General features: G+C 40.0%; 1 protein-coding gene and 1 non-coding gene across 4 annotated transcripts; one reads left to right on the top strand and one right to left on the bottom strand.

Annotated features, from left to right (window-relative positions):
• Window positions 1-54,157: 54,157 nt before the first annotated feature.
• Window positions 54,158-132,222, bottom strand: GK (glycerol kinase). Of its 3 annotated transcripts, none has more exons than XM_049766749.1 (20): window positions 132,032-132,222; window positions 122,331-122,404; window positions 118,916-119,022; window positions 109,432-109,509; window positions 95,430-95,513; window positions 91,394-91,470; window positions 88,824-88,961; window positions 85,101-85,210; window positions 83,935-84,001; window positions 79,741-79,776; window positions 79,327-79,394; window positions 71,564-71,606; window positions 71,006-71,086; window positions 62,525-62,603; window positions 61,560-61,656; window positions 60,544-60,628; window positions 59,964-60,084; window positions 59,720-59,863; window positions 58,153-58,233; window positions 54,158-54,630 (listed from the first exon to the last, which is right to left on the bottom strand). In XM_049766749.1, exons 1-20 carry the CDS (start codon window positions 132,107-132,109, stop codon window positions 54,506-54,508), a joined length of 1,773 nt encoding a protein of 590 aa, XP_049622706.1. In that variant the 5' UTR covers window positions 132,110-132,222; the 3' UTR covers window positions 54,158-54,505. The 3 variants fall into 3 exon arrangements, with proteins under 3 accessions (XP_049622706.1, XP_049622704.1, XP_049622705.1); XM_049766747.1 differs by lacking the exon at window positions 95,430-95,513 and adding an exon at window positions 82,317-82,334 and having other exon boundaries at window positions 54,159-54,630; XM_049766748.1 differs by lacking the exon at window positions 95,430-95,513 and having other exon boundaries at window positions 54,159-54,630.
• Window positions 65,562-65,666, top strand: LOC126000289 (U6 spliceosomal RNA). The gene has a single exon (XR_007492641.1). It is a non-coding gene; the product is annotated as a U6 spliceosomal RNA (small nuclear RNA).
• Window positions 132,223-144,179: the final 11,957 nt, after the last annotated feature.

Below are 144,179 nucleotides of genomic sequence, written 5' to 3'. Positions count from 1 at the left end.
TCAGTTGGTTTTCTCTTGCTAACTATCCTGATGCTACTTTGATGACTCTTCCAACCAGAGAAGCATACAGCAGGGTGGGTAGTTTTCCTTTGCTTAATACTTTAAGATGCCTGAACACTAAAATTTAGTCCTCCTTACTTGCCACCTACTTTGCTAAAAGACCTGCCTCCCACCCCACCCCCAGTGTGCATGAGACAACAGTCTTGATGACTGAATTGCCTATTCTGTGAAAGTCACAATCTTTCTGAGATTTTTTAAGTGGATTCTGATTGGAGGTGAGTCAGAGCTTTGGTTGAGTCAGATATTCAAAATATCTATATGGCCTGGAGTACCCTTTCATCACCTCTTTTTCAATGCTGTTCAGTTTTGTTCTATTCTTGGCTTGAGAAATGGTCAAATGAGTATTTCTAATGCACACACACACACACACACACACACAAGTTCTAGTTTTAGAACTCTGACTTGCTTTCCAATCACCACTCATTGTAAATGTTAAAAAAAAAAAAACATGTTCCCTGGGGCCAAAGCGATGATGCAAGCGGTAGGACATTTGCCTTACATGTGCTAACCTAGGACAGACCACAGTTTGATTCCCCAGCGTCTCATATGGTCCCCCAAACCAGGAGCGATTTCTGAGCACACAGGTAGGAGTAACCCCTGTCACCAGGTGTGGCCAAAACAAAACAAAACAAAACAAAACAACAACAACAACAACAACAACCATGTTTCCTATGGGGTAGTGAACAGGATTTTCTACACAGACATTCTAGGTTCTCTCTTCAAGAAAACGCGACTGAGTATTTTGGCTTTGTTGGATGCTGAAGCTATAATTTATCTGTAGATAGATTTAAATATCTATCATACTTGATGTCACCAACTGATACACTTTTGAAGAGCAACTTCGGACAAAAGATAAAAACCCAAGTGCTCCTGCTATTTTATATAGCTGCACTACTCTGTGTGAACATTGCTTGGCACATTAATAGACTTACTAAAGACTTGGTTGAAAAAATGGAATATTTGGGTTAATGAGTGGGGAAGGGAGGAAAGGTTGATGTAAATCGTATTTTATGAACAGCAGAACCACAGAGATAGGGTTTGTCACAGAGGAATAAAGCTTGGTGCTACAAATCAGTCTTCTGAGGGTTAACTCTACGAATAAAGACAGGCTGGTATACAATGGGTTGTGTGTTTGACTCCAAACCTGCCAGAAGTGAACCATGAGCACAGAGCCTAGAGTAGCCTCTGAGCACTTCCAGATATGGTCCAAAAAGAAAAATAAAAGAAGACTGGGACTGGTGAGACAGTACAGCAAATAGGATGCTTGCCTGATATAAGACTAGCCAGGGTTCAATCTCCAGCATTCCATATGGTTCCCCAAGAATTTGTGGGAGAAATTTCTAAGCACAGAGCCAGGAATAACTTTCAAGTATCTCGTGATATGGCTCAGAAACAACTACAATAATTAGGTTGTGTGGTAGTTAATTGAGAAGCTGTGGCCTATGTCCTAAGGAAATGTGCTATGCCCTGAGATCAAATTTTGTAACTGAAATAACCCTAACTTAGTGAGGTCTTTAGACCTACTGCCACTGACTAGAATAATTATTTTACTGTGGAAAAATATAGGGAAGTTGGTTCCTGGCCTTGGTTTTGAGCAAAGATGGTTTGGGGAGATTCTGACATTATCAGGAATTAACATGATTGTCAAGAACTTGAAGTTAATAAATAGTAAATAGCTATAGTAACAGTAAATAGTTCAGCTCCAATGGCATAAGAAAAGAGATTCAAGCAGTAGAACTCCGGTTTCCCTACCAAAATACATTCCTCCAGCAGATCGGAATATGGGTAAAGGGCCTTGGAGATTCCCAAAAACACTTTGCCCCATCATTGTCCCACAGTTTATTTTCTATATTGTTCCCTTATTTCTGAACTCCTAGAGTTGTTATTTATGATATATAAGCATGCATGGCTATTGTTTGTGGTCTGTTTGAGTGATCATTATTTAATGGAGTTTTGTTTTTTTTTAATCTCTACATTACTCCAACCTATTCCAGAATGCAGGCTTCCTATTATATTCCCATACCACATTCCCCGAATTCTAAACTCCCGTGGGCTTTCTAGAAATATCCTCATTAACACAAAGGCACTCTTAGCACTCTGACCACTGAGGGAATTATGCATAGGCCACACTCAGCAATATTCACTTACAGGGCCACCAGAAGCAAATTTGGAGGTCCTGGGATGGGGGGGGCTGGGAGACTAGAGAGCATGAAGCAGCAGGACTCAAATTCATGGTCTCATGTATACCAAGCATGTAGTTCAGTTATTTGAGTTACATCCTCAACCTCCAGAGACTGCTGAAGCTCTATGCCCAGAAAGGACAAAGACCAAATGTGTATTTCCAATGACAAATCACAGTGTCACAGAGACTCAAGGGAATTATTTCAATGTGAAGAGATAATAAGGGTCTGATGTCACATTAATCACATAAGAACATAAATCTTAATCCTACAGCCTGAAAAATAGGCTGCATGCATAGATGCTCAAATAAGTGGTAATCACCTCAAAAGCTGGAATATTTCCAGCACCTAGAAGTTTCTTTTGTGACCCTGTTTTCCCTAAATTATATATTTATAATTAGATATCAATTTTATCTGCTTTGTTTATTTTGGGGTTTTGAACCACACCCAGTGATGCTCAGTGGTGTTACTCTTGGCTCTGTACTCAGGAATTACTATTGGTTGTGCTCAGGAGATCATATGGGGTGCTAAAGATGAAACCAAGCCAGCTACATGCAAGTCAAGCACTCTACCCATTTTTTTTTATCTCCAGGCCCCTAGTTTTTGCCCATCTTAGACTTTGTAAAGAAAAATCATAATTTGTGGGCCTTGGATGCTTCATGTCTGCATGTGTGTAGAGATGCATTTTTAAACAAAGCTTGCTAGAATCCAGAGGATTTTTTCATGTTGATTTCAGGATTTTAAAAAAAATGACTAGACTATGTCTCTTTCATGTTCTACTAAAACAGTCAGCTTGAAAACACTTCACACAAAGGAAAATACTCTTCATTTGAAGTGGGATGTAGTGATTGGGCTAGAATGTTTAATATCTCAGTGTGAAATGGATCTTCAGAGGTAAATGGCATCAATAAAAGGCAAAGCAAGACGACAGCTGTGATTCTTGAGTTGGGGCTGAGACCCCTTTATAACCCAAATATCTACTTAGCACCATGAGTTTAACGGCTTACAAATGCACCCAGGATATCGTTGGCAGTCATAAAAATCTGTCAAAGGAATGCTTTGACAGATTTTTAATTGTTAAGATTGAAGGAAGATTTCTAAGAGACTCCTATTCTATTCCCCACTTACAGAAATTGGAAACAAGTCAAAGGACAATGGCACTTGTTTTTGTGAACCTTCAGCTTTTATTTTTAGAATTAGCCTACTTCCAATTCTCTCTCAAGCAATTAGCCACAAAACAATATAAACACAATTCCCCAGACAGTTTTGAAATACATAATAGCCCATGCGCTTATTGGTTCAACTTTTTCTCTGGATACTAGTACGAATTTTCCTGGAAAAATGTTGACCCATTATTAATTAAAGGCTAGATCTGGAGATTATTTGAACAAGCAAATACTTTAGACTAAGAAATTGGATAGTTCTACAAACTTTTTGTTCTTTAACATGCACTGGATGGATCCTTACATTAAAAAATTAAGTCATAACAAAATACCTTGTGATATTCCAGATTGGATTCTGAAACCAAAAAAAGACATTAGTTAAAAGCTTGTGAAATTCAATTAAAAGTCTTGCGTTTAGTACATAGCTGCCCAGTGAGTGTGTTTAGTAAATTGTAATGTGCCAATATTCATTGCTCAGTTTTGACAAATATTTCACAGTTATGTAATATAACATTAGCTAAAAGTAGGTGAAGGGAAACTCCTTGGCATGATCTTTACAACTTTTTATAGCCTAAAATCATCCTCAAACAGAATGCTTATAGAAAAATAAAGCAGGAAGACCCTTTAGCCTTTGACTATGAGATTATGAATGTTCATCATTTACATGGCCTTATTAGGCAAAATTAGACATATCAGCAATTCAGTAACTAATATGAAGGAAAGGAAAAGGAAAGAATCACCCCCATGCTTCTTTCTTTTTGGGGGCGGGCACACCCGGTGACACTCAAGGATTACTCCTGGCTCTGCGCTCAGAACTCGCTCCTGGCTTAAGGGACCATATGGGACACTGGGGGATCGAACCATGGTCTGTCCTAGGCCTAGGTCAGCCATTGCAAGGCAAAAGTCCTACCGCCTCTCCCCAATGCTTTTTAAAGTTTGAAGAAAATATTTTAATTTTATTAATTATATACACATCAATATATTTTGGATAGGAGCCTCTAAAATAGTGCTTAGGGGCTTCAGCCAACCTAGTGGGGGTGATGCTGGGTCCAAGAATGCAGAGCTGTTTGGATTGGCTTGCTGGGGGATGGGTTTGGGAACCTCAGGGTCACACCTGGTAGTACTTGCATGACACTGCTATGCCAGGGATCTAATCAAGATCACAAGTATATGAAGTTCCCCTAACTATGTCACCTTCAAGCCCCACATATACACATTTTCAGTAGTTGATCTTATAGCTACTGAGGAGGGAAGGAGGTGGGAGTGATTAGAAAAGTCAACGTGAAGCATCCTTGTGATCCTGGAAAGGTTCTGTATCTGGTTGTATTTATAGATGTAATTATCAAAGAATACAAAACACTAATTTCATTACAGCATTATATACAATGGCCAAGAACTAGAAATAATCTAAATGCTCATCCACAGATTACTGAATAAAGATGTTGTGTATCTATTAACAAGAGACAGAATCTGGAAACAAACTAAGTGCACAAGAACAGGTGAGTGGCTACACAAAGACTGTAGTACATCTACACAATGAAATACTATGCAGTTGTTTGGGAAAATGGAGTCATGAAATTTACTTATACATGAGTGTATATGGAGAATATTATGCTGAGCAAAATGAATGACAGGGAGAAGAATAGACCAAGAATGATACCACTTATTTGTGTGACATAAAATAGAGTACAATAATATTCAGGGACAATAGATACAAGGGCCACAGGAGGACCAGTCCATGATATGAAACTTGCCACAAATAGCAAGGGAGTGCAGTTAGTGCAGAAAAGGGACCACTATGAAAATTGTAGTTGGAAATGATCACTCTGGTCAAGAACTGGGTGCTGAAATACCACTCCTAAGGATATACCCTAGAAACCCAAAAACACCACGCAGAAAAGCCCTCTGCCAAAAAAAATCAAACAGAATTTTTGACACTAAAATGTGTAAGTACTAAGTGCTGAGCTGAAAGGATATCAATTGATGTGCATGACACCCCTTCAGTAACAATATTGTAAACCACAATGTCCAAAAGGAAAAAAGGAAGAGAGAGAAGAATGTCTGCCACAGAGGCAGGCAGAGGAAATGGCAGGGGGAGAGGAGGGTGGAGGGAAACTGGGGACATTGATGTAAGAAAGTGTGCCCTGGTGTAGGGATGGTGTTGTACATTATATGACTAAAACTCAATCGTGAACAACTTTGTAACTGTAAACAAGATTTATTAACAACTTTATTATGAACAATTGTGTACCCATAGTGGTTGTAGTTCTAAACTTTGTAAAGTGGATAGACCTAGAGGTGTAATGCTGAAGGAATTAAGATGGTGAAACAAACACTCATTTTTTCTCATATTTATTATGATGAGAAACAAAAAGATTTGTATTAAAGAAAAGCTTTAAACTGTAAAACCAAATTGGTGGTTAGCAGAAAGGGAAAAAGGTATAAATAAATTGTGCTTCAGTGGTGAACCTAATGTGGTATCTACAAATGACATAATAATGTACATCTGAAGAAATGAATAATGCAATGTTATTTCAAGGTAAAAAAAATTTATTGTAATAAAATTATGATACTGTACAATGGTACTTTCAAGATGGGCAAAACATGTAAGATGTATTATTTCTTACAACTAAAGATGGGTACAAATCACAAATACAGTGAAATGGACTGACACTGGGATGGAGAGAAGTACAGAGGAATGACCCCTCCCACACACATACACAGTCACTATTGACATGAAAATAAAAATATTTATAAGGCAGTTGTATGAGCTCTATGCTAACAAATTATTTAGATAAAATGTAAAACTGTTTAATAAACTACATAAAATAAAATTATAAAAAGTTTGGTTTTTTGTTTCTGTCTTGTTTTGTTACCTTTTTCTTCTTTTTTTCCCTTCTTCTAAATTGATATTTATAACACCTAGACAAACTCTTTTTTTTGTTTGTTTGTTTTTCTCTTTTCCCTTTTCTTATATCTCCAACAGAACCACATTACTGAAATCATCTTGTTCAACCTCACAATTTGAGGGGGAGAAATGGATGATACCAGGACCAGACAGTAGTAAGAACATTTAGTGTAAATAAAAAAATGATCAGATATGAACACCAAACCCAAAGTCAACGACAACAGAATCAATACCCAATCTACAATAAGATGTACAAATGGGGACTAGTTACACTAGCATGGGGGGAAAGGGGTAGATATGGGATGCATGCTGGGAATAGGGGTGGAGGGAGGACAACACTGGTGGTGGGAATGCCCCTCATTCATTGTCACTATGTGTCTTAAATATTAATGTGGGCTCGGGGGACCATATGGGATGCCAGGATTCGAACCACCGTCCTTCTGCATCTAAGGCAAACGCCTTACCGCTGTGCTATCTCTGCCAGGAGCAATTTCTGAGTGCATAGCCAGGAGTAACTCCTGAGCTTCACCGGGTGTGGCCCCAAAACGAAACAAAACAAACAAAAATATTGCAAACCAGTATTTCTTTGAATGCAAAAAATTCTCAACAAAATTCTAGCAAATTGAATCCAATCTTACATAAAAATGGTTATGTGCTTTGACCAAGTAGAATTTGTTTAAGAATGAAATAAATTTAATATCTAAAAATCAATGTAACGTGTATATTTGCATATAAATATATATATATGCACCATGCCTGGCAGTGCTCAGAGATCAAGATCACTCCTAAATGTGCTTAGGGGGGTCATATGTGATGCCAGAGTTTGGTCTTGGGTCCACCACATTGCAATACTTGTACTATACCTAGTTCTGAAAGATAAAAATCAATGTGGGGATTAGCGGGATAGTGCAGTGTATAGGGTATCTGCCTTGTATGTGGCCAACCAGGAATCTATCCCCAGCACCCTACAAGGTCCCCTGAACCTTACAAGAGTAATCTGAGTGCAGAGTCCCAAGTACTATCTAACGTGGTTCAAAAATAAATTAACCTGAGGCTGAAGCAATAGCTCCAGTGATAGCAACAGTGAGTAGGGTGTTTGCCTTGCATGTGCGCACCCAGGTTCAATCCCTGGTATCCCATATGATCCCCCAAGTCTGCCAGGAGTGATTTCTGAGTACAGAGTCAGGAATAATGCTTGAGTGTCAGCTGGTTGTAGCCCAAAACCCCCAAAATTAAATACATAGATTTGCTATATATTTTTGTTTTTTGTTTTTTGTTTTTTGTTTTGTTTTGTTTTGTTTTGTTTTGGGCCACACCCGGTGATGCTCAGGGGTGACTCCTGGCTATGCGCTCAGAAATCGCCTCTGGCTTGGGGGGACCATATGGGACACCGGGGGATCGAACTGTGGTCCGTCCTACGCTAGCGCTTGCAAGGCAGGCACCTTACCTCTACCGCCACTTTCCCGGCCCGATTTGCTATATATTAATAGAACCAAAGAAAGACTGTATATGAATCACGATTTCTTTTTAAGTTTTGATAAAACCCAATACTCTCACAGTAAAAAAAAAACACACAACAGAATAGGAGTATAAGGGAACTTTCACATATGATAAGAGGCATTTATTAAACTCACAGGTTTGGGGCCAGAGAGATAGCATGGAGGTAAGGCATGGAGGTAAGGCGTTTGCCTTGCATGCAGAAGGACTGTGGTTCGAATCTCGGCATCCCATATGGTCACCCGAGCCTGCCAGGAGGGATTTCTAAGTCAAGAGTAACTCCTGAGCACTGCCGGGTGTGACCCCAAAACAAAAACAAAAACAAACAAACAAACAAAAACCTCACACGTTTTACACTTAATGGTAAAAAATACATCATTTGATCAGGAAAAAATGCCCCCACTTACCACTTCTATTCAATATTGTACTAGATCGTACAGAAAACTAGATGAAATGCACATTAAACTGAGTAGAATGCATTCAGCAATGTTGTAAGATAAAAGATAAAACACAAAATCAGTTGCCTTTCTGTGCAGTAGCAATTACAATAAAGAAGCAAGCAACTTGGAACACAGGTCAGTGATAGAATGCATGCTTCAGATGATTCAGGACCTGAGTTTCATCCCCAACACCCTTGTCAAAAATACATAAGAACATCAAAAAGAATAAAATATCTATGAATAAATTTAACCAAGTGGTGAAAAATCTGTACAATAAAATCATTGATGAAAAATAAAAAACAAATAAATAGAGATTTTGTGTTCATTCACTGGAAGACTTAGTTATATTATTGAAATGTCCATACTCTTCAAGGTAATATACAGACTCAATGCAATTACTATCAAAATTGCAATGACATTCTTCACAGAAATAAAACAAATTAACTTTTAAGTTCTTATGGAATGACAAAAGAGACCCAGAACAAACAGTTCAATACTTAAGTTTCGGGTTTGGGGGGAGAAGGTCAAACTACTCAATGCTTACTCCTGGATCTATACTCTATAATCCCTCCTGTCAGGTTTGGGAGACCTTTTGAGGTATTGGGGATCAAAATCTAGTCAGCTGTGTGCAAAGTAAACATGCTGGGGCCGGGCGGTGGTGCTAAAGGTAAGGTGCCTGCCTTGCCTGTGCTAGCCTTGGACGGACCGCAGTTCGATCCCCCGGTGTCCCATATGGTTCCCCAAGCCAGGAGCAACTTCTGAGTGCATAGCCAGGAGTAACCCCTGAGCGTTACTGGGTGTGGCCCAAAAACCAAAATAAAATAAAAATAAAATAAACAAAGTAAGCATGCTACACTGCTACACATCAATCACCTTGGTCTAAGTCTCAATATGTTTATACTCTGATTTTGCCATATGTCTTACTAAATCCCATATTATCTAATTTTGATTAAAATTCCTTCCAGCTCTATAATTTATTTAATGTTTGCCAACATAATCTTTCTTCCATTAGCAATATTAAATGCATCTTACCTAAATATTTTCTGTAGGCATTTTATTATTACATGATGGCAGTTTTGACTTCATAATGGAAAGTAAAACATGTAACAAGGACCACAGAAATAGTACAGGGAGTCAGGCATGCCTTGCATTGGGGCCCTTTTGGATATGACCCTGTTTCAACCCCCAGCACTGACACTTAAACACAAGGCAGTAGTCCTCCTTAAGCACCACTCATCCTCAATGAATAGAAGTCGATATGCAATGAGAAAGTACTCAGAAAGCAGGGCAAATAAATCAGCTTTGGTCAGCATATATGTTCTAACATTCTAAATGCTTCTGATGTGATCTAAAAGTATTTGTTTTTGAGGTTGTCACAGCAACTTCCTTTTTTCCAGCCAAACTAGAGAAGTGTTCTGTTTAGCCTAATTAAAACAGAACTGTTTGGCTATCATTAAGTAGTATATAACAATGACTCACTGTTTTCTAACCTTAAGTTTAAAAAAAACAATTATAACTATTATAATTTTGTATTGGCTTTCATGTAGAAAACAAGTAACCCAAAGCCTGAGCCTTTAGTTGACTATATATTCTTTTTGAGCTGACTCATTCAAAATACCAAGCAAGGACTATAACTGAAAAAATGTCTTCTGAAAAAGAGCTGGGTGCAATAGTACAGCAGGTAAACAATTGCCTTCCATGTAGCAAACCTGGGTTTGATCCCAGCACTGCATATGAGCTCCTGAGCCCCACCAGGAGTAATCCCTGTGCACCATTGGGTGTAGCCCCCCACCAAAAAAAAAAAAGGTCGGAAGCCAATTACTACAAGTAGAGTAAATTCCATGAGCACCATCTGGAGTAGCCTTGCCTCCACCCCTCCCAAGCTCCATGGAGAGTAACTCCCACAACAGCAGTAATACCAAAGAGAATAAATACATAGAGTAAGTCTCAGTCAATTTAGATAAATTAAGAACTAAATGAGTGAAGTAGAATGTAGAATATCAAATAAGATCTTGGAGCTAGATATTGAACAGTGAGTAAGCCACTTGCTTTGCACTGGGCTGACCCAAATTCAATCCTTGGCACCCCATATGGTACCCCAAACCCATCAGAAATGATCCCTGAGCACAGAGCCAGGAGTAAGCCTTGAGTACCACCAGCTGTGGCCACAAATCCTAAAAAAGAAAATGAACAAAAACTGGATGATAGCACAGCAGATAGGATATTTGCCTTATATGTGACCAATGCAGGTTCGATCCCCTGCATTACATATAATCCTCCAAGCACCACTAGAAGTGATTCCTGAGTACAGAGTGGTGGTTCCCCAAAAATAAATTTTAAAATATTTCATACTAGTAAATGTACATTAGAAAGGTCACTAGTTTAGAAACAATAAGTTTTTATTTTAATTTTTAATGAAAAAAATGCCATACCCGGAAGTTCTTATTCCTGGCTCTGTGCTCAGGAATTACTCCTGGGCTGTGCTTGGAAGATTATGTGCTGTAGCTGGAATTAAATCTAAAGTGTAGGTCCTGTACCTAGGCTGCTGGATTATCCCTCTATCTGGGGTTCAGTTGTTATAACTGCATATTGACTCTATGCACAGAAATTTCAAAGTAGCCCCAAAGCTGATCATATTAGAAATGAATTCACTGGGCCCGGAAAGATAGCACAGCGCATTTGCTTGCAAGCAGCCGATACAGGACCAAAGGTGGTTGGTTCGAATCCCGGTGTCCCATATGATTCCCCGTGCCTGCCAGGAGCTATTTCTGAGCAGCCAGGAGTAACCCCTGAGCAATGCCGGGTGTGGCCCAAAAACCAAAAAAAAAAAAAAAGAAAGAAATGAATTCACTGTAAAATAACTTCACAGAACAACGGGAGTCTATGGTTATGGAGAGTCTCATGGCGGTGATTTGGCCACAACTCAGGAGTCATGCCTTTGAGTGACATGGTGTCCAATGTGACAAGTAATAGAAGTCTCTTTATGTGCCCTGCTCTTTCAGCATCAGAGGGAGGAGGCTTTCTAGAAGCTTCCTACAACCCTACTTTTTACTCATTAATAACAAATGGGTCCTAAGGTTAATTCTGACTGCAAAAGACATATGTGAAATTGGCCTTTACACTCTTAAAGGGAATTAGGCAGGATGACAGTTCATGATAATTAGCTGAGCAGTCAACAGAATCTGCTACAATCCCACTCCTTGACATTTTAAAGTGTTTTTTTTTATTGAAGCCATTGTGAATTGCAAGTTCATCATAGTTGGATTTCAGGCATACAGTGACAGCGAATTAGGGCCATTCCCACCACCAGTGTTGTTCTCCTTTCACCAAAGTTTCCAGCATGCATCCTATACCTCCACCCTTAGCTCCCAGGACTACTAGTGTAACAGGACCATTTTAAGTTTAGATTGTTATAGTTTGGGTCTCTTGGTTCTATTGTTGTTGACTTTAGCTTGGGTGTTTAGTTCTGTCCTTTTTTTTATACACTAATACACCTGAGACCACTTGGCCCCTGGCCCCCATGCTCTTTTTTTCTCAATTTCGTAGAAAAATGCAGGAATATGAGGTAAAACAGAGTAATTCATGTTACAAGGTTCTATGCAAAAAGGCAGGAGCCTCTATCTAGAAGACAAGAGTAAAATGTTAAAATGGGGGGCAAGTGTTTGTTTTGTTTTGTTTTGCATAGGCACAGCAAACATTGGGGAAATTAGAAAGAACATACCCTTGGCCTAAAAAGCAGGGTGTTCCTACCCATGAAGCATCCTGACACATGACCAACTACAGGGTCTGGGCATACTAATAATCCAACATCAAGATCTGTCTTCATGTTCCCAGGAGAAGTTCCCCTCAATCGCGGTTGTCGCTGTCAGGCTCCAGTCCTTGACTTTTTTAAAACTGATTTTTAATATGGGCCCCTACCTAGTGTGCCCATGAATTTACTCTCTGCTCTGCATTGGAGGAATAATTGGAGTGACTTGAGTCCTGAATGCAGAGTCAAGAGTAAGCGGCAAATTGTGGCCCAAACCCCACTCCAATAAAATAAACACCTTCCTCTCTCAATACCCGTGTAATCTGTATTATTATAGAGCCTAAAATATTGCAAAATCCTTTTTTTTTGTTTTGGGGCAACATCTGACAATGCCTTGGGGTTACTCCTGCTCTGCACTCAGAAATCACTCCTGAAGGCTTGAGGGACCATATGGGACACTAAGGATAAAACCCAGGTTGGTCATCTGAGGAAAATGCTCTACGCACTGTGCTCCAGCCGCCATTGTAAAATATTTTCACTTAAATCAATAAAATGCCTATTAGAAGCAAATGTTTAGAATGTAAACCAGAAGATAGCATTACAACTTACACAATCATTTAGGCTGAGGTACTCAAGCTGAATACTATAGGCTAAATCCAGTCTCCTAGTTGCACATGAAGATTTACTGGAACACTGCAACACAATGATGGCCATTTTTAGTCTAAAGGTTTGTTTTATTTTGTTATTTATTTTTTCTATTTTTTACACATTAGTGAAATCATATAGTGTTTTTATTTCTCCTTTGGATACATTTCCCTAAGCATAAAATTCTATCCATATTGTTGAAATGGCAGCTTTTTAACAGCTGAATAGTACTCCACTGTGTTCTCAAACCACATCACTCGAAAATACACACCACCAATACTGTGTATAAGCACTTTGGTTGATAACAAATAAATCTGCAATAAACATAGGGGCATATACAGAAATAGCCATTTGTTTACATATCTCCTAGACTGTGCTCCTACCTCAATCGCAAAGTTGAAAATATAATAGCCATAGTAGAAAATGTAGAGTCTGCCAAGTCTAAAATATTTACTATCTGGCCTTTTACAGAAAAACGTATCAACCCCTTATATAGTGTTTATATGAATTACAGATGACTATTTCATCATATCCTCCAACATTTTCTTGCATTGGACTCTTTTTGCTTCCCACAAATTCAGCAGTCAGTAAATCAACATCAGTAATAGAAGACTTTGATGACTTGTGCCACTGCTGCTTTGAACGCAATAAAAGTTTTCCTTACATAATGAGTTATTTGAGGTTGGAAGAATTAACCCATGTTGTTCAAGAAGAGAAAAAATTTCATTTGGCTAGCAAAGGAATGACATGTTTAGCTAACTGTCCTAAAACCCAAATCAATATGCGTGGTTTTACTTAGAATTTTAAATTGCAATTCGTTTTTTTTTTTTTGAGTGGGTGATATGTGTCAATGCTCAGGGGTTACTCTTGACACCTCCCTAATCATGAAGGTGCTCAGGGGACCTCATGGGGTGCCAGGGATCAAACCTAGGTCAGCTGTGTTCAAGGCAAATGCCCTACATGCTATACAATTGCTCCAGCCCCAGTTGTATTTAATTTTAAAGGTACATATCAGCATCTGAAGCAAGTACACTGCAGTTCACCAGGCTTCTTTCTAGAACTTGGGGAGTCCCTTCCTGCCAGTGGCTGCACATCCATACCTGAATACTACTACTGCTTCAGACATGTGAGGTCAAGGGCCATTCAATTCTTCCCACCACATTCCCACATGTGCAACATTATGTTCCTCCACAGACGTAGGTTCAAGTTCTAACTTCACCGACTCCAGAATTGGGCATTTTTTTTTGTTTCTTTCCTGCCTTTTCAGACATAGAATAGCTCAGTTACTCAGGGAATACTCTCAGCTTGCCCTTGAGGGGTGGGGGCAGGAGTTGTACTCTATGGTTCTCAGGAGACAGGGCACTGCTGTGGCCCAAGGTCAGGCGCCAGGCATGCAAAGCATGCATTCAGCTCATGGAGCTCCAGACCAGACACAATTATCACATTAGCTCATGCTTCCTTTTTTTTTTCCCTAAGATGGGTGAAAACTTAGTAACTTTATTTAGGAATGATGTGAAAATTAAGACAATTAGCACAGCAGCTATTCAAAAGGACTTCCAGTTCCCTATGATTTGGGGGGAGGGTTGTAGCCAGAGATTAAGCTTCACATATGCTTTACATATGCCAGGCAAACCACTTTCCCGGCCCAGCTATAGCTTTTCCAAAATAGTAGCCATGCAGATATCTTCCTCAAATGTCACTCACAGCAGCAGCTTAGTCACTAAATGCTCAGGTACCAGCAGGCTTTATATCCGGTACCTTATTCCCAGCTTCTGCTCATTCATCAGCTGCTTCCCTAAGTACTGTAACCATCCCCCTACCCCTTTCTTTTACTAATGACCGGTTTTATGAGCTTTCTGATTGAGAGGGAGCATAGATTGCAGGTCTCAGGGGCCATGAGGTGCCAGGGACTGAATCCAGAGCATCACACATTCAAAGCATATTCGCTCCCACTTAGGCCAAATCCCTGCTCACCTTCTCCCTGTATTTGCCTAGAAATTGACATCTATGAAACTAAATTCCATCATTCAGTTGCTTGATTTGTTGATTAAGGCTATTCAGTCATGCAGTGCAAGATCACATTCTACTACTCCCTTGCTTTTTTTTTTTTCTTGTCTTGTTTTTGCCTTCAGGCCCCACCCAGCAGTGCTCAGGGATGACTCCTGGCTCTGCACTGGCAGGGCACAAAAAAACCATGTGTGATGCCAGGGAATAAACCCAAGCCAGCTGTTTACAAGGCAACTGTCCTACCCACTATATTATCTTTGTCTTATTCCTCTGCCCCACAGCCCCCAGAGACCTTTGGAACTTGCTGGTTCTGCTGAACCTGAGGTCTTTTTATGAGTAATTTTGATTCTATATGATTTTTCACATAGGATGACTTTAAAAATCCAGTGAGTGTGTCATCCCACTATGCTAGATACACATTATTCTGTCTCTTCATTTTCTTATGCCAAAATTCTATTCATCCTTAAAGTCCAACTGTACATCCATCCTCTCATTAATCAATAATTCCTTTATTTTGGTTTTTGGACCACACCTGGTGACTCTCAGGGGTTACTCCTGACTATGAGCTCAGAAATCGCTCCTGGCTTGAGGGACCATATGGGATGCGGGAAGACAGAACCACAGTCCATCGTAGGTTAGCGCATGCAAGGCAGACTCCAGACTGATTGTGCCACTGCTCCAGCCTCTCCTTATTAATTCGTCTGAGCCCCAAGCAGAGATAAATTTTCTTCCAATGAACTCTGACCAACAAGAATTATTTTTGTTTCGGGAGGCTATACCAGCAATGCTCAGGGCTTACTTCTGGCTCTAAGCTCATGAATTATGCCTGGCACTGCTTGAGGGACCATATATGGTGCCGGGGCTCAAACCTGGGTCAGCTGCTTGAAAAAAAAAATAGCCTACCCTCTGTACTATTGCTCAGCCCCCAGAAAGCATTCTTTCCTTTCTAAGAGACCACTCTGATCTCTCAGCAGAGAGAATAACATGCTACTTTCTTGTTGCCAAACAAATTTCATTGACTATAATGGAGAGATAAAGAACTAGTTCATCTCCCTTTATATAAATAATTGCTCCAAGTAAGGGGCTTGTTTTAATGTTTTCAATTTTATTTTGGGGATTTATTCATTTTCTGGGGGATCACATCAGAGGGGTTTGATACTAACTCTGTGCTTAGGGTTATTTTGTTGTTTTTTTTAGGCCTCACCCAGCAGTACTCAGGGCTTACTCCTGGCTCTGTACTCAGGGATCACTTACAGAAAACTCAAAGTAAGCAAGGACAGGGAACATATGGGATGCTGAGTATTGAGTGGACCAAGATCAGCCACATACCAGGGAAGTGCCTTGTTTGCTGGGCCCTTAAGAGTCACTTTTGGTGTTTGGGGGACCATATATGGTGCCAGGGATTTAAGTGGGATTAGTCACGTGAAAATCAAGCAACTTATTTCCTGGAAACACCAGCCTAGGTACTTTCCATTTTGATGTATTTTTCTCCTGATTTTGACAATAACTTTGTCATAGAAATATATAGGAAAGCACGAAAAGGAAGAAACCTAAACTCAGACCACACCTATTGATGATCAGGATACCTACTAGATCCACCCTCAGGAATTACTTCTGAAGGTACTCAAGTGACCATATGAGATGCTGGGAATCGAACACAGGTTGGTTGCACAGAAGACAGATGCCTTATCCTATCTCTCTGGCCTTCAGATACTTTTTTCTTTCTGTGGATTTCAATCTTATGAGTAACCTGCATCAAACTATCTTTTTGAAAGAACAAATGGGTTCCTACTTAGAAAATTTAGTTTAAAAAACATTTGTATGTTGAATTAAAACTGACTCCCTGGGGCCGGAGAGATAGCATGAAGGTAAGACATTTGCCCTGCATGCAGAAGAACATTGGTTCGAATCCCAGCATCCCATATGGTCCCCGGAGCCTGCTAAGAGCAATTTCTGAGTGTAGAGCCAGGAATAACCCCTCAGCGCTTCCAGGTGTGACCAAATAAAATGACTTCCTGAAGACCCACTTAATTTTTGTTGATAGAGTACCAGGAACAGTGACTGCAAGATTTCTGGGAGACACAATAACATTTCACTTGCTGGATTGGCAGCAACCAAGAAGTTACAGCCATAAAATCTACAATTACTGACAGGTTATAAATTTTTAAAAAACCTATTTTATTCTTTTAAAAATCATTTGATCAATACATTTCCCCTACTTGACTCACTACAAGGACCTTTTGCCAGCAGCACCTACTCTATGCATGACTTAACAGTTTTAGCATTCTACTCTTCTTTTCTTTTTTTTCTCTTTTTAGGTTTTTGGGTCATACCCGGCAGTGCTCAGGGGTTACTTCTGACTCTATGCTCAGAAATCACTCCTGGCAGGCTCTGGAGACCATATAGGATGCCAGGATTCAAACCTTCGTCCTCCTGCATGCAAGGCAAAACGCCTTACCTCCATGCTATCTCTCCGACCCCTCTACTCTTATTTTCTTCATTGACCTCCCTATCCCTTTCCATAAAGGCTGACTTAGATAAAATTCCCACCAACAATGGAGAAGAAGATTGACTCAAGAATTAGGAATAGAACAACCATAAGATCCAGCAATACAATATACTTCTTGGCCTCTACTACCCAAATGCAAAAAAAATTAATTTGAAAGGATGTGTCATCACTGCATTCAGTACAATAGTCAAGACATTTAAACGAGCCAAATGCCTAACTAAAGCTGAACACATCAAGAAGCCATGGTATATATTCACAATGGAATACTATATATCTGTAAAAAAAAGAGTAAAACCAGGCAATTTGCAGCAACATGGATGGAACTGGAGCGTATCATGCTGAGTGGAGTCAGCCAGAAAGAAGGGACAAATACAGAGTGATCGCTCTAATATGTGGGACTTAAAAATAGATACACAGCAAGGTACCAGCCAATGTCCAAAAGAAGACAATAGGAGAACTGATCCACAGAAATGAATTTAGGGTAGGTTTCAGAAAGGAGGACTTTTGGGGGTTTTGGAGAGGGAGGGTTATACTGGTGATGAATGCCATGTTGGAATTGTGTGCATGAGAAACCAATAATAACACTGTACACCACTCAATCTCAATGTTAAAATTAAACAAAAAGACAGTGAAAATTAGCTAAGTATTTTAAAAGAGTGTTTCAATAGATTTAATGTACACATTGCCTGGTTTCTGCCTTGGCCCAGATGGCCCTTCATTACCATCAGAAGCAACCCCTGAGCAGCCAAAACAAAAACTGATATAAAAATATGTGTGTGGGGGGCTGGAGAGATAGCATGGAGGTAAGGCATTTGCTTTGCATGCAGAAGGATGGTGGTTCAAATCCCATTATCTCATATGGTCCCCCAAGCCTGCCAGGAGTGATTTCTGACCGTAGAACCAGGAGTAACCCTTGAGCGCTGCTGGGTGTGACCCAAAAACTTTATATATATCTGGATGCATATGTAGCAGAACTTATTTATAATGATTCTTCCAGAAATTTCAGCTTTTCCACTACTCCTTATTCAACGTTTTGCTTTTCTGATAAATTTCTTACTGACTTTCTAGTGGAACTTATTGCAAACATATTATTGTTGGCTTTGTGGTTCTTTTTTTACTTTTGTGCACCCTACTTGTCTTGGGGTACCAAACCAAGCCTGGTCCAATGCAAAGCAGGTGTCTTAATCCCTGCACTATCTCTCCAGCCTTGCATCCTTTATAAGTCAGAATTATTATAAATTTGAATGAGCCTCAGAAAAGCAGTCTCCATGGTCTCTATTTAGCAGATGTCTACTTCATTTCTAAGTCTTTAAACATGATTAAATAATATAAACGTAGAAAGGATCACAGATCAGAAGTGATGTTTAGAAAGACTGGTAAAATCTTTTTTTAACCAACTATACTGAGTGGGGTGAGGTTAGGTCTATAGTTTAAAAGATATCAGCAGGATCAGGAATGATAGCGCAGCAGATAGGGAACTTGTCTTGCACGCTGTCAACACAGGTTTAATTCCCAGCATCCCATAGGGACCCCTGAGCAGTGCCAGGAGTGATCACTGAGTGCAGAGCCAGGAATAATCTCTGACCACAACTGTATCTGGCAAAAAATTCTCAGAGTAGTGGCCAAAACTCTACTTTATGTTACTCAATTTCCCCTATGGAGCAATCTGTATAAGTGAGAACTATTGTGTAATCTGAAAAACAAACTTAAAGTAAACTTCCATAGAAATGATAATTTCGTCCTGGGTTTTTCTGTCATTTTATTATCTCCAAAATATGCCTGCTTGGATTCACTTTCTGAAGCATTTGACAGGTAGCTGATTCTTTTCTTTTCTTTTTTTTCTTTTCTTGTCTTTTCTTTTTCTTTTCTTTCTTTCTTTTTTTTTTTTTTTTTTTTTTTTTTTTTTTGGTTTTTGGGCCACACCCAGTGACGCTCAGGGGTTACTCTTGGCTATGTGTTCAGAAAGCGCTCCTGGCTTGGGGGACCATATGGGACACTGGGGGATCAACTGGGGTCCATCCTAGGTCAGCCACATGCAAGGAAAACATCCTACCGCTGTGCCACTGCTCCAGCCCTTTGTATTTTATTAATTACTTTATTTTTTTTCTTTTGGTTTTTGAATCACACCGGCAGCGCTCAGGGGTTACTCCTGGCTCTATGCTCAGAAATCACTCCTGGCAGGCTCAGGGGACCATATGGGATGCCGGGATTCGAACCACTGACCTTCTGCATGCAAGGCAAATGCACTACCTCCATGCTATCTCTCTGGCCCCTATTAATTACTTTATTTAAATATCATGCATCATATAGTATATCATAATACATTTGTTTCCAGGTAAGTAGGGAGCAAACTTATTAAAAAGAAAAAATTAAAAGAAAGAAAAAAGAGTGCAGCAACAAGAACATTTGGGAAAATATTTGTCTCTCACAATGAGGTCATTAAGTCACTGTCAGAAGGTTTAGTAACTTCTTATTACTAGTTGATCATTCTTTTATTTCTTTTGTTTCTAAATATTCAGTGGCTTTAGATATACACTTGTGCAGGGGTGGCGAACAAGTTCGACACAGAGAGTCAAAATTTTAAACTGTGAGAGTCAAAGAGCCACACCACGCAGTGACCTGCCAAAAACAAACACTCACACAAAAGCATCTAATTTAACAATAATATATTAAACCCATATTGCATTTTGCCATTTTGAGTGAGGGTAAAAATCCTGTTCGCCACCTCTCCATTAGTGTCTAAATTGGTATGTTCCTACTAAGTGACAGTATTAAAAAATTGGAAGTTTATCTTAATTACAGTATTATTTACAATAGCCAGAATCTTTAAACAACCCAAGTGTCTGACAACAGATTAATGGCTAAAGAACATCTGCACAATGAAATACTATGCAGCTGTTAGGGAAAATGAAGTCATAAAATTTGCCTATACGTGGAAGGCCATGGAGACTATTATGCTGAGTAAAATGAGTCAGAGGGAGAAAGACACAGAATAGTCTCACTCATCTGTAGGATTTAAGAAAAAATGAAGGACAGTACTGTAATAATCCCAGAGACAAAATAGATGACGGCTGGTAAGCCACTACCCAGCTCCCAAAGCACAAAGACACCCTCTCAGTCCCACATCTTGTGCCCTGGCAAGAAACTACAACTAACAAACATGCTGACTCATGCTATGTGGCTCTTCTTCTCAACCCCCGCCCCCGAAATGTGGACTGTTGCATGCTACCAGAACCAGCTCCCTTCTTCTCAACCCCCCCCCCTAAATGTGGACTGTTGCATGCTACCAGAACCAGCTCCAGAAAGACCCCAGCTCAAGGGCACTACCTACCAGGTGTCGGCAACCTGCGGCTCCGGAGCCGCATGCGGCTCTTTTGAAGGCTTGCCGCGGCTCCGGAGCCGATGTCAGAAAAAAAAAATACTGCTTTAATCTCAGCTCCGCTTCTCTCCGCTATATCTATAGCAGTGAGGCGGAGCTGAGGAGCGGAGCCAATGGAGGCAGCCGTACCTGGTGACGTATATAGCATTAAGGTAAGAAACAATATATGCAGTGTTATATTTGTTTTAAATGTTGCAATGGTTTTGCGGCTCCCAGTTTCCTTCGGAAACGGGTCCAAGTGGCTCTTTATGTCTGAAAGGTTGCAGACCCCTGACCTAGACCCTTACTGCTGCAAAGCATTTCTCAATATCAACAAGACCACGATGTGGAGTGAAAATGTGCCCTGGATTTCACCCGCACAAGAATATCTCAAAGGACTTAATAATACCTCTTAGTGTGTTTATTCCCAAATGTAAAGGTAGTCTCCTCCATCACGTTTTTTCTTTAATTACTTTTTTAAAATTATTTTTATTTATTTCTTTTTTTCTTTAACTTCACCTGTTTTGGTTCTACTTGATATGAAAACCTAGAAGAAAAAGTCTTTCCTGGGATAAAAGCTCAGGTCAAAATCAGGGCACAGAGATTGTGTAGCCTGTCATTCTTACAAATGCATTCTTACAAATGCACCAGCAATATAATATGTCACCATTCCCTTTTGCCAAGCCATACTAAAAAAGGGAAAATTTTATGTACAGAAACAAGTTCCTATCTTCTAGAGATAAGAACCTATATATATTTTATAATACAAGAGCACCTCCCACCCTGAACATGTGTCATGTGGACCCAACTTAGATTCCATGTGATCAGACAGCAACCACCCAACCCCAAACCCTGCAATAGCACCAGGAACCAAACTCCTCCTGGGAAATTTCTAATACTGCTCTGGCACCAACTTGTGCCAATTTTGATATGAAATCCAGACAACGAGGAAACAGCAACAACTTGTTCTAAGAGCAGGTTGTCTTATCTCATCACCCAATGGTAAGATGAAATCAGAAGACACATTATCCTTTGATCTGTGCAAAAACCAAGATTGCTAACTACAAAAGACTGACTTTGACAACCATGACTGCGGGCAGAACTTATCCTGGGACCGTTAAGAAAGAACCTACCCTAGGCTTCAGCCTAGGATTTGTACAAAACCCAAGATCTCCAATTCCAGAGATCTGACTTTGACAACTGCTACTGAGCAGAACTTCTGAAACCATGATGGAAGACTCTATCCTAGGCTTAGTCCTAGGATCTGTGCAAAAACCAGGACCACTAATTTCAGAAATCTGATTACAACAACAGTGATGGAACAGAGCTTCTAGAACTGTAAAGAAAGACTCTATCCTAGACTTTGTCCTACGACCTGTGTACATACTAAGATCTCTAGCTACAGAGGCCTGATTTTTATCATCCACATCTGAGTGGAAAGTTTTCTGGCACCATAAAAAGACCTTAGGGTGTGAAAATGAGCATGTATGGAACTGTAGTTGTTCCCATGACAGTGTGCTTCAAGGGTGGAGGAACTCTGCATCTCTTAGGCCAAGGGAATTCCCTTTCTAATTTCCCCAATACTTACTGTGCCTATGCAAAATAAAAAGTAGAAAACCTTGCCACACCAGCCCTCCTTTTTTCGTTATCTTTTTTCTCTGTTTTTTTTTTTTTTTTTTTGGTTTTTGGGCCACACCCGGCGGTGCTCAGGGGTTACTCCTGGCTGTCTGCTCAGAAATAGCTCCTGGCAGGCACGGGGGACCATATGGGACACCGGGATTTGAACCAACCACCTTTGGTCCTGTATCGGCTGCTTGCAAGGCAAACGCCGCTGTGCTATCTCTCTGGGCCCTTTTTTTCTCTGTTTTTATTTTTCTTCTCTTTTTCTCATTCTCTTGGCTGTTATTTGGCTGTTGTTTTTTGTTGTTGTTTTCATTACTATTGTGCTTTTTTGTAGTTGATGGTTTTGTTTTTTGTTTGTCTTTTTGAGGTTTTCTGTTGTTATATTTATATTTTTCTTTCCCTTTCTTCTTTTAGATTGATATTTATAACTTCTAGACTGACTCCTTTAGTTTTTTCTCTTTTCTTTTTTTCCCCAACAGAACCACATAACTTTAATCATCTTGTTTTGCCTCATAAATTGAGGGGGGAAATGGATGGTACCAGGACCAAACAGTTTTATGAACATTGAATGGAAATAAAAAAATGAACAGACTTAAGCACCAAAACCAAAGTCAATGACAACAGAATCAGTACCCAATCTACAAGCTTTACACAGGAGGGTCCAGTCACACTAGCAGTTAGCAGTCCAGGGGCAAATGAAATATGGAATGCATGTAGGGAACTGGGGTGGAGGAAGGTCAACACTGGTGGTGGGAATGCCCCTGATTCATTGTCACTATGTACCTTAAATATAACTGTGAATGATTCATAATTTACTTAGGTCACAATAAAAATTATTAAAAAAGAGAAAGAGATGAGAGCCAGAAGGACCATACAAGATATGAAATTTACCACAATGGGTGGTGAGTACAGTTAGAGAAAAAAGCTCATTAACAACTACCATGACAATGATAGTGAGAGAGATAAATAGAATGCCTAGACCAAAGATAGGTAAAGGTGGGTGAGGAGGGAAATGGGAAACATTGGTGGTGGAAAAGCTACACTGGTGAAGGGTGGTGTACTTTCAATGACTGAAACCCAAGTACGAGCATTTTTGAAACTATAGTGCTTAAATAAATTATTTTTTAAATAAAATAATAAAAAATTAGAATTGTCCAAAAAATTCCAAGCACAATTTCTGTTACTGTGGCTTTTGTGGGTGTAGTTTTATCTGCCAGGGCTTCCAGAAGTATGAAGAGGCAAGGTGATGATGTCCACACTCACACCATAAAGTCCTGGTGATATTTGTCCAAACACCAGCATAGTTGAAGTTTTGGTCAGAAAGATGTATCTTCAGAGAACTGTGTAGGAGTAGTGAAGCAAGACTATTGGCAAAGCAGCAATCGTAGGTGCAGTAGGCATGGCTTTGGCAGAGGGGGACTTGTTCTACCCTCTCCTCTCAAGATTGCCAGCTTTCAGCTACATGGCCAGTATACCTATAAGTTTTCACAGATTGATTTATGTCTTAAGAACATAATGAATCTTTGGAGTTGGCCAAATGCACACATCTGAGAGGTGTTTTTTTTGTATTTTATACTGTGCAGTCACTTTATATAATTCTAGTGTGCCTTCAAAAGCAACTATGTATGCTCAGAGACCATGACCTGTATGATATTATTGAAAATGTGTTTTCAATTTTCTTAAATCAACCCATTTTTCATAACTGTGTTTTAATATCTATTCTAGTCCTATGGTCCAGCCCCAGCCAGCCATAAATGGGGTCCTCTCCTTTTAATAAGATATTACCCCTTTAAATAAGACCCTAATCATGATTGGCTGCTGAGTCTATTAAAGAAGGAAAGAAGCAAAGACGCCAAAGCTTAATATACTTAAGTTAGTATAATATATGTAGGTGATCATGAAAGTGCCAGTTGAAGTCAAACTGTCTATTTTTTAAAGGGAAAAATCTATTGAGTGAAATCAGGATCACTAATATTAAACTATATTCGAAAGCAACAGATAGATTTGTTGCTAGTATTGAGAGTAATGATACAATTTTGAATATAATTCAATACTGCTTAATGCAAAATACTTATTCAGCATATTATTAAAATTGGTAGCATAGCATGCTTTTAATAATCATTTCTATCTAGCATATGATATTTCATCCCAAGAAAACAGACATTGAAAAATTTATGAAAAAATATATTTTATTTTCTTGTTATCTCTGGTCATAATGATAAGCTCATGATGCATGAACAAACATTTGCAAGCCCTGATTTGATATACTAGTGATTCATGCTTATAATCACATTATTCCTGCCTTTTATTTTTGGCTCCCTATATCAAAAAGAGAAACGAGATAAAGAGAAGCAAGTTAATAGATTAGAATCACACTGGAATATTGCCCTGAGTTTATCAATCATATGCATGATCTGAAAGTTCTTCTGAAAACCTAGTCACTTTCTTTTGCTACAGGAATTATTTTAGGTAAACTATTACTACTGAAAGATTTATCTATAATATTTATAGTTTATTTCAGGGAACAACTGCAATATTCAAATCTTGACTGAGGTGAAGCAAACTAACAGTGATTTTCTTTTTCATCAAACAACTTTTAGTGTTTTATATTTATATGCAAGCATATGTCCAACTATACAAAATGAATGGAAAAGGATTGAGAGTGTATAGAGGTTAAGGCACTAGCCTTGCATGTGGCTGGTACAGTACTCAATCGCGGAGCACTATCTGGAATGACACCTGAGCACCACTAGGTATGGCCCATACATACCCCTTTCCCCAAAAAGAGTGGAAAGAGAAATTAAGAAAAGAATCACATTTACATTTGGAATAAAAAAGAAAATAGTAACCTAAGGAGGTGAACTGCTCCATATACTTAAAACTCTAGGACATAACTCAAAGAAAATGGAAAGATCCTATGTTTATATACTGAAGAACATCAAAGTAATGATCTTGGTCCAGAGCACTAGTACAGTGAGTCCAGTGTTTGCCCCAGCAACCCATATGGTTGGTGCCCGGAGCACTGCCAGGAGTGAGACCAGAGCCAGGAGTAAGCCCTGAGCACCACTGAGTGTATCACCAAAACAAAACAAAAAACACTCACCCAGCCCCCAAAACAAAGCACCATAATAACGATTTTGCCTAAACTATAGATTCCATGTAATGTTTTGCTTGTTAATTTTTGGGCCACACCCAGTAACGCTCAGGGGTTACTCCTGGCTATGCACTCAGAAATTGCTCCTGGCTTGGGGGACCATATGGGACGCTGGGGGATCGAGCCGTGGTCCATCCTAGGTCAGCTGTGTGCAAGGCAAACGTCCTACTGCTTGCACCACCGCTCCGGGCCCCAATTCCAAGTAATTTTTATCCAAAGACTAGTGGCGTTTGTTCACATTAATAAATTGTCATTGCTGGGGCTGGGCGGTGGCGCTAGAGGTAAGGTGCCTCCTTGCCTGCGCTAGCCTTGGATGGACAGCAGTTCGATCCCCCAGTTTCCCATATGGTCCCCCAAGCCAGGAGCGACTTCTGAGCGCATAGCCAGGAGTAACCCCTGAGTGTCACCCGGGTGTGGCCCAAAAACCAAAAATAAATAAATAAATAAATAAATTGTCATTGCTGTTATAGTTAAAGTAACTTCTACCACGGCAGAAGACAGCAGTAGGTACGTGCCTGCCCAGTTACCACTTGGTGCATGATACAGTTAGAGGAATCTGGTTCTCTCCAGCAGCACCAAACCAACATGGGCAGACCTCCAGCACTGGGAGACGGAGACCAACAATAAAGCAGGTAAGAAAGACTGCCAAAGGGCTTGAAAAGGACATGGTTCCTGGTGACTGCCCAGCACAGTAATTTTGACTTGTAATTTTGGAATTATTTCAAGTCTTATTAATATTTAATGAACATCTATGAATGAAGTATGCAATGTGCTGATTTGGTATGTTTATAATTTGCAATGCGATTAGCACAATTGTGTTAGCTAATTCCTCTCATATCACACAATTGTCATGTCCTCATTGACATTTCTGAGCAACCAGCTCAGAAAAATTATAAGAAGACTGTTTCTAAGAGTACGACAGGGTTCCAGGGCACCATGAGTATCTGGGGTGCTGAGCCACACTTCCTCCTCTACTGCTGCCAGCTCCTTACAGATTTCTGAGTAGCACTGGGAGAGGCAGTTCCAGGAAAAGAAACCAGGTCAGGGTCTGTGGGCAAAGGAAAACCACAAAGTTGGTCTATGGCGCCACCGTGTGGAAAATCAGGGGATTGCAGTATCCAGCCGGATGAGGATAAAATTCTGCCACAAGGGGGAGCCAAAAACGGAATAGAGCAAGTATACCCATATGAAGCAAGGGAAACACAAATAATGATAGCAGATAAGGCTACTAAGAGAAAAAAAAAAAACAGACCAACATCCCAGGTTAATGAAGCTGCAAAAATTCTCAAACAATTTAGCATGCCTAATTCAACACATTAAAGGTTTCTGCAGAGGGCGAGAAAATAGCTCAGGGGTGCATGCCTTGCACAAGAATCCAAGACTGATTTCTAGCTTCACCAGGTGTGAGGCTGGAGGGCCCCAAGAGCTGCAGAAACCTGACACTAAACAGTCCTACCCAGTTTGCAGAGAATTCCAGGAGTGGAAGTCTGTTTGCTGAGTACTGCTTGAGAGATTCACCTCCCAATAAAGATTTAGATAGTATGACCAAATGGATTTCTTCCTGGAACGCAAGGACTGTGCAACATACATTAATCAATAATGTTGAGTACCACTATCATCTCAACAAAAGTCCAAGAGATTTAATAAAACATTACATACAGCCTCTTATGATGAGCCTCCAACACATCGTTTCTAAAAAAAACATACCTGAGCATTTCAATAAAAGTCATCATGGATAATCCCACAATATCATAATGCTAAAAAATTAAAAGTTTTCCTCTAATATCAGGAATAATATAAGGTTACCCATAGTCACCATTCTTCCTCCATTGAAAATTAGAAGTCCTAACTAAAGTCAATTAACCAAGAAATAAAAAAGGCACTTACATAGGAGCAGAAGAAAAGTGGTCTCTTCTAGATGAAATGGTCTTATAGAGCAAAAAAGCTAAGAACTAATCAAAGACTTTTAGTACTAATCAACTGATTAGGCAAGGTTGCAGAATGTTTTAAAAATAAATCAATATACAGGAATTAGTTGTGTGGAACATTTGAAAAAACTCTTCACAATCATATCATACAAGATAAAATACTCAGGTTTGAATTTCATCAAGAAACTTAATTATCTGATGTACATACTGGAGACTATTACATGATAATGAAGGAAACCCAAGAAAACAAACCCAGTGTTCTTTTTCAGAAGAATATTTCTAAAGTATTCAGACTACTCCAAGCAATATATAGATTCAATACACTATCTACAAAAAATCCAGTGGCACTAGACTGCAGTTCAGTGGTAGACACTTGCCTTGCATATTTGAAGACCTGTGTCCAATATCCATCATACCTCACAAAATTCCAAGGGCACATTTCAAAAAAAAAAATAACAGAACAATGTTAAAATCTGTATGAAATGACTGAACAAAACCCAAAGGTGAATAGCCAAATAAAATTCCTAATCTTAAACTCTACTAATATTAAAATAGCATAGGAATGACAAAAAGAGATCAAGGAACCAGAGAGCTCAGGGTGAATACTTTTGCAAATACACAGACAAAACTGTGCGGAAAACAGGCTTCATATAATTTTTCTGAAGTTGGTTGCTGGATCTCAATGAGGACTTGACAACTGTGTGATATGAGAGGAATTAGCTAACACAATTATGCTAATCATATTGCAAGTTATAAACATACCAAATCAACACATTGCACGCTTCATTCATAGATGTTAATTAAATATCAATAAAACTTGAAATAATTCCAAAATTACAAGTCCACACCCTGACAATTTCACACTTATGTATTACTGAGTATTACTAGTATAATGAGTTTACATCCTGAGACAACCCTTGCAGGCAGAATATAGATATACTTTAAAAGTCCTTGTGCCCTGTGCAGTAGAGAAGCCACTGCATAATGGGAAAGATTCAAAGTCTGATAATCCACGGGTTTCTGTAGCTAATATGCATTTTTCATACCTGTCAGACCAACCCAATGTGATTCCTCCCCCCACATCCTCCAACCCCTCTGTAGGCAGGAATTACTAGTTGGTATTCAGGGGCACTTTCTACGTTAGTGAAGACGGGCAAGAAAAAAATTGATAGATCCTTCAGCAACTTTCTTTTGCTGTGGTCATACATGCAGAAAAATTGTATTTCATTTGCTTGGGAGTTTACTCAGGCCTTCCTCCTGACTCTGTGCTCAGGATGACCAAAGGGCCACACTTTTGGAGAAGTCGGCATTTCCTAACTAAAATCACAGAACCGAATAGCTTACAGGCAGCATTTTCACTCAAGAATCCTGTCCATCAGCTGGATCAGTGGTTTCCAACCCTAGACCACTGGCTGAAGCCAGATTGCAGGTAGAAAGAGGTTCAGCCACTAAACTAGATCAGCATTTCTCACCCCGAGTACATGTGCCCTCTGTGGTCTCCTAGATAGTGATATCACAGGGGTCACTGGCTGGACCAGGGAAGGGTCACAGGAAGGAACCAAGGTCGCACAAGTTCAGAAGGAAACCGCTGTCACAAAAAGGTTGAGAAACTCCAAACAGGAGGATCCTGGCTGTGCCTTGTGACCTCATCTAGGTATACACAGGCAAATACATACACATACATGCATGCAAGCACGCACGCACACACACAAAACATATACACACACAAAACACCCCTCACTGATGAGATACAGCTGCGTGATATGGACCAAAATTTCTTGCTTTTTTCTTTTATTTTATTTTGGGGGCCACACCCTGTGACGCTCAGGGGTTACTCCTGGCTATGCGCTCAGAAATCACTCCTGGCTCGGGAGGGCAATATGAGACCTCGGGGACAATATGAGACTTCGGGGGATCGAACCGTGTTTCCTCTTAGGTCAGTGGAGTGCAAGGCAAATGCCCTAACACTGCGCCACCAATCCGGGCCCCTGGACAAAAATTTCTTAACCTTTTCCCACTCATGACCCCTGTTTGGAGACATTCTTCTGTGACCTGAATATAGAAGTATATAAAATGGATACACAAATCCAGGAATTACTGTGGATTCGAGAACTTTGAAAATCCAGATGCCAGCTAATCAATGGAGGAGGTGAACAGGAGCCCCGTGATCAGACAGACCTCTGCCAGACCAAAGGGGAGGGCTTTCTCCTCCTCAAGTGGGAGTGCCCCTCACTTGTGAGCGCTGGCTAGTCAAGCCCAGACATTGTTCCCCAAGTACTCGTGTGGAATAACAATTTTACAACCGAGTTCACTTGCCTGCTATCAGCTCGGCAATCAAGCAACCTGACAGATGCTGTTTGAAGTTTATAGACCAACACAGACCTCAAAGCAGGCTCTGGCATTTCCAACAGGGAAATTCCATTTAAGGACTTTGGATGAGGGATCTCATGATAGTGCAGATACATACAGGCAGTGTGCTTTTTTTTCCCCCTTTGTCCTTAACAGATTGATGCTCCTGCTGCAATTTGAATTAATGAAGCTACAGTCAAGTGTGAGCCAGTGATGGCACCTGGTAGGCTAAATGACTTCCTCTGTAACTAATACCTGAATATACTTCTCTACTTATAAGCAAAGGGGTGGGTGGGGGGTTCATGAATTGTTGTGTAGGGGGAAAACAACCAGCTCCTTCATTCTGTTGTAACAGAAAGCAGTTTTGATTATGTTGTTCCACTTGATGGGAGTTTTACCTGAAATGCCAGAAGCTTCGACTTCAAATCCTTCCCAAAGTGGAAGTGGCTCAGCACATTTTATTTAATCCTCCATAAAACTTCCCTTTTCCCTCCAGCATTGAGGAGGCCATCTGGAGCCCAGAATGACCAGACTAATGGGCAACATTGGTTACTAGTGCTTCTCCTCAAGGAACATTAACTAAACTGTCCTTTTAAAGAAAAGCATCTGGACCTATTTATCACAGTTTAACAATGGGAGGGGAATACTTGCAGGAAGGTGCTGAGTAGGCATTGAACACGCATCCACCAGGAGGGAAATGACTGCCAAGATTTTGCTTTCTCTCAGACTCAGGCACTGCCATTTACTGTCAGGTAAATGCCCCCCAGTCCCTGCTTCCATTTTTAAAGAGTCTTTTGAGAATTTTCAAAATTAGGTTAAGTAGGGGCCAGAGAGCTAGAGCCCTGGGTCAGGCACTTGCCTTGCCTGCAGCTGCCCTGGGTTTCCAATCTGCTACCACATATGGCCTGAGCCCTGCAAGGAGTGAGGCCACGTAGAGCCATGAAGAGCCCTCAGTTCTTTTCCGCTGGTTCCAAGAGACCACCGCTCTATGTATTGTGGCCCAAGTCCCCACCAGAAAAGAGTTACCCCTAATTCGAAGCTGCAAAAACAGGTTGCTTCACACATGTTGGACCTCAAAGGCACATACTCTCAGACCTGACCAGTCCTAAGACTTTCGGTCTCCTCTCCTGGGAGGTTTCTTCCTGTAACAGCACCCCCCCCCCCCACACACACACATTTCTCAGGGGCCCTAGTTTCTCCTTGGGACCATGACTGAGGACTCAAGGTTTGTCAAGAGTGCAGTAACTTTGTCAGATGGTTGTTTTAAGAAAGAATGACCAGATGGTGAAGAGTTTGGGCTGTGTGAAAACAACAATAAAACAGTGAACCCCAAGTAAACACCACACTGTTTGGAATTCTGCTGGTTTAGCCAATCGCATAGTGCAAGTCCAAGTCAGAGAACACAATAAAAAAGACAAAAATCTGGCGACAGGTAGATCTGAACAACGTGGGTCCAGTAGAGCCAGCCTCTACCACAGAGGGTGCCGTGGCCATTTGCAGCTTCAGAATGTGGGTCCCTTTTCATGGTTCTCATCTATTTGTGTAAGACTGGGCAGTGATGCTCCACCAGACGTCATGGGGCAAGGGAGCACATGTTTGCTTCCACGTTGTTCCAAATGGCTTTATGCTCATATCTCTAGGGAATTACCCTTTGGACTTTCTAGAAATATTGTGCATTATGAGCTCTAGGTGTTATTCCACAGGATCACAACTGCATACACATCCAGGGAAATACCCATTTATATGTTTATCTTTGTTTGCAAGTTACTTTTACAAGTGAACAAAAAGTTCCCCACCTAATTACATTCAGGATAAAGAAAACTAATGTTTGTTTTTTCTGCATAATTTTTTGTTTTGGGGTCACACCTGAGAGTGCTCAGGGCTTACTCTTGGCTCTGTGCTCACTCTTGGCAGTGCCCAGATGATCATATTGAGTGCTGTGATCTAACCTGGGTTGGCCACATGGAAGGCAAAGGCCCTACACATTGGACTATTGCTCCAGCCCTGTCTCTTTCTTTTTTTTTTCAATATTATTTTTATTTTGATCATGGTGGTTTACATGTTGTTGACAATAATATTTTAGTTAAATATTTACATAACATCAGGGGGGATTCCCATCACCAAATTGTCCTCCCTACACCTCCGTTTTTGTCCTGTCTCCCGTATCCTCTTCCCTCACCCCCAGGGCTGCTAGAATATGTGGTCCCCTATGTACCTATCCTACTACATAGTAGTCTTGCACCTGATTGGTCTAGGTGCCTCCCTAATTTCCCCCTCTAACTGGGAGGCAGGCCTAGCTAGTTCAATTTGCGTGGTTTTGTTTGAAGAAGAGAAAAGTAGTAAACTGGGGTAAAAGTCTAATACTCCGAAAGTGGGCGGAGTCCTTCTAGAGGCTCTTATCGATTTGAGGGGTGAGGAGAAAAAGAAAATGAAACATTCTATCAGTACAAAAAAAAAGTGTCCAATATCCAGTGAGGACTCCAACAATAATGGTAAGCACCACACACGCACACACACACACACACAAAAAAAAAAACAACCGCCATGGTCTTGAGATAAGAAACATGACATCCCATAAAGAAAGAAAAGAAAAGAAGAGAAAAAAATAGGTATAACTGGGGACAACAGCTTCAATAACCACACCCAGACAGAGAAATCGACCAAAAATAGTTAGGTAAGTAAAAATAATAATAATAATAATAATAATAATAATAATAATAATAATAATAATAAATGAAGGTAAAAATAATATATAAAAAGTAAACAATGTTTTGTGCTTTTTTTTCCCTCCTGCCCTGGCACAGTAAATATTGGGGTCATTCGAAAAGGAATTCACTTGGCCTAAGAGTTATGGGTTTCTCCGTCCTTGGAGTATATAGTCATGGGATCAACTATAGACTCTGTTCAGGATCATTTACTCTCCCGGTGGTCTTTTGTCGTGTTTGTAAGACTTCTGTTCTGTCCTGGGTGGTACAATCAGACCTCTGTGTCTAGAGATCTCAGTATCTGCACAGATTCAGGGTTGCAGCCCTGTCTCTTTCTGCATATTTTATATCCCTTCACAGTCCTCTAATTAGTTAATTAATTGCCTAATTCTTAGCTTATCATGTGCACCAAACAGTGGTTGTCCCCTTTCTCAACCAGTCTTATAAATTTATCTCTTATTTCACTTAGCAAATACCTCAAGTTTATTCTCTGTGCAAGAACAACTGAAATTTGGCACCACAAACTATTTCCACCAACAAATATGGACTAATATTATTAAATGCTAGGAACTTTAGGGCTCAGAAAATGAACGAGACTCGCTGTACTTTGCTTTTGCGTGATGATGTCGTTGGGGCAAAGCCATTCTTGGAAATTACACTAGCCTGAGGAGAGTCAGTCACAAAATGAGGGGCCCGAGAGATAGTATACCGGGCAGGATGCTTGCCTTGCATGAGGCCAACCGACTTTGATCTCCAATATCCCATATGGTCCCCCTAAATCCTCCCTAAGCACAGATCCAGGGTTAAGTCCTGAACACTGTTGGGTGTGGTCCCCAGACTAAAACAAACAAAAATAAATGAGATGAGGTGAATATGAGAAAGACTTGAACTTGAACTTGTGTACTTATGTAAATGATGTTTAAAGGAAAATGAAGTTGGGAAGAGAAAAACGATGAAAAGGTGAGGAGTGGGTGGACTTGAGATCAAAATGGCAGCAAACAAGGAGGCAAAGGGAGGATGACATTTCAGAAAGTTATTGTAGACCATAGTGGGAGGGAAGCAGTGGGAGGGGAAAGACAGGGGGAAGAGTGGAGGGGGAAAGGGAGAGAGAACTATCTGTCGTATGTCCTAAAGGCAGGCTGGGGTTGGCAGAAGGGAAATGGAACACTGAATGGGTGTTGGATGGAATACTGTATGACTAAATCAACACCAACAACTTTGAAATTGCATCTCTCATGGTGATTCACCTTTAAAACACACACACACACACACACACACACACAATGACAGCAAGCAAGCCTGTGAAAGTAGAATCCCTGGCAGGAGCAGAGCAGGGGAGGGAAGGGCTGTGGGACATGGGGCAGGCAGGCAGTCACTGAAGAGCTGAGGTCAGGGTAAATACACAGGAGCAATGAGAATGCTTTCAAGTGGAACAGGACCAATGTGCCAATGTGTTGTTGTGTTCGGTGATAGCTGTTACACGGAGGACACATGGGATGAAAGAAGGTAGGTTCAGAGAGGCCAGATGGGAGGAATCCTATTCAGGACAGGGTGTGCTGGACCAAGGGAGGAAATTTATAGGCAGATTAAACCACCAGCTTTACTGAACGACAGGATTATGCAGGTGTTTAGCAAGGCCGACTCCAAAGCTGAAAAAAAAATCCTCCAATGCTTCAAAAAAACCTTTTTTTAACGGTTTCCCCTGTGATCCTACTCCACACATTTCCAGTAAGTGGGCTTTGCCCCCACTCCAGGCAATTGTCCACTAGCAGTGGCTGGCCTGTGAATTGGCTCCCAATGGCCATCTTGAGCCTCAAATTCCACCATTCAAGGATTCACTCCATCCAGACAGGGTCCCCAACAGACACACTTGAAACACCAACTGGCTTGTCCATGTCGCCAGTCTGTGCTTCTGGCCAGCTGCCAATCAAGCCAGAAATTTCCACATCTATTTAATCAGTTTGCATGAATTTGCTAATAGTGACTCAGAAAACTTGTGAACCACTTACTTACAAGATTGTTGTGTTCCAGAACTCGGAAAAAGCCAGAAGGAGAGACACAGGGCCAGGGAAAGCTCTTGCTTTCCAGCACAGCCCACTTCCCCAAGCTCCATTGGCTGCCAACACAGACACTCTCCCAGCTGCAATTTCCTGGGGGTTATACAGAAGCTGCAGCACCCAGGCATGTATTGATTAGACCACTGGATACTGCTGGGTTACTGGGCCCTTTCTCCATCACCTCCTCCCTCCCAGGAGCTTCCCCGTCACGTAACAAAATACACCCTGCTGCTTCCCCATTGGCCATCCCCAGGGTTTTAGAGTCTGTTAATGGAAGATAAAACTCAAACTCATATTTCTTCTTTGGGGGAGCACCTGAAGGGGCTCAGGGGCTACTCTTGGCTCTGTGCAATGGGATGTTGGGGATCGAACTCAGGCCAGTTGCATGCAAGGCAAATGCCCTCCTCGCGATGCTATCCCTCTAGCCCCTAGTATTTCTTCCTATATACCACATCATCACAGTTATGATCTGGTTGAACTTTGCTATTCTTGGTGCGAATAGCAAAGACAACCATCAGGTGCTCACACAGCATTCCTGTTCATTTTCACTGTTCCGAACACATACTTTCAAAGCTAAGTGGCCAACAGGAAGTTCCATATTTGCACTAGCAACTCTGAAGCTTGGTGGTGTGCACTATGTTCTGCTGGCAGGTCCACAGGGCTGGGAGTGGTCAGTGTTAAGCATCAGCTATGAGCTTTCTGTTCCTTTGGATCATTCCAGTGTGGTCCCAGCGGCTCAGAACTCACCAAAAGCACTACCCCCCAAGTGTTATCACTTTCTAAGTTTTTGCTGCATTTCCTTAATCTTGTTCCATTAGGCAAAACAAATTGCTTTCAAAGCTACTGCTTGCGTTTCATTCAGTATTGTTCTTTTGAACAAAACAAGCAAAGCCTAGAACCCTACAAACAAATCGTTCAGGATATTGGGGAGTTGTCTCCAAATCGGGAATCCATGGGAAATCAGGCCTCCGTAACAGGAACCTCATGGTTGGAATAATCTCCTGGGCCAAATAGTGTGGGTCTTTAGAATATAATCCCAAGCAAGTAAAAATGCTTTCAGTAAAGAATAGATTACAGATAAAGCAAAAATAATGCTCTCAAAATAATAGAATAAATTAAATTAGGGGGCCACAGAGATGGCACAGTACGTAGGGCACTCACCTTGCATGAGTCAACCTGGCTTTGATCATGCACATCTGGCCCCCAGAGCCTGCAAGGAGTAATTTCTGAGTGCAGCCCTTGAACATTGGTGGATGTGCCCCCAAATTAATTAAATAAAAAAAATAGTTTTCTAGACATAAAGGGCAACATAGGCAAAAACAGAATAGGGATTTGTCATAGCTTTATACTTTATGGACACCTGCTGTGAAATAGCTCCACCTCTGCTCTTTCTGTATCACTGAACGTGGATGTACTCACTATCTGCCCTTACTGCCTTGGTCAACTTCAACCATTGGCTCAAGACTTGGGAGGCAGGATGGGAGAGTGACATTGGATTAAACAAATGCCAGCTTTTGCCCTCACTCAAGCTGCCTATGACTCTAAGGCTTGGGCAGTCTTTTATGTGCGTTGGCTCCTTCTATGTTACTTTGTCTCATTCTCTACAACAAACACCCCCATGGAGGTCCACTGTGCTAATCTAATTGGCTTTAGACAGGAACACGTTCTCTTTTTTTGTTTTATTTTGGGGGGCACATCTGGTGGTGCTCAGGGTTTACTCCTGGTTCTGTGTTCAGGGATCACTCCTGGTGGGTTTGGGATACCAGGGATTGAACCAGGGTTGGCCGTGTTCTAGGCAAGCACCCTACCCCCTGTAATATGGCTTTGGCCCAGGAACTGGTCTTGAAACATTCTGTGACTCATAATTACGTGTTTCTTTCTGTGAGTGGCTTCAACACGTGGGGGATTTCGTATGCACGGGGCAATTTATTGTCATTTATGGCGACTCAGTGACTTATGATCTAGGCACAAGGATTATTAGGCATAAGAAGTACTTGACCCAGTATCCAACCGTGGTGGCATCATGTACTTCCTAATCACTTCTAAAGTAGGGTTACAGACAGGAGTACCTTGTTGATCAGGATACCAGTTGAGAAGCATGGCAGTAAGCAGTTTCATTTTTGTGTGAATGTCACGATATAATCACACAAACCTAGACAGTGGCTCTAGCCTGCACACCTAAACTGTCCAGCTTTATCTCTAGAACACTTTCCAGGGTTTTCTTCGTCACTTCCTTTAGATTCTCTCCTGATGAGAAAATGTCTATGTTTTGGTCTCTACTATCCTGTATTTGACTCCAATAATTTCATGGAGTCAATATACCTTCTTCTGCAAGCTTTGCATTTAAAGACTCTTGGCGTCCAATGTCAAAGCGCACAATTTTGTGTCTGTGTTTGTGATCACAACTGGAGATGCTCAGGAACTAATAGGGTCCCCCCTCCAGCTCTAGGGATGAAACTTGGTGCTCCTGCATGCAAATTACATGCTCGAGTTGTCTCTCTGACCCCATACATATCGTTTCTATGGCTTACAGCATGAAACCAGGATTTTTCTCCCATATTTATGGGTCAGCTATAGGAATCTGAAAATCTAAGCTAAAACTGGACAACCTACAAGTTTTTCTCATTGTCCTTGAACCACAGCTTCGGTTAATACATGTGTTTTCAGTAAGGAATGACTTGAAAATTCAGTAGACACACTGAATTTCTAGGTTAATTCGTTTGCTTAGCTTTTATTGTTTATATTATTTTCTTTGTATGTAGTTCACTGTGAAATGACAAAGTTCTTTATGATTGGGCTTCAGACATATAAAGTTTCAACCTCAATCTCATCACCAGTGTCTACTTTCCTTTACTAATGCCCCCAGTGTGCTAATACGAAAGGAGCTTTTATATATATATATATATATATATATGTATGTATGTATGTATGTATGTATGTATGTATAAATGTTTGCGCTGTGGTTTACAGTACTGTTGCTGAAAGGGTTTCATACATAACACTTGTCCACCTTTGAGCACCTTCTACTCCTCCTTGGTTGGATGCTTCTTGCACCATAGTCATTTCTCACACACACACACCCCACTATTCTCCAATGCCTCAAGTGACCTGTTTCCTACTGCAGACCAATTCTCATTTTCATTGGTTCCATTGTTCTGGGTTATTTGTTATTCCACCATTATGTTTCTTCATAACCCAAACATGAGAGCAAAAATAGATAAATGGTTAAAGAAATTATAGTGGGGCCGGAGAGATAGCAAGGAGGTAAGGTGTTTTCCTTTCATGCAGAAGAACGGTGGTTTGAATCCCAGCACCCCATATGGTCCCCTGTGCCTGCCAGGGGCGATTTCTGAGCCTAGAGCCAGGAGTGACCCCTGAGCACTGCCGGGTGTGACCCCTCTGTTGCCGACCACTGTCATAGGGGAAGGGAAAATGGCAGGGAAGGGGGAGAGTAGATTCAAGCAACATTGCTCAGACTTTCCAGTCTCTTACTAAAACTTAAATGTTGTCAGAAAACCTAAACTAGAAGCACAGGACTTGAGGGTTTCACCTTTTCATTATTTGATCTCTATTTTCATGTAAGTCATTCTCTGCATCCAGCTATCTCTGAACTATTTACTACCTAGTCCTCTTTCATTTTTTTGCCTTTGGGGGGGGTCACACCCAGTGGTGGCGCTCAGGAGTCACTCCTGGCAGGCTCAGAGGACATATAGGATGGCAGAATTCAAACTGGGGTCTGTCTTGTGTAGGCTGTGTGCAAGGCAAACGCCTTACTGCTGTGCTATCGCTTCAGCCTCATCCTCTTTTTTGTTTCTTTTTTTGTTTTTTGTTTTGGAGGGGGTCATACCCGGCAGCGCTCAGGGGATACTCCTGGCTTCACGCTCAGAAATCGCTCCTGGCAGGCTCGGTAAACCATATGGGATGCCGGGATTCAAACCACCATCCTTCTGCTTGCAAGGCAAATGCCTTACCTCCATGCCATCTCTCCAGCCCCAACCTTTTTATTAATAAAATTCATTTCCTAAATAACAAAAGATATGGTTTTTAATATATGTTTTTGGAAACAGGATATGAAGAAATAGTACAAGAGTTAGAGTGCTTGCTTGTCTTGCTTACAACTGTCCTTGTTTCAATCCCCTGCATCATGTAACCAAAATCCCCACCAAATAAATGTAAAGTGTGGTTTGAAAGTGTTTGCTTTATGGTGCTTATATTTTGTCTTTTAGGCTCCCAGGGCTATACCTAGCTGGGCTCATTGCTCAAGAGGCCATTAAGTGTGAGGGGTTCAGTCCAAGGGTCTGTTTGTGCCTACTCCGTATGCTTTACAAGACCTTTGAGCTAAGACCTTGCAAGATGTTAATACGGGACCAAGGCTGTAACTTAAAGTTCAAGTACAAGCCTGACAAGCAGGAGACCTGCATTTCACTCTCAGCACCCCCCCCCCCCCACATACACATTCAAAGAATAGGTTCTTCCTTTGATATTTTCTTTCCGATTTTCCTTAAATGATTGTGTAGCATAAAAGATCTAAAATGAATTTTTAAATTCCGTCACGTGTATTAAATCCATAGGCATTTTAGTTTTTCTATTTCTGCATTTGACTGTCAGTTACCAGATCAGGCAAGTAAATAATTGGTTCTGTAAATGAGGTTATCAAGTGTATCATACTTTCTGTGCTCTTTTTAATTCCAAGTATAGCAAGACATTTTTTTCCTTTTTTTGGTATTATTCATAGAGGCAAGATTCTTTCTGTCCTTTACTTCAAAGGAAAGTTCTAGACCTTTATCAAGTATCCAGTACTTTCAAAAACTAGTAGGCTATATTATCTGAGGACAATGAGCGTGAAGAGCAGCTCTGAAATCTGCCCTCAGGGAATCAGTGATCAAAAAACCAAAGAATTAATTCTAGAAAAAGAATCTTCCACAGTTGATGGGATTTGGAGGGTCATCTACTTAGGTTCACTTATGTGTGAAATATTAATGGCAGAAGTTACAGAAGTAGAACATAAAGACCCAGGAAAAAAAATGGGTACTTGCAAGTTTTCATCATGAAAGCCAAAAGTGTGGGTTTCAGGGCAGGTAACTGCATTTTACAAAACCATCTACCATCCCACTGTCATTTCTTGGAAACGTTTCAGAACACACCCATTATTCAGCTTTGAACCCCAGAAATGTGTAAGACAGGACAACTGTCCCTCTAAATCAGAACTGAGTCACTTAAACTGGCAGAAGTGTCAATAAAGATAGCTGGTGGCTCTGGATAAGGGCCTTGATTTTTTAATCTGACCTGTTGGGCTTAATTAAACCTGAGTTCCTTTACTCATGAACTTTTGTTTTGTTCGTTCTAAGGTTACATCCAGCGGTGCTCAAGGCTTACACCTGGCTCACAATATTCAAGACCAATGTCCCACCCTACCCCCATGGCTCTTGCAATGACTCACCTGCTCTTTGACCTGGGCTAAATAACTTCTCTGTTGTTCCTAGTCTTGGATCATCAACCTTGAGCTTCACACCCCCATTGCTCCTCACCATTCCTGCACAAGACAAGGCCTCTGAAGTTCCATCCCCTCTGAGGTTTGTAGAACTGAGTGATTCTTGTTAAAGATGGGGGTTCTCCCTCCCTCCCTTCCTCCCTCCCTCTTCTTTCTCTCTTTCTTTCTCTCTCTCCCTTCCTTCCTTCCTCCCTCCCTCCCTTCCTTCCTTCCTTCCTTCCTTCCTCCATCCCTCCCTCCCTTCCTTCCTTCCTTCCTTCCTTCCTTCCTTCCTTCCTTCCTTCCTTCCTTCCTTCCTTCCTTCCTTCCTTCCTTCCTTCCTTCCTTCCTTCCTTCTTTCTTTTGTTTTCTTTCGGGCTACACCCATTTGATGCTCAGGGGTTACTCCTGGCTATGCTCAGAAATTGCCCCTGGCTTGGGGGAACAATATGGGATGCCGGGGGATCGAACCTTGCAAGGCAGGCACCTTACCTCTAGCGCCACCTCACCAGCTTCCTTTCTTCCTTCCTTCCTTCCTTCCTTCCTTCCTTCCTTCCTTCCTTCCTTCCTTCCTTCCTTCCTTCCTTCCTTCCTTCCTTCTTCCTTTTGGTTTTTCGGGCTACACCCATTTGATGCTCAGGGGTTACTCCTGGCAATGCTCAGAAATTGCCCCTGGCTTGGGGGAACAATATGGGATGCCGGGGGATCGAACCTTGCAAGGCAGGCACCTTACCTCTAGCGCCACCTCGCCGGCCCCCTTCCTTCCTTCCTTCCTTCCTTCCTTCCTTCCTTCCTTCCTTCCTTCCTTCCTTCCTTCCTTCCTTCCTTCCTTCCTTCCTTCCTTCCTTCCTTCCTTCCTTCCTTCCTTCTCTCTCTCTCGCTCTATTTCTTGCCTCACTCTGCCCTCTTTCCTCTCTTCCCAACTATAAAACCCTTCAAGTGTTAAAAAGCAGGGGAAACTGGGGACCAGAGATATAGCACAGTGGTAGGGCGTTTGCCTTGCATGCAGCCAATCCAGGACAGACCTGAGTTCGATTCCCAGCATCCCATATGGTCCCCCGAGCCTGCCAGGAGCGACTTCTGAGCACAAAGCCAGGAGTAACCCTGGTTGGGCGTGGCCCAAAAACCAAAAAGAAAAAAGGGGGGAACTCGCAGGGGTCCTCAAACTTTTTAAACAGGGATTAGTTCGCTGTCCCTCAGACCATTGGAGCATCTGACTATAGTAAAAACAAAACTTATGAACGAATTCTTAGGCACACTGCATATATCTTATTTTGCAATGAAGAAACAAAACAGATACAAATACAATATGTGGCCCACGGGCCATAGTTTGAGGACCACTGCTAGGGCAAGAATCAAACACCTTCTAATAGCATAATAGAGATAATAGAGTATCCTGTCAAACTAGTAGCAAATAGTTGACTGAGATAGTAAGGCTCATAGAGCAAGAGGTTGGTTAAGCAAGTGTCTTCACCCCTGTACTATCTCTCTGGCTCTGGAAAACTTTTCCTACAAAAATTTCTATAGATTCGATTATTTACCATTTCCTAATCAGTTAAGTCATAGATTGCTTGAATGCTGAAGTGGTTATAACGCTTAGAACATGATCAAGATGCTGATAGATTATACAGTAATAAGGAATATTAGCTGGCACCAGGGAGCTAACACAGGGATTAGGGCGCTTGCCTTGCATCCCAGTGACCCCAGTTTGACCTCCAGCACCATATATTGTCCTTTGAGCATTTACAGGTGTCACTCTTGAGCACAAAGCCAGTAATAGCCACTGAACACAAGCAAGTGTGGTCCAGAACCAACTCTCCTCCAAAAAAATAGAGTGATATCTAAATAACTTTGTAAATTTTAATATGTAAGAAGTTAATAAGGATAATATATATTTTTTTTTTTTTTTGGTTTTTGGGCCACACCCGGTGACGCTCAGGGGTTACTCTTGGCTATGAGCTCAGAAGTTGCTCCTGGCTTGGGGGACCATATGGGACGCCGGGGGATCGAACCGCGGTCCGTCCTAGGCTAGCGCAGGTAAGGCAGGCACCTTACCTTTAGCGCCACCGCCCGGCCCCGGATAATATATTTTTAATCTGCTTAATATTGAGACAATAATGATAGTACCAAAGTAAGGTCTTCTATTCAGAATTATCTCCTGGTTAGATAGCTATAAAAAACATTGTTTGAAAAGGAAGATAGTTCAATGAGTAGTAGGGTGTTTGCCTTGCAAATGGCCAACCCAGTATCCCATTTTGCCCCCATAGCACCTCTAGGAATGATTCCTGAATGCCCAGAAGTAACCCATGAGCATTTCTGGGTATGTAAAAGTCCCACAAGAAACATGATTTCATTGTAGTTTTCTAGAACTAAATAGGTAAAATGCCAAAATATTGAAATAAGGAAGCAAAATAATTTCTTGGGTATTCAGAAAAGAATTGAGGGGAGAGATTGACACTCATGTCATTCCTGACATCAAATAAGTACAGAGGTGTCTTTAGTTTCTAGGCCATACTATGGGGGCCAATCCTAGCTTTATTTTTAGGGACCACTCCTGGTCAGCCTTCGGGGACCATACATAATAATGGAGATCAAACCTAGGTCACCTGCATGTAAGGCAAGAAAGCCTTACCTGCTTCACTATCACTCTGCAAGAGTGATAATCACTCTATCCCACTATCCCACTATCACTCTAAGAAGAGAGGTTTTTTAAAAAGCTATTCACAACTAATACACTTTTTGAATACGTTTGGAGAATGATGTGGAGTTAGAGACTTTAGCATTTCAATACTTGTGATATTACAGCAGGGACTATGAATAGACATGTCTATTCTGACTGTTGTTGGCAGTGCCTTCCAAGCAGTACTGGGGCCAAGGACTGGATGCTTGGTGCTCAGGCCAGCAATGCTGCGCCACCTGGGCTACACTCATTGATCTCTTTACCTTTTTATTTAAATATTTTTCATTGTACTTGAGGTGACCTAATTATATTAGCGTTAATATTTTTTGTGTGCACACAGTTCCTGTACATCCAAAGACCCTTTCCCTGTGTTCTTATATCACTTAAATCTGAGTTTTTAAAAAGAACTAAGCTGGGCCCGGAGAGATAGCATAGCGGTGTTTGCCTTGCAAGCAGCCGATCCAGGACCAAAGGTGGTTGGTTCAAATCCCGGTGTCCCATATGGTCCGCCGTGCCTGCCAGGAGCTATTTCTGAGCAGACAGCCAGGAGTAACCCCTGAGCACCGCAGGGTGTGACCCAAAAACCAAAAAAAAAAAAAAAAAAAAAAAAAAGAACTAAGCTGAGACCGGAGAGATAGCATGGAGGTAAGGCGTTTACCTTTCATGCAGAAGGCCATCGGTTCGAATCCCGGCGTCCCATATGGTCCCCCGTGCCTGCCAGGGGCAATTTCTGAGCACCAAGACAGGAAAAACCCCTGAGCACCGCTGGGTGTGACCCAAAAACCACACACACACACACACACACACACACACACACACACACACACACAGAACTAAGCTGAAAATATAAACGAATTAACAGCCTTGCAACCGGTTCGAATCCCGGCGTCCCATATGGTCCCCCGTGCCGGCCAGGGGCAATTTCTGAGCACCAAGACAGGAAAAACCCCTGAGCACCGCTGGGTGTGACCCAAAAACCACACACACACACACACACACACACACACACACACACACACACACAGAACTAAGCTGAAAATATAAACGAATTAACAGCCTTGCAACCGTTGAGCCACACCCAGCGGTGCTCAGGGTGGGGGTCACTTATGGCTCTTTGTTCAGTAATCAGTCCTGGCAGTGTTGAGGGGAAGGCACCATGTAGTGCTGGAGATCTAACCAGGATCCCTGCTTGTAAGGCAAGTGCCTTAGCCTCTGTCCTGTCTTTTGGGTCCCAAGCCTTTGTTGTTTATATTCCTAACATGAAAGCATCCCGCATATCTCTCAAGGTCACTACAGCGCTATCGTGTCATTATGATTACCATCCTGGCAACTTCTGCGGTGAGGCGCTAGGGTGACAGGAAAGCCTAACTGTGGGGAGCAGCGCCATCTAGGGGCCAAAGTCGTTAATAACAAGAAAAACATTCAGAGTAGAGCGGGATTTAACATCATTAACAGTAGTGCAAACCATAGAGTCGAAAAAGAGAGTGTTTGAAGTATAATAAATGCCCCCAGAAGACGGTAGGGAAGGGTGGGTGGGAGGGAAAGGCCATCAGGGAGGGTAAGAAACTGTTGACATTGATGGCAGGAAATGTGTGATGGTTGTCATACATTGTTATGACTGTAACTAAATAATAATCTGTGGGGAAAATGTAGTAGAAAAAACCCTGTAAACATGGTGTTTAAATTTAAAATAGTAAAAAAAAATTTCAAAAAATCTGATATACAAATGATCCTATTTTACTTAGGTCATGCACAAGCTAATAGAATATTTCAGATCTACAAGTTCTGGACTTGAAAAAGATTGGGGACCCCTGTACGGTATGCATTATTTAGTAAATTGTGATTGGATGTTTGAGGCATAGCAGAAAAGGCACCACATATTTTATAGTGAGTATTGATGTTATTGTAACTAAAATATAACTCAAAGAAAAAAGTAACACCATTAAACTTGAAATACTGGGGCCGGAGAGATAGCATGGAGGTAAGGTGTTTGCCTTTCATGCAGAAGGTCATCGGTTCAAATCCCGGCGTCCCATATGGTCCCCCGTGCCTGCCAGGAGCAATTTCTGAGCATGGAGCCAGGAGTAACCCCTGAGCACTGCCGGGTGTGACCAAAAAACCACACACACAAAAAAAACTTGAAATACTGTCTAGTGTGATAAGATGAAAGAAACCTATGTAGGTTCACATGTCCCTTTTACAAGTGGGGGGCAGGAATTCTTGACTTGGATGTAGAACCGGAAAGATGCAGAGATGGTTCAGCATTGTGACTTTCCAGCCTGCAACCAAAGTAACTGGGTAACTGTAAAGAGAAATGAAATACCAACCCACCGAAGTAGAGAAAATAGCAAATATGTGTGTGCATCTTTGACCGAGAAGTGTCAAATCTTAAGATTTGGCTATATTTGATTAACTCTTGGGGAAGTGGGTGGATTGTACCCAACCATGCTCAAGGAGTTATTCCCGATTCTATGTCTATTACTGATCCTTTGTGACTTTCAGGGAAATAAATGTGGTGCTGGGGATCTATGTAGGGTTCGATGCTTTGCTAGGCACATGTCTTAAACCCTGTACTATCATCGGATTTGGATCGTTTCTGTTTTGGTAGGCAGTGTTCTTCGGAGGCCACTCCTGACCAGGTTCAGGGGAACATATGCAGTACTGACGATCAAAGCAGTTCTGGCCATAAACAAGGCCTTAACTCCTGTAGCAACTATCCAAGGCTCGGGTCCCAGTACTGTTTCTTCAAAGACCCTTTCACAGATCCTATTGCCTCACCTTGAAGAGATAACCTTCATCATTAACTCTGAATGTTACCTCCTGTGAGCTTCCTACTACCAGCTCAATTTCATGTGTTTGCGTATGATACCCTGTGTCATTTATCATAATTTGTAACACTCATGAACATTGAAGATTATATTTTCATATGCTATTCAAAGTTTGAGGAAACCCAAATAATCAGCATTCTTTGAGAGCGAGTTTATTTTCCACTTCTGGATTTTTCTACCTTTATTAATGTTTGCAATAGCAGTATCAGTCTTTTTACCAAAGAAAACAATTTGATCAGAAAATTACTTTTGAAGGTCAGGAATGTTCCTTTTTAAAAAGACCTCCCTTAGAAGCCCCCTGCAGAGAATAGGAACACAACCAGGGGTGAGTACAGAGCCAGGAGTCATTCCTGAGCACTGCCAGCTCTCCCCAAATAAACACAAGGACAAATAAGAACAACCCTGTTGTTTTTGCTTTCTTCTGGGGCCATATCCCATGATGCTTAGGAGACACTCCTGGCCTGCACTCAGGAATCACTTCCTGCTAATGCTCAGGAAATCGAATGAGGTGCCAAACTTGTCACCTGCATGCAAGGAAAGTGCCCTGCTCATTGTACTACCTCTCCAGTCTGAAAAATCAATCCTATTTTAAATAAGCACATGATCTGAACCTGACCTGTGGTTCACCATGAGCTCTGAATTTTTGAAATCACATCTTTATTGTTAGAATTAAAAAAAAACATAAATACATACCTTTATATTCTGGACCAGGGCAATAGCTCAAAGTAGCAGAGCACATAGTATGCATGCATAAGACCTCGAGTTTGATCCCTGGCACCAAATGTCTCCAGCACTTCACAGGACCAGTGCCAAACCATCACCCCTGTATTACTCAGTGAGCCTGCAGACCTCCAGAATGACCAGGGAGGCTTCCAGGTATAAAATTGTATACTTGGGGTGGTAGAGATAGCATGGAGGGTAAGGCGTTTGCCTTGCATGCAGAAGGTCGGTGGTTCAAATACCGGCATCCCATATGGTCCCTGAGCCTGCCAAGAGCGATTTCTGAGCATAGAGCCAGGAGCAACCCCTGAGCGCTGCAGGGTGTGACCCAAAAACCAAAAAAAAATTGTATACTTGTTGGTTAGAGTGTAATCTACAGTAACGATTAGTATAGTCACAATGTTATGCAATCCTCACCATTACCTCGTATGGCCATCATCAGGAAATGCCCTACAAATAAGCAGTCACTTCCCATCACTCCACTTAACACCAGCCTCTAGCAACTGCTTTTGGATGTTGGGTATTGTGCTTATTCTGTCATTTCATGTGAAGAAATGAAGAGCTGATCTGTGATGAACCATATCACAAACTTATTCAGTTTTGACTTGTGTGGCCCCATTCCTATTTCTCCATGTCAATTGAAAAGCTTTGATTGGTTCATGTCACAGATACGCATGCTCACTCATCTCTAAATTTAAGCTAAGCATTTAAAAATCAAGTTTGTTAATGCATTAACATGGTTAAATGTCACTCTAAAAATTAATGTGATTTACAAAGTTTCCCACCAATCTATTCTCTCCTAGAAACACCATAAAGAAATTCTGCAATGTGCTTCCAGGGTGGCCAAGAATCGGACTCTTTAATGCCAATTTTATTGCATCCTTTCCAACCGCCATTCAAGGAAATTTGTTTTTAAGTCTAGTTTGCAGAATCTTTTAGGCTGTGCTAGGGGCTTTGAGCTATAAGCTACCTTTACTATCTCTGGAGTTTATTTTGTGGTGGGCCTTATAAATGCTTAAATCATATGCTCTATTGCTGAACCACAGGCTTGTATTCTTCTAAATACAAAGAGAGTGGAGCCCGCATTGCACACAAGAAACACGGGCTCCATGCCTGGCATTGCATGATTGCCTACTTCTCAGCACTGCTGGGAGCTACACATCTGTAGAATGGGTGACACTGAGCACACGGATTGCCTAAACTCCTGGCTATGTTGGGGGGGGCAGTCATTCCTACAGTGTAAGATCAGTACTGTACTTCTGGGGGATCCACAAAATGCTTAACCCTTTCCTCTCCAGCTATTAAAGCTTCATTCTTTTTCATTCCTTTTTGTCTTTGCTCTTTTGCGGTCATACCTAGCAGGGCTCAGTGATTACTCCTGGAGGGTACTATCTCTCTGCTCCTAAATATTTTCTATTCTATCTCTTCCAGTTTAACTTGCTTTCCTTTAATGGAAGCTTTGGTAATGAGCTGATATTTAGAAAATCTAAAATGCCAACAGAGTACATCCTTTTGACAATAACGAGTAGAACTGTCCATTCATACAAATACATTTTAATATAAAAATTGTGTTTTAATCAGAAATGTTCTGACTTACATGTATTATATTAATTATATGTTATGTTACTATGTTATGTTAGTTCACCTCAGTATGTCAATTTTGTTTCTTGAATGAATTCTTACAATAAAAAATCAACAACAAAAAATACAGTACGTTTATTGATTTAAATAAAGAATGCTGCTGAATGTTAATGTAAATCAGGAAAATGAAAGTATACCTGGTAAAGCATTTTCCTTCATTACTTCCCACTCACTACTTTTGGATCCCAGCACCGTGTGATTCCCTGAGCAGAAGAACCAGGAGCCCTGAGTCCAACCACTCTTATCAGGTAACTTTGTGAGAAATAATGAAAATGACCAGGTTTTGGTTTAGATGAGAAATTTGTCCTCAATCTTTTTTCTGTTTCCCAGACTGTTATTATAGTCCTTGAATTTTAACTTCATGGGCTATTTTAGTAGTTCTGGCATAAAAAAAATCCCTAGGAGTCTTTTGGTCGATGATATTTAGCACTATACTATCATGAGCCCTCAAATCTTATGCCAAAAAACTATAAAGTATCAACAAAGGTAGCTTTAATGTTGCTCAGCTTTTTATTGTCTAAAAGGAAAGTTGTGAAAGTTCTTGTGTTAGAAGAACAAAGAAACCAGCATTTTATATGCCATTTTAGGAGCCAGAGATACAGTACAGAGGATAGTCTTTACCTGTGGCTACCTCAGCACAACATGGCCTCCTAAATGGCTATGGGCCCTCATGCTGAATTGTCCAGAGAATCACCCACAAGGTGGAACTGGGTCTCTGTATCACTTTTTCGGAGACTCCCCTGCCAATTATTATAGGAACCCTGACACTATCAAAATGGGGCTGGCTTTACACAATACAAGTGCCTTCCCCTGTACTATTTATGGTACTTTATCCAGACTTTAAAGAAAACTAGTATTAATTCTTTTTTTTTTTTTTGGTTTTTGAAAACTAGTATTAATTCTATAAAAGTGGGGTGAAATAAGCAGACACTTCTCTGAAGACTGAAGACATATGGATGGCCAGTAGGCATATAAAAAAGTATGCAAACCACAATAATATATATATCCAGAACAGTGGGAAAAGCATTTATCAAAAAACTTGAGAGAAAAAAAGTGTAGCAGGGATATGTTGAAAAAGGAGCTCAAGTCAGATGGCTCATTACCTATAGAAAATATCATGGGATTTAACTGACAACTACTCTTGTTTTTGGCATCTAGTCATCAAACACAAAAACGTTCATTTGTGGGGCCAGAAGGTGGCAAGCAGTAAGGCGTTTTGCCTTGCTAACCTAGGACAGAACACGGTTTGATCCCCTGGCATCCCATATGGTCCCCCCACGCCAGGAGTAACCTCTGAGCATCACCAGGTATGGCCCCAAAATAAACAAAAAAACCCATTAATTTGTCCTCAGAACTATGTTCCCTTTAGTTCTTAGTGCCAAAGTCAGTGTATGGAAACAATTCAAATGTCCAATGAGATGAATAGACCAAGAAGCTGTGAGACAGACAGACAGACAGACAGACAGACAGACAGACAGACAGACAGACAGACACACACACACACACACACACACACACACACACTGGAATATTATGCAGCTGTAAGCAAAGATAAAACTTTGCAGTTCCTGGTAACATAAATGGAACTGGAGGGTATTATGTTAAGCAAAATAAGTCAAAGGGAGAACTAATGTCTTGGCCTTGGATTACAAAAGCAATTAACAAAACTGAAAGAATTAAGATCAGGCCACACATGGCAGGGGGGCATTGGTGAGGCGTCCTGGGCACTTTGGTAAGGAGGAATGGTAACTTTGTACATCAATACCATAAACTTTTAAACTACTGTAATTCTAATACCTAAACTATAATGAAAAAGTAAAGGAATTGTAGCAATTTTGATAAAGGGAATAGATCTTGATGGGATTATGGAAAATGAAATGACCCAGTTACAGGAAGAAATGTAATGCATGATCTCATTTATGTAAAATGTAAAAGTTGGTCACCAGGGAATGAGGAGTGGAAAAAATTGTTAACAGAAATAAAGTTCCAGTCACAGATGAACAATTTTACCATCTGTGCAACATGGTGCCTAGAGCTAACAATATGGTATTACCCAAAAATATTGAAGATGCTAGATTGTAAGATAATTGCCCTATACCAAAAACAAGAGAAGATGACAAATTTTAGTTTGGGAGCCAAACTATGAAGTTTTCAGCGCAACCTGTCAGTGCTCAGGGAGCCTTGTGGTGACAGTAATCAACCTAGGCCTCCTGCAAAAAAAGCATGAACTCCAGATCAGCTACTTCTCCAGTTCCTTTGGAAACTTGGCTGGTTATTATATCTAAACTTTTATTTCATCGCGCTATCATGGTGCATCTATGTGGATAAACGAATCATGAATGTTAAATACATGTAGGTTTTTTCTATGAACTAAGGTGCTGGCTATCAAATTAAGATAATGGTATTCTTAGTTTCTTGTTTTTGTTTTTTTTGGGGGGCCACACCCGGCGGTGCTCAGGGGTTACTCCTGGCTGTCTGCTCAGAAATAGCTCCTGGCAGGCACGGGGGACCATATGGGACACCGGAATTCGAACCAACCACCTTTGGTCCTGGATCGGCTGCTTGCAAGGCAAATGCCGCTGTGCTATCTCTCCGGGCCCATGGTATTCTTAGTTTCACCAACTAAACCAGGCGGAGAGAAACTAAGTGTCTGATGAAACAGTAAACCATTAAGTGAATATGGCTGATTTTGTCAATGTGTTTTTAGCTGGTGAAACGAAAATAGAATGACCCGATGGCTCATCATTGCAGAAACAATGGTTGTGTCAGTGATCCTTTAGTGCTTGATAACGTCTCCTGTACCATCTTCCTTAGTTTAATTTTTCCTCTAAGTTCTAGCCTATCAATGAGAAATACACATAAGAATAAGGGGGTCGATTTATTTTACGTCAATTTAACATTAAATAGCAACATGTAACAATTTCAAACACTTATAAATAGTGTAATTTGTAGAAAACTAGTGTAATCTAAAAGTTCTTTGAATAGTGAGATTCAGTTATTTACAATTCACCAATCTACGTTTGCAGAAACAATGTTTCCAGAAATAATGTACCTTTGCTAAAACACAGTAATTCCATAGAACCATTCTGTCATTAAAAGTAGCAGCAGTATCAATAAAACCCAGCAAATTCAATAATTTAGGAATAACATGATTAGAACTAAAAATGCAAGTGACCATTAAGTTCAAAAAAATGAATCCCCTTATAGTATTTATATATATGTCCCGTTTTCAGCACTGAAAGAAAATAATTAGGAGTAATAAATCCTTACTCGTAATAAACAGAAATTTTAAAATATTTTACATTTTACAATGACATTAACAAGCTATATCACATAATTTTTATATCGAGAAATTCGGTTTCATTAAAAGGCACTCTAATGGAAAAATGATTTAGTTGTGATACAGTATTAAGTAGATAATTTTCTGTCTTTCCAGACTGATTTTCTAAGTCTTTATCATTAAGAGCCAGATCTGAATGAAAAGAGCAATCTTCATTTGTTTTTCCCTATTTAAGATTTTTAACCCTTTGGATATATTCCCTCAAAAAGATGACAAATATATCTGAAAGCATGCCAAAGAAAACTATCTGGGCCAGTGATTGTGCTTGAAAAATATATACTGTAGCATTCTTTTCAGTTTCAGCTAAAACAAATGAAAAGCTAAGGTATAACAAATATAGTTGTAGTCATATTGTACAGTTTCTCTTCTTGTCATGGAACATTTAAATTTTTAAAACTGACTTGTTCCTTGTAAATAATCTGGATTACTATTGCCCCAAAAATGTACAGAGCAGCTTCCCCCTAAAATGTTTACGCAAAATGGTGTATTTAAGAATGGCTGAAAACAATTTGTTCTTAATTTATAAATGGGTTACTCACAGTAAAAAAAAATATGTGCATGTTATCCAAAGTAAAAAAATATAAAGAAATAAAAAGAAAAAAAGAAAAATTGTTCCTTTGAGATCCAAACAGAAATCAATGTGAGCCACGTAAATTGAATTCAGTTTATAAATAGGCTACCCTAGTATATAAACTGTATTGACAAAGACATGTGAAAACATACAAAGCAAATACCAAAAAAAATGACAATAGGAAAAGCATCTTTCACATAGGATCCAGACAGCAATTCACTGTAATTAAGGAAAGTGTGCAGTAAAATGTCTAGAGGATCTCGATTTTGGCAAATACTTGTCAGAAAAATAGTCTATGTAGGTCCTAAATTTTCCATTTTAAGAATTTAGTGCAGGAAAAAAATTGGTTAAGATACAAACTATATCCAATATGCAGAAAGGAAAGATTTGGGGGGTCTGTTAAAAAAATAAACAAAAGGGCTATTTTTTAGTCTACCTATGTGTATTGCAGAAAATCAAATATTGACCCCTCAGTGTTTGACTATGTTTGACAAAAGATTCACTAAACAGGATATGAACGGGACAAAACTTTGGGACAGGGAGGTCAACCTCAAAATGGCTGGTCCAATCTTATCTTGATGTTTAAAAACACAACAAATGTTGTTATAATATTCATTCTGCTGCATTTTCTTTATTTCAAGCCACAAGTCGCTTTGGAAGACAGATCATGCAGCATGTGGCTTAAAAATAAAACCAGAGTCTGTGAATAGTGTCATCGCAATACAGAAATAGAACCGCTGAATTCTTTCAGTACATAAAAGGCTCTCATCTTTGGAATCCATGAACTGGTACTATTTACTGGTACCTAAAAAAAGTGGGGACAGAACCAAATGCATCAATACAACATACAGTCCAGGAGTGAAAGCAATAAAGTTTTTCACTTAGTAATTCAAAAGTTCTCTAGTTTCTAAATATTTTTCACAGTAAAATTGCAATAAATCTAGCCAAGGCAAAAATATCTCACTACTTTGAAATCTAAGCATATGTTATCAAGATAGAAAATAAAGATGGCAACCTTATTCATCAGTAATGTCTAGGGATTGATACTTAATATAGCCCTTGCCTTAAAGTAATGCTACATGTCTGCATTTCATAAAGCAAATCTACATGCTGTTACTTTAATAACGGATAACAAAGTAATGAAAACATTTCAATTCCCATGCATTTCTTTCTTTTTCCAGACCATAATTATGCAACAGCAAAAGTTCAGAATAATGGAAAAATAGAACATTTCCTCAAACAGCATTTATAAGCATAATTTATAAACTTAGATTACACAATTTATGAATACCAAACATCATTCCCAAGAAAGAAAAGACTTCTTGCTGATTTATGCATACAGAAGTCCTTTTGTAAGGTGTAAAGCATTTAAAATCAACATGAGGCATTATTATTAATTATTATTGTTGTTATTATTATTATAGAAGCCATTTTAGAAGCAGAAGAATTGAATGAATTCATTATAAGTGTGAATATAGAAAAGACATTTGCACCAGGGAGAAACTCCACAGGCAAAGAATACTTTTTTGTTGCCCTAGAAACAGGTTCAATTCCTAGCACCACATGGTCCCCAAGCACCAAGCAAGAAGTAGCCGCTGAGCACTGCAGAGTATGGTGTTTGTTTGTTTGTTTGTTTTGAAACAAAAACAAAAAAGGAAAAGAGATAATCTAGTTTCACATTCTTCTACAATTAACCCAAATTTTATCATTAAGTAATGAACAATTTAATGTTCTGCGACTGACAAAGACAAGTTGAATTAAGATGGGAGTTTCACAAAGTTGTTCAATTTTACATTTTACCTCCTGGTAACCATTTTAACTCATTACGAGTTAAAATGTTCTCCCTAATTATGAAAGCTCATACTTTTTAATTTCCTTAACAGTATGTGGAATAGAAGCCATTTGCATGTGGAGCCAGTAATTTGATTAAAAACTTAGCTATATCAGAAAATGCTCCCCCCCAAAAAAAATTTTTTTTTGTTTTTTGGGCCACATTCGGTAGCGCTCAAGGATTACTCCTGGCTCTGCACTCAGAAATCTCTCCTGGCAGGCTTGGGGGAATATATGGGATACCAGGGATCAAACACTGGTTAGCCACATGCAAGACAAACACCCCCACTTGCTGTGTTATTGCTCCAGTTCCTCAATTTTTTTTTAGTTTAGTAAAATATTTTCATACTTAAATTAACAAGTATTTCAAAAGGTAAGCAATTTCTTCTATAAGAATATTAAAATGATTCAATTTTATTTTAAATTCAATTAAAGTGACCATTTAAAAAAAACTCAGCTCACAGAATTTGACTTTTTTATTTTTGTTTTGATTTGGGCCATACCAGAGGTGCTCAGGCATTACTTTTGGCTTTGTGCTTATAAATCTCTCCTGACAGGCTTGGGGGAACCATATGGGATGCTTTGGATCAAACCTGGGTTGACCATGAGGAAGGCATCATTCTGGCCACAGAATGTGTACTTAAATTAAGCAAAATGTATTTAACTTAAATTAAAATAACTAGACGTTTACCCAGTTAGTTTTTACTGGAATTTGGGTAACATGCTCTGGCAAAACTCTTACCAGAATTGCAATGTATGTGTAGAATTGCTTAGCAAATTTTCATAGATATGAAAAAAAATGTTTACTGAAGCCAATTGAATGAGAAAAATTATACTTTAATTTTCAACTTCCAAATATCCTTTTCATTAGTACTTTGACTTTGCCAAATCTGACAGGCCAGCAAATGTAGCCCAGCAATGAAATTGCCATCTACTTAAAACCGAAAAGGGTTAAGTAGTCGCAGTGCTTAATTCTGATTGCTTCCAAAGATGGTCTAATTAGACCTCACATTGATTTTTCATGTGCTTAAACACAGGCAGAACAAAACATCCTAAAAAAGTATCTGCTGAGTTATACACAAAATACATCAATGCTAACTAATAAAATTGTCTGATTTAAAGAGCAACTGACCTGAGATGTACCTTGCTCCGATTAACATTACCATGCTACTCACTATAAAAAAGCCCAGGGGAAGACTACAGAAGATACTAGGGTCACCTGTGGCAATCCAAGCCGAAGGGAATTCCAGTCACGCAAACCAAAAGAGAGACACATAATTACAATATTGGTGTTAAGAATCACATGAGAGCAAAACAAGTCATCAAAGTATATTCATAAAAGCTAGCAAAGAGTTATTACTTCAAATCAATAATCTAATCAATATTGAAGACTTCTCGCAGTTAACAAACACAGCTAGCATGCCATAAATAGTTAAAAAAGAACAGAACACAAAGAAAGCGAGAAAAAGCCTTCCACTGTCAAGGCCAAAGAAAGCTTATAGAGAAACTTTTTGGGAGGCTGTTGATTTAAGCTTGTTGTGTTGCTCCAACGTCCTTCCATCCACTCTCTCCAATATTCAACCTAGAGACTTTATGACTATCAGAAGTGAGATGTTAAGTCTACTGAATAAACCCTTGTTTTCTTTTCCTTTCTTCTTTTTTCTGGTTTAGGAACCACGCTCAGTAGTGCCTAGAAATGGAACTCGCAAGGTTATGTGCCTTAACCCTTTAATTTACCTTGTCATCTTTTGTTTTGTTTTGGGTTTTGAGCCACAAGCAGCGGCGCTCAAGGGTTATTCCTGGCTCTGCACTCAGAAATCACCCCTGGGAGACTCGGGGACCATGTGGGATACTAAGGATTGATCCTGGGTAGGCCACATGCAATGCAAACACCCTACTAGTTGTGCTATCACTCCAGCACCCTGTCCTCTTTTTCTAAATAGGATTTTCCTTTTAGAATAGAATCTGGTTTAGAATGAATGTGCCTAACAATGCGACTAATTTTTACAGAAACTAACTTGTAGGAGTTAAACACTGGTTAAACAGGTGAGTCTCATGCGAGGGGTACTGGGTTTAATTTCCTAAAGCATAAATAAATTCACCACATTAAAAATTCTTGGAAGCATGGCTGTCTTAAAATTTTCTTAATATTTAATATTTACTTCTCTCCCTTGGTATTTTCACAACTAAATTCTCTTGGGATTCTTTCCTTTTACACACTTTCCTATTTATATGCCTTCTTGAATGACAACACTATATGTACAAAATACTTAACACATCCAAGATACTATAAAAATGTTACCATTAGATGAAGGGGTTTCACTAAAATGTGGTTAAGATTCATGATGGGCATAAAAGGATAATGGTCATTTCTTTGTGGGTTTTATTGGGAGGATATCTTGGGAAGAAACTTTCCTTTTACAATGTAAAATCTTAGAAAGATTTTCATTAAAGAGGGACGTAAATACTTTCTTCCATTTATCAGTGCTTTTTTATTTGACATCTCAAATAAAAACAGTTACTAGGTTCATAGTTATCGTACCTTAATTTAGTTTTGAAAAAAACTTTTTCTAGTTCTTAGAATCTAAGTATAGAGTGCTGAAGAAATAGAACAGTGATAAGGCATTTGCTTTGCACATAGCCAACTCAGGATGGACCCAGATTCCATTCCCAGCATCCCATATGGTCCCCTGAGCCTGCCAGGAGTGATTTCTAAGCAAGAGCCATGAATAACCCCTGAGCACCTCTGGATGTGACCCCCCCAAAAAAAGAATCTAAGTATAATAAACCCCAAAGTATTAATAATCGCTTTCCTATGACACTGCAGTAAGTTGAAGTTCACTAAGAATTCCTTGTCAAATGTAGGTGACTTATCTATTTAATGAAAAAATTCCTTGTTTTGAGATATGGTGATTTATAGATGTATGATATTTAATAACTGCTTAACACATTTTAAACCAAGGTGATGTATTTGTAAAATGTTAATTGGGAAAGGTTTTAAGTACAATAAAAAATCATTTATGGGGTCAGAGATAGCACAGCAGTAGAGTATTTGCCTTGCACGCAGCCAACTCAGGACCAATGGTGATTCAATTCCCAGCATCCCATGTGGTTCCCTGAGCCTGCCAAGGGCGATTTCTGAGCACAGAACCAGGAGTATTCCCTTCAGCGTCGCTGGTGTGACCCAAAAACAAAACAAAAATATCACTTATGATAAATTTTCTCCAAAACTGACTGACTTTAGTGATAGTACTTGAGACCAAGAGCTTATATTGAAATATGATTAACCTTCACTCTATGGCACCTCATATAGTACTTAATAGGTATGAACAAAATAATAACCTATAGCTTATATTACTCAAAGGATTACAATTAACATTTTAGTAACTTTACATTGTTATTCAGAGTATTCTATCCTTAGAGACTCAAATTATTTTTTCAGTGATTTAACTCACCTGCAAACAAATAAAAAAATGGAAAAATCTAAAATAAAGTAACCAAGTTACTTACATTATAATGTTGATAGAAATGTAAGTAATCAAATCCATGTTCTTTCTCCAATTTTCCCTTGGCACTTTAAATTCACTGACAGGAAGTTACTAGAAGAGTAAGCAATCGATGATATACTAGGTTTTTGTAATTAAAATTATTTCCTCAGGTTCTAGAAGCCAGATATGTGTTTCTATACTCATTTTGGGTGAGGGCGAGGGGTGTTGAGATAATATAGGGGTTAAGACATTTGCCTTAACATTCAGTAGACCCCAATTTTATCTCTGGAACCATATAGGGTCCCCAGATCACCACCGAGAATGATAAATATCAGCAGTAATCCCTGAACACAGCCAGGATTTGTCCCAACAAATTACAAACCTCTCACCAAAAACCTAAAAATAAACTCACTTTGGAGCTGGAAGACAAGTTGTATTCCATTTATGTCTTCCCACTAAATGATATGCTTCAATATATTATTGTCCATTGTTTTATTCCTTTTGTTCAAATTTCTTACATTTAGCAAAAAAATGTTATGCTACATTAAAGGCATGTTTAAAATTTTAGTATCAAAAGCTTATTAAAGGAGTTTAAAATTAGGAACAACTAAATGTTTTGCACTTACTATAAACCTGATGCATTTCTTCCAAACTGTTCTGAAAAAGTCCTCGATTGTCTCATTTTCCAATACTGTTTAGTACATTTCTTTCACTCCAAATTTAATAAATGTCTAGACCATACATTTACTAAGAACTTGGAATCATCTTAGGAAGTAACAAAGATTATTCTGAAACTAATGCAGCATTCAGTTGGTCTAAGTTCCTATAAAATATACAGCCTCCGAAAAAGGTACAGTAGGACAAGAAGAGGGGGAAAATATTCTAGCTTTTTTGATCATTAAGAGTAGAAATCATTTTCTTTTCAGAAAACCAATTAACTGAAGCACCAGGAAGTAAAATAAGAAGGAAAAATCTGGCAGGAGTAAAGAATGCTGAGCCACCTGATCATTTATACTTTATGTTTAGAACTTTCAACACATTAGTGCCAGCACATACCGTCTGAGACTTGCACTTGAATCAGGTTTAATTAACACAATTTGAAGTGCTGGCATCAATGTATTAAATTGTTTTCAAATGATTAGGAACTTTGGTAATGCTTTTCTTCAGAGAGGGCTTATTAAATATAAATGGTCAGATACTTCTAAAAGCTTTTCAACATACAGAGTGCCAATAATTAAAGGAAATTCTTTTACCACTTGCTGGAGACTGAGTCGTAACCCATCCCATTGATTTCATCACAGCTTTCTTCCAGGTAGAATAACGGATTTCACTTTCTAGAATGAAAGGAAAAAAATACACCAAAGGAAGGCAGTTTATTGAGATGACCATGCTTATGTTCACCCAGAATTCTTGACAAATTGCTACATAGAGTAAACAGAAATGGGCTTCATATGGACTCAGATGTAGGTTAACTCTGTTTACTAGCAAATGGGAGAGAAGCTTGTGAAGAAGGTGGAGGAAAAATTTCGTATGGACCTGCAGGGGGACACTAGAACCACTTTGACGAGAGCCATTTTCAAACATTGGTGGTGTGACACACACAGGGAAATCCCAACTGCTGTGTTTTTTCATCTGTGTTGGCACTGAGGAATAGTATGCATAATATGAAAAAGCTTGAAGAATAATTTTTTTGTTTTGTTTTGTTTTGTTTTTGGGCCACACCCGGTAACGCTCAGGGGTTACTCCTGGCTATGTGCTCAGAAGTTGCTCCTGGCTTGGGGGACCAAACCGCGGTCCGTCCAAGGCTAGCACAGGCAAGGCAGGCACCTTACCTTTAGCGCCACCGCCCGGCCCCGAAGAATAATTTTTGATTCAACTAAATACTGACTTTTTAGATACCATTCTACAATGCTTTGGGGTTACTTCTGGCTCTGCACTCAGGAATTACTTTTTAAAGAGCTCAGGGGACTATATGGGCTGTCAAAGATTGAACCTGAATTGGCTGCTATGCAAAGAAAGTGCCCGACCTGCTATACTATCACTTGGGCCCCAAGACAGGATTTCATTAAAAATTCTTGGGCCCGAAGAGATAGCACAGCGGTATTTGTCTTGCGAGCAGCTGATCCTGGACCTAAGGTGGTTGGTTTGAATCCCGGTGTCCCATATGGTCCCCCGTGCCTTCCAGGAGCTATTTCTGAGCAGACAGCCAGGAGTAACCCCTGAGCACTGCTGGGTGTGGCCCAAAAACGAAAAAAAAAAAAAAAAGAAAAAGAAAAAGAAAAAAGAATTCAGTAGACAGGTATCCTCAGGAGAGCATGGTCCCCCAGCATGGCCGCATAACTCTGGAGGCCCCTGAGCACCACTAGGTATGAACCATGCTTAAAAAGAAAATCAGGAAGACTATGCAAAATGGGGGCCTATTACATCCACACACGCACACACCAACACACTATACTCCTAATGATATTGAAGCAGGCCTGTCACTCTCCTTCTCAAACCTCCTAATCTTCCCACAGAAAGTCTTCTAAGCTCCTTTTTTGGTGGCTTCTCCAACTTTTCATTGCACTTACACAAGTGTCAGCACATTAGCTAGTGTAAAGGATTTCATTGTGCTTTGAACCTCTTGGAATATCCTTGTGTCTTCTGATGTACACAAGCATATTCCCTCATTCCATGTAGCTAAATATGCCTAACAACTGTATCTGAAACTGCAGGCTTGTATTGCGTTGAGTTCCTTCCACTGTCAATACAGATAGGCCACCTCTTTATCACTAAGATCTTTTTCACAGACTCTCAAGAAGTTTCATTCTTCAACTGTACCCTCAGCATTGATCTGGGGTTCGAAGCGTTCCACAGTAACTGCCGACAAATCTTCAGGATCAAGACTCCACACGCCTACTCCTTCTGCGGCACCTGCAGCCATGGCAGCTCCTAGGGCAGTGGTTTCAGGCATGGAGGGCTTCACTGAGGGGAGAGAGCCAAGTCAGTACCTTTGGAGTGATACAGGCAGAAAAACAAACTGCCCGGCAGAAAAGATATTACTCAGCTTCGAGGACTTACTCACCTACTGGAATATACAGAATATCTGCTTGTAGTTGCATAAGAATTTTGTTGTTGGTCATTCCTCCATCTACCTGCAAATGACTGAGTGGAATTCCACAGTCACGGTTCATGGCATCCAAAATCTTCAAATAAACAAACACAATGACATAGTTAGGTCTCTTCAAGGTACCAGCTTTTCTGCTGACAAGCACTCCATAAGCATCCCAAAGCCTACTAAATACTATTTAAACAACTTTTTGGGGTCTCCCAAGTCCACCTGATCTAATCATAATTTTTTTCTCATACAGCTATGCAGACCTTTTATAACTACCTCACAGTCATGAAAATGCTGTATGTCCTGTTTTCATGCCTCAAAATGTATGTCTGCACAATACCCTTTGCTTTATTATACATCTCCCAACACTCTCCCAAGCACAGATACCCCAGTGTCTGGTAAATAACAGATGTTAGCTGTGAAAAATGGCAAGAACTTCTATTTTTTACATCTAGTTTGAGCAAGTTCTGTTTTTGATTACATACATAGTATTTTAAACAAGTGCTAAAAGTAGATTATTTTTTAAAAAGGGGCCCATATTTATTACCTCTCGGGTTTGGAAGCAAACAGCTTCTAAAGCAGCAAAAGCAACATGGCACTTATTGGTAAACTGAGTAAGCCCACAGATGATCCTAAAAAGGCACACATACATTTTTAAATTAGAATAAAATATATTAGTCATCAGTTTGAAATGTCCTGAATATAAAAAAGTTAAATATGGTAGGTATAAAAATACATCCCATAAAATTTTTAATAAATATAAATTTTGTTTTGGGGTCACACCTGGCAGTGTTCAGTGGTTACTCCTGGCTCTATGCTCAGAAATCACTCCTGGCAGGCTTGGGAGACAATATGGGATGCTGGGATTTGAATCACCATCCTGCATGCAAGGCTAATGCCCTACCTCCATACTATCTCTCTGGCCCCTAATAAACATAAACTTTAATTTAAAACTTTAATATACAACTAAAAAACTGAATACAAGCATTAGTTTAGAAAGTCCTAGTTTATAGTATTACAGTGTCTTAGGAAAGAGCTCATGATCCATGTGTTAGATAACAGTAATCGAAAACCAAACCAAGATCTATATAAATTATGTCCGAGGCTCTGACAACATGGAGGCATCTTAAAGAGAAAGATATTAAGACTGGAATATATATAGGGGGGAGGAGGGAAAGAGGGAGAGAGAACAGCTGTGTTGCTTAGTGGCCCTGAATACAGCCAACCTTGGTTCAAATCCAGGAACAAAATATATCACCTAAATACTTCTAAGAGTGATCCCTGAGCAGAGTCCAGAGTAAGTTGAAGCACTGCTGGGTATAACCCATCCCCTCCAATAAAACAGCATTATATTACTACGGATGTCAGGGGCTTATTTTCAGAAGATTCCCAACTGTTACTCTTAACAGTTTTTGAATAATTTGGCTTCAATTCCAAGTACCAAAAAATAAAGTTGATTACAGAAGATTGTAATGATTTGGAAATATACAGATTAACTATACTCTAATAAGGTAAAAACAACTGAAGTTGAAGAACAGAAGCACACTTCTTTTCAATGCTTACCCTCTTGCACTGGGTTCCCAATAAGGTGCATATAGCCCTGAAAATGCTGGGACAAAGTAGCAGCCATAAGAAGTACCTACTTCTTTAGCAAGTTTTTCTAAAATGAAAACAGAAAGCAAAATTAAGTGTAATATGCCAATTTATATTAGTTGATGCATCTTATATCTAAAATATCAAGACGGAGCTTTTGGCCTCTTATTCACACACCGAAAGCTATGCTAAATATATCACTTTGCTGGGAGCAACACAAACCTATTTCCCTACATTACATACACCCCAGGAGAATGTCAACCAGATCAAGAAATAAGGGAAGCAGATTAACTTTGATATGGTCTATCAGTGCTAAATGAGCTACTTTTAAGGTTGTGACCTCCTGTATATTTCTAATCAGAAATGTAGTTGATGGTCTCATTTTCAGGCAAATTAAGCAGAAATGAATTGCGATGCAAGTCCAAAATGATTATCCATTAATTGAAATAATAAAGTATGTGTGTTATAATTTTAAAACATACCAACTTAAGAGCAAAAGCTCTTGCTCAAATGATAATTCAACTAGACTGGGTTTTACCCACAAAATCTGGTAATCTTGTGTGTTAAATTTTACATTAGGATAAAATTTCACATTAGCATAAAATAAAGTCAGCAATGCTTGTTTATATCAATTTTGTGTTATAAATATTCATGCTTTATGTGTACATGAAACATAGGCATTCATGACACATTGATATTATATATGAAACAGCAAACAAGTATTAACTGATGGCAAAGGTGAATAGTAAGACTTTTACTATTTAGATTTTAACCCTTTTGGTTAAAGAGATTATTCAATGGGCTAAAGAAGATTCTCCACATACAGCAGGACCAGGTTCAATCCTTGTGCACTGTCAGGCTCATACGCATCTTTATCTGTGCCCGCTAAACAAAAACAACACAGAAGAGTTCTAATTTTGTTAGAATATACTCACCAATTTCCTCTGAGGTATTTATAATTCCTAGATTGTCTCTTAACCAACGAATAACAGCACCCGCTATGGCAACAGATCCCTATTAAAAAGGCAATGAAAATGAAAATGTTGTTATGATAAAAATTTTCATTTAGGACAATAACAGATAAGGAAATTTCAAAAATTTCCACTTGGAATGTGTACAAGAGTCATACTAGGTTGTCTAGAAGAAATGGATGGGTGTGATATCGACTAATATACTATGTTTTCAACCAACACAAAAGATTCCTCTACACATCGCCATGGCCCTGTTCCTCTAGGTAAGAATAATGTGCTCTGGGGTTTACTTTATGCACAATTCTTTTTTGTTTTTGAATAAGCTACTACAAATCTTACAACTGAGAATAATCTCTTCAAAGCCATATGAAAGCCCATTTATTATTACTAGCTTAAAAGTCTTTTTATAATTATTACTAAAATTATTCTAATGATATTACTACTAGAAAAGTCTGATTGAACATTAAAATTATGTATTTGAGCCACATCCAACAGTGATCAGGAATCACTCCTGGTGGTGCTTACGTAATCCTATGGAATGCTGGTGACCAAACCTGGATTGGTCTTCTGCAATGCAAGTGCCCTTGCCTGCTATACTATTGCCCTGGGCCCAATAAAATGATTTAAGTGAATGTATCATATCTTGATGTCCATTAAATATATACCAAGCAAAAAACACTAGCTACTAAGTTATTTTTATGGCATAAATCACCAAGTGATGTAGGGCAGTATCTGGCTATAGGAACACAGGATGAGTCAGTTTTAGGTTTTTCTTTTCCTTTTGGTTTTCAGGCCACATTTGATTGTGCTGAGGGATCATTCCTGATACTGTTTACATCACTTGCATAGCTGCATGCAAAACAAGTGTGGTTAATCCTTGGGCTATCTCTCTGGCCTGGAGTTTCAGTTCTCAATCACTATGTGATCTTATGAATTAGGTGGTATAAACCTCTAACTGTTTACCATTACTATGGTGGCATTGACAGCATGACTTAAATCATCTAGTATAAGGCTAAGTATAGAAATTATGAGGTTTTAGGGGCTGAAACAATAGTACAGCTGATAGGGTGCTTGCTTTGCATGCAGCAGACTGGGGTTCAAATTTTAGCATCCCATTTGGTCCTCTGAACCCCATAAGGAATAATTCACAAGCACAGCAACAGGAGTAATCCTAGAGTATAGCCCCTAAAACAAAAACATAATTATGAGGTTCTAACTAAAAGTAAATGTTGAAGTCACCCATTTTGATGTATTAAAAATATCAAATTTGTCAAGGAGTAAATAAAGGTTTTAAAAATAGAATGTTATTTTTCAAAAAAAAATTCCATTCTGCTGGGGCATACACAAATAAACTTGTAATAGGGCGAGTAATAAAAAAGAGAAAAGAGGAGCCGGAGAGCTAGCATGAAGGTAAGGCATTTACCTTGCATGCAGAAGAATGGTGGCTTTAATCCCAGCATCCCAGATGGTCCCCTGAGCCTTCTAGGGGCGATTTCTGAGTCTAGAGCCAGGAGTAATCCTGAGCATTGCCGGGTTCGACCCCTTACCCCCACACACAAAAAGGGGAGAAACTAAATGTGAAACACATAGGTAAAGAAAAGTTTCTACCACACTAAGCTACCATACTTAGCTACCATACTAAGAAAAGAATAATTAAATTGTGATACGTTTTTATTAGATTAAGTATGTAGCTTTATAGATAACGAACATAAAAGAAATATTCAGTATTTTGGACTAATGTGAAAATTGGGACTGATTAAATCATATTTCAATTTAGAATGGCTATATTTCAAATAAACATGTTTCTGGCCCAGTTATAAATCAAATTGTAGAAACTATATTTCTTCTTTTTAAATAATAAGTGATACTTCTTCAAAAGATCTGTCTTAAATATAAGAAATTTATGCATTCGTTTTAGGAACATATTTAAGGAAAATGCCATAATTTTTAAAGATATGTACCAAAAGTCTAATGGTTAACGGAAGTATAACCTTTGGAAAATCAATACTGATTCATTTCCAAAGGAAGTTAATTTCCAAAGAAAGAGGCAGGTGCAGTAAGTTTAAATTATTGTTACTATTTTCATTACTGGGCTCCGGGGCCACACCAACAGCTGTCAGGGTCTATCTATGGCTGTGATCAAGAGTGATCTCTGGTAAAACTTGAGGGACCATGTGACTCCAGGGAGTTAGCAGGGAGTTAGTAGAATGCAAGTACCTTAATCCCTGTACTGTCTACTGTTTGTCTCTCAAAATTTTTTGAGGGGCCAGAGATAGCACAGTAGGTATGCCATTTGCCTTGCACGCAGCCAATCTGGGTTCGATTCCCAGTATCCCATATATATAGTCCCCTAAGCCTGCTGAGAGTAATTCCTGAGTGCCACTCGGTATGGCCCAAAAATAAAACAAAAATTTGAAAGGAAGAAATATGATTATGGTATAAAAAATCAAGTGCTCTGCTATGCCATGTTTCTTATCTCAAGACCATGGTGGTTCTTTTTTTGTGTGTGTGTGGTGCTTATCGTTATTGTTGGAGTCCTCACTGGATATTTGACACTTCTTTTTGTACTGGTGGAGTGTTTCACCTTATTTTTCTCCTTCATCTCTCAAACCGATGATGAGAGCCTCTAGAAGGATTCCACCCATTTTCGGTGTATTAGACTTTTACCCCAGTTTATTACTTTTCTCTTCTTCAAACAAAACCACGTAACTTGAACTAGCTAGTACTGCCTCCCAGTTAGAGGAGGAAATAAGGAAGGCACCAAGACCAAACAGGTGCAAGACTACGAAGTAGTAGGCTAGGTACAGAGGGGACCACATATTCTAGCAGCCCTGGGGGTGAGGGAAGAGGATATTGGAGGTAGGACAAAAACGGAGGTGTAGGGAGGACAAATTGGTGATGGGAATCCCCCCCGATTTTATGTAAATATGTACCTAATATATCATTGTCAACAATATGTAAGCCACTATGATCAAAATAAAAATTATATTAAAAAATCAAATGCTCACTTTGGCAATAATATACTAAAATTGGAATGATATAGAGAAGATTAGCAAGGTCCCTGCACAAGGATGGCACACAAATTTGTGAAGTGTTCCATATTTTTATTATTAAAAATACAGAGAAGTTGAAAAAAATCAAGGTTTTAATTGAACGTAAACTGGTTCTGAGTACTATGAAACAATATTTAGATTCAAAAGAAAGGAATAAAAATACAATGTCACTATCAAGGTCCTAGAAGAAAAGTTTAAATTTTGGCAACAGAAACGTATAGTGTTTTGTCATAAGTGAAGTAACAGATAGAAAATAAAAGGTAGAATAAAAAGACTTATCTGAAAGAAGCTTGTCATTGTAATCAATCGGGATATTAGTCAACCAAAATGACAGGTTTTAAATTCAGAGACAACAAACAAGGTCATCTGATTTATATGGCAAGGTAGAGTAGAAAATTATACAGTCTTTACTTTAAAGATGGAAAGGAGAGAGAACAGAGAAGAAACTTCCAATTACAGAAAGAGCTCCCTATCTGCTGTCAATTCTATTCTCCAGAAAAAGAGTGACAGCTCCAAGTATGACTTGACCAAGCATGAATTGACCTCTGAGAAAAGTGTGCTGAAGCCATACTGTTGAAAGGAATAATAGAAACAAGAGTCTAGGAAGACCAATCATGACTAGACATCTGCAATGAATTTCTTAAAAACGAGTCAAATCGGGGCCAGAGAAACAAAACAGTGGGTAGGTAGGTTATGTGCCTTGCATGCAGTCGACCAGAGTTTTATCCTTGTCATCCATAAGTAAGCCCTGAGCATCAATGGGTATAGTGATATCTGTCCTTCAACCTCCCCCACAAAAAAAAAGAAAATTACAGAGATGAGGTAGAAAATGAAAGGCAAAGGAAGAAAAAGGCTAGAAGATGAGATAGATTGAAAATAAATCAAAACAGGGCCAGAGATGTTACAGACTAAGGTGCTTGCCTAGCTGCTCGCTATAGTCATAATGCTGCTTTGACTCTCAGCTCCACATGTAAGTCCCTAAGCACTGCTAGGTGTGTGTCCACCCCCAAAAAAGAAAAGTTCAACCAAATAAAAATTATTAACGAGCTCTGATTTACTGTTATAAAAGGCAAATATACTTTTCACCAATATACTTATAATGAATGCCAATTCCATTAATATCACCCATGCAAAGCCTCCTCTTCAGAGGATGAAAAAGTGTGGAATCCTTTAACCAGTTTAAAAATCATAGAGTATTAAGAAAAATTATATAACATTGTCAGGAATAGTATAATAGGATTAAGCACTTGCACAGGTTTGACTTCTGATACCACATACGGTCACCTGAGCCCCACCACAATGATCCCTGAGCAAAGCAGCCCCGGATCATTGCTGAGCATAGCCCAAAATTATCCACCAGATAAAAGAACCAAATAAAAACAGATAATATGGGGCCGGCGAGGTGGCGCTAGAGGTAAGGTATCTGCCTTGCAAGCACTAGCCAAGGAAGGACCACGGTTCGATTCCCCGGCATCCCATATGGTCCCCAAGCCAGGGCCAATTTCTGAGCACTTAGCCAGGAGTAACCCCTGAGCATCAAATGGGTGTGGCCCCAAAAACAAAAAAAAAAAAAAAAAGATAAAAACAGATCATAAGAGAAACGCTCTTTGAAACTCCTCTTTAAATAGACGGAAAATGCAGTCTAGTGGTAGAGAGCACAGGCCTAACAGCACATTTTTGAGGCTCTGGGTTTGAAAACAGTAGGGTGGGCAGAAACAGATAAAAAAGGTCAGCATATAGGATTTGGTAATGTCCACAATATTGAGTAGCTCCATTCAACCTACACACAGGGACACAGTGGTACTTAAGAGAACAAACAAGGGGCCGGGCGGTGGCGCTAAAGGTAAGGTGCCTGCCTTGCCTGCGCTAGCCTTGGTCGGACTTCGGTTCGATCCCCCGGTGTCCCATATGGTCCCCCAAGGCAGGAGCAACTTCTGAGCGCATAGCCAGGAGTAACCCCTGAGCGTTACCGGGTGTGGCCCAAAAACCAAAAAAAAAAAAAAAGAGAGAGAACAAACAAGTGCCCTGACCTCTGAGCATTTAGATCTGCCTGAGTGACAGTCTAGAGAACAAATTCTCGAATATTGTCTACTCAATGTCTTAATTATAGAAAAGTTTCCCCCAGGTATTTGGCCTTGAGAAATAAAGAGTAAATGATCCAGGACATTTAGACAAAGAAGTCTTGAGGAAGGCATTGCACTCTTGCTGGATGGCAGAGGCACGCAGAGCCCTTTGCTTCCACCTCTTCCACCACGAAGAACAATGTTCCCATAAGAAATAGGTGATCTGTGTATAGTTAAAAAAAAAGTAATGTCTAAGGAAAGTGCAAGGATCCCCATTCCTGTCGAATAGTGATAAAATAAAAGATCTATCGGTAGTCAGATGCTGGCCCACATAAATCATATAAGAGATTTGGGAGAAAAACTATTCTCGGTTATGTAAGATGTATGTATCTATTGCATAAAAGATGATGACTTTGGACTCCCCTCCCAAAAAAAATCACCTGGCTCAGTGGCGGGTAGAGCAAATAACTATGATGATTGTGAAGCTCTCCACTTGTCATCTAGCACCAGAAAAAGCATCAATACAACATTATGTAACTTAAAAAAAATCCCTCTATTTCAAATCCAGAGGATACTGGCATGGGTTCAATATCTGGCATCCCAATTAGTCCTCCAACCACAGCTGGGAAGAATCCCTGAATTCTGACACAGGAATAATTATTGACTGAGCATTGCAAGGTATGTCAAAAATAAATCAAATACAGGGGATAAAAAATATAAAAATCCAAAGCCCAAACAATAAAGGGATTTGAACTCTGAGTATTATTAAAGTGGATAGAAATAGAAATGTGTATCTGGAGTGGGGCCTTAAAAGTACAAGCATGATGGGACCTGATTCACTTTGCTGATATGTCAGGGGGTTGAAGTGTGGCCAAGAACTGGCTCCTTCTATAAAAAAAAAAGGTTTAAGGTGCTCTAAGATAAAGAATAGAACCAGAGGCCATAGAGATAGCTCAAGGGACTGAAGGGCATGCTTTGCATGAATGAGGCCCTGGTTTCATGCCTAGTACTACGTGGTCCCTGTACACATCTGGTAGAGGCACACTCTTCTCCCACAGCCAGCAAAACTCCCTGAACAAACATTAGCCTGTAAACCCAAGTCTCAGACGTCACTGAAGGAAAGACTAGAATTTGGAAGTATACAGTATAAAATGTGGGATATAGCACACAAAAATGAAGAGCTTAAAATATTAGCGTTCAGTGGCCTGAGCAATCTTGCCTTGCATGTAACTACCCAGCATCCCATATGGCATCCCATATCCCCATCCCAGTATCAACAGGAGTAATTCCTGAGTGCAGTCAGGTGTAAACCCTGATCATCACTGGGTGTGGCCCCAAAAAAGAATGACAGACTAGCTTTATCTTATTCCTTCTTTTTATTGTTCGATTTAAGTTTAAGTTCATTAACTGAAAGAAAATTAGAGTGGCTAGATATGGTGCAGTAAGGAGTTTTCTTTGCATGTGGCTAACCCTGGTTAATCTCTGGCATCCCACAGGGTCACTTTAACTCTGCCAGGAATGGCTCCTAAGTGCAGAGTGAAGAGAGCTAAGCATCATTTGGGTGTGGCACCCCCAAAAATGTTTTTAAAGGTTGTGATTAAATGATTACGATTCTGTTGGAAGCAAAATTTAGTGGGTCTCCAGATCAATTGTATATGTGTAACATTACAATGGAATCATTTAAAATTAAGTGCTGGAAGGAGAGAGAGGGAACTTGCCTTTCCTGTTGTGATGGCTGTGATTCTGCTTCAAATCCCTTTGCACAACAGTGTTCCCTGAGTACCACCAAGAGTTACTCCTGAGAACAGAACTACTGAGTAACCCCCATGCACTACCAGATGTGGCCCTTCACACCAGCAAAGGAAATAAAATAAAAAGTAAAGAAATGTTTTGAAGAAATCTCTATTAGGACTGGGGTGGTAGGTCCAGTAGTAGAAAACACATTTTCTATGTATTCAATTCCCCAAAACCACACGCATCCATCCCTTCTTCTCAACACCAACAACAACTACAGTAGCTGAAAGTTAATCAAAATATCTGCTATTACAAAAAGAAATGCTATTTTCTTGACTGTATACATATAAAGTTTTAATACAAACTACATACTCTGTATACATATCTACCACAATCTATCAACACACTGGAAACAATTCCAGTGAAAAATTAAAACTCCTCACTTTCTTTCCTGTGCCAAAATGTAACATCAATTTTAGTTTCATGGGTTGACAGGTGAATAGAATTAATTTGCCTTTTTGCCCCCCAGAAAACTCGGGAACACTAAGGCACTGTTTTTATGAAGACACCCCAGATTTTTCAAGATGAAAGAAATATCGGAAATCAAATCAATAAACTTTTTAGATGGAAATGCTAGGCTAAACACTATTCAGAAAAGATACTTACAGTTTCTATGGTTCATTGCACACTATTCAGAATAGCCAAAATCTAGAGCCAACCCAAGAGTCCAAGAAGAAATGACTAGTTAAAGAAATTATAGTGTATATAATTTATATAATCTGCATGTAGATGTCATTATTTATACGCAATGGATTAGTTAAAATAAAAGAAATCATGCAATAAATATACTGCTACGTGGATGGATCATATTGAGTGAAGTTAGTCAGAGGGAGACAGAAACAGAATGATATGCAATATGTAAAGACACACAGTAGTATAAAAATGAGCAAAGGCAACAGAAACCTAGAATTGGTTTTCAATAGAAAGTGGGGGGGGGAGAGATAGCACAGCGGTGTTTGCCTTGCAAGCAGCCGATCCAGGACCAAAGGTGGTTGGTTCGAGTCCCAGTGTCCCATATGGTCCCCCGTGCCTGCCAGGAGCTATTTCTGAGCAGACAACCAGGAGTAACCCCTGAGCACCGCCGGGTGTGGCCCAAAAAGCAAAAAAAAAAAAAGTGGGGGTGGCATGACACTGGAACCATGGTAGAGGGAAGTAGATACTGGAAGAGGGTATGATTCTAAAATGTTTTATATAAAGTCCTACCATTAACAGTTTTGTGAGCCACAGTGTCTAAATTAACGTTGCTGGCTTAAAAATGAAAATACAAGCTGTATATGGTTACGTAGAATACCCATAGTCACTAAATTATGTGTTAAAAGAACGGAGGAACTGATAAAATATTTAACTTCTCTTGGATGCCCACATCTCCCAAATCTGACCCAGGTTTTTTTTTTTTTTTTCACAAAAACAATTTCCAGGAAGAAAATGGAGCCGTTTATGTAAAAACTTATCAGGAAAGGGGTTAGAAAACAGTAGAATTTTCATTAACTTTGGATGTTTTGAAATATTAACCATATTAGTTCTAAAGAACTTACTTCCAATGCATAATATACTGGCTTGTCTCTTCCAAGCTTGTAAGCCACTGTAGTTAGGAGGCCATGTTCTGAAAATATACACTTTTGGAAGGAAAAAAAAGATTTCACTAGTAGGAAAATCAAGATAGCATGAAAATGGCTTTTAAATTTATAATATACTAGATGCAATAATGATAAGTACTAATTTAGAAAATAAACCTTGCATATCAAAATTAGTAATCTGAAGATCATAAATAGTACCAAAAAGTTCAACCATTACTGCAGATTATACTTGCGTTAAGAATCTTTCATTAATATAATCCTGTTATAGAACTTATCGATGTAATTACAGACACATAAAACTAAAAGAAAACTAAAATGATTATTATTAGAACTGTTCAAATATGGCACATTTTGACCTTTTTAATCACATTTAATTTAATTTCTAAAATTTATTAAAAGCTACAGTCAGAAGTGTTTCATAACTAATTATGCTCAAACACTATTTAGAGGAAGTTAGAGAATACTCGTTAATTTTTTAATGTTTTAATTGAGGGGAAAAAGAAAAAAATAACTAACCTTACGTCCGGTATTACATAGTAAGAAACAGCCAGTTCCATACCTATAGTTGAGAGGAATAAATGGTATCACAGTTTTATTAAAAAGTAAATGATGATGGGGCTGGGAAGATAGCATGGAGGTAAGGCATTTGCCTTTCATGCAGGAGGTCATCGGTTCGAATCCTGGCGTCCCATATGGTCCCCCCCCCCCCCCCCCCCGTGCCTGCCAGGAGCAATTTCTGAGCCTGGAGCCAGGAATAACCCCTGAGCACTGCCGGGTGTGACAATGATGGCACACTATTAATTTAATACAGATAATTTAAACTGGTATTTATATTAACATGGAAAAAGTCCTTGTATCAAAATTTTAGAAGTTTCTGAAGTTAACAAACATCTTTTTGGAATATTTGCAAAGCAAGTCTAAAAGGAAAAGCACTTAGCCCAATCTTACTAGAAAGATGCAAGTGCAGGTATATCTGCACTTTTTTGTTTTTGGTTTTTTGGTTTTTGGTTTTTGGGTCACACCCAGTAGCGTTCTGGTTCTATACTTAGAAAATACCCCTGGCAGGCACAGGGGACCATATGGGATGCCGGGATTCGAACCATCGACTTTCTGCAGGAAAGGCAAACGCCTTACCTTCATGCTATTTCTCTGGCCCCACATATGAGATTTTTTACAAGTCCCTCCACCAGCAAAAAGACTATGACTCCCCAAAAATTCAAGTGGTGATTATCATTTTAGTAATAAAGCACGTTTTGATTAATGTATGTCCATTGCTTCAAAAACATAATGATATTTCATGCTTAATAAACTATGACAGAGAGGTAAACATAACTTTCATATGTACTAGGAAAGAAAAACCTTTTTGTGACTTGATTACGGTGTTTTAGAATTAAACCTACTCTCTCCTGGAAGTGTGACTGTGAGGAATATATTGCTTGGTCATAGACCAGTGCTATTTCAATAATGCCACTGAGGGACTGGAGCAATGTTACAGAGGGTAGGGTATTTGCCTTTCACATGGCTGAGTTCAATATCTGGTATCCCATATGAGCACCACAGATACAGTGCAAAAAAATTAAAAAATAAAATAAATATATATATAATACCACTGAATTAAGACATATTCTATGTTCAATGATAGTTAATGTCACTAACCTATAAGAAAAGACATTATGATTCAAAACCATCCATTCACAGCACTAACCAGCGAAGTGTTACAAACTTAGCAGCTAAGTGCTAAAACACTAGCAGTTATAAACTAAAAAACTGCCATATTCTGGCCTGGAGAGGAAGTGAGGGTGAGTCAGGACAGGGGACCCTATGGGGACAGGACTAGCTAGCACACTGGGGAAGGCTAACTGGGAAACTTTGTGTTCCCATTCTTTTTGTAGGAAAATGAACAATGGTGGAACCCAGACTGCACTAGAACTTAACAAAGCTGACATGGAGGAACTGAATTTCTGTGGTGGCAGTCTTATCAGCATAAGCTTCAAACTCTGCAACAAGTCTGGCACATGGACAGGGAGAGGACTTTTGACTTGTGCCAGGCAGATAAGCAGCCCAAACTGATACCGGTAAGGGTCACAGGGAAATACTTTTGAGCTGAGGAGACTGTTACCACTGACTTTTCTTATGCTATCAAGCTCTGCCTGAGTATGAGCTGTATTTCCTTTCTGTCTCCTCATAACTCCCCAGTGTGCCAGAACTTGGTAGAAGGGACTTCAGAGCTGGGCAAAAGAATCTCATCACCACCCCCACCCCCCCCCCGGAGAGATAGCACAGCAGTGTTTGCCTTGCAAGCAGCCGATCCAGGACCTAAGGTGGTTGGTTCGAATCCTGGTGTCCCATTCGGTCCTCCGTGCCTGCCAGGAGTTATTTCTGAGCAGACAGCCAGGAGTATCCCCTGAGCATGCCGGGTGTGGCCCAAAAACCAAAAAAAAAAAAAAAAAAAAAAAAAAAAAAAAAAAAAGGAAGAATCTCAGCAGAACCACCAGAGCCATTAGGAGTTTGTACCTTTTGTTTGGTTTGGGGACAAAACCTGGTAGAGCTCAGGAATTATATGGGATGCCAGGATTGGAACCACCATCCTTCTGCATGCAAGTCAAATGCCCCACCTCCATGCTATCTCTCCGCCCCCATGAATCTTAAAATAGGAAATTGACACAAAGGCTCAAGGTACTTAAAATGGAATTCTCAACTTAGCATCATACTTAATAATTTAGGTGCATTCTTCATTCAGAGACTACCTCCCTACATTTTGGGCTGTTTTAAAATTGGTACAATGACACTTTCTATTCTTAATTTGTATTATTTTCCATTTCTAGTAGTCTAAGTCTGTGGAACTCTTCTTCAGCAGTGATATGGTTCATCTAGTCTTAAAGATTGTAGATTATTTTGTGTTCAGAGAAAGTACAGGAGGTAAAGGCTTGCAACTGAGCCAGTTTGAATCTCTAGGATCGAGTGTTCTCTCGTAAGCATAGAGCTAGGAATCACACCACAGCCTGTGGCCAAACCCTCACCCCGACCCCTTAAAACAAGGCATCCTGTATTCAAACATTCAAAAAAGGACTCTGACTTTTCTAATCTTTGTGAAAGTAAACTTTGCTTGCTGCTTTTCATGACAAAATGGCAAAAGGTGGTGCTTTGTGAGAGGGCAAAGTACCCTTGCTGAATTGGTAAGGGAAGTACAAGGCCTTATTATAACTGAGTGTTCCTGGGGAGATCATGTATATCAATCTATGTTTGTTTTGTTTTTATTTTCCTCTTTTAGGGAGGCAGATTTTTGGTCATATTCAATGATATTTAGGGGTTATACCTGGCTCTGCTGAGGTATAACTCAGGAACCCACTCCTGAAATGCTGAGGAGACCATATGGTATGCTGCAGATCAAACTGGGGCCAGCTGTACTATCACTCAATTTAATTCAATTTAAATGTAAGCAAATTAAAAATTTTCTTAAAGCATATGTTCATTCTTAAAGATGAGAAAATGCAGTGAGCGAAAAGAAAAATTAGAAATACATGATGTACTCTACCCGTGAACAGAAATGTATGTATAGGTATTACACTAAATTGAGTTGTCATTTTCTTTTTACTAAGGGTTAGAGGTACAGCATTTGCCCTTCCCATACCCAACCTGGGTTCAATCCTCAGCATCTTATGTGGTACTCGAAACTTGCCAGGATTAATTTTTAAGCAATTTTAAAGAAATTAATTTCTCAATTCCAATGTTGCCAACCTCTCAGGAGTTTGTCTGCTTACAAACTAATTGCCACTTATTTTAAAACATCAATATGTCTTCTTTGAGAGGGCAAAGAACTATTCTCTGGTTTGGCTACAATGAGAAACAAAGCACCAGTGCGGCTGTTAAGGAAGGCCTACCATGTAGCTGACCCCTGATAAGATTCTAGGTACCACTAGATTCCTTGAGCCCTGTCAAGAATGATCCCTAAGCACTTCCTGGTGCACCCCAAAGCAAAACAAAATAAAACCACCCAAAAATCCCTGAATTTGGGGCCAGAGCGATAGTACAGCAGGGTAATGTGGTTGCCTTGCACACAGCTGATCCGGGACGGACCTGGGTTCAATTACTGGCATCCCATATGGTCCCCTGAGCCTGCCAGGAGCAATTTCTGAGTGCAGAGCCTGAAGTAACCCCTGAGCGCCACCAGGTGTGGCCCAAAAACAAAAACAGAAATTTCTTAAATTTAACAAGATCGAATCAATCCACTTCTCACTCTTCCTGATTGGTTGTAGTTTTTGCAGAATACATTCAATCACTTTTAATATTTTTTCTGCAGTTAATTTCGATTTTAAACACAAGATTTCATTCTCTATTTAGGTTTTGGGACCATCCTTGAAAATACTCAATGGATACTCCAGGCTATATGTTTAAAAATTATTCCTAGTGGGGACGGAGAGATAGCATGGAGGTATGGCGTTTGCCTTGCGTGCAGAAGGTCGGTAGTTCGAATCCCGGCATCCCATATAGTCCCCCAAGACTGCCAGGAGTGATTTCTGAGCAGAGACAGGAGTAACCCCTGAGCACTGCCAGGTGGGACGAAAAACCAAAATCTAAAATAAATTCCTAAAAATTATTCCTAGTGAGTTTGGGGTATCATATGGGGTGCTGAGGATTGAACCCAGTTTGGGTGTGGGCAAGGCAAATGCTGTACCTGCTGTGCTGCTTCTCTAGCCCCCAAGGTTTGTTCTTGCTGATTCCCACTGAAGGCTTCTTTGCTACCCACACACTTGCTGCTCTTCAATTCTCAGCTTCCGAAGCATTTTTGTATTTTCAAGCATTGATGACCCAGAGTCCCTGTTAATTCTTCTACTCTGAATTTTCATATGAATTAATAATACTGTGTTCTTTTCTGATTTCCTTCACCTTGTGTCTTCTACTTCTCCCAAATATTTTCTTTACCTCTTTCTTTCCATGGCAAATTCAAACTTTCATATTGCTTCAACATAGTGGGCAGGTTACTATTGTACCTGGATGATCAGTATTCAATCCCAGGCACCCAATCTACCCAACACAAGGAGTGCAGAGCCAGGACTAGCAAGCCCTACACAATGCCCGTTGTGCGATTTCATGTCAAATAAAAAAGACAACAAAATCATCTAAACAGGGGGGAATTAAACATCTCTTCTTCTTTTAACCAAACTCAATGATATTTTCCAAGTGTAGACAATATACTGACCAGTAGTCCAAACCGATCTCATGCAAATTCTACATGGACCCGGTCATACCTTTGCTGGACTCCAACCACTCACTGAAGCTTAGTGATTTAATTCCATATCCACTTTTTTCCATGTTCCCCCTGCATCCACCCACAGCCTTTCATCTCTGTCCCAGTCCCTTTAACGTTTGCCCTCATTACTCAGATCTCAGATGGTGTTAACTGAGCTCCTCCCCTATATCTGTCTTCTCGATCTTTCCTTCCTCCTCGGACCCAGGACTATAATATCATTAATATACAGTTCAGTTGCTTTTGAACAGCAGCTCATAAACCTTCCACTGAGATTTCCACTGTCTATCAAGAAAAAATTTTCAGACAGGTGCCAAAGCAATATCAGAGCAGGTTTGCTTTGCACATAGCCAACCAGAATCCTTATGGTTTCCTGAGCCTGCCCGGGGTAATTTCTGAGAACAGAGCCAGGAGGAACCCCTGAGCACCGCTGTGTATGACCCAAAACAAACAAATAAACAAAAAAACACTTGTCATTCACTGCACTGGAGAGACAGTACAGTGGGTAAGACACTTGCCTTGCATGTGGCAGCACTGCAGATAGTCCCCAGCCCTGTCAGTAGTGATCTCTGTATACAGAGCAAGGAATAAGCCAGGAGCGTTGCTAGATATAGACACAAACATGGCCTATATTTGTCAGTCTCAAAATCAAGGCTTCACAACATGGTCCTAGCCTTATTTTCTGCCACTGCCTATTTCCTACTTGCCCTTCTGATTCTCTACACACAGTTTTGGGTTTCTGTCTATAGGTCTTAGTTCAGGGATCTCTGCACCTATGATACTGATCTTCAAAGCACCCTATTACAGACACTCTCATGCTTCCCCTGCCCCTTTGAAGTTCCACAGCAGTACTTCAAAGTTTTTTGGGGGGGTCTATTTGTTTTGACAACACACCTGGTGATGCTTAAGGCCTACTTCTGGCTTTGAACAGAGGAATTACTCCTTGCAGGACTTGAGGGACATGAGGTGATGAGTTGAATATGGGTCAGCCAAATATAAGATAAGTACCTTACCCACTGGACTCCAGTCCCTCCATTAAAGTTTCTTATGGCACCGAAGTCTGGTTTATAATATGGTTAAGTGGGGGTTTGTGATCTTTTTCTTCAGGAAGAGTTTTGAAACCCCGAAATCTTACAAGTTGCTATTTATATCATTCAATGTAGAATATATACAATGAGGGCGATGTAACACACACACACACACACACACACACAACATACCCCACACTTAATTTTATCGTTCTATGATACTGTTGCTACATACTTAAGGGGAGGATGAGAAAGAGGAGGAAAATGAGGCAGTTTTATTTGGTACTTTTCCATGTGGTATGTACTCTATCAATGACAAATAGCCTACACACTGGATTTATTAGTTCCAATGTTCCTGGAAGACGAGAAATGAAGTCTGTGTTTGAGTAAGTAGGGGCTCGTTTTCTTTCATTATTCTTGTCTCCTAATTTATCCATTTGGAATGCAGAGTTCAAAGAATGTTTCTGGACTCATGCCAACTCTTGATCTTCATTTCCGGTAGCAACATTTGCAAAGAATTTTCCTATATATCCTCCTCCCAATCATCTCTCACAGAAAGAGCACTCCACTCTGGCATAGAACTGTGCTCCTATTAGATGACAAGAATCTCTACATTATCATGTTTGCCGTTCTATTATTCACAAAAGAGGAACTCAGAGCTTCCTAAGGCTCAGAAGGATGCAAAAATAATGGCCTCAAGTGTGACTGCATGGATTGTTTCCTATGGAAACTATGGTAGAAGAGTCAGGGACACAACTAAGATGAATCAGAGATCTGGATGAAATGATTGTTTCTCTCACTTCTCAGCTCAACCTATCTCAGTAGCTGTTTCCTCATCTGAAAGTGAAAGTAACTTTAAGTACCTTCTAAAGTACGGGGCTTGTTACAGATTTTGTGTGAGCAATAAAGATGCTAGAAGAAAAACACACTTTCTAGTTCTATCATTCTGTTTCTGATTTAAGAAGAAACTCGAGATTATGGGTAGAAAACAGTGCTAGGTCAAAAACAAAAATTGTCACACAATTCTATAGCCGTAGTTAAGAGAATCTAGAGCAAGATTAATCTGAATAAAAAGGTGGGCAGAGGAGCCAGTGAGATAGCACAGCAGTAGGGCCATTGTTTGCCTTGCACACAGCTGATTCAGGACAGATGGTGGTTCGAGAATTCCGGCATCCCATATGGTCCCTGGGGAAATTTCTAAGTACACAGCCACCGTGCCACAGGGTGTAACCCAAAAACCATAGATGGATGGATGGATGGATGGATAGATAGATAGATAGATAGATAGATAAATAGATAGATAGATAGATAGATAGATAGATAGATAGATAGATAGATAGATAGATAGATAGATAGATAGATAGATAGATAGATAAAAAGGTGGGTAGATAGTACAGCAGGGGAGTACTTTCATTGCACATGGCCAGCCAGGTTCAATTGCTGGCACCTTATATAATCCCCTCAGCCAGGAGTGATATATTAGTACAGAATCAGGAGTCAGCCCTGAGCACTGCTTGGTTTGGCCCCAAAATGGAAAAATGAAAAGAATATATCACAGCTCACCTTTGCAATTTCTCCCCTAATGGGACCAATATCTTGAAAGTTCATTTATTTTCTGGACAGAAAGTAATGAATTTTATAAATGAAGATTTACTAACCAGGTTAGTTTGTGTACTATTTTTATATAGTGCAGAATGAATGCATTTTATTTGAAAGAGATTAACACATAAATACTGGCATTGCGATTTTTGTTAATAAAATCAGCCTCCAGTGGTGTGTGCTTATAATAGGTGAGGGAAAAAAATGATGGGCCAGAGCAACAGATGTAGCTTCAATCCCTTATACCACTTATGGTCCCTGAGTACAATTCTAGGTGTAGCTGTAGAAGCCTCCTAAAATGAAATGTTGATATTAAAACAAGAATGCATTATAAAAAGACTTCAAAATATAATAGGGGTGAAACACACAAAGCCACATTGGTGTTGACAAGTTTTCAGACTCACGTATTTTTGGCCTGTCCATCCTGGAAACACATCTGTCCCACCAATGCAGCAGACTGGTCCCCCAAACACTAAAATTAGAAATGATGAAGAACATGACCTAAGACAATATTTTTCACATCATTTTTAGAACAAACAGTGTTTCTTTTTCCTTTTAATTGTTAGAGAATGAACTGTCTGGTGTTTCTGCACTGTCTTCTTTGTTAATAATATCACCATCAAATAATAGGCCTGGGAAGGGAGAGTTGGGATTTAGTTCAAAGATCCTCTGGCCCACATTATGTCACAAAAGAACAAGTAGCCAGGGGTGCTTATTTTTACTTATTTTCCATAGTGTCCAATTTGGGAGCAACGTTAGAACATAAAAGGGGCAGGGACATGAGAAGAGAGCAGAAAAATTGGGCGGGGGGAACTTACCCCAGATATCGGCACACCTTCCAAGGCTCCAGCTTTCTAATAAAATTTTAAAGGGGACTCATTAATAATCATAAACACTGGCCCTACAAACCTAACTGAAACAACAATAAACACAAATAGCAACATGCCAGCGCATGTGGGCAGACAAGACAAAGCAGGTGTTTCAACTACATGACGGGCTCAGAGACAGATACTAAAGTAATCCTAGAATGATAAAGAGACATGGCATTGGAGAATGGACACACAACATTGGACTGGGAAATCAGAAGACATGGACTATGTGTTGCCGGTTAGTGCTAAGTAACTGCTGAAACTATGCTATGCCTCATTATATTTAAATATAGAAAAGACTGACCACGTGATTGTCAAAGTTGATTACACTTTGCTATTATTGAAGTTGCTAAGAAAAGATGAACACATCCTTTAAAATTAACATAGAAAGCTTTATTTTACCAACTATTATTTCTACCTAAAGCACTCTTAACATCAGTAAGAATGTGGCTGGAGAGAGCTCAATGGCATAAAGCACAAGCTTTGCATACAGGAGACCCAGATTCCATCCAGCGCCATGCCACATTTCCCCACAGCACAGCACCAGTAGTTCCTGAACAATGCTGATGTGGCCCAAAATCAAATTTAAAAATCTGTAAGATGGGGCCGGAGCGGTTGGTGCAAGTGGTAGGGCATTTGCCTTGCACGCAGCTAACCTAGGACGGATCCCGGTTCGATTCCCCGGCATCCCATACGGTCCCCAAGCCAGAGGCGATTTCTGAGCACACAGCCAGGAGAAACCACTGAGCCAGTCACCGGGTGTGGCCCCAAAACAAAAACACAACAAAAATAAAAAACAAATGCCTGTAAGAAAAACAAGGCTGTTGTAGCACTGAATATTATTTGTTTAGTGCAAGCATTACTCTTCAATTTTAGATATGTAAAAGGGAAATATTTTATATCAAAAACCATGCTATATGTTTTGATCAACTATGGGCAGCATTCTAAGAAGAAAAATATGGTCAAGTGTCTAAATGCATTCATTATCAAAGTTAAAATACATTAACACAGAAGTGTTCCTCTGTGTAAACACTGTCTTTACATAGCAATGAATCAGAGTAATGATGTCTATGGTCTCTCAAAGTCTGGTTTAATTTATTGTATTGTGGTGCCACACCTGGTAGTGTTCAGGGTTTCATTGTCAGGGATAACGGAGGAACATGTCGTTCCAGGGATTGAACTAGCTGGGAATAGAACCAGGGCAGGCTATAATGCAAGACAAGTGCTTTAGCCTCTATACTCACTCCAGTTCTCACAAAGCAACTAGCATTTCATATAAAATCTAGGGAAAAAATATAAACCTTGATGTATTGTGATTTAAGTCCTGAGAAGAACAGTACCAAGAACTTTGCACCAAACTCAGTTAGAGGGAGGATAAGATGAGATACCCTCTCACATGACTAATATGAAAAAGAAAATGGAGCAAAGACACGCCAATGCTTTACAAAATAGAAACTGCCCTTCAGAGAGCAGGTATTTCTTTCGTGATTTCTGGTTAATTGAAGACAAGAGGTTTTTATTTACTATAAATGTTCACAAAAATTAGGGACTTGAAGATGAAAGGTTGACATCAAATATGCCATTTTAAAATGGAGTCGATGCTAGCTGAAGCCAGAAAAGGCCAATTTGCTGCCACTTTTAAACTAGCTCAGATCCTTAGTCTAAACAAAATCGCAAAGATTCCAAGAAACCAGCAAGAATGGATATCTAGTTTGAAAAACTGATAAAGGAAACTTTCCTTTGTGGTCCATCAACCTCCCTATTTACCACATGGCTTCCATCTGACCATGACTTCAGCCTCTTTTCCCCAAAGAAAGCCCCAAATGTCCATATTACAGGACAGTTCAGTGTCTGCTATTTCAAACTCATTTTGGCATGCCACTAATCTATCAGTTTTCTTATTTAAAGTTGACATGGCTAAAGGAATTATATTTCACAAAGGGCGACAAGTGAATTAAAAGAAATTCTAAATGCTAAAAATTTCTACTTAGTCATTGATATGACTACCAGCAGGATCTTCTAGTGCATTGAGACATGTAAAATGCTTCTTTTTCTTCCCAGGATGTGGGTTTCTGGAGGAAACTTGAGAATTTCCTCTGGTGAAGCATGCAGAAAAAGTGACAGTGCATTTCCAACTCATTGGTTTATCACTTATGATTTGTGTTTATGACATTCTAAAAACTATACTTAAATTCCTTGTTGTGCTAAAGCCCAAAGTACATTACAACTGTACTTTGTTCTCATGAATATCATCTTAGTCAACTACCTTTGTCTTTTTTTTTTTTTTGGACCAATACTTTCCATCTTAATGGAAAACTAGGAAATGAAGACAGATTAAGTTTTTCTTAAAAGTATATCTTAAAGCTTGAGTACTGAGTTTATGATTAATTTGGAGGGGTCATGGAAAGTCCAGATAGATCTGTATCTCAAGAGATAGATCTGTATCTGCTTGCTGAAACTAAATGGAAATGCTCTGTATCTTTTCCAAATGAATGAGTAGCATAAGTGAGGGGCAACCTACTCACCAGACTATGAGAGATTTTCTATAGTCAGCAAGGGGGAAAGGGGGGACAGAAGCATAATATTTTAAGTGCAAGAGCAAAGTAAGCAAGTTCAATGTTTTTTCCAATCATTTTCTGAAATTGTATATCAAGAATAAATTTTTCTCTGACTCAAGTCACTTTACTGGTAACTATATAAAATGACCAAAACCTTTATTTAAATTAGCAGTGATTTTTCCCTGCGAGAAAAATCCACGTTGCCTTAAGATGATGAGAAACATTTAAGAATTTGTGTTCACCCTTTATTTAGAGCATTTACTATTCAAATTTATCATTAACTCTATAGTTTGATATATTACAAACTGTCTCTGCCAGTGTTTTTCTTCCACAGAGCCTGTCAGTCTGTCAATGTAAGGTTGATCTAAACAAAATAGTTTGGCAGTTCTTATTCTTAAGATTTATACTTTGGTTTTAGCATAAATTCTCTATAATTTTGGAGGTTCAAATACCAATAATCCTAGGGCAGAAGTCTCTAAACTTACTTGATATTTTGCCTTTACCAGGGAAAAGTATAACTTAGTACTACCCTCCAAATCTATCTTCATTAAGCAAACAAAGAAGAGTGTAAGTGTTACTTGTACATGAGATTATTACTATTCCCATCATTTGAGAGCTCCTTCTCCTCCCCAGGGTGCAGAATATCCCCTTTTAGAAACATTTTCAAAAAACTTTCGTTCTTAATGTGTAATCAGGTATTCAAGGTACTAAACACACTTCTCATTTAAACTGCCTTTTCTCTGGGTTTAAGGGATGGTGACAATAAAAATATCTATTTTTATTTCATTAGTAATCAAATCAGAAGACATTTACTTTCATTTTTGCTAAAACAACCTAAAATAACAAACAAATTGGACATTAAAAGGAATTCAACAGGAAACAGAACACTATTAGAATGCAGCATCCTTCCTGTAAATTTAAACATATCATCTATCAAAGTTACATGGACTAAAAGAAAACTGGCACAAACATTCCCAGGCCATGCCTGTAAGTAATTTATCTAGTCAAAAGTTAAAAAAAAAGGCTGAGGGACAGGGACAGCACAACAGGGAAGGCATTTTTTGCACGTGTCAACTCATATTCAATTCCTCGTATCCCATATGGTCCTCCATGCCTGTCAGAAGTAATTTCTAAGTGCAGAGCCAGGAATAACCTCTGAGCACCTCTGGGTGTGGCACAATAAGCCAAAAATATGTTACAAGACTACTCTTTCCAAAACAGCCAATTAGAGTCCATAACATATAAAATTGGGATAGACACTTGCCTTGCCCAAAGCAAACCCAGGTTCACAGTTTCCTTGAACCTACTAGAAGTGAATTCTCAGTGCAGAACCAATAAACTTCACTGGGTGTGGCAAAAAAAACAAACCAACCAACCAAAGGGAGGGGAGAATATATATATATATACACACACATACACACAAACACATACATAAATTAACTGGAGGCACTAAGATTTTAAGGTATAAGGTTGTTATATAATACCAAATTTTGTTATTTTATATACTACCTATATTCATAGAAATGCTGTAACTCTCCCAGCATAAAATATAACACAATTAGCTTTTTTAATTCTGAACAGTTACCATTAAGCCATAGATCTCAGAAGAACTCCGGACATTTGGGAGAATTTTTAATGGAACTCCAAAAAATCTGAAAAACATTAACAAAGGCAGAATACAAAAGAATTTTAATAAGCACTGGAAAATATTTATTTAAGAAAATATCTTAAAATGAACAAAGTAAAACGAATTATAATTAGAAAATGAATACATTTGCTAATAGAATAGTAATAAATCAGCAAAATAACTGCATGCATTGATACTTAATCTCCTAATCTTAAAATTGAAAAGAACACAGAAGTAAAATAAACTACTCTCTGAAGAATAAGCAAGACAATTTGGTCTACTTATGAGATGTAACAACTGCCTCTCTAAACAATATACATATAGGGGTAAGGCACTTGCCTTGCTTAGGTTTGATCAATACAGCCATATATGATGCCCTGAGCCTCAACAGAAAAGAGCCCTGATCATAAAACAAGAGTAAGCCTTGACTGAGCATAGCTGGATGTGGCTCAGAAACAAAAAGAATATCAAGCCAAGAATGAGATATCATCTTACACCAGTAAGAATGGCATATATCAAAAATAATGGGAACAATCTCTTTGGCAGGGATTAGTTATTGGTGAGAAAAAAACTCATCCACTGCTGGTGGGAATCCGTCCTGGTCCAACCCTTATGGAAAACAGTATGGAGGACTCTCATTAAACTCAAAATTGAGGTGCCATACGTCCTTCTGTTTAGATTTCTATTCAAAAGGATATATGCACACCACTTTTCATTGTAGCACTCAGTACAATTGCCAAGACTTATAATTAACCTAGATGTTCAACAACAGATGAGTGCATCACGAAGATGTGTGTGTGTGTATACACACACACAATAGATTACTACATATCTGTAAGGAATGGTGCAATCATGCAATTTGTAGTAACATGGTTGGAACTGGAAGATATTACAAAGGACTGTTAATCACTCTCATTTCAATAAATAAAATTTTAAGTAAATAAATAAATAGATCTGTGTACTGTAGCTGAGATATCAACACTGAAAATTTGGCATCTGAAAGTACTAAGCTTTAAAGACATACATATTTGCAAACATATTCTTAGAGCTCTAGATTATAAAGCTTTAGATAATAAAGACATAATATATTTGCAAACATATTCTTAAGGCAAAACACAACTCACTCGCAGAGTTCTTTGTCCCATTCCAAAGAATGTATGTTGAAAAGCATAGTCCTACTTGCATTTGTTACATCCGTACAATGGACACCTCCCTTCACTCCTCCTGTCAAACACTAATCAGAAAAAAAGGACATGTGAAATTTGTACTTATTTGCAACTAAATTAACTATTTTTTTTGTTTTTTTTTGGGGGGGCACACCCGTTTGATGCTCAGGGGTTACTCCTGGCTAAGCGCTCAGAAATCACCCTGGCTTGAGGGGACCATATGGGACGCCAGGGGATGGAACCGTGGCCCTTCCTTGGCTAGCGCTTTCAAGGCAGACACCTTACCTCTAGTGCCACCTCTTCGGCCCCTAAATTAACTATTTTTAAGAGCTGTAATCAGCAATCAAGCACATAAATTAAAAAATATGAACATTTCATATATTTCATTTTCTAGTTTTCAGCAGGGCTCAATACTTATATATGACCTATGACCTATAAATTGAATATAAATCTTCTAGTATTTACTTTCAAAATATAAAGGAGGTGAAATTGGTTTTAATAATATCTGAGGGGCCAGAGAGATCATACAGCAGAGAAGTACTTGCTTTCCACCTAGTCAACATGGACTTGATCCCCAGCATCCAATATTATCCCCAAAACATAGTCAGGAATAATACCTACATAATCATTTTAACAATACTATGTATTTTATTCTGATTTATCTAAAATAGCTTTTCAATATAAATTACTGAGGTGTATCTTCTTTTTTTATACTAGCTCTTGAAAATACACAGTATTTGTTACATCTATAGCTCATACAATTTCAGATTAGCCACATGGCACCCTTATTAGATGGTAGAGTCCTTTTTTGTGTGATTTTTGGGTCACACCCAGCAGTGCTCAGGGGTTTTTCCTGGCTCCGTGTTCAGAAATTGCTCCTGGCAGGCACAGGGGACCATATGGGACACCGGGATTCGAACTGATGACCTTCTGCATGAAAGGTAAACGCCTTACCTCCATGGTATCTCTCTGGCCCCTATGGTAGAGTTCTTAATGGATATTTTTTTGTTTTTTTTGGGGGGGGGGGCCCACACCCATTTGATGCTCAGGTTACTCCTGGCTAAGTGCTCAGAAATTGCCCCTGGCTTTGGGGGACCATATGGGACGCCGGGGGGATCAAACCTCGGTCCTTCCTTGGCTAGCGCTTGCAAGGCAGATACCTTACCTCTAGCGCCACCTCACCGGCCCCCTTAATGGATATTTAAATGAATGAATTAGTTTTGATGGGTCAGTTTCCCCAAAAGAATCAGATATGCTTTTCTTAATATGCTCAGAGTAGACCCTTTAATTGAGAAGGATCAATCATGAGGGTTTGAGGAGAAAGTTACCCTGGCACAACATATGGCTCCTCGAGCTTCACAAGAAGAGACCCCTGAATTAAAAAAAAGGGCATAATCCCTTAGTGTCACTGCCTGTGACAGTACCCCAAAGAAAGCACTGAAGGAGCCAGTGGCTAAGAAGTGCTTGTCAATGCCTCCACATCAGTCCTTTGTAAGTCTCCTAATCAAAGAAGCTTAATCACTGCTTTCTATTTTTAAGACTTAGAAGAGTTCACTAGAAGGTTTATAAAGTGCACTTAGCAAACAAGTCATTAAACTGAGAAACAATATTTTTAGATTTGTGTGTTGTTTTAGGAGCTGAGAATTTACTGCTGGCTCTGGGCTCAGGGGTCAATCCTGGTCGTGTTCAGGGATCAATATGGGGGTGCTCAGGAACCAATATTGAGCCCAGTTTGGCCATATGCAAGGCATATGCTGGGCCCACTGTATTACTTACTGCTCTAGCCCCTATGAGAAGTTCCTTTTTAAAGGGAGTAAAGAAGCAAACATTGTTACATGAAATCTTTTCTCTTTTGATATTTCCAGTCCCACATACAAGATCAATAATCCAGGCCCACCAGATATTTCTTTGGAATTTGCAAAATCTCAATGAATGTGTTAGCCAACATTTTCCCTTTGCCTAGTAACCTGCCTGATGCTATCTCATTGCCCCTGCAGCCTGAGAAGAACTCAGAGAGACAGAGCATTTCCCCATCTACCCCCAGGGTTTCCATCCTCTTCTCTTCTACTAAATTGGGCAAAGTCAAATATACTGTAGTATCTTGTCTGCACTCTGAGACAATTCCTTGAACCCAGTTATTGATGATGAACAGATACATGCACTGTGAGAAGTGTTTGAAAATTTCAAGTGTAATTCCTTTCGTGCCTAAACTGCCTTTTCCTTGAGTGGAAGGTAATAAGAGGCAAGAAAAGAAAATCAGTTGGGAGGACATAGGCAAGTATGTTCTTGAATCTCCTGTAGCTCCTAATTCCCACATCCTACCCTCTTAATGTTTGATGCAATTTCTAGAATTCCTTCAACACTAGGACATGCTAGTTGTGACACAAAGCAGATCCTGCCTGGCCAAGCAAAGAGCAGGGTAGAGATGGTACCACTAGCTGAGAATGGTTCCAAGAGACATGCTCTGTGGTTCTGTCAAGGGAATATATATATGAACAAGATTCCCTTGAAGAACCCTTGAGTGTTGAAATGGATGTGCTTAATGATTAAGTTTTTGTTTATATGCTTGGAATTTGTTCAAAGATTATCTATGGGAAGAAAGAGAAAGCTGAAATAAGTCTTGCCAGAGTTGGGGCTAGAACGATAGCACAGCAGTATGGCGTTTGCCTTGCATGCAGCCGACAAGGGACAAGGAGACTATTCGCATGTCCCCCAGACAATCTTTTTTCTTTTTTCTTTATTAAAACATCTTGATTACAAATATAATTGTGATTAGGTTTCAGTCCTGTAAAGAACACCCGCCCTTCACCAGTGCAACATTCCTACCACCAATGTCCCAAATCTCCCTCCATTCAACCCCACCCCTACCTATACTCTAGACAGGCTTTCCAGTTCTCTCATTCAATCACATGATTATGGTAGTTATCAGTGTAGTTATTTCTATAACTGCACTCACCACTCTTTGTGGCGAACTTCATGAAGTGAGCTGGAAGTTCCAGCCCTCCTTTCATTGTCTCTGAGGATTGTTGCAAAAATGACTTTTATTTTTCTTAAAACCCATAGATGAGTGAGACTATTCTGTGTATCTCTCTCTCCCTCTGGGGTGGCAGGGTTTGAACCCAGATTGAGCACATGCAAGGCATGCACTTTACCCACACTTTTCTGTCTCTGAACCCTAGTTAGGAAATATTTGAAATGTTCAGGAGTACTCAGTCATGTTCAGGTTAGGCCAAACAGATAATATCAGAAACTTCCACTAGAATTTTTTGTATTAAAGCTTGATTTATGTGACAACTGTGTAATGTTAAGAATGATTTTTAAAAGTCCACAGGTTTTTAATCATGTTAACTAGTAATTTCTTCCCCAAAATGGCTAGTAGAAAGTACATTAATGGTAATAAAATAAAAGGTATCTAAGTTATTGGTTACTAAAGTTACTTAACTAATTATAAGGGTAACAAATAGGAGATATGGTTTCGGTAATCGTTCATCATTGTTTTAGTAAAACAAGGACAAACTATGAAGTAGGTAAAATTTGCCTTTCCCATAGAGGCTGAAATATGTTTTTTCTTAATATTGCTACCAAAAAAAAGCTTGTGTTCTTAATAAAAAAACAACAGTAGGAAGGCAGTATAAACTTTTCTGAAAATTATCCTCCATATACACTCTATATTCAACCTACCCAAATAAGCCAGGAATCTATTGTCCCAAAAAGTGCTCTATCTTCTTGCACAGCCTTCTGAATGGTTTCCACATTGTCAAGGAGCCAGCGAAGTTTCACAGCACTGAAGTAAGTGCTAAGTGGAAGGCCTGTCTTGGACTAAAAAAGAAAAATCAGCCATCAAATTAAATCTGTAACAGTTTAAAATACTACTTGACCCCTCCCCTTAAAATGCCTCAACAAGGGGCCGGGCGGTGGCGCTGGAGGTAAGGTGCCTGCCTTGCCTGCGCTAGCCTAGGACGGACCGCGGTTGATCCCCCGGCGTCCCATATGGTCCCCCAAGCCAGGAGTGACCTCTGAGCGCATAGCCAGGAGTAACCCCTGAGCGTCAACGGGTGTGGCCCAAAAACCAAAAAAAAAAAAAAATGCCTCAACAAACAGCAAAATATTCAATGGTCCTAGCAATTGCACTCTATTATGGACAAAATTAGCTTTCCTATCTCAATGCATATAAATGCATGTTCATGAACAAAGATCAGAGCAATCTGTTTGCAGGTCAAAGACCAGCCACGTAGCAAGATAAGAGGAAGTTGAATGACAGAACATCATAGGATCTAGTAAAGACATAAAGGTTAACTTTTGTGCTGAGTTAGCATTATGTGCAAAAAAAAACCTATTTACAAACCTCTTCTATTTATCTATTATTACAGGTAAGTGATTTTTTAAATTAGTGACAATGTGTTTGTGTGGGATACATATTTCCATACATAAATGCAAACACCAATATAATTTAGTGGAGAGTAAAATAGAGCTCAAAATAGAGCTCAAAGGCAGTGAACTGTTCTACATAATACAATTAATAATGTGTTGCTTAAATGCAGCTGAGTGAAGGGAATGTAGATTTAACTACTTTAAAAGGAAACTCATGGTTTTTATCAATTCTACTAGAGAAAGTTTGCTAAACACCAAATTTATTTAAGTGAATTGACGAAAGTAAAAAAAATTAAAATAATACAAATCACCTAAACGCATAAATGAACTATATTTTCTTCTTCATCTCTTATGGGCATTCATAGTATAAAAACTGAAATCATGCATGTGCTCTGTGCTCCTTGAAAGTAATGACTGAAAACTACACCAAAAAAGATTTGATGAGATTCGACAAGCTGCCAATAGAATGCCTGCTCTGCACATTCTTTCATATTTTTATATTACCCAGATTTCTTTTCAGTACAAGTATTACGGTTTATAATGCTTTGCATAAAATCATTGTGGCTTTATTATTTGGAAACACAGTTAATATCTGTAGTAGGAATAATATGGACAAAGATTTGCATTAATGAAGGCTACATAGGAAACCTTACTAAGGATTTGTGTGGATCTGACAATTAGCAAATTTTTGTACTTTATATTCTTACAAAACTATTCATTTAAAAATTATCATTGTAAGACTAATGTATAAATAAAAAAATTTCAGAAAAAAAAACTGAAATCAGTGACTGAAGTGAAGTGCATGCTATGCACTTGACCTACCTAAATTTAAACCCTAGCATCCTATTATTGTCCCCTAAGCACCACCAGAATAATTCCCAAGTGTAGAGTCAGGAGTAAACCCTGAGCATTGCCAGGTGTGGCCAAAAAAAAAAAAAAAAAACGGGGGGGGGGGTGAAGTAACCTAAAGGAGCATTGAAGGACCAGAGAGATACCATAGGGTATAAGGTGCCTGCCTTGCACCTGGCCAACCTTGGTATATGATCTCTGGCACCGAGTATAGTTCTCTCAATTCCACCAGTGTGATCTCTTGCGTAGAGCCAAGAGTAAAGAGCCATGACTGCCAGGTGTGGCCCCAACACCACCTCTGGCACCTGGCATTGTTAAGAAAAATATGCATTCTTTGACAAAGGAGGCTAGGAGATGAGAGTTGAAGGTGTTAAAGAAAAAGGTGTACTCAGGACACATCTGAGGTTCTGTTAAGTAAATGAGTGCAACTGTTAAGTGAACCCTTCCCCCAATTTCCTCTTTCCCTAACCTCTTCTTTTGATATGTAAAAGTCCATCTAGATTACAGGGTCTTCCCCCACCCTGGTGGGTGGAGTTCTGGATAATAAAGAAAGGATCTGGCCTTGAGGCTGGAGAATGAGCACATGGTATAGACAGCACTTGGCAGAAAAGGTCATAAAGAAAAGAGCAGACTAACTTCAATGAAAAGTTAACTCACTGACTTGGTGTATTATTTCTCCACCATTACCCTGCCTCATCATATCCATCTGAGGGGTTAGAAACATGATGCCTGGAATAGTCTCACCCAGCCCGTGGAAATTATATATATATATGTTTGTTTATTTTGTGTTTGGGGCCACAGCAGGTGACGCTCAGGGGTTACTCCTGGCTATGCACTCAGAAATTGCTCCTGGCTTGGGGGACCATATGGTACATGCCCTATCACTTGCGCCATTGCTTAGGCCCCAAGGAATTTTTATTTTTATTTTGCAAGCAATAAATAGTTTGTCAAGTTGATGTCATTGAGATCTGAATAATAATTTCAGGTCCCAGAACTACAAGAAAATACAGATCTTTGAAGCAATCTCTTACCTTAACAAAGTTATTATTTCCTGGAATCCTTTTACTAAGGCTTTCAACAGTAGATTGTGTTCTGAGATCAAGCCACACTAGAGACAAAAATATAACATACAGGAAATCTTTATTAAAATATCAGATCCAAGTGAAATCAATCAATCAAGGACTGGAGATCAATGATTAGTTTCTACAAGCAATTAAGATGCTGTAGCTATCAAAAGACAGAAATTAGAAAATTAGAAATGAATGGGTAGATTGTTAGAAAATAAATTTATGAGGGAGAATTTTAATCTTTCATTCAAGATAATGCAAGTATCCTTTTGATAGCATGAAAACAATGTAAATGCTTTATACATGAATTTTCTAAGTGTAATTAAGTGCAGAGAAAAATCTAAGGACTAGTTTAGGCCAATTGCCAGTGTAAAATACATAATTGAGGATCATATTATCGCAATTTGTGACAAAGTAGCCAACCTGATCGTCGTTGTCATCATTTTAAGAAACATACAGCATTGCCTTCAGGTATGAAATGCCCATTTTCTTTCAATTATTCCAAAGCAGGATTTAATGATCACCATTATTTCTCGCTGATTGTTAGAAATTATATTAAGCACCACTAGTCAGTAAATAGTAATTAAACATCATAACTTATTAGGTATTTTTTAGATAAAGAATGCACCACTATTTGGTAACATTAAATAGATATAGTATTTATTTAATAGATATGTATTCTTTTCCGAGCCCTATTTTCTGTACTCTGTACTACAGAGGAAAAAAGGTATTAAAAATAGATGACACAGTAGCACTTGGGAAAAGTAGCCAATGGGAATCCAAGGAGCTTTAGCTGTCAAACTTAAGTTTCCAAACTCAACTCTGATCTTTCCTCTGCCAAGGGTCCCTTAATAGTTTTCCTCTGTGATCAGCAGCCTCCTGCAAAGAAGCAGCCCCCAAATCTATTGAAAGGCACCAGAATTATGAAAGTTTCCTCATCATGCATCTCAATGAAGTGCAACAGATCCTTGTTTTGCTCACCTAACTGTAGTGAATGTTAATAAATTGTAAGTGTCTTAACTGTTACTGCCCTCAAAAGTGGTCTGAACTTGATTTTTACTTCACACTAAAATGAGTCTTTAGAACATCATACTGGTTTAAAAGATCTGGTGTGCAAACCAGGCAAGGCAAGGCTCATCACAACCAAGGAATTAGGAGATCACAGAGCGATGAGGAACACAAAAAGCCTCTATATGTGACAGTCATGTACATTTGCAGCCTCACCTTTGTTTCCTTTCTTCTGTTTCTGGAAGCAGTGACTCCAGGACTCTGGACCCAATTCTCCCTCCCTTGTGCACTACCATGAGGCTTCTAAAATTTGCCAAAACTTCCATTCCCTGAGACGAGACGTGTCTTGGCCACAGAGATGGAGTTGGGCACAAGTAGGTGTCAGTAGGTTGGTGTTCAGTTCGCATGTATCTTTTCAGTTGTGCATGGTCATGTGTGGCTGCGCCTGTGGCAACCAAGAAGAGCTCAAGCGCCCACCTCTGAAGCCACCCATGACAATCATGGAGGGGGCGTTTAGGGGGACAGTGTAAGTTCAGAATCAAATGATCCTGGAAACTTGTGTCCATAAATAAAAGAAGGACCCTTTCAGAAAAATACTTCCTTCAACTGGGAATTGGGGTTTTTGTAATTTTCTAGCACTTGTACAGGCATGGTGGCGGATTCAGTCAACAGACTTGGTCAGATTCCTCAAACTCTGAAATCAAGGGCAGCCAGTCCACTTTCCACCCTCACACTACTGCATGAGTCTTCACTCTGACCAAAGGAGACTTTCCTTGCAAGTGGCAACCCAAGCAGGTGTTGGTGGCCTAAGAGAAGTAACTGAGGGAAACTAGAGGTCTTTGAAGAAGAATTTTTCAATCTGTAATGGATACAATACACAACCACATGTCAACAAGTGCAGATTTTGGTGTTGGATATTGTATGACTGAAACTCAGTCATGCACAACTATGTATCCCATGGTGATTCAACTAAAAATTCAACTAAAATTTTTTAAATAAAATGGGATTTTATTTCTATTATTATTTAAAAAACGGTGTCACGTGCATTGGTGGATTTAAAAAAAAGACAGAATTACCCAAGCCAAAGTCAACAGCAATGGGATCAAGAGACTCAAACTCTTTTTTTTTTTGTTTTGTTTTTTGTTTTTTGGGCCACACCCGGTAACGCTCAGGGGTTACTCCTGGCTATGCGCTCAGAAGTTGCTCCTGGCTTGGGGGACCATATGGGATGCCGGGGGATCGAACGGTGGTCCGTCCAAGGTTAGCACAGGCAAGGCAGGCACCTTACCTCTAGCGCCACCGCCCGGCCCGAGACTCAAACTCTTAATAATCTAAATTTTAAATCTTATGCTTTAATTTATACAGTATAAATTTTATACTGGCAGGCTGGGGAGCAAAGGGTGGTGGTATGGGATATACTCTGGGAACATTGTGGAGGGAGGTAGACACTGGTGGTGGGATTGGCCCTGATTTATTGTATGTCTGAAAAACAACTATGAAGGATTTTGTAGATCACAATGGTTTCAATAAAATAAAATTAAATTTAAAAAATAACCTTCATCTTTCGATCTCAAGTGGGATAAAGGCTAAAATCCATTAAATAAATTATTAGAACTGCCCTGCATGTGGCCAACTAGGGATCAATCCCTGATAGTCCATAAGGTCCTCCTCTTAGGATTGCCAGAAGAGATCCCTAAATAGAGCCATGACTAACCCCTAAGCACCACCTCATGTGGCCCCAGAACATAGCAGCAAAAGATTAAAATAGAGAATGGAATTTGTGAAATTTCTGTTTACTTGTTTGCTGAAACATAATCATGATGTAAAATGTATCATTTAATTATTTTTTACCTTGAGGGACACACCCAGAAATGGTCAGAATTTACTCCTTTCTACATGCAGTAATTACTCTTGATGGTACTCAAGGAACCATATTGGATGCCAGGAATCTAACCTGGGCCAGTTGCATGCAAGGGAAGTGCTCTACCCTATCTCTTTAGAACAAAATGTGTTTTTTAAATAGTACTTAATAAAGGACATGAATGCTCTAAAATTTTTACATAATAGGGTTTTCCTACACTTTCGATGGATTTTTTTTTTTTGGTTTTTGGTTTTTGGGTCATACCCAGATCTATTCCCACGAAGATCTAGGGATAGGGCCCAGCAATATATGCCTCTTTAATGGGTTCCCTACTCTAAGGAACACAAATTGACATGCAGCAGTATCCGGGACCCAGAAAGCACATTAAAATCAGGTGGCAAATTGCAATACACAGTCCAGGTCCAGTGTGTTTACATTTAGGTTCAATGGTCTCTAGGCAGAAGCCTGACTTCCAGTGACTTGGTGACTCCCATACTCTTGATAAGGACCATTTCAGTAATTGGTTCCTCTCCTTCGCACATAAAAATTTGCTGGTAGCCAAAGGGCCAAGAAGTATTGATATAATGCAATGCACACATCCACACACCAATCAAATACTCAACTACATGAAATGAGGAGGCCAAAGCTTTCTATCTGGCTTTGCTATGAATGATCAATGTGACTCAAGCAAGCCTTGCTAACCTTCTTGACCTGTATTTCTGGCAATGAAATCAGGAAGTTCCTCTAGATCACCTCTTTTCATTATTCCAGGATCACAGAAGGTTGTCGTAATATTTATTTTTGAGCCCAAAGAGTTTAAGGCAATTAGAATACATAGGATAAATTAGTAAAACTGCTAATAAGAAAAAAAGTCAGTGGTGGATAAACTATTAAGCAATTCACAAATGCTCACAATTAATTGAATTAAAAATCATTAAAGAAGTTAAGATGACAGAATTAGATTTGCAGAACAAGAGACCAAAAGCAAAGAAACCCCAAGCTAGAAAACTAGTGGAGGTAATTTCTGAGAATGATCATAAGGAGTGTCAGACACAGCTCTAGCAGCTGTGGTCATTCCTCCAAAATGTCTGCATTGGCAGGCTGGGAACCGAAGAGCCAGAGCACCAATACCTGAGGAAGGGCCAGGAGCTGGAACCGAAGAGCCAGAGGGAACAACGGCAGCTGGAACTGAAGGGCCAGGAGAAACTGGAGCGGCTGGAGCATTAGGAGAAATAATGGCAATTCATGCTAGAGATGGCCAGAGTCAAGATTTGAGTTCTCTTGTGGACTGCGTAGGAATACGAATAGGTAGATCCCTTGGGAAAGTTCCTCAACATGAATATGGCTCTACTTGCGCATAGAAAATGGAAAGAGACATAGAATGAAAGGGAACAGAGCTCAATCGTATCATATGGACAAAGGCCAGGCAAATACCTGCCTCTTGCTCACGAGGACTCTTTCTTATCAGGAAATTTCTATGTGCTCTAGTTAGGAAAAGAGCTCACATGGTTAGTGACTACTCATGCAATTCTTGAACTGAAAAAAAGGCTGAGTGATGTACATCCTTGATGCACATTAGAAAGGACCACTGAGAGGGGGCCAGATTGATAGCACAATGGTAGGGCATTTACCTTGCATGTGGCTGACTCAGGACAGATCTGGGTTCAATCCCTGGCATCCCATATGGTCCCCTGAGCCAGAAGAGATTTCAGAGCACAGAGCCAGGAATAACCCCTGAGTACCACCGGGTGTGGCCCCCCACCAAAAAAATGAATGCTGCGGGGTATGTAATCATCCCTACTTGGAGTCATCCACAGAAAGGCATCAACGGGCTGCTTTGGGAAGGCAGGGCCTCCAAGAAAGCACTTTCCTGGCAGGGTATCAAGAGGTGAAGGCAGTTTCTGGAAAGGGATAGTATATCAGGGCTGGAGATATAATACAGAGCATAAGGCATAGCGAGTAGGGAACTTGTCTTGCACATAACAGACACCAATCCCTGGTGTCCCATATCATACTCTGAGGCTACCAGGAGTGAACTGAGTGCAGAACCAGGAGAAATCCCTAAATATCACTGAGTGTGGCCCCAACTTACAAAGGAATAGTGTGTCAAAAGGAAAAAGGAAGCTTCCAGGTTCTGAAGTAATTTGGAAAGCATAAGGCAATGGACGCTAAGGAAGATTCCAGAACAGTGAATAGCTTGGTTCTAACTAGACATGCTCCATACTTAGACCAAGCAAAATAGACTTAAGTATTTCAGAGCATCCAGTGAATAGGTGACAACAAAAACAACTTGGATGATCTGAGGTTCCACTTGTGTTAGTCACATCCAATTAATGCCTGACAGTTTAGTTCTGGAAAAAAAAAACATACGTTTTCAAGAGTGAAGGTAAGTGCAGTTGCATTCATGTCCCTATTCCAAGGTTAGTTTAGTGATGAAGTAACAGTGTTCAAGAAATTATGCTGAGAACCCTGAGAAGGAAAATTATGTATGGAGTAAAAATGACTATCATCTAGGCCAACAATGTATCTTCTCTGGTGTGGTTCGTTAGGAGTAGGAGTTTCTGCTGACAGGAAGTGAGAGGAAGGTAAGGCTCCAGATTCTGGAACCAACATAAGCAAGGGCTGCTAACAGTCTTACAAGGTGTTATTTAGGTTGCTTTCCTCACATAAAAAAAAAAACAACAGTAGTAAAACCTTTCATTGCTGAGTTACCAGCTGCCAAAAGTTAAGCTATTAACTAAGCAGGTAAGAGGTTATCTCCAAAGGAGATGAGATTATATTGACAACTGACCCTTCAACTGATGACACTTACAATAGAAATCAGATGAGGGCAAAGGAAAACCATACCTACCTATATCCATGCAGAAATACCACATATAATTATATGTATCTGTGTATATATATATACATATATACATATATATGGGTATAAATGCCAATGACTGCCAGAAATGTATCCTGTTAGGTAAGCTGTGCACTTTCCCTAAGAATACCATTTACATAGAAATCAATCATTTCATCTGCTATTCCCAGCTAATTCAGAGTGATGGGTGGTAAAGCTTAGAATGGCTGGTCTTAACATCTTTCAGGCACTGTTTATAGTACCATGCATGTATTTATCAATCGTAACTTCCAGCTTGTAAGTACAAAATTTCTAATTTCTCTAGTTGAACTACTAAAGAAATAGGCACAGAACAAGGTAAGTGAGAAAGTCAAGATTTGATCCCAAAGTCTATGTGGAAAAATATACCTCTAAGACAAAAAGCTAAGATGAACTAGGATGGATTCATATATCTAATCAGAATATGAAGAAGTCTTAGAAACAGGAAGCCTCAAATCTTAAGTATCATTTTGTTTCTTTTTAACTTGACCAGATGTAAGAGTTTAATAATTGCCTAATTTGGCAGTATTTCTCTACCCAGGACTAAAGATCTTTAAAGACATTCAATCATGTAAAAAACAAACTAATGAAAAATAAGATAAATATTCTAGGTTAGGGAAAAGGGAAATATTGTTTTTCCCTAAAGCAAAACCAGAAAAACACAAGCTTTTGTTGTGAAAAGGCAAATATATTCTGGATGTTTAGGTAGTTTTATGACATAAAACATTACCCAGTTCCAAAAAGATAGATAGATGAGCTCAAGTTCCTTCAGATCTCAACTGATGATTACACAAGGTTTAATCATTGGCCAGGGGTTAACTAGTAGGGGAAATATTTAAAGGCAAAAAAAGATGAGCAATGTTGAAAATTGCAACACTCTGAATGATGAATTATTTATCATAGAGAATTTTAAACTCACTCTCAGAAAAAGAAAAGTCTTCAATAACATATAAGTTTGGAAAAATAGGTAAAAAAAAAAACAAATACTCTTATTCAATTGTCTTCTTTTATAATAAACAAAAATTCTTAATAGGGCACAGTGACCGTGACCTTGCCTTGCCTTGCCTTGCCTTGCCTTGCCTGTGACCTTGCCTTGCCTGTGACCGACCCAACTTTCCTCCTTACTACCACATATGCCCCCCCAAGCTCACCATGGGTGATGCCTGAGTGCACTAGAGTTTGGTCTCCCCCACAAAATTAAAAAGAAACAAAAAAAAATGTGCCAGCCAACATGATTGAAATTAGTAAATCTCCCCTATTTCTTTGGTCATTTTAAACCATTTGGGTAATTTTGTGCTCATCCGTTTGGTTTATGTGTATAGTAAACTCAAACCCTTTTAAATAGCACTTAAGATCAAACCAGAGCCCCACAGATGCTAGGCATACTCTCTACCACTAAGTCATTTCTAGCCTTTCAAGTAATACTTAGAAGACAGCAAGGTACACTGACCACTAAAAGGCTGGAAGGTTTGGGAAGGAAAACACTTTTGGAAAATGGGAGTAGCGGGTGGGTGAAGTGAGGTAAACATTTAAGAGAAACAACATTGATGAAGATAATGCTAAAAGGGAGGGGAAAAATTACTAGACAGATGAAGAACAACTACAGGGGAGCAGGGAGAGACAAATGGCCTGCTTCAGACCCAGGGCCAAAAGCAGTTAACTATACTCTATCAGGAAGGTCTGCTGAGAAAAGCTGTTTCTGGCACAGTAATTGGGAAGCAGCGATCCAAAGGGATATTTAATATCTAACACACCACACAACTGTTTTCTTTGCTCATCCCAGAATAAATATATACACTCCCCAACCGGGAAACCTTTGAAAACAGGTCATCTCTACCTCAATGGACCTACTTAAATGTCTTTTTCTAAGCTTAAATAAAGCACACCTTTATTGGATGTAAGAATAAATAGCCTCCTACATCATATAGACAATGAATACCACTACAACACGTAGAAAAACCCACAATACAAATGTGACAATGGGGAAACAGCGCAGGCCAGCATCAGACATAGAGAATGAAGATGACAATTCTGAGGACCAGATAATGACTGAACAACTAATCAACCTCTCAGATAAGGACTTTAGACTAGCAATATGGAAGGTGCTCAACAGACTCCAAGAAACCATGGATCGAGTTGAACAGAACACTAATAAGAACCAAGAAAATATGAAGGCAGAAATGACAAAACTCCAAACTGAAATAACATGTCAACTAACAGGCCTGAAAAACTCAGTAAACGAAGTGAATGACAAAATGGATAAGCTCTGGGACAGGGTATCAGAAGCTGAGAATAGACTTGGTGCTGTGGAAGATGAGATACATAACAATTCCATACAGCAGGAGAGATTGGACAAAAAACTTAAAGCAAATGAGCAGACAATGGAAAAATTAGTCAAAGAATGGGAACAGACGAAAATAGAAGTCTATGATAAGATCAACAGAAACAACTTAAGAATCATTGGAGTCCCAGAGACCCAGGAAGAAAATTTCCAGGAAGAATCAATGGTCAAGAACATCATTAAAGAGAAACTTCCAGAGCTAAAGAATATATGTGATCAAATCCTGCATGCCCGAAGAGTACCAACCAAAAGAGACCCCAGAAAAACCACCCCAAGACACATCCTAGTCACAATGACAAATCCCACAGATAGAGACAGAATTCTGAAAACAGCAAGATCAAAAGGGGAAATCATGTTCAAGCAAGCTTCCCTGAGATTTACAGCAGACCTGTCACCAGAAACGCTCAATGCCAGAAAGCAGTGGTGGGATATTGTGACAAGACTGAATGAAATGAATGCTTCACCCAGAATACTATACCCAGCAAAACTCACTTTCCGGTTTGATGGAAGAATACATGGTTTCACAGACAAAAAACAGCTCAGAAACTTCACAGACACAAAACCAGTCTTAAGAGAAAAACTGAAAGACCTAATCTAAGACAAGACTACCCAAAAGACACACCAAATTTTGAAATAAAGATGGCGTTAAATCCCAGGACAATTCTTTCTCTCAACGTCAATGGACTAAATGCACCAGTTAAGAGACACAGAGTGGCTAAATGGATCAAAAAACTCAATCCAACCTTCTGCTGCCTACAAGAAACGCACCTGAATAGTCAGAACAAACATAGACTCAAAATAAAAGGCTGGAGAAAAGTTATCCAAGCAAACAACACCCATAAAAAAGCTGGAGTGGCCATACTAATATCAGATAATGCAAACTTTATACTCAGGAAGGTTGTAAGGGACAAAGACGGACATTTTATATTAATCAAGGGGTACGTAGAGCAGGAAGAATTCACTCTCCTAAACATATATGCACCGAATGAGGGGCCAGCAAAATATTTAATACAACTGCTGACAAATCTGAAAAATAATATCAACAACAACACAATAATTGTGGGGGACCTAAACACGGCTTTGTCAACACTGGACAGGTCAACCAGACTGAAACCCAACAAGAATATACTAGACCTGAGGAGAGAAATGGAAGAAAGAGGCCTAGTGGATATATATAGGACACTCCATCCCCAGAAACCTGGATACACATTCTTCTCCAATGTACATGGGACATTCTCCAGGATAGACTACATGCTGGCACATAAAACATACCTCCATAAGATCAAGAGGATAGAAATTTTGCAGACTACCTTCGCTGACCACAAGGCTCTGAAATTATTTGTGAACTCCAAAGGGACTCAGAAGAAACACTTTAACACCTGGAAGTTAAACAGCCTCATGCTCAATAACCAGTGGGTCCGAGATGAAATCAAGGAGGAAATAAAAAGGTTCCTGGAAACAAATGACAATAAAGACACAAACTCTCAGAACTTATGGGACACAGCAAAAGCAGTACTGAGAGGAAAATTTATAGCTTTGCAAGCACACATCAGGAAGGAAGAAGGAGCTTACCTGAGTAGCTTAATGACACAGCTAATAGAACTAGAAAATGCTCAACAAAAGGACCCAAGAATAGGAAGACAGAAGGAAATAACAAAGCTGAGAGCAGAAATCAACGAAGTGGAAACTCAAAAAACAATCCGAAAGATCAACGAAAGCAGAAGTTGGTTCTTTGAAAAAATAAACAAGATTGATAGACCACTGGCAAACCTAACAAAGAAAGAGAGAGAGAGAAACTTGATAACTCGTATCAGGAATGAAAAAGGAGAGATCACTACTGATATGACAGAGATTCAAAGGGTAATCAGAAACTACTTTGAAAAACTCTACGCCACTAAAAATGAGAACCTGGAAGAAATGGATAAATTCTTGGACTCTTATAATCTTCCACGGTTGAAGGAAGAGGATGTAGCATATCTAAACACCCCCATCACCATTGATGAAATTAAAACAGTAATCAAATGTCTGCCAAAAAACAAAACCCCAGGTCCAGATGGATTCACTAATGAATTCTATCAAACTTTCCAAGAGGAACTACTGCCAATCTTGGCAAGACTCTTTCATGAAATTGAACAAACAGAAACACTTCCAAATAGCTTTTATGAAGCCAACATCACCTTGATACCTAAACCAGACAGAGACGCTACCAAAAAAGAAAATTACAGACCAATATCACTGATGAATGCAGATGCAAAGATCCTCAACAAAATCCTGGCAAATAGGATTCAATGCCTCGTTAAGAAGATCATCCACTACGATCAAGTAGGTTTCATCCCAGGAATGCAAGGCTGGTTTAACATCCGTAAATCTATCAACATAATACACAACATCAATAACAAGAAAAATAAAAACCACATGATCATATCAATAGATGCAGAGAAAGCATTTGATAAGGTCCAACACCCATTCTCGATCAAAACTCTCAGCAAGATGGGAATGGAGGGAACCTTTCTCAATATAGTGAAGGCCATCTACCACAAGCCAGTGGCAAATATTATCCTCAATGGAGAAAAACTGAAAGCCTTCCCTCTAAATTCTGGCACAAGACAAGGCTGTCCTCTCTCACCACTCCTATTCAACATAGCACTGGAAGTACTTGCTATAGCGATTAGGCAAGAAAAGGATATCAAGGGAATCCAGATAGGAAAGGAAGAAGTCAAGCTCTCACTGTTTGCAGATGACATGATACTCTACTTAGAAAACCCTAAAGACTCTATCAAAAAGCTTCTAGAAACAATAGACTCATATAGCAAGGTGGCAGGCTACAAAATTAACACACAAAAATCAATGGCCTTTCTATACACCAACAGTAATAAAGAAGAAATGGACATTAAGAAAACAACCCCATTCACAATAGTACCACACAAACTCAAATATCTTGGAATCAACTTGACTAAATATGTGAAGGACCTATACAAAGAAAACTATAAAACTCTGCTCCAAGAAATAAGAGAGGACACACGGAAATGGAAACACATACCCTGCTCATGGATTGGCAGGATTAACATCATCAAAATGTCAATACTCCCCAAGGCATTATACAGATTTAATGCCATCCCTCTAAAGATACCCATGACATTCTTCAAAGAAGTGGATCAGACACTTTTGAAATTCATTTGGAACAATAAACACCCTCGAATAGCTAAAGCAATCATTGGGAAAAAGAATATGGGAGGAATTACTTTTCCCAACTTTAAACTGTACTACAAAGCAACAGTTATCAAAACAGCATGGTATTGGAATAAGGATAGGTCCTCAGATCAGTGGAATAGGCTTGAATACTCAGAAAATGTTCCCCAGACGTACAACCATCTAATTTTTGATAAAGGAGCAGGAAATCCTAAATGGAGCAGGGAAAGCCTCTTCAACAAGTGGTGTTGGCACAATTGGATAGCCACTTGCAAAAAATTAAACTTAGACCCCCAGCTAACATCATGTACAAAGGTAAAATCCAAATGGATTAAAGACCTCGATATCAGCCCCAAAACCATAAGATATATAGAACAGCACATAGGCAAAACACTACAGGACATTACAGGCATCTTCAAGGAGGAAACTGCACTCTCCAAGCAAGTGAAAGCAGAGATTAACAGATGGGAATATATTAAGCTGAGAAGCTTCTGCACCTCAAAGGAAATAGTGCCCAGGATACAAGAGCCACCCACTGAGTGGGAGAAACTATTCACCCAATACCCATCAGATAAGGGGCTAATCTCCAAAATATACAAGGCACTGACAGAACTTTACAAGAAAAAAACATCTAACCCCATCAAAAAATGGGGAGAAGAAATGAACAGACACTTTGACAAAGAAGAAATACGCATGGCCAAAAGACACATGAAAAAATGTTCCACATCACTAATCATCAGGGAGATGCAAATCAAAACAACGATGAGATACCACCTCACACCCCAGAGAATGGCACACATCACAAAGAATGAGAATAAACAGTGTTGGCGGGGATGTGGAGAGAAAGGAACTCTTATCCACTGCTGGTGGGAATGCTGTCTAGTTCAACCTTTATGGAAAGCGATATGGAGATTCCTCCAAAAACTGGAAATCGAGCTCCCATACGATCCAGCTATACCACTCCTAGGAATATACCCTAGGAACACAAAAATACAATACAAAAACCCCTTCCTTACACCTATATTCATTGCAGCTCTATTTACCATAGCAAGACTCTGGAAACAACCAAGATGCCCTTCAACAGATGAATGGCTAAAGAAACTGTGGTACATATACACAATGGAATATTATGCAGCTGTCAGGAGAGATGAAGTCATGAAATTTTCCTATACATGGATGTACATGGAATCTATTATGCTGAGTGAAATAAGTCAGAGAGAGAGAGAAAAACGCAGAATGGTCTCACTCATCTATGGGTTTTAAGAAAAATGAAAGACACCCTTGTAATAATAATTTTCAGACACAAAAGAGAAAAGAGCTGGAAGTTCCAGCTCACCTCAGGAAGCTCACCACAAAGAGTGATGAGTTTAGTTAGAGAAATAACTACATTTTGAACTGTCCTAATATTGAGAATGTATGAGGGAAATGTAGAGCCTGTTTAGGGTACAGGCGGGGGTTGGGTGGGGAGGAGGGTGATTTGGGACTTGGGTGATGGGAATGTTGCACTGGTGATGGGTGGTGTTCCTTTTATGACTGAAACCCAAACACAATCATGTATGTAATCAAGGTGTTTAAATAAAAAAAAAATTAAAAAAAAAAAAAAAAGAATAAATAGCCTTTCTCAGCCTTCCCCTTCTTCAACAGCCTGTTTCACATCCAACTAAGAGTATTCTAAAATTCAAGTTTATCTTGGGGTGAGTGAGGGAACTGATTGCTTGGCTCTAAAAGGAACCATACAAATGGAATTTTTTTTAAAAGGAACTGTAGGCTGTTCTTCTCTTTCTCTGCTCAATGACTGTTACTGCTCACTGGCTATATAATTAGTAGGCAAAGAGAAAATTAGGACAAAGAAAGACCTAGACTGACGAGGTAAAGGGGGAGGAAGGAAATCTACAATGAGAGAAAAGGGAATACAAACTAAGAGGAAAAATGCTTATACACAAATGATTGTTTTCTATTAATCCTACCATTTGTGTTGTTTTAAAATAAAGCTGTTAAAGATTTACTCTTATATTGGTATTTTCAACCGAAGCCTTGAATGGAGCTATGACACGGTACTATTTTCCTGGATGAAATCAAACTGAAGTCTGAATCTATTCGCATTGACTTTATAGCTTCTCTTCCTGGGTTTCTTCTTTCCTCTTTTCTTGTCAACTCATTTTTCTCCTAAACCCAAATTCCTATCCTCAGCGATTTGTTTTACAAAGGCAAGAACCAAGCTTGCCTGGTTTGTCATATGCCATGGGTCATCACTGAACCTAGTCAATCAAGACACCTACACTTACACTGAATCAACTTTACTGGATTTAACTTTCAGTGAATTCATTTATAAAAGAAACAATCACCTCTATGTTATAGACTTGCCTACATTTTGAACCGTTTCTTTATAAAAAAGACTTACAGATTTCTAATTGCCCAGAAATTATCTTGAATGGTAAGTCCAATACTCACCTTGTCCAAAAATGAAAAACTGATTTTTCTTCCAGATTGGCACTCTTAAGCATTACTTCATTTCCTTCTATTAATTCTGGCTAAAAGTCTGCATCACTTTGTTTTTTGTTTGGGGGCCACACCTAGTGGGCTCAAAAGTTTACTCCTGGCTCTGCACTCAGAAATCGCTCCTGGCAGGCTCGAAGGATCATATTGGACATCAGGGATCAAACCCAGATTGGCCACAAGCAAGGAAAACACCCTACCCACTGTGCTATTGCTCCAGCCCCACCATTTTATTTTTCTCTTTAGATTGTCTTTATCATCTATACAGCTTAAAACATATAGGTTGGGCTGGACAGATCATGTAGAGGGTAGGGTGTTTTACCTTATATTGTTGCAAGCCCACACCATATATGGCCCCCCCAGCACACTCCAGGAGTGATCCCTGAGTAGAGTCAGGACTATGCCAGTAGTGAGCACTGCCAGGTATGTACCCCTCAAGAAAACAGAAACCCATTACTGTACAGGCTGTAGCTTCCTTCTTCCTTATGACTGGACTCTCAGATTTGTCTTCTCTATTCTGTTTCCATACACTAAACCAGTCAGTACATTAACATTCTCAACTTCTTTGCTAGATTATACATCTAAGAAATAAATGCTATAATTTTAAATATAATTCCAAACATGTTTGGACTTAACTGCTTTTATTTCTTTCCCTTTTAGACTTCTAAACAATCTTTACTTGCCCTTAGATATTACTAAAACATTGCAACTTCATTTACCTCAAACTCTGTCTGTATATTACTACTGCTAAAAATTTTCATTCTTTATTTTGAAAATACAATGCTTTGTTTTTATTCAGTAAAAATCATTTAGATTGGCATGCTTCATATTTCCTATTCTAGGGTTCTGAGTTTCTTCCTGCACTGCAGAATTTCTGAGAACATTTTCCCTGTACCTGAAAAACAAGATTAGCTATTCTCTGAGGGTTTGAAAATAATGATTCTGCATTCAAGAGGCCTGGAATCAAGACCCAGTCAACTCGTGGCAACACCTGGTGCCTCAATGCATTATCAGGAGAAACCTCCTAACACTTGGCAGAACCACCACCAAGGACCACTCATTGTGACTCTCATACCAAAACAAGTTAAATCATAGTACTGCATATATTTCCCCTATTTTCTTTCTATTGTTAGTATGTCTATGCTATGTATGGTTTCCTGTTGATCTTGGCCAGTGATTTTAATATTTCTTCGATTTGTCACATTATCTTTCATCAGTTTTTTTTTTACAATATTCTCATCTATTGTCCCTTTCCTAATGGGACTACAATTACAATTATGTTGGACTTACTCTTGCCGTCCCATGTTCCTTATAAATTCTTTTATGTATTTCATAAACTTGTCTTGCAACGTCAACAATTTTACTCTCTTGCAGTATGCTAACTTACACACTATATTTCATCAGATGTAAATTCATTAACTGAGATGTAATATACCTCTAAAAATCTAGGTTTTATAGGGGGCATCCTAGCATTGCTCTGGACCCACCAGAGCTGCACCTAGCAAAGCCCAAGGGATCCTTGGTAGCATGTGAATTGATATCAATAAGCCACATGAAATACAAGTGTCTCAATCCCTGGTCCATCTCTATGGCCCCAGGATTTTCATTTTTATGTGCCCAGCTTGTAGATAAAGTAATTTATTTTATAAATCATTCCTTATCCTGTTAATGATGAGCTTTTAAAGGTATGAGAACTCTAACATTAGGATGTCCTATGGATCTCTTTATATTAGCACTAGTTTATTGATTTTTGTCTTATTTTATATATCTGCTATTATTATTGCCATTATTATTCTTATTAAGTTTAGTTCCAGTACTATATTCAAAAATACTTAGGGTCAAACCCTAGTCCTGCTGCATATAAAGCATGTATTCCATACCGGTGAGCTACCACTCAGCCCCCCCACCCCCTGGTTTTTTTGTTCCCCCAGCCCCTTTTATTTATTTATTTTTATTCTTTGGTTTTTGGGTCATACCCATTGGTGCTCAGGGGTTGCTTCTGACAGGCATGGGATTCGAATCACCATCTGTCCTGGGTCGGCTACGTGCAAGGCAAATGCCCTACCACTGTGCTATCTCTCTGGCCCCTCTCAGCCCCTTTTACTTTTTTATAAATGTTATTCATTATATAAAAGCTCAAGAATTTTTCCATATGATTATTTATAGCCTAATATAGCTAATATTAAAATAACTGTTCTTCAGATATCCTTCTTGGGATGAACTGTAACTTCATCCCTGGCCACACACCCATACACCTACACACCCACACCAACACCCACACACTTCTTGCATGTGAGGTCCTGGGCTTCATCCCTGCCCTCCCCCCACACAACACACACACCTACATACACATATCTCAAGTAAATCTCAGAATTCTTACTTTTGTTTCTGAAAGGAAGCAGGTAAATAAAAATTTCAATGCTGTAGTCCAATCAGTATGTAAAAGTCTTTAAAAAATAGGGTTGTATTTCTGTGAGGTTTACTATATTTCCAATTTACCTTACTTCTAGGATTTGCCCTTTATGGTCTCAATTTAATGTCTGGTATTTACACTCTTTCAAAAAGTGTAATAAAAATAGTGAACATTTCCTCTACTATATCAGAGAATTACAGATGGAAGAAAAAGACAAGGAAATAATAACATCAGAAGTTTGGTAATTAAACTTATCTAGTTACATTATTTTAAAAAGGCAACTCAAAGTCCAAAGTTACATTTTTACAATTCAAAGTTTAACCAGGACTTTCTGTTCCCTTGTGTAGACCTGTTCCTTCAGAAGGGAAATAAAACCCTAACTAGAATAAGAAATTGGCTCACTTTGTTGGTCTGTCGAGTAAAACTTCTAGAAACTCATCCTTCAAATTGTAAAATTCTTCTTATTTTCAAGAGAAGCTTATCTTGAGTATAAAATCAAGATTTGAGACATATACTTTAGCATATAGAACCTTTGGATACAATTCCCTGATATTACGTCTAATTTTTATCTCAATTAATATAGCAGATATACAAAATGCTTTCTTATAACACAGGAACAATAAATTCCATAATTTTTTTTCTCAAAAATATGATTCCACTTTTACAAAGCATAATTTTGCTGTCTAATCAGTCTAATTTTGCAGAACTCTTTCTTTCCATCAATATTAAATTAACTGTATTGACTAAAGTATAAGTGAAAATAGCTCACATTATCTGACAGTTTCTCCTTTATTCTCTGCCTCTCACACAAAACTTGGTATTATCTTTATATTTATTCAGTTATTTATTCTTGGTTTGGGAGTCACAGCCAGGTAGAGATACTCTTGACTTTGTGCTTAGAGGACAATGCCATACCAGAATGAAACTCAGTCCTCTTGCATGCAAAGCATATGCTCAGTTCTCTGAGCCATCTATCCACCACCACCATTCTAGACTTTTTAATGACAGGATTATGCTTGGCTATCAGTGACAGAATGATGCCTCATTGGATACTGTAGATTCTGAGCAAAACTTCCCTGTTATGTGCTAAGAGTGATGCTACAAATATACCCACAGAGATCTAATGGTGATATGCTTTGGATGGAGTGCCAACACAGCCAGAGTAGCAGCAGGTGCTAATTTTGAGTTATTTTTATAACCTCAGAAAAATCTATTCAAAACATGAGATATGAAGAAAACATATACCATTTCTTTAGAGACACAAGATTTGAATCGAATATGATTTTTAAGTCAAGGAGTAGAGAAAATGTTTTCCATATCAGAAATAGAAATTACACAATTCTGGCAATTATCACCTATTTTGATAATACAAATAATGTAGAAAAGGGGAGTGCTTGGGAAGTTATTTCAATTTTGAGTACAGAGGAAGAGTCTATATAAAACTGATTTCTTAGAAGACTCATGCATCCAACCCATCAGTTTATAGCAGGGGTCTCAAGCTCATGGCCCGCGGGCTGTTTGCGGCCCTCTGTACAACATTTTGTGACCCTGCTCTAGAGAAATCTTTTTTTGTTTTGTTTTGTTTTAGTTGTTTGGGTCACACACCCCAATGTTCAAGGCTTATTACTGACTTTGCACTCAAGGATCTCCCCTACTTTGCCTCCTGCGGCCCCCAGGTAAATTGAGTTTGAGACCCCTGGTTTATAGAGACACTATGACTGCAGATATCATAGTATCTTTAAGATAGGTATCTTAGTAATATTTGCAAAGAGAAGCAAGGCCTCACATCAGTCACCTAAGTGTGTCAGCTTACCCACAGCATTGTAGAGAGGCTCTCCGGTCACTTTGTCCCAGACTACAGTGGTTTCCCTCTGGTTACTCACACCAATCGCTTTAAAGATAAAAGTTAAAACAGAAAAAGGTAAAAATTAAACAAACATAAGACTGCTTCAAAATAGTTCTGTATGTTTTGTACTTGTCCCCTCAGCACTCAACCCCAGCCCCACCTCAGGCACAACTAAAAAATATTTTGAAAACATTATTGGAACATCTGGAGTGTTTATTTGCCTTGAATAACACTAGAGAAAATGAATAGCCAATGTGAAGTGTACCCATTTGGTTTCCATAGATCCCTTCCCCTATCAGCAGAATGACAAGGTGTCCTGTCAAAAATGACATGAGAGAACTTTCCAAACACCCACTTTGTTTTCCTGACACCAACAATGCAATGGCAACTCTGACTTATACACAAATCAAATGCTCTAGTTAACAAAATAGTAAACCGTATCACCTTATTCAAATCACTGAGGTTTAGCTATGTCAGAGGTTCTTAAATTTAGCTGTACAACAGAATCAATTATAGAGCTTCAAAAAATACCAGGCTTAGGCCCTGGCTCAAACTCTCAAATTTGACTGACCTGAGTCAAATCTGCACGTGTGTTATTTTTCCTTACAATTCTCTTGGTGACTTTAATGCTTAGTTGAGGCTGTAAACACCAGGCTAAATGATTCAATTTGTCCAGAATCTCTGGTTATGACAGACATGGAATGCTACAAAACTAACATTTTATAGGCCCTATTCAGGATTTTTCTCTTAAAATCCAAAGCTGTTGAATAGAGATTTATCTGCCTTGACAGGCAGTCGGATCTGGTCGCTAGAAATGCTGTCTCTGTCGAATGTCAAATGGCAGGTGATTTTTGAAATGACTGATCAAGCCTAAGGTAAGATATTAGCTTTGTAGCATTCCATGTCACAACCAAGTTTGTGTAAACCTTGTTTCTTGCAACCAGGGAAAGGGGAAGGTGAAGAGAATGGGAAAAACTGGGGAACATCCTCTTCTTTATAATTTCCACCTGCAGAAATGATGCATTACCAAAGATTATAGTTTATTTCTTCCATATTCCAGTCTTTTGCCATCTTAAAACAGTTGTTCTGTCTCTTCAGTCATCTCTTCCTGTGTCTAGGCTAAACATTCCAAATTCCTTCAACTGCTTTTATACAGCACTTTCAAGTATTCTCACTGGCTCTCTTAGTACCTGCAACTCTCTGTCCACATCAAATAACCCCCAGAATAAAACACAACAGATCTGAGCTTCTTTGTTCTAAACAGCATTTATCCACAGCCTGCTTATTTTATGAATACCTTTTCTAAAGGTAGAACTGACTGAGAGTCTACTCCATGGGAAACTAGTGGTATTGGGTGAAAGAAAGAATTTGGAGAAGTGTTTTAAAACACAAAAGATGCAAGCATTTTTAAAAATATAGTAGCTGAGGGCCCGGAGAGATAGCACAGCGGCATTTGTCTTGCAAGCAGCCGATCCAGGACCAAAGGTGGTTGGTTCAAATCCCGGCGTCCCATATGGCCCCCCGTGCCTGCCAGGAGCTATTTCTGAGCAGACAGCCAGGAGTAACCCCTGAGCACCACCGGGTGTGACCCAAAAAACCAAAAAATAAATAAAAAATAAAAAATATAGTAGCTGAGAAAGGAGAGTGATGAGAGTCTATGGGCTGGAATTCAATGGAATATGGTCTTGAACCTAGTAGTGACAGAAGGGGTCGGGTTCATACATAGGTGATAGAAGCAGCAGGGCAAAAAGCTATGACTTCCCTGTCATTGGGAAATGGAGTTAAATGATCTAGACAAAGTCCCGAGTCGGGGCTGAGCTAAGCAGATCACAGAGTAATTTGTCACTGTGGACATAACAGACCAGAGACCTCAGTTGGACCTCAGCATAAGGTTGCTAAAACCGTGTCATAGCCCAGAGGAAAAGTGTCAAGGTTTAAAGTACCTGCCTAACAAGCATGGGGTCATGAGTTCAAACTCCTGGTGTCTCACATGCGTGTGTATGTTTGTAGCTGTTCTGCTCCTACAGCTGCAAACAATTTCTGGCTGCACCAGTCAGGGGGGGAAGCAAGCACCATGAAAAGGGGTGCAACTCTCAGCAAGCATTGTAAATAAAAAAAAAGTGTGAGATACATGGCCAGCAAGGGTCTATAGGGACCCTATATCCATACAACATGCATACATACCACAGCAACCCCTGCTGACCTGTGTACTTGGCAAACCTTGGTGTACATGCACCATTACCTGCTGCAGAACCCTTCAAATGTACCACAGCTCAAAAAGATGGGAGGACCATAACCAAGAGTATGTGCTGCACAGGACATCACAAACACATCCTGAACAAACAAGACTGATGGGGGGATGAAAGAATAAAAATAAATAAAGCAGGGGACCAGAGTGATGGTACAGTGAGTAGGGTGCATACTTTGATGCAACCAACCTCGGTTAGATCCCCGACATCCTCTATGGCCCCATGAGCCCAACAGGACTAATTCCTGAGTCAGGAGTAAGCCCTGGGCACTGCTAGCTGTGGCCCAAAAGCTTCAAAAACAAAATAAATAATGCAGAGAGTAGGAAATGCTCAGTGTGCTGAGAACATGTGGAAGGTCTGAGTTCAACCATGTGATTCCTGAGCACTGCTACAAGGAACAGAGCCTAGAGTAGCCCCCAGGTGCCATTTAGTGTGGCCCCAATCTAAGAATACATAAAGAAGCACAAACATGGTAACTTTAGTGATAGTACAATGTAGGCTTCAAAATAAATTCATTGTCCACAAAATCCCCTATTTCTCTTCACTTGTCAAATTTTCCATTAACAGCTGGCTACCTTGTAAGATATATCCCTGTAGTCCCTGTTCTATGCTGCAAACACTATCTTTCCTTATTGGTTAATTTAAACTCATATTTAGAATGGAATCTAGAGCTATTTCAAGCTGATTCTTTGGTCATAGGTTTCTCCCTGACCACTCCTTGCTCCTCTACTTTAATTCCATTCCCTTCATACCAAGTACAGTTGCTAATCTTGTAGATGATCAAAGTCGGACAAAATAGCTTCTCAAATTCTCTTCAATCAACAGTATCTTTAGTACATAGTTTTCTCCTCAGGACACACAAGTCTCATGCCTGGTCTTTAAATTTTTTCAGTATTCTAACTTCTTGCCATTTTTACCCCCAAACTGCTCTATTGGGGGATATGGAAATACCCAGTGGTGCCAGGAAGAACCATGCAGTGCCAGGAATCCTCAAACCCAGGTCCCTCCTTCCACTAAAATATCATGTTCAACATTTTGAACTATCTCTTCAGTTCTGAAATCATACTTCTTCCAAAATTGTTTTCTGACTTCTCTCAGCAGTTCAATACCTTTAATAAGTCCTACTTTTAATCCCCACTTTTTAAAAATAACATAGGTTTTTCTACTCTCAGTCAATGGCCACATTACTGCCAGTTGCATACAGCAAAAGGGTGCTATGAATTCCTGTCATCACATTTTTCAAGTTACAGATTTATAGCCACTGGGAGAAATAAATTATCTCTAACAAAACTATCATCACAGTTAAGAAAATACATGCAGATGGGCTAGAGATAGTACAGACAGTAAAGTGTTACAGGCCAACTGCAGTTCAATGCCTGGCATTGCATATGGTCCCTAAAAACCACCATGAGTGAGCCCTGAGCAAAGTCAGAAATGAGCACTGAGTGTCACAGAATGTAACCCCAAAATAAACAAAAGCTTAAAAGTTATTTTGAACCAGAGAGATAGTAGACTGGGTAAGAAACTTGCCTTGCACACAGCCAACATCAGTTCAATGCTTGGCACTGCATCTCCGAGCACAGCCAGGTGTAACCTGCCAGTCAGGTATGGCCACCCACTCCCCACCTCCAGGAAATTGCATGTAGAAAATAGCTTTTGGAAATACTGTCTGATATTAGTAGTTATTGTCTTGGTAGAATTATGTATGTTGAACTGAATAGTACAGCAGGTAATGCTCTTGCCTTGCACCTAGCAGATCTGGGTTCAAACTTTAGCATCTTTTATAATCGATCCCCCAGAAGCACACATCAGGAGTGACCTGAGTGTAGAACCAGGACTAAGCCCTGTACACAGAGGTGTGCGACCCCACCCACCAAAAAAAGGAATTGTAGATGACAATCGCCCTCTTTTAAAAAAAATTAGACCACAGTTGGAGGAATAAAATGCATAGTAATATTAGGAGCTCCAGACACTGCTCTGGAAACCACTAACCTTATAGGGGCTAGAATACTGCAGGAGAATACTTACTACAGAGTGGGAAGGTACTTGGCATGTGGCTGACCCTGGTTCAAATCCCTAGCACCAAGTAGTCTGTGGGCACTGGCAGGGTTTACTTCTGAGCACAGAGCCAGATATAGTCTGAGCACCACTGGATATGGCCCAACACCATTCTCCCCCTCCAAAAAAAAGGTAGCCTGTTTGAAGAACTAAAGTCGAATTTTTTTATTTTAAGGTAAGTCTCAAGTACAGAGCTTAAGGCACCTGCCTTACATGTGGCTTCAGCTATGGCTGAAGTGGTTGAAATCCTGGCACCGCCTATAATCCCTAAGCACTGCCAGAAATGACCTAAAATGATCAGAAAACTGCTGGGTATAGCCCAAAAATTTAAAACAGGAGAAGAAAACATTCTGTAAGAAACATGTGCTCGGGCCGGAGAGATAGCATGGAGGTAAAGTGTTTGCCTTTCATGCAGGAGGTCATCGGTTCGAATCCCGGCATCCCATATGGTCCCCCGTGCCTGCCAGGAGCAATTTCTGAGCCTGGAGCCAGGAATAACCCCTGAGCACTGCCGGGTGTGACCCAAAAACCAAAAAAAAAAAAAAAAGAAAAAAGAAACATGTGCTCGTAGCCTGTTTTTAACAATTGTAAATAATATCTAACAGTGGAGAACTTGATGCATTCAGCTTTGCAATAATTTACACTGCATTTTTCTTACATCACATGTGAGATGCATCAGACTAAGTGGTCTTCTTGCTATTTTGAAGTTACCCCAAGCCCAAATCAAGGAAACAGAACTGGCCTACCCTCTTAAATCAAAAGAACGGCATTAACATAACTTGGGTTCCTGTTAGAGTTCTTACTTTACTCAGGATATTTTTCTTTGCATTGTGCTTGTCCCTCCTGGGCAGGAAATACCTCTGGATTGGCCCCTTACCCCTACCTGTTCTCCACCCATAGGGGTGGTCCTACTCTTTCCAATAAAGACCTTGGGTTAGAGAAACTTCTTGTGATTTTGGTCCCATAGCTATCCTGTCTGCCTGCTGGTACCCTTTGCCTGCGTACAACTAGCTTGTGGTAGGAATTCTTGAACCTGTTTTTTTTTTTTTTGGTTTTTTTTTTTTTTTGGTTTTTGGTTTTTGGGCCACACCCGGCAGTGCTCAGGGGTTACTCCTGGCTGTCTGCTCAGAAATAGCTCCTGGCAGGCACGGGGGACCATATGGGACACCGGGATTCGAACCAACCACCTTAGGTCCTGGATCGGCTGCTTGCAAGGCAAACACCGCTGTGCTATCTCTCCGGGCCCTCTTGAACCTGTTTTATCTCTCTAAATTGTGTGGATTATTTTTTGTGTCAGCATTACTTCCAGACCAGCATGCCCCAATCCCCCTGGGATAAAGGCATGAGGCTTCCACTACAAGATCCTGCTAATTTCAGAAGCACAGCTCACAGAGATCTATACCCAACCAGCTTTCTAATGGATATAGTCAAATAAAACCAATCAGGTATCATATATCAGGGTGCTTGCCCCAGTACTCACCAAGGTTTTGCACTTGTGCTTGCCAGGGCTTGGACTCTGTCACTGAGGCACACATATTGGAATTTGCCGAAAAGACCTATCAGCTATGAAGAACTCTACTAACAATGATCAGATAAAACTAGGCATGAATTGCACTTTGGCTGAAAAAGCTCTTGTAACAATGGATGTAAAAACTGAAGTGGTTCGTGAGATTATTATGCTCAAGGAAAAATTGAGCACAGTACTTAAAGAGAAAAAAATGTGCTTTAGGGGGCCGGAGAGATAGCATGGAGGGAAGGTGTTTGCCTTTCATGCAGAAGGACGGTGGTTAGAATCCCGGCATCCCATATGATCCCCCAAGCCTGCCGGGGGTGATTTCTAAGCATAGAGCCAGGAGTAACCCCTGAGCGCCAGGTGTGACCCAAAAACCAAAAAAAATGTGCTTTAATGCTATCTACTCCTACTACCTGTGAGAAGTCCCTTTCTCTCATAAGCAACTAATATAGGTAATAGAAGAGATCCCTTAGAGCAGTTTGTTTCTGACTTTTCTAAGTTCTCCTTCTGACTGACCTATTTCTTTCCTGTGTCCCCCACTCTTTCAGTTGTTCTTCTCAGCCTTGTATAGTGCCCTCCATTCGTGCTATTTTGTCCTCCAGTGCCCTAGGAATATTCTGGGTTGACATAAGAGACATTCAGAACTCCCTTTGAGAAACACTGCTTTATAGCATCAGCATTCTACGTCTATGTTCTATGAACAAAGCTTGGCCCTTGATGGCACCCACTCAAATTATCTGGGAAGAATTTCAGTATAATGGTCTAGTCTTTAGAAGTTTATGAAATGTTCACTTCCTGTATCAGAGGCTGCCAGTCTCTGCGGAAAGTGCTAGATCACCCTGACACAGGTATGGGTTTCATAATAATCAGAATCAGAGAAGTGTAGAAGAAAGATGCATGTTCAGTAGCCTTATAGACTAGTCAGTGCAAGTAGAAGACAAGTCAGGATAGAAGTCGTGTGTCAACTTTATGTAAAGTACAAAACAGGAGAAAAATAGCATTTGAATGAATCTCTCTTACATGCAAGAGGCAAAATGATTTCAACATTATGCCAAATTATCGAGGAAACTACACCCTACTCATAGCTTTAGGCACCTAGATTATTCACATCGTTGGCAATGGACATTTTGACCATGATGGAAGGTGATACTGAATGAATGCCTCTTGATAGGCACGTGTTGTTTAGATTGTGAAAATTGAAAGATCAGCTCTCTTGGAAATGGTTAATAATTACTCTGACACACAACTCATCTCAAACTTGGTGAGTGCAACTCTAGAAGTTTGAACCACTTCCACTTGAGTTAGGAATCAAACGATGGTCAGTCATTAAAAAGCCGGTAATGACCTAACAAATCATATGCAGCTATCCTTTTCTTCTTATGGCCTGCAATAAGGGACTGGAGTAACAAATATTACAGCAAGTAGAGCACTTGCCTTGCACATGGCTGACTCGGGTTCAATCTTTGGCATCCCATATGGTCCCCCCATGAGCACTGCCAGGAGTAATTCCTGAATGTATATCCAGGAATAACCCTGGGCATCAACAGGTGTGGCTCGAAATCCAAAAAAAAAATGTTTTATAAAGAATCTGCAAAATGGAAAGATTTTGCTATTATAATTTCCCATTCATTTGTGATCATTGGATGAACAACTTGATTGTTAGCCATACAATGTTGTAATCCTTTGTATATTTAGCACACTACGTTCTTATTATGCCATATCACTGTACTGCTATGAGAAAGAATTTGATTGTATTTAGTCTTTTAATGGTTCGCTTTATTTAGGGAAAAATCTAGAAATGTTAGTTTCAACATAGGGTGTTAATAATAAGCCTTTAAGCCAAGATATGAATCAAAGTAGTTCCCCCAAAAATTGATGGATTACCTATCAGAAACCAATATCTAAAGAAGAAGCAAATTGCCCTTCAATGATGAACTTGAAAATTTTTTGCTATTTTAGTTTGTTTGCTTTTGGATCACACCAGGCAATCCTCAGGGGTTACTCATGACTCTGCACTCAGAAATCACTCCTGATGGTGCTCAGGGGGGCATCTGGGATGCTGAGGATCAAACCCAGGTCAGCCACATGCAAGGCAACCGCCTTAATTGCTATACTATTGCTCTGGTCTCAGAATCTGGAAATTTTTAACTATAAACAGATTATTAGATAACTTAGTTATCTAATATTATTATTTTCTCCCTCTGTGTAAGTAATGCAAAGTCAAATTTAGATGTTCTGTTAAAATTACAAGGGCTGCACAGACATCTTCAATATGATTTCAGTAAGCATTTTCATTCCAAATAATGGTTTCACCCATGCACCCAATCTGTTTTTTCTCTACCTACACTTTCTCTCCTTGGTAAAATACACCCCTCATCCTGGCACCTTCTGCAAAACCCTCAAACTTTGTTCTGGACCCAACACTTGCCACCCAACCCACTATTCTGTTACAGAGACACACCCAGTCTAGCACCAACTTTGGGCTCTTTCCTTCCATTTCTACAATTACCAAACTATCAGTCTAGCCACCCACTCATCTCAGGATTTCTACAGTGGCCTCTTCACTGCTTCCCTCTCTTCACAGAGAGTCAAGAAGCTGTCCTAAAAGCAGAACACTGAAAACGGTCACTACTCCCTTGCTGCCTTGTTTAAAACCATTTCTAGGCTCACTATGGTACTAACAATGGCAGCCAAAAGCTTAGCTCTGCTTTCAAGGGCCCAATCATTTTCTTTATTTCAGCTCTTCCTAAAATCCCTGGCTACCACACCCTCACCCTTCATTCTTTTTCACTCTCCTTTTGGCGAGCTGGCTTTTTTCTGACTCAAGATGTGCCACACCCACTCATCCCAACTCAGGGACTTTTGACATGCTGCATTCTTTCCTCATATATATGCTCCATTTGGCCTTTTTTGGCCTTTGATAACTCAGCCGTGTCACCGCCTCAGAGAATCCTTCTTTGCTAACCAGCTAAAATTAGCCCCTGGGAAGGAAGAATGTATAGAGGGTAGGAAGGGTGACTGCCTTGTACAAAACTGACCTGGATTCAATTCCCAAGATCCCCTGTGGTTCACTGAGGCTAATCAGGGGTAATCCCTAAACACAAAGCTAAAAGTAAGCCCTGACATAGCCAAAATGTCCAAAAAAATCCAAAATATTTTTCTTTTTTTTTTTTTTTGGTTTTTGGGCCACACCCGGCGATGCTCAGGGGTCACTCCTGGCTGTCTGTTCAGAAATAGCTCCTGGCAGGCACGGGGGGGCCATATGGGACACCAGGATTCGAACCAACCACCTTTGGTTCTGGATCAGCTGCTTGCAAGGCAAACGCTGCTGTGCTATCTCTCCAGGCCCCCAAAATATTTTTCTAAATGTATAAAACGTAAATCCCTAGAGGCACACTATACCACATCACATGTTTTCCTTTTCTTCATGGAATTTACAGCACCTGAAATTACCTTGTATTTATCTGTTCCTTTTGCTGATTTCAGGCCAAGCAAAAGAGAAACATGAGAACAGGCTCAGTTCTCAGAAGTGTTCGCTGTGGCATAGGCATTCAAATATGGCTGAGTGAGCAAATGCTCAATTCTAAGAGAATCACATCACAGAGGAGATAGAACAATCTGTTCAAAATACCTTTTATGTTGGAAATGTCAATATTGAGTTGTCCAAGTTTCTCACACGTTTTCTCTATGCATTCATAGACAGATTGAAGAATTTCCTTAGGATCTTGTTCTACCCATCTTAAACAAAAGAATAGATTTGGTTACTTCACAAGAAATCAATACCAAATGTAATCTATTTCCCTTAAAATGTTCATTTCTGAGTGTAGCTGTTATATAAATTACCATTAAGTGAAGCCAGGTAAACCAAAGCATATCTAATGTTCTGAATAAATATTTCTCTAAAATTTTACTATTCTTCATGTAGTAATTAATCATTTAAAAGGAAGTAAATAGTTTGCCTCAAGCAGCAAATATTCTATTTACTTAAAATATTATTTTTCAAATCCAATAAATTAGTTTCCAAATTATTTATATAATTTGGGCTTGATAAATTTTCGATAGACTAAATGTAAGTTTCACAGTCACTTGTTATATTTAAATATTTTATTGATCTATATATTTTACAGATTTCATTTCATATTACTTATACTTATTTTCCCAAAGACCTTCTATAAACAAATATAGATCCTAATTTCTTTTGCCAATTCCTCCCATTGTGTTGGACTCTAAGAAAAATATTATTTGTTGGACTGAAGAGATAATGCACTAGGTACTTGCCTTGCATGCAGCTGACCTAGAAATTCAAAAGTAGAGATGAGGGCCAGAGAAAGTACTGGGATTAAGGCCTTGTATATGGCCAACCTCAGTTTGCTCTCCAGCACCTACAAGAGCAACCCCACAGAGTTGGGATTAGGCTCCCAGTATCACTGGGTGAGTCCTCTCCCCTTCAAAAAAGCAAATATGACACAACCTAAAAGAACCCTACTTTAGGATCTAGAATTAGCAAAAAATTTCCTAATGGCTTACTTCTCTGCCTTCATCGGGACTGCCTGGCTAAATACTTCCCTTTCCTGAGCTTGGACTTCTGTCTTTTATTTGGGGGGGGGGGCACTCAGCGGTGCTCAGGGGTACTCCTGGCTCTGTGCTCAGAAATCACTCCTGGCAGGCACTGGGGACCATATGGGATACCAGGATTCGAACCACTGCTGGTCCTGGGTCAGCTGCTTGCAAGTCAAACGCCCTATTGCTGTGCTATCTTTCCGGCCCCAGACTTGTCATTCAACTCAACCTTTCGCCACATATTTCTTATTTTCCTTCCTTCAAACTGCAATGAGATCAGGCTGCAGAAGTCATTAATAAGCTGGTAACATATCTAAAGCTTTTATTATGAAACAAAGGAATTATCTAAAACATAGAACATTTTTCTTAGAAGAAAACATTAGATGACCAATGCCCCAAAGTTAAGACAGTGAAGATTTCCTCATTCCAGAAAGTTCCTTTAGTCTTTTTCATATTGCACACACCACAGGCAACTATTTCTGATTTCTAGCATTCTAGACTAATGTAGTAAGTAGTATGTAGTAAATAAAAAACAGGATTATTTTTCAAATTAAACATGGAATTAAATTTAATAGAATTTAAAATTGAATGAAAAGTAGAATCACAGGCATTTATTCACTTTCCATTAGCAATGAGGTACACCCATATTACTGCATAGATTGTTTTTTTTTAGTTACTATGAAGGCCAAAGAGATATTACAGTGGATATGGTGTTTGCCTTGCGTACAGCAGACCTGAATTCTATCCCAGCATTCGATTTGGACATCCCTCAAGAACTCTCAGGAGTAGGAGGATCATAGGATCACTGGATCATTGGATCATAAAAAAGGAAACAAAACAGGGGCCAGAGCAACAGCACAGCGGGGCAGGGCATTTGCCATGCACGCAGCTGACCCAGAATGGATGGTGGTTAGAATCCCAGCATTCCATATGGTCCCCCAGCCAGCTAGGGGCGATTTCTGTGTGCAGGGCCAGGAGTAACCCCTGAGTGCCACCAGGTTGACCAAAAAAATAACAAACAAAAAACAAAAACAATGGGACCGGAGAGATAGCACAGCAGTGTTTGCCTTTCAAGCAGCCGATTTAGGACCTAAGGTGATTGGTTCGAATCCTGTTGTCCCATATGGTCCCCCGTGCCTGCCAGGAGCTGTTTCTGAGCAGACAGCCAGGAGTAACTCCTGAGCACCGCCGGGTGTGGCCCAAAAAACAAAAAAAAAAAAACAAAAACAAAAAAATTAAAATGATGTTATTGAGGAGCCAGAGAGTACAGCAGGTAGAACAATTGTCTTGTATGCGACCAACCTGGGTTCGATCCTCAGTACCCTATATAGTCCCATGAGTCCTACACCAGGCATGATCACTGAGCACATAGCCAGGATAATCTCTAGGCACCACCAGGTTAAGGTCCCAAAATAAGTTACTGATAGTCTTTCAACATTAGTCACTCTATTGATGACACCCCATTTAGGTAGTTCAAAAGTCGGGCTATATGGGGGCTGGAGCCATAGTACAGTGGATAATACATTTACCTTGCACCTGGCTTACCTAGGTTCAATCCCTGTCATCCCACATGATCCCCTCAGCCTGCCAGGAATGATTTCTGAGCAGAGCCTGGAGTAATCCCTGAGCACCACTGGTTGTGAACCCCCCACACACACACACAAAAAAAAGAACCTCCAAAAATGTTGGGCTATAATAGTTTTTTTTTGTTTTTTTTTTTTTTGGTTTTTGGGTCACACCCAGCAGCGCCCAGGGGTTACTCCTGGCTTCATGCTCAGAAATCGCTCCTGGCAGGCTCGGGGGACCATATGGGACACCGGGATTTGAACCGATGACCTTCTGCATGAAAGGCAAACGCCTTACCCTCCATGCTATCTCTCTGGCCCCCAGGCTATAATAGTTTTATAAACATTTATGAATAAATAGTTTACAGACATACTTCCATTCCTCCTATACAAATTCCTAAGAGTGGTACATTAATTTGAAAAGATAATCAGTTCAAGCATTTCTACCATAAGTAGAAATGTAAATATATTTAATATTATATTTAAGTATAATGTAAATTATTTAAATATACTTGAATTTGAAATTTAAATGTACATAGTATTATATTTCACCATGAGTATTATTCCAAAAACTGATGTTAGCATTAAATAAGATAGAGGATTGAAAACTTAATATTATTATTTAAGCAAAAGAACTTAACATTCTAATTAGTAGTTTCTAATACTTAATAACACCCTATATTTGCTTCATTACCTTATCATACCCTCACAATTTCCCCAATGGAATTCTTAGCTACCCACATATTTTTTGCTGAGCTACCCAGGTATCAATTAGCAGGATTTTCTGATTAATGCCTATTCATCAGGTCTTTTTCAGAAGAATGTTTAGTCAGTCACCTTGACTTTAAGAAACCATAAGGCAGGTGGGGAGTGAGACGGACTATGAAACAGAATATTTTTATATACTAAAGATTTACATACCCTTCCTTTGGAAACTCTTGTTTTATTTCTACTTGATGATGACTAAGTAGTTCGGCTGTTTTTGAATTGAAAACCTGAAAAATACATTGCAACGTAAGGGTGAACATGCAGGTAAAAGAGCAAAGATATTTAAAGTTATTCAGCAACCAAAATTCTGAACTCACTGAAGGGTCCAACTGAATAGACTGCTATGCAAAGATGCTCTACTTTCTGGAACAGTGCAGAGTTTTAAGATAACTTAGTAACTTCTCTCTGGAAGAACAAAAATCTCAGGACTGAGAGACAGTACAGAGATTAATCCTGTAGCACTTGCCTTGCACGTGGTCCAGTCCCCAACACTGTGACATGTGATCCCTGAACAGAGCCAGAACTATATGCTGAGCACATGTGATCTAAATCCCGTCTCCCATCCCTCCAGAAAGGAAAAAGAAAAAAATTAATAAAAGATAATACTGGGCCTGGAGAGATAGCACAGTGGCGTTTGCCTTGCAAGCAGCCAATCCAGGACCAAAGGTGGTTGGTTCGAATCCCGGTGTCCCACATGGTCCCCCGTGCCTGCCAGGAGCTATTTCTGAGCAGACAGCTAGGAGTAACCCCTGAGCAATGCCGGGTGTGGCCCAAAAAACCAAAAAAGAAAAAAATAAAATAAAATAAAAGATAATACTAAGGAATAAAAAAAAGATAATACTAAGGAGAAAATGGTTTTTCTTTGAAAAAAAAAAAGCTTCTAGATGTAGAAAAGTTGCAATACCTATTGAAGAGCATGGATTTTTTTTCAGAGTAGGGTGGGCAAGAATGAAAGGGCTGGAAAATGTGCTAATGATGGCGTAATGCTCCCTTTCCCTAGGACTGGGATGTGGAGACATAGAAAGGCATATTATGCAAATTTCTTTGAAGAGGATATAGTGATCCGGTGGGTCTTAAAAAAGAAAGAGAAGTGTATCATGTGGAGAGGAAATGGGTCTGGCACTCAGCTGAGTTGCACCCTGTCCCCAGTCATGAATTGTTAACACCTGAGAGAAAACACTGAAAGTAATGAAAGTCACCAAAAGATCATTTTTCACCTAGTTACTAAAAATCGAGTACAAAAACTTGATTTATATTTAATTAAAACCAGCTTCCAAAACAATAATTATTGCAACAGTCATATCGCATCCAATCAGTTAAGGAAACATTTACATGTTTAAGTTTCCTGGAGGAAATCATGACCTGTTGAACGCAGAGCAAGAAACTATTCAGTGAAAACATACCAATGAGTAACTTCTCCCATCATGCATCCCCACACCCCACACACACACTGACTCAATCTGTCTCTCTGTCTCTTTCTGTCTCTCTGTCTGTCTCTCTGTCTCTGTCTGTCTCTCTCTCTCTCACACACACACACACAAAACACAAAACCCTCCTTTTTAGGAAATGCATTTAGAAACAAAAGAAATTGTCTAGTGCTTTTGGGGGGCGGGCTCACACCTGGCGGTGCTCAGGGGTTACTCCTGGATCTGCACTTAGAAATAGCTCCTAGCAGAGCGGGGGATGGGGGAGAAAAAAGAAATAGCTCCTGGCATGCTGGGGGGGCCCTTTGGGATGCCGGGAATGGAACCACCGCATCGCCTGTCCTGGATCAGCTGCATGCAAGACAAATGCTATCTCTCCGGCCCAATTATCTAGTTCTTTAAAGAGATAAAATCTAACAGATCTGGGCCCGGAGAGATCGGTGTTTGCCTTGCAAGCAGCCAATTTAGGACCAAAGGTGGTTGGTTCGAATCCCGGAGTCCCATATGGTCCCCCGTGCCTGCCAGGAGCTATTTCTGAGCAGACAGCCAGGAGTAACCCCTGAGCAACGCCGGGTGTGGCCCAAAAACCAAAAAAAAAAAATCTAACAGATCAAAGATAAATTTGACACAATATACATAAGATTCTTAGAATGCCATGTAATATACTAGTAACTTACATAATTGTCTCTAAGATGTTTGCCATTTTCTCCCATCTCCAATCACCCAAGTATATCTAGGGCCTAGAATAGTGTCTAGTGCCTGCAGTGTTGGAGCTCAGAAAACACTTGCTGAATGTCTGATAATGATAATAATGATAATGATAAAATACATCCTATCTGGGGGCCGGAGCAGTGGCATCTGCCTTTTGTGCACTAGCCTAGGACGGATCACAGTTCGATATGTCCCATATGATCCCCAAGCCAGGAGTGATTTCTGATCATACAGCCAGGTGTAACCCATGAGCATCACCAGGTGTGGCCCAAAAACAAAAATAAAAACAAATAAACAAAAAAAAAAACAAAAAAAAAAACAAAAAAATACATCCTATCTGAAGAAAAATGTCAGAGAAATTAGAAAGTCATGCATCAGAAAAACTAGTCTTTTCTCTGATTAAAAAAAGTGAAACCACATTATTTCTAATCAAGTTATTAATACTCCTAAGATCTACTCAAATCTAAAGACTTTGGGATATGATGAAAGAAGAAGGTGTCACTTTGGCTGGTTGGATTCAATGGGATCTTATGAAAACGAATGAGTGAGGAATGGAACAATAACTCTCTTCTATTATCTCCTTCCACTGGGCTGACTTCAGACTTTTGTGCATAAAATGGAGTTGAAATCACCGGTTTCATACTCATCGCTCAAACCAAATCATGTCTTTGTTCCTGGTTTTGTATGGGGGAGTGTCATGAGAAACTGAACAAGGGAAATCCATGTTGGGAAACAGTTCAGTACAGCACATAACTTCGGAGACAGTAGAAGGAAGATGCTGCTGCTTCTCACTAGTGCATTATTTCCACCACTTCCTGTAAATAAGATCAGCATGTGGAGTCTCCAGCTCTACCTTCACTTCTATATTTAATGATATTTTTTTTTTGGTTTTTGGACCACACGCAGTGATGCTCAGGGGTTACTCCTGGCTATGCGCTCAAAAAAATCACTCCAGGCTTTGGGGACCATATGGGACGCTGGGGGATCAAACTGCATTCCATCCTAGGTTAATGTGCAAGGCAGACTCCCTATCGTGCTCTGGCTCCGGCCCCCCTTCACTGCTATATTTAATACATAATGCAGCTTCAGATTTAGTGTGAGTTTATTTTTTAATATTTGTAGGAGGGTTTGTTTTGGGGCTACATCTGGCAATGCTCAGGGATTACTCCTGACTCTGCACTCAGAAATTAGTCCTGGTGGTGCTCAGGGGACCAAATGGGATGCTGGGGATTAAATCCAGATTATCTGTGAGCAAGGCAAGCACCGTCCCTGATACACTACTGCTCCAGCCCCAGTAATCGTTTTTGGAAAAAAGAATCTGTCTTTAGAAATGGTTCAAAGGCATGGAGAATATGCTTTGCACACCTAAGTGCTAGGTACCCTGACCTGCCCCAGACCCAACCCTGGGAAAAGAATGAGCGAAGAGAAATGTAAAAACAAAAATTAAACTCAAGGAGGCTGGTGAAATAGTATATCAGGGTAGGTGCTTGTCTTGCATATGTCTTATGTGAGTTCGATCCCTGGCACCCCATCTGGTCCTCCAAACCCAGCCACGAATGAGGATAGTGCAGGGTAAAAGGTAAGCCTGAGCACAGCTGACTGTTTGCCCCAAACATAAATAAAACAAAATAAAACTTGGAAGAATAAAAGAAAAATTTTTTATAAAAAGAATGTTTTGGAGCTAGAGAGAGAGAGAGAGAGAGAGTATAGCTGGTAGGTGTTTTGCAGGCTTGTCCTAAATTTAATCCCCTGCACCCATATGGTCTCCTGAGCCTACCAGGAGTGATAGGCTCGTAGAACCAGGAGAAAGATCTGATGGCAGTCAGGTGGGAAGGAAGGGAAGGAGGGAAAAAAAAGAAGAAATAAAAAGAATGTTTTGAAAAATACCTACATTGAAACAATGCCTACATTCTGTTTTAGAAAAACAGTGGAGATGAAATGTTCTCTGCACAAACTAAACTATCCTTTGAGTGTGTCCACTTATCCTATGAGGAATCCAACATGCCACCATAAACATGCATATTCATTTCTCTTCTCAGTCATTTCCCCCACTAACCTCTTCCTTTGTGCCCCACTCTAGTTCATTCTGTGATTAGCTATTTTTCAGGAAAAGAAACTCCCTTTCTAGAATGCTAACTAAATTTGAATGACCCGGTGAAAAAAAAATACTTGCTACAAATGTATTAAAATTTGAGCTAAAAGGGCCCGGAGAGATAGCACAGCAGCGATTGCCTTGCAAGCAGCCGATCCAGGACCAAAGGTGGTTGGTTCGAATCCAGGTGTCCCATATGGTCCCCCCTGCCTGCCAGGAGCTATTTCTGAGCAGACAGCCAGGAGTAACCCCTGAGCACCGCCAGGTGTGGCCCAAAAACAAAACAAAACAAAACAAAATTTGAGCTAAAAGATACAATAGCATTCCAACAGGTCAGAATCCCAGAAAACATAGTAAATAACAGTATATTCTTTCCTAAAAATAAAGTTGTTCTAAAAATAGCGTGCAACACACCTAATAGAGCATTAGTTGCCAAAGTCACATTTTTCCAAGAGCTGACCACTTTTATATCCTCTTTTTTTTGTTTTGTTTTGTTTTTGGGCCACACCCGGCAATGCTCAGGGGTCACTCCTGGCTGTTTGCTCAGAAATAGCTCCTGACAGGCACGGGGGACCACATGAGACACCGGGATTCGAACCAACCACCTTTGGTCCTGGATCGGCTGCTTGCAAGGCAATCGCTGCTGTGCTATCTCTCCGGGCCCTATATCCTCACCTTCTAATGCACAAGTTCTAGTCACTACATCAAAGACCTGCAGACCTCTCTGCTACTGTCCATTGCAAGGACTTATCACAGGGTAGAGGCTATTAGGGACGAGGACAATGTTCTGCCCCTTAAAGAGCCTAAAACTGAAAGTTCAACATAGTACAAGAGAATGAGACTGGGTGTCAGAGTTCCCTCATGAAAAATGTGTTCTTAAAGCCAGAGAGATCATTAAATGGGTTAAGATGCTTCCCATGTAGCCAACCCAGGCCAGATCCCTAGAATTGCATATTGTCCCTGGAGCAGAGCACCAGGAGCCCTGAGCATCACCAGGTGTGTCCCTCTCCCAGAAATAACCTGTGCTCTAGCCACCTGTGTAATAATGAGCTAGAAAACTTATTTAATGAGGGGGGGAACCTACCCTAGAATCCCAAATATGGTCTCATTGCAGCTACGAGCCGAGATAGTTGTACCAGATTTACTGGTCATCAGTCTCTGACCTCTAAGGGCTGCTTAATCTGTGCTGAATAAATATAAAGAAAGCAGAAAGCCACCCCTCAGCCTTATGCAATTTCTAAATATTAAAGTAACAGGGGCTAAAGCAGTATTTCCTGCTGAGTGTCAAAATAAGCAGGGGACTACAATCCTGCCCAGTCTTCACTGACACTGGCTACTGAATAGTAACCACGACCACTGATGAGACACCTGAGCCCTGCCCAGGACCCTCTAAATCTGACTCACCGATGATCAAAACCAGCAGGTGTTACTCAGAAGTCATGTTTTAACATATTGCAAAACCAATATATTAGTATGTTTTCCTTGGTAAAGGTTCCTCTGACGACAATGAGAATTGACACTTAAAGGAAAGGTGAATAAGCAGCCTACCCAAACCTCTCTCATTTCCCCTTCACATTACACTAGGTCACGGGAGAGCCTTAGGCAGGGGTGAGGTGAAGAAGACAGGATCCACTGTGACAAATCTGGACTTGAAACCTGGTCGCACCAGTTACTTTTGTGATCTTAGGCACACATCTCACATGACAGCGTCCAATCAGTGGACAGGAGCGTAAAATAAAACTACCTCCTTTGCTGTCATTTAAAGAAGATAATGCTGGAAAGGTCCTGGCACATTCCAAGCACTTTTCCAAGTCTCCTTTAAACCTCCTGGCCAACCCAGAGACAGGGGTGCTTGGAATCAAAACCAGCGTCTCACACATGTAATGCCAGAGTTCTGCCTTTGAGCCAAGTTCGCCAACCAAGTCTTTGTAACATCTGAAAGAAAGTTAAGTCATAAGAGGATTGTGCCTGACAAGGAAATGCTTGGGGCTAGGGCTAGGGAGAGTTTAGTAGGTAGGACAACACTTGAATTGCATTGTCCACGCTGGTATGATCTCCAGCATCCTATATGGTGCCCCACGCCCGCCAGGAGTGATTCCTGAGTGCAGAGCCAAGAAAATAACCCCTAAGCACCAAAGGGTGTGGTCATAAAAAGAGGCCCTCACTCAAACCTGTTACACCAATTCTCTTTCCAAGAAGTTCCTCTCTGCAATCTGAATAACCATGTGCCAACTCCATTCACTTTCCTAACAAGTCAGACATTTGTTTGCAGTACAAAGCTCATGTGTGCACAGACACACACACACACACACACACACACACACGTGGATTCTAAGACTAACCCCCTTGACAACTGAACCAAGAAGTGAACATGGTGTGAAAGTGCAGGCTTACCACTAAAATAGAAGGCACCCTGCATAACCCCATCATGTGTTTTTAAGTTTTAAGAAAATTAAGTGTTTTTCCCAAGAGAAAAAGAATCGACACAAAAAGCCAGTTGACCTTCGGAGAAAAATGAAATTAATTGAATACTCTTGTGCATATTGTTGCCTGTAAAGTCATGGTCCATTTGTTCTAGGCTAGTCTATAGAAGTAAGCAAGATTGAACCCTGCTCTGCAGTCCAACAAGGGTGTGCAAGCATAAGACAAAGCAGAGCAGAGCTGTTAATAGAGCTTTAAATAGAGGTGTAATAACAGTGATATAGGAAAAAGGGGCCTAAGAAATTGCTCACAGAGCAGGGAACACACTCTGCCTGTGGGAGACCCTAGTGTGAACTCATCGTGCAATCCTCTAGAACCTCCTGAAACAACCAGTGAGCGCACAGAGCCATGGATGGACATTTGTGCTCCTCTCCCTAAAATATAATGATCAAAGAAAATATAAAGCTTGGAAGAAGACCTCTACTAAGAGATGGTATTTGAGTCACAATTTGGAGGTAGCAGAAAATGTTCTAAAGCAGACATAGGTACAGGAAAAGACACATGTTTCCTTTGGATATAAGAGTATAAGGTAAATCATCTGATGTCTCTTCAGAGAGAAAACTAGAACTGCTGACAGAAGGAAAAGGGATAAGTTTGGAGAGGTTACTGGCCTTGGAAAAGTGGAAATTGAAATCTCATGAACAATGGTGCGGAAATTACTTAAATACCTTCAAATTTATATGCTTCCTTATGGCAGTTTTTATCTACTGTTTTCTTTCCTGAGACAGTAAGCTGTTATGTCTGAGTCATAATTACAACATGGGACAGTATGACTGGAACAACTCCTGGGAATCACTGTGACTGAAGTACTTATTCAGCAAATCTATTATCTGCAGGGAGTGGTTTAGAAACCTTTCCTTATATCCATAGTGAGGGAAAACACCTTGTTGAGCCATACCCAAGATTTTCTCTAACTTCTCACAGGATCTCAAAGTCTCTCATCTGCTTTGGAAGCATCCAGTTTCTATTGAATTATACTATGACAGAACCCAGCAAGCAAACCCATGCTATGCTGTTCGTGTCACACACCTTTAAATGATTGTGAGACTGCGGAAGACAATTCTTTTCCCTCATCAGTGCAGAAAGATGCCTTCTGAGCAATAAAAATGGAAGGATTTGGGGCTGGAGAGGTGACGCTAAAGGTAAGGTGTCCGCCTTGCAAGCACTAACCAAGGAAGGACTGCAGTTCGATCCCCCCCCATCCCATATGGTCCCCCCAAGCCAGGAGCAATTTCTGAGCACTTAGCCAGGAATAACCCCTGAGCATCAAACAGGTGTGGCCCAAAAAACAAAACAAAACAAAAGGAAGGATTTGAAACAACCTGTAGTAGATACAGAAGACAGCTAGGCTACAAGAACAGTAAGTCAAGAGTCAAGAAAGAAAAGCAAGCACAGCAAGGTTGACTTCACATAAGGAAACCTACTATGTTAGGGTATTTTTTACTCAAGTTTGTATATAGTGGGCCAAGGGATATATAACCATGAGGAGAACTGCCATGCTAGGTTTGATCTGGCCCCTAGAGACTTAGAACCTAATTGTCTGTAAGCAAGAAGGAAGACTTCATGAAGACTATACCATCAGTTTTCCTTAAAGAATGTCAGGATCCCAATACTGGGTTTGTGTTCCTGCTTGGCAGCTATAGGCTGCCCAGTTGGCCAGAATCCATTCTCCTCTCTCAACTAGATTAGCTCCCTCAGGCATTTGTGTAAGCAACCCTTGAAAATGGCTTCAGAAAGTAACCTAGAGCTACCCTAAATATCTTAAGGGTCATTCTTAATTTGGGAGTATTGGAACACTGACTATTTTATATATAAGTCAAATCCAGTTAGGCAGATTTACCTTTGACTCAGGATTACTTTAGAGACATTCATATGAAAATAAAGTAAAACCTGTTCTGGATGATCAAAAGATAAACACTTAAGAGATGGTTGAGCTTTTTTGGCACTCCAACCCAAGGCAAGTCATGAAATCAGATTCAAACTGATTTCAAACTGAAAGCCTTCCCACTTTTAGACGGGAGACCAGTATCAATGAGAAAGCCTAAGAGCAGCTTTCAGTCAAATGGTCCGTTAACCAGAACTTTGGGAAGACACAGCATATATATATACACATATACACTATTCCATTCATATAGGGGACATACACATATTTAATACACACATAAATACATGAAACGATGATTTGTGGTTAAAGAGAAAACTAATTAATCATTAAGAGTTTACATCGCCTTGCCAGGTGAGTCAAAGTCCCACTGAATACTCTTCAACTGCAATCATTTATCTCAAGTGCTCTTCAAGGTTTAAATGACGTTTACATTAGATCACTTTAAGTTCCAGTTTTCCTAATGCACAAAACAAACTGATCCGCCAAGAATCACTTAAATACCACCCGTTAGTATTTAAAATTCTGTTCTCATAGCCGGTAAATTAAGGAGCAAAAAATTTCCCTTCCACTTTTCTGCTGATAAGTAACAGAACTCCAATGTGCAAGTCTGGGAAATGAAAGATTCGTAAACAGTTGAGTTTGGCTTTTCTTTATTCCTCATTTTATGTATTTGCGCTGCCACCTCCCCTCCCCTTAGCATTTTACCTTCTGCAATGTCGGTGGGAGAGGATGACAATGCATCCTCATGCTAAAGCTTTATTCCTTCTACTGCCCCAAAGGACACTGTGTCAAGCTAGCACAGTGGTGACACAGCTTCCCCCAGCCAAGGACGTCCGTCCTGCGCCCCGTAGGCCAACTGCTCCCACGGAAGACCGCAGTAGCGGTCACAGTGGCCACCTGTCCCTGCCGGGTGCAGCCCGGTCTTTGTGGATGCTCGGCGATCCGAGCTCCCTTGAAGGGAGGAGGTCCCCGATTAGTAGGTGACCGGGCTCCTCCATCCCATCCAGGCCAGGGCGGTTCAGCCGTCTCGGGGGTCGCGTGCCTTTGCCAAAGGTCTCCCAGGCCCGAGTGGAGCAAGCAGCTCCAGCGTGGCAGATCACGCTCCGGGGGCTTTGGCCTCCATCTAGTGACTAGGGGTACGGGATGGGGGGGTCTGGGATGGGGAACGCGGGAGGCGCGAGATGAGGATGGACGCCCAGCCCCGAACCCTCCAGCCTCCCATCTAGGCTTCCAGCCTCCGCAAACGTCCCCCCGGGCTCACCAAAAATCGCGTCGAGCTAGTGCCTTGGTCCACCGCGCCCACCAAAGGCCCCAAAACAGCTTTCTTCGCAGCTGCCATGAAACCCGCTTCGGATCGGCTGGCCGTCGCAGTCTGTATCCCGGGTGACGGCGACCGGCGAGAGGGGGCGGGCTTTCGGGGAGGACGAGCCGGCGGCAACCGCAGAACGCCGCGACCGCGCTCGGGTGGCCCCTTTAGCCGCGCCGAAGCTTCTCACCCCGCCCCTCGCATGGAGGCCCCGCCCACCGAACGCCGGCTCCTCCAATGGGAGGCCGGCTTCCAAAGGGGCGGGGCGCGTGCCGACGAGTCAGCCAATGAGCTCACGCGCCAAGAGGCGGACCTTTCAAACCATCGAAGACAGGGAGGACGTCACGGAGGCGGGGCCTGGGCGCGGCGGGGGTGGGGGCCCGCGCGGCGCGTCACGTGGGGGGGGGGCCCCCAAGAACTCGGAGGCCGAGCCAGCCTTGCGGCAGAGCCGGGGGCGGAGGCCAGTGTCACCCCTTGGCAGAGAGGGCCTCTGGTTCGTGGAAAGGACACCACCCCACGCATAGCCCGGGGCTTCTGCCGGAGAATGAATCCAAAAGGGCAGAACTGCCTGTTCTCTGTGGGCCGGCCGAGAGTGGACAGTGGCTTTGGCGTGTCCCCTTCTATTTGCACCGCTCACCTGTCTGCCCCTTGCCTTGGCTCATATTCCAAAAGAATCTCTGGCCCTTCGATCTTTAGTAGCCACGCGAATTCTACACTTTTATAGGCGTTGGGGGCCAAGGAATGCTGTTCTATCTTTCGCCTTAGTATTTATATTTTATTACATTATTTCAAGAAAATGCATAACGTTGTTGACATAACTGGCTATAATACATTTCTTTTCAGGATGACAGAAAGCAAAGTTATAAAGAAATAGAAAGAGAACTTAGAATTAAAAAATGGAACAAGGGAAGAGAGTTCATGAGCAGTTATATTTGTGAAACTTATTGTTATCACCTATACAGTCATGAATGCAATAGCTGAAGGTTTAGTATGCTCCCCTGTGCCTGCCAGGAGCGATTTCTGAGCACAGAGCCGCCTGGTGTGACCCAAAAACAAAAAGAAAAACAAAAAAAGAAAAAAAACTGTGTTTTAATCAGAAAAAAAAGGCATAGCCATAATCGCATTAGTCTTTAAAGAGAAGCTTTCAAAAGCAATCTGCACAGCTTTCTCGTTTCTAGCTGACTCTGGACCGAATGCTTCAGGAATTTGCCAGTTCCGAAGCACCCTTGCTCCTTGCTTGTCTTCACTGGGGTGACCTTCCTTTATACTGTTTCTTTTCACTCTGTTTACTGCTCTGGATCTTAAAGGAGAAAACGGGCTCTCCCCTTTGACCTTTTTGACTTTGAATTCACTTAGCCAGGATCTGTTTCCAGTTTGTTCTAAAGCTTTGAAACTTTTGGTGAAGGGAGGTTTGCTTTTTGAAACTGACTGAAACCCAACTATAGTCATGTTTGGAATCACGGTTTTTTTCAATAAAGATATAAAACTAAATAAATAAAAATCCATTGTGGAGGGCCCGGAGAGATAGCACAGTGGCGTTTGCCTTGCAAGCAGCCGGTCCAGGACCAAAGGTGGTTGGTTCGAATCCCGGTTTCCCCTATGGTCCCCCGTGCCTGCCAGGAGCTATTTCTGAGCAGACAGCCAGGAGTAACCCCTGAGCACCGCCGGGTGTGGCCCAGAAACAAAACAAAAAAATATCCATTGTGGAAAAACAGTTTGCAAACAACCCTGGTTGATAATAAATTTTGGTGGCTGTAAAAATACACTTTCAATGTTACCAATGCAACATATTTCATATTTTTAATGCATATAACTTTGGAAAATGCTGTCTTGGAAATGGCTAAATTGATCATAAACCACCATCCTCTTCTTAGTTTCAGAAGCAATCTATAATTTCTCCACATTCTTGTTTTCATCCATCCCTTTCCTTCTTACAGTGTTCTGGAATATACTTGGTTTTCCTCCCTATTCTGGCCTTACTCTGTCTCTGTAGTTTTAGTTTTACAACACTGGCTCTGAAAACAAAATTTCCTATATGCTATCTAGAAATAAGTTCTGGTATTCCAGATAAGGCCTGCCAATGAAGATAAGGGGATTTGATAAATATTGATAAACTAATTGCATTAGGAGAAAAGTTAAGATGAATGAGAATTTCTGAATTTCTTGGAAGAGGAAAAGACAGGCATGCAGTTTCTGTAAAGAAACTTAGGGTGACTTTCCCCTAAGAACTGAAAAAGGCATTATTGAAAGATAAGTCAGAGAGAGAGAGAAAAACGCAGAATGGTCTCACTCATCTATGGGTTTTAAGAAAAATGAAAGACACCCTTGTAATAATAATTTTCAGACACAAAAGAGAAAAGAGCTGGAAGTTCCAGCTCACCTCAGGAAGCTCACCACAAAGAGTGATGAGTTTAGTTAGGGAAATAACTACATTTTGAACTGTCCTAATAATGAGAATGTATGAGGAAAATGGAGAGCCTGTCTAGAGTACAGGCGGGGGTCGGGTGGGGCGAAGGGAGACTTGGGACATTGGTGATGGGAATGTTGCACTGGTGATGGGTGGTGTTCTTTACATGACTGAAACCCAAACACAATCATGTATGTAATTAAGGTGTTTAAATAAATTAAAAAAAAGAAAGATAAGGATTTCCCTAATTCCAAAAAGCAGTAAAATGAAAGTCCCTCAAATCTAGCACATCGTTCATTTTTTTTAAATGGTTCTTTACCATGTTTGAACTTTTACACATTTTTGTCTGAAATTCTCATAAGACAACAACTTTCTGTTTAACGGAATAATGGGGTCAGAATCCAGACGTTTCAGAGGAAGCAGGGCAGAATAGAAGTCAAAAACTTAAGTACAAAAAAACTTGTTCCTACAGTCTGTATTCTTAAACTCTCATTCCTTTTTAACTGAACTTAAACACCGAAGTATTATAGCTTTCTGAAATAGCATACATCTTTTGTTTGTTTGTTTTTTGGGTCACATTCAACAGTGCTCAAGGGTTACTCCTGGCTCTAAGCTCAGAAATAGCTCCTGGCCAGCTCAGGGGACCATATAGGACGCCGGGATTCGAACCACTGTCCTGAATGCAAGGCAAACGCCTTATCTCCATGCTATCTCTACAGCCCCTGGAAAAGCATACATATTAATCACTATCTTAGAGACCAGAAAAAGTCAGAGAAAAGTCTTAAATGTAAGACTAGCAGAGCCCATCTCAAACTCCAGACAAATGTCAAATATTGACTGTGTCTCATAGATCTGTTTTCTCTTTTTCTTTTGGAATCAGTCCCTTTGCCTACATTTTCACATTCCTTCAAGCAGTGTGAAAATGCAAAAATCAACCAAGAGATACTCTGATACCAGTTTTTATTGTATCAGGAAGAAAAATTTGAAAGAAATATTGAAGACTCAAGACTTGACTAGGAGGACCAGCATTTTACTACTCAGGGCTAGAATTGAAGTTGAACTTCAAGCCTGCATTTTTCAATAGGGAATGGAAACAGGAAGGAAATGCATGAAAAGGAATCTCCCAGTCTCATCTCCCCATCACCTCTTCCAAATGGGAATCAAAACAGTGGAGGAAACATTGGCTTGAAAGATTAAGAACTTCTGGTCTTGGGGCTAGAGAGATAGCATGTAGGTAGGGCATTTGCCTTTCATGCAGAAGGTCGGTGGTGGTTCGAATCCCGGCATCCCATATGGTTCCCTGAGGCTGCCAGGAGTGATTTCTGAGCTTAGAGCCAGGAGTAACCCTTGAGAGCTGCCAGGTGTGACCCTTCCCCAAAAAAAGAACTCTGGTCTGATCAGGGGTTGGCCAATCAATATTTCACTTTTCTGACCTTGAGTACTCACTTACTCTCATTGTCCTTTCACTCCTTTGAAAAATAGGGGAAATGTCACAGACTGGATGTATTCATGTGACTCTTCAATGACCTAAAACCCAGGAAGCATACTGCAAGCAGTCCATGTTTAATTCTGAAAGGCAAGATGCAGTTAGCAAGTCTACTTCTACTAAAAGAAATACAAATAGAGAAGACCAAGGTCCTTCATGCATGTATTAACCAGCTTGAACCATCTAAATCTCACTGTGATGAATTCTAGGACTAGGTAGAGGATGAAATAAATTTTAACTCCCTAGAGATTCCCTAGGTATTTCATTTACTCCTCCTCTGGCTCCTCCTTTCCTTAGTGAATTTATTCAGAATTTACGTAAGCAGAAAGGCTACATTTCCCTAGAGAAGTTTTTCTGGATCCAGTAATCTTTCATGGTCTTCTTTTATTGGCCTCATTTATTCTTTCTGTCGAAATTATTTGAAAGCCTTTTCTTTTTTCTTTCTTTTGTTTTTGTTTTTGTTTTTTTTGTTTGTTTGTTGTTTTTTTGGGGGGGTCACACCCGGCAGTGCTCAGGGGTTATTCCTGGCTCCAGGCTCAGAAATTGCTCCTGGCAGGCACGGGGGACCATATGGGGCGCCGGGATTCGAACCGATGACCTCCTGCATAAAAGGCAAACACCTTACCTCCATGCTATCTCTCCGGCCCCTCTTTGTGTGTGTGTGTGTGTGTGTGTGTGTGTGTGTGTGTGTGTGTGTGTGTGTGTGTGTGTGGTTTTTGGGTTACATCCGGCAGTGCTCAAGGGTTATTCCTGGCTCCATGCTCAGAAATTGCTCCTGGCAGGCTGGGGGGGGGGGGAACCATATGGGACGCCAGGATTCAAACCGATGACCTTCTGCCTGAAAGGCAAACGCCTTACCTCCATGCTATCTCTCTGGCCCGTGAAAGCCTTTTCTTAATCCTTAATCTCTTCTCTCTTCTTTACTTCTCCCCTCTCCTTTCCTCTCCTCTCTCCCACTCCTCTCCACTTCCCTCCCAGTAACTTGCAGAGCCCTTTGTGCTGTTTCTCCGATTACTCCTGGTTAGTTTCTCCTTTCCTTTCCGGTCCTTTTCTCTCCTCTGAACTTTTTTTTGGGGGGGAGGGTGTCAAATCCGGTAGTGCTCCAGGGAAACTGTTAATTCTGTGCTGGGGGAAGGAGGTCACACCCAGATTTTCTCTGGGGCTAAGATAATGTGAGCGAGCTCAGCCCTTTCAGCTCTCTCTCCATCCTCCTAGATAGTTGCTAATGAGAACCTGGATATGGATTGATATCGTTATGGAAAGCATGACTTGAAAAAGTTAATGTTAAAAGGAGCATAATAAATACTGACACTGCTTCACCTTACATGCTAGATCTGAGAGGATTTAAGTAGCTCCACAAGGTCATTTGCCCAAGAGAGCAAAGAGAGTTATGTTTGAGATGAAATATATTTGATGCAAATCACTAAAGTGGGAGCCCCCTTCCTAAATGAAGAATCCACTTACATATTAGTGATCTAAGTTTAGCAACTTAAATTATAGATCACTTGATGCAAAACTGCAGTGGTAATAGATTTAGAACAACTGATAGGCAGTGTGTCAAACTTTACCTGGGCTTCAGCCCCAGATTGTGGTTTAGCAAGTAAGACCTGACAATACGCCTTTTTTAACAAGTCCTCAAGGGATGCAAATGCTGCTGCTATAGGGAATCCATTATGAAAAATACTGGAATCCGTTTTATTTTCAAGAGGATAAAACTCTAGCAACCTGAGTCAAGAGAGTTTGTTGGAGTTTCTGTTAGTGACTTTCTCCCAAATACTTATTTCTCTACTAATAATTTACTTGGTAGTTATTGATAGATCAATGTTAGAAGTTCTCAAATATTAGTGTTTGAAAATCACCTGGGGGGGGGCAGAGAGATAGCACTGCAGTAGGGCATTTGCCTTGCAAAATGCTGATTCAAATCCGCCAGCAAAGGGCAATTTCTGAGCACAGAGCCAGGAAATAACCCCTAAGCACTCCGGGTGCAACCCAAAAAACAAACAAAAATCAAAATCACTTAGGGATGGCAGAAAGATAATATAGCAGTTAAGGCATTTCTTTTGTTTGTAGTCAACCCTGGTTCAATCCCCAGAATTGCTTACCAGAGCACTGCCAGGAGGGATCCCTGAACACAAAGCCAGGAGTAGACACTAAATGATAATTGCCAAATATGGTTCAAACCCCCTCTCCCAAAGAATCATTTAGGGTTCTTGTTAAGAATACTGATTACTCCCATTTTCTTTCTACCCTAACTCTTCATATTCAATGAACTATGGTCTGTGATGCTAAGGTTTTCCCCCATCATAATAGCCTACTGTTTAAGAATTCTATAAGTGATTGTTAGATGAATTATTAGTTATTGTAAGATTAATCAATCCAGGTAGTAGACTGTATTAGGTGGTTACTAATGAATTTGCCTTCTAGTAACAAAGCCCTTGTATCAGATTTTCCACATTAAAAAAAAAGGAAAGGGAGAGCAAATAGATACAACTGTGTGCAGGTGCTTGCCTTGTACATGGCTGACTCGGTTCAATCCCAGAAGCATACATTTTTGTCACCTGGGCATTGCCAGCAGTATACTCTGAGCCCTGCCCGGTGTGGCACAAAAAAACAAAAAGTAAAACAAAAATTTTATGTCAGAGGCCGGAGAGATAGCACAGCGGCGTTTGCCCTGCAAGCAGCTGACCCAGGACCCAAGGTGGTTGGTTCAAATCCCAGTGTCCCATATGGTACCCCGTGCCTGCCAGGAGCTATTTCTGAGCAGATAGTCAGGAGTAACCCCTGAGTGCCACAGGGTCTGGCCCAAAAACAACAAAAAAAATTTTTTTATGTTAAATGTTAAGCTTTTCTGCTTAAAAGGTATATAACTGTTGCATGGAAAACTGTATGTAAAGAAGTTTAATCTGTAAAAACCATTTACAAATGTAAACTAAGTTTTGGAATACATTGTGTCAAAGTTGGCCTATAATAATATCTTTGACATAAAATGATAATTTTGTGCATGTTAACATTTTATTTTAGTTCTGTACCTTTTCATACCTTCACAAATTATAAATACTAATCCATAGTAGCCAAAATTTCACTCTTATTCTTTCACAGGCACAGAGGAGACTGGGTTTGGGCTAGGTGATTGCATGACCAGCAGGATATTAGCAAACATAATACATGCATAGAATTGATAATCACTTATATACAAGTTAGCCTTGGGCTAGAGAGAGAAAGAATACAGGGATTAAATGTATGTCTTGCATGTAGCTGAGGTTGTCCTGGTAGTCTCTAGCACAGCAGTGCCTGAGGATGAATCACTGTGTCCTTGGGTCCTCACAATGATGCACTGCTTGGTTAGCCAAAAATACCTGGGAGAGGGCTGTGGGCCTCCTTATTCTCATTGGAACCACCCTCCCAAATAAATAAAAGTAGGCTTTTTCTCTTGAAAACCAGTCATTATGCTATAAGAAAACCAAATATGATGAAAGAGCACATGGAGAACTTTGGCATTCTAGCTTACAAGCACCAAGTTTCGGATGTGAATAAAAAAAAGTATCTTAGGGCTGGAGAGATAGCATGGAGGTAAGGTGTTTGCCTTTCATGCGGAAGGTCTGTGGTTAGAATCCCAGCATCACATATGGTCCCCCGAGCCAGCCAGGACTGATTTCTGAGCATAGAGCCAGGAGTAACCCCTGAGCGCTGCTGGGTGTGACCAAAAAACCAAAACAAAAAAAAGTATCTTAGATATCTGAGACTCAGTAGAAGTTCCAGCTAATTGTAGCTCCTGAATGAGCATCCCAGTTACCCAGTTACCCAATAATCTTAGTCAATATCACTTAAAGAAGAAAAATGACCCAGCTAACCTCAGATTGTTCACAGAATTATGCAAAATTAATCAGTGCTGTTTTAAGCCACTTGGTTTGGAATTGTTATTTCTACACACCAACAGATTCATGACACAATGAATACAGAATTATGATCATTATCACAATATTTAATTCTTAGTAATATTAAAAAAATATGAAGACACAGAAGTTTTCTTATTTTCCTAACAAGTTTGGAAAACCTGCAACAAAGCAAGTAGACAGATCTTCATCTTGAACATTCATTACTGATAATGTTCAAGAATAGGGACAATGACACTTGAGTTATGGGTTGGATGTGTTAAAGTGATTACATTTCTCACTTTGGTTATTTTGGTTTGACAGTCACACCAAAAGTGCTCAAAACTTATTCTTTGTCCTATGTTTAGGGTCTATATCACGGACCATATAAAAAGCCAAGTGTTGAACCCAGGTCATCTGAATGCCAGGCAAACATTTTACCTATTGTACTAGCTCTCTGAATGCTGCTAATTATCTTTTAATTGGGAAACTCTACTCCTTTTAAAAACATTCCACTAAAACTACAATTATCATAAGGTGCATTTCTTGGTGTGATAGTATTCATCTGTTTAATTTTCTTAAGTCTTGAAAAGAACTTTTCAGGGGCCGGAGAGATAGATTGGAGGTAAGGCATTTGCCTTTCATGCAGAAGGTCGGTGGTTCAAATCCAGACATCCCATATAGTTCCCTGTGCCTGCCAGGGGTGATTTCTGAGCATAGAGCCAGAAGTAACCCCTGAGCACTGCCAGGTGTTATTCCCCCCCCCCAAAAAAAAGAAAAGAAATGAACTTTTCAGACTCTCTAGCTCAGTGGTTCTCCAATAGTGGGGCACGCCCCCCAGGGGGGACAGGAGGCTCCGTAAAGGGGGCGCATTTGACCTCAGCAAACACTGTCATAACAAGCTAAGCCCCGTGTTTATGTCTCTGTATGTCTCTGGAGCTGAGAGGTGCTGTGTCCTGCTTCAAACCCTGCTTCAAAAAGCTATGCATTGCAAAACGTTCTCATTGTAGTCATTAATCCAGACATCACCTCTGATTAAAAAATCAGCTCAAATTATTTTTATATTTTTGTTTTGCAGATTAAAAAATTTTTTAATAAAGATACTATTTACAGTCGCACGGGGGGGCGCGAAAAATGCTTTCTTTTTCCTAGGGGGGCATGACAGAAAATAAATTGAGAAGCACTGCTCTAGCTCAATTTCAATTATTAGAGCTGAAGGAAGTAAAGGCAAGAAGGTAGACCCAAGTTCAATCCACAGCACTAAATATTGCTAGCAGTGGTCCTCAAGTCCCCTTTGGGAGGCCTCACTCTAAAAAAGTGACATGCAGAAATTAAAAAAAAAAACAATGTGAAAACTCTTCATACGGTAGTACTTGGACTATATGATAATATGGAAAGAACAAAACTATGGATATAGTAGGAAGATCAGTGATTGCCAGAAGTTGGGGTGGTCACAGTAGGTATAATTGATGCAGTGCATAGATCATTATGGCAGTTATACTATTCTGTATAATACTATAATAGTAAATACAAGTTAGCACACACTTTTCTAAACCCATAGAATCTACATACCAAGAATGAGAATAAGTGTAAACTATGGATACTGGATGGTAATCATTAGTATATGCGTTCATAGATAGTAGTACATATTCCACTTTGGTTGAGTATTTTGATCACAAGAGAGGCTATGCAAGTTGGGGACGACTCAATATAGGAATTCTTTTACTTTTTCAATAATTTTCTTTTTTTGCTGTTTCTGAGCTATGCATGGTGGTGCTCAGGATTTACTCCTAGCTCTGTACTCAGGGATCACTTCTGGTGGGGCTCACAAAACCATATAGAGTGCCAGGGATGGAATCCAGGTCAGCTATGTGCTTCCCGCTGAATTATTACTCTGGCCCCTCCAATAAATTTTATTATGAACCTAAAACTGTTCTAAAAGTGACAAATCTATTTTAGAAATTCTTATGCAAATTTTAGAGGGTGGGAGAGTTAGGTTACACCTAACTGACTCAGAGCTTACTCCTGACTCAGCTCAAAGATCTCTCCTCCTCGTGGTACTTAGGGGACCATGTGCAGAACTGGGATCCACCTGGGATTGGCTGTGTGCAATGCAAACAACTTCTCCATTGTTCTTCCTCTATGCTTTGATAGATGTGGATGATTGTGTCCCTTACTTATCTTATAGCTTGAGAGCACATTATTTGTGATTTTATTACCTTGAAGAGAAATCTACCACTCTTACCTTTCCATCATCACTGAGTCCTGGTCTCTATTTCTCTTACTTTTACATTACTTGCACAGGTGTGTTTCTTTGCTTATAATATAATGCTAAATTCTTTTAGATAAGCTCACTTCTAAAATACTATTTTTAACATTTATTTTCAATATTTAGTACAACATGAAGTTACTCATTAATAGAGACTAAATTTCTCAATCTTTTTAAAATCATCTAGCCCACAAATCTTTGCTACTCAGAAAATTTTAAGTTCATTTGGTATATGCATCCTTAAATTTACCTTGATTTCTTTACTCCACTTTGTGCCCCTTTCCCTAATTGCTAATTAATGAGATTACACTCTTTGGAAATTTTCTCTTTATAGTTTATATGAAGCTGTCTGGAAATGATGGTAATGTCACAATCGTTGGTTTGTAGTTAAGCAATATAGCAAGAGGAACCTGGTTAAAGGGGAAATACATCTATTTAAAAGTTAGTATGTGTACAATGAGATATTATACAATAAGTTTATAGAACTCTCCTCTCATGACCTCCTCTTCTGGATTGAGTGAGATGGCATCTTTTTCTTTTAAAGAGAGCCTCCTTTCACTTGATGCCTTTGGGACATCGGCGTAGTACACAGGTGACAGGGTTCATATTTTGTTAGCCCTTGAATATCTCTAGTTCAACAATCTCAGAGATATGTACTCAGCCGGTATGTGTGTTCAGGAATAGGGAACAGAGTTAGCAATTATAACTTATGATTCATTGCTTTGCGATTATGAAACATAAATGAACAAGTCCCATTTCAAGTAAGTGTTTAGGCCTTCCACGATTCTCCTAGTGAAGTGTTTTGCAGCAAAAGAGATTTCCACCTTAGACTGATGTTTATTATTTAGGAGTTTTCTCTGCTATTTAGTATAAGAAAGCTTAGTATGTGTCATCTATTTAAGGAAAGATATCTATTCATTTTTTAAAGTTTCTTATTCTATTGAAATTCTCTTTTATTTTTAACAAAATGTGATTTTTTTTGTTTGTTTTTGGGCCACATCCGGTGGCTCTCAGGGGTTACTCCTGCTTTTGCTCTTCCAAATCACTCCTGGAAGGTTTGGGGACCATATGGGATGGCAGGGATCAAACCCAGGTTGGCCATATCTAAGGCAAACACCATACCCACTGTGCTGTCGCTCTTGCCCCAAAATGTACATTTTATATTGAATGAAAATGTTACTGATAGTTATTGCATATTTTATAACTTCTCAAATAGTGTTTCAAGTATTTCTAGACTTATCTCTTTTCTACTTTTATTGAATTTAATTTTAGTCACCATAATTTACAGAATGTGATTAGTAGGGTTCCATACCTCAAGTCTTCCAACACCACACACTCCATCCATGTGTCTACTTCCCTCCATCATAGTCCAAGTATTCATAACCACACCCTCTTACTCCCCTCCCATGTTAAATTTCTTACTAAAGACTAATTATCAATTTCTACTACCTTTGGGTCTCTGTTGTTCCCCTACCAGGATTCTTTATATCCAATATATGAGAGATCATTCTTTTTTGGGGGGAGGCCACACCCAGTGACACTCAGGAGTTACTTTTGGCTATACGCTCAGAAATTGTTCCTTGTTTTCAAGTTTTGGCTATTCTAAATAAATCTGCAATGAACATAGGAGTGCAAATGTTCTTTTTCTGAATAAAATGTTTAGACCCTTGGTTATAGATGCCCAGAAGTGGAATTGCTGGATCATTTGGAAGCTCAATTCTTAGTTTTTTACAACTGTGTCTATAGTCAGTTTTTGTTTGTTTTTTGGTTTTTTGGGCCACACCCTTTTGATGCTCAGGGGTTACTCCTGGCTAAGCGCTCAGAAATTGCCCCTGGCTTGGGGGGACCATATGGGACATAGGGGGATCGAACCGTGGTCCTTCCTTGGCTAGCGCTTGCAAGGCAGACACCTTACCTCTAGCACCACCTCTTCGGCTCCCATACTCAGTTTTTTTTAAGAGTGCCCATGTTTCTTTCCAAAAATATTGGACTTCTTTAAATTTTGGGTTTTATTGTTTTTTGTTTTGTTTTGTTTTGAGGCCACACCCAGTGATGCTCAGAAGTTACTC

Source organism: Suncus etruscus, chromosome X (genome assembly GCF_024139225.1).
Source record: "Suncus etruscus isolate mSunEtr1 chromosome X, mSunEtr1.pri.cur, whole genome shotgun sequence".
NCBI classification, from domain to species: Eukaryota; Metazoa; Chordata; class Mammalia; order Eulipotyphla; family Soricidae; genus Suncus; species Suncus etruscus.
Note: the sequence above shows the minus strand (reverse complement) of the source record. Positions and strands in the feature narration are given on the sequence as shown.

Excerpts from the sequence above, each read along its gene's own strand:
- GK (XM_049766749.1), bottom strand. The coding sequence starts at position 132,109 with ATGGCAGCTGCGAAGAAAGCTGTTTTGGGGCCTTTGGTGGGCGCGGTG. Across the intron at positions 79,777-83,934 it reads CTGAGATCTATGGCTTAATG|AAAGCTGGAGCCTTGGAAGG; the intron begins GTAACTGTTCAG and ends AAATTTTATTAG. Across the intron at positions 60,629-61,559 it reads TGGGAACCCAGTGCAAGAGG|GATCATCTGTGGGCTTACTC; the intron begins GTAAGCATTGAA and ends GTGCCTTTTTAG.